The sequence below is a fragment of the Oncorhynchus kisutch genome, linkage group LG4 (genome assembly GCF_002021735.2).
Source record: "Oncorhynchus kisutch isolate 150728-3 linkage group LG4, Okis_V2, whole genome shotgun sequence".
NCBI classification, from domain to species: Eukaryota; Metazoa; Chordata; class Actinopteri; order Salmoniformes; family Salmonidae; genus Oncorhynchus; species Oncorhynchus kisutch.
In genome coordinates this window covers 74,417,587-74,540,567 of record NC_034177.2, presented here as the reverse complement: position 1 = coordinate 74,540,567, position 122,981 = coordinate 74,417,587, and the positions used below count along the sequence as shown (strand labels likewise).

General features: G+C 42.5%; 1 protein-coding gene across 5 annotated transcripts; it reads left to right on the top strand.

Annotated features, from left to right (window-relative positions):
- Positions 1–1,815: 1,815 nt before the first annotated feature.
- LOC109889982 (serine-rich coiled-coil domain-containing protein 2) lies at positions 1,816–79,034 on the top strand. Of its 5 annotated transcripts, XM_020481892.2 has the most exons (13): positions 1,816–1,925; positions 2,313–2,452; positions 39,585–40,911; positions 41,073–41,260; positions 54,319–54,436; positions 60,170–60,281; positions 60,586–60,775; positions 62,328–62,399; positions 62,481–62,573; positions 63,473–63,601; positions 65,357–65,479; positions 70,545–70,629; positions 75,395–75,600. In XM_020481892.2, the coding sequence occupies exons 3-13, from the start codon at positions 39,588–39,590 to the stop codon at positions 75,484–75,486; spliced, it is 2,526 nt and encodes an 841-aa protein (XP_020337481.1). In that variant the 5' UTR covers positions 1,816–1,925; positions 2,313–2,452; positions 39,585–39,587; the 3' UTR covers positions 75,487–75,600. The 5 variants fall into 5 exon arrangements, with proteins under 5 accessions (XP_020337481.1, XP_020337478.1, XP_020337477.1 ...); XM_020481889.2 differs by lacking the exon at positions 70,545–70,629 and having other exon boundaries at positions 65,360–65,479; positions 75,395–79,034; XM_020481888.2 differs by lacking the exon at positions 70,545–70,629 and having other exon boundaries at positions 75,395–79,034.
- Positions 79,035–122,981: the final 43,947 nt, after the last annotated feature.

The following is a 122,981-nucleotide window of genomic DNA, read 5'->3' as shown; positions in this document are numbered from 1 at the left end:
ATGTATGTATTTTCTATTCGAATGTGAGTTATTTCCTTCGTTTATTGGTTTTAAACGTTTAGACCAGAGAGCTCTCAGGTTTCTCACTAGATTAAAATGTCATGAAGAGAAGTTTCCCTTCACATGGATGATCATCAAAGGGGATTTGAGAGGTAACTGCTAAGAGTGGAACGAAAACATGCACTTTTATCCCTCTGAAAATGGTTCAATGTACGTGTATTGATGTGAGAAGAGAAAGAGTCATATACTGTGTCTGTGTGCGCGAGTGAGAGAGAGCGAGCTAGAGAGAAAGAGTGAAGGTGGGGGGTAGGGACCATGGTAGGGATGTAACTATACAGGAACGTTTGAGATTATTCATGTGCAAAAATGATCCAACCCCCTATTTTTTTATGCAAATGTTTTACATACCTTATTCTCTGATAACACATGTGCCTGCCTTACTGTATATGCCATACGTGCGCAAAACCTCATACTAGCGAGCGTGCACATTTACACTGAGGGCAGGATGAAAATATGACAGATGACGTCAGTGTCAACACTAACGAGAATGACTGAGGTCGAAGTTTGGGAAGGCAGAAAAACACGGATCATGACTCCTGTCGATCATGTGGACTAGTTATTCAAATTGGGAAAGATATGCAACATTTCTAACGGCTTTTACTTTTGTTATCGAACCGTCCAAACGGGGGTTCTACTAAAACGAAATAATTTGCATCACTTGTTATCTCACACGTTGAGATTAGAGATCTTGCCAAACCATAGAGTACCACATTATGAGTCATAATCTTTCAATATTTTTTATTTATTTAACTAGGCAAGTCAGTTAAGAACAAATTCTTAATTACAATGACAGCCTACCAGGGAACACTGCCTTGTTCAGGGGCAAAATGACACATTTTTACCTTGGCGATTTGATCCAGAAACCTTTTGGTTACTGGCCCAACACTCTAACCACTAGGCTACCTGCCACCCAAAATAATGCTCACGAATAATATTACTCTGAGTATTTTGGTAATAATACTCATAATACTCATAAAATCCTATTGGTCAAACAGGGAAATGGTTCCAATCATTTTACCGTACTCATTTTTCCCATATGGGATTTTAGAAACACTTAAAATAAGGTCTGTGTTTTGTGCAGACTTACCCTGGCGTGATGTTTTGATAACCGTGTGAATCTCTCTAAGACAAGGTGACTTTTATCAATATATTCACCTGTATTGACCCCCCCAAAATGAAATGCTGATTAGCTGCTAATGAGGCTATCATAAAGAACTACAAATGCTATGATGATCGGGATGAGACTGGTGAATCAAGGCAAAGGTTAGAATCTCTGGATTAATTATCTAATGTTAGCTAAATGTAGTAATTAATAAATTGGCAAAATTTCTTCAAATGGACAATTCTGTAAACTGACTTGTTCAAATTTTACATTTACACAATACCTGTTAGCAAAGGTGTCAGCTAGAGATGATGTGCAGGAGCTTGCAGGGATTTGTAGTTTTGCATGTCTACTTTGATATCAATTAGCATTTTCGAATCTGAGCGTAAATAGAGCTGAATATATTGATACAAGTAATATTGTCCAAGAGAGAAGTACATGGTTATCAAAACGTCATGCCAAGGTAAGCCTACACGAAACACATACAGTATTTTAAGTGTTTCTGAAATATCTTATGGGAAAAATTAACGATGGAAAAACGATTGGAACCATTTCCATGTTTGACTGCTAGGTTTTATGGGTGTTATGACACCTCCGCCGTGGGACTCTATTGAGGTCCAGGTGACGTCTGAACGCTCCGCCCATCAAGTAGAGGAGGATGCTGGCATGATAAAGCATCATGCATCTAATCTCCTTTGAGAATTCCGCTGAACTGTTTTCTGATGGACGTTTGAATTATTTGACGGCACGGACACGTGGATATGTATGACTGTTGCTTCCGAACATCATTCGACGTTATCATTACATTGTATCGGTGTTGACACGATAATGCTGTAGTTTGCGTTTATCATGACTAAAGTGCAACTAACCTCGTCCCCAGGCTATTGCGCATATAAAGCGGAAGTGTCTGGGGACGAGATTATAGCGAAACCTGGGGTTATTTCCAAGGTTCTTTACATTAGGCATATTACAATAATTGAATTATAACCACATTTCATCGTCAAGACTCAATATAATGTTTTATTGAACAACAATAATAGTTTAGAAGGCTTTAGTGAGAAAATGCGGTATAATTCTCTTTCTGCCATTTTTGTTGTTGTTGCGTTTTCCACTTATTGTTCACATTCTAAAGAAAACTGTTCTTACATAGAGAAACAAACTTGGCGATGGTGATACCAAGAGGATAACTTCAACTTCAGGACAGCTACTGCCTTCATCTGACACTTGCCTTCGTTGGACCGTGGACCCTAGTAAACCTGACCGAATAACTTCATAATTCTGTTCTTCCAGGTAGGAGTCCATTTTACTTTAAAAAGTTTACCACTATACTAATTCAAAGTGTACCATTAGTTTACTACGCTGTAGTACTTTTCTTTATCCATGGTATTCTGACCATTTGTATCACCTGTGTGATAGGGAAAGAGGAGACACCGTGTATAAATATACAATATTTACATGATAACCACAATAACATGTCAATAACATAAGTAATTACTCAGGGTAATCCTTTGAGTCCTGTAGAAGAGTAAGGAATATAAAGTACAATACATGGATCACTTGTAAATGATTTTATATAATATTTTCTAGAATGGGCATATTGCAATGGCTCAAATGGTTGTTCTTTGTCTCTTATCACTGTTGTGTTTAGTCACTGGTATATTTAAGCAATAAGCATGAGGGGGTACAGGCCAATATACCATGGCTAAGGGCTGTTCTTATGCACGCAACACAAAGTGCCTGGATACAGCCCTTAGCCATGGTATATTGGCCGTATTCCATAAACCCCCTAGGTGCCTTATTGCTCTTATAAACTGGTTGCTAATGTAATTAGAACAGTACAAATATGTTTTGTCATAGTTGTGGTATATACCACGACTTTCACTTATTATTAAGCAATAAGGCAGAGGAGGTGTGGTATATGGCCAGTATACCATTGTATAGGCTATATTAAATAGATTTTTAAAAAACTTTTTAAATGTAGATGTTCCAACGGTATGCTTCTGTGGCTTGTAGGCTATGCGTGGAAGCCAGGAGATGCTAAACGTGTTTATGTTTATGAACGATCAATTACATTGAGACCGGTAGTTATTTGCATGACAATCACCGGCTGACAAAATGTCATGACTGCTGCAGCCCTAGTGGCGGAAAAACTATTCTGGGTCCAATAGATTTTCCTGATCTGGTAACCTAACCAGGTGAAACTATGGACCTTATATGATATGACATGATTCATCTGTTGTAAAAAGGTTTAATATGGGCTATGATGGGACCTAAGTTTTTAGAATCAGGTCACATGGTTTAGAAAAACTCCTCACCTTGGGAAATATAAAAACCCTGTCAAACTGCAGCAGCCTTGTGCTTGTTCATATGAATTATATTTATACACAGAGAAAGCATCATAATTGGACAATAATACTCACAGGGCTGAGCTTGCTTTATCCAGGTTGACATTGTGTAGTCCTGCCCTATGCAACTGTAGGCCTAATTAAACATTTACTCAATCTATGTCAGCTATTGTGTTTATTGATTAATTCCAGTTAATCATTTTGGATTGAAAAAGTGTGGGTTGCCTAGTCAGCCCAAGTTTGAATTTAAACCAAATGTGATCCCATTCACATTTTCTCACAATCAAATGGGCTATAAATACACAGCGTTACCACTTCGTTTACCCTGGCCAGAGGGACAGGGCACATACTGTATGTAGTAGGCTAGACTATACAGCTGCTGTTGATAGTAGCCTACAGTTGATCAGACTGAAAAATGGTCTCATTTCCATGCCATACAGCATGTCAGATCTCAAGTGTTAGATGTATAGAGTTTTTGCTTGTGTCTGTCGGGAGTGATGTGTTGTCACGCTTCTTAAATAAATACTGGAGGAAAGTGAAGAGCACGCCTTGAGCTTTGTGCTTTGTGCCCGGCCTGCACAACCTGCGATTTCTGTGAATCTGATTGGCCACGACTTGCAAAGAGCCTGAAGCAACACTCTGATGTGAAGGACAGATAAATTGTGTGTGAGTTGACAAATCATGAGGCAAATCAGTCTAAAAAAACAACTATTTTAATGTTTGCGTCAATATATTTTGTTAAACTAAATCAATAGTGGTGTGGCGCTGCCACACATAATTGAAAAATACTGTGGCAAATGCCGCCCCCCCACACGTTTTCCGACAGCTCTGCATCTGTCAACCGATCATCCTAAGGCCAATAGTACAAACGCTCTCTTTCCCTACTGCTCTCCAGCCATGCAGAAGACACACTGTTATAACCCTGGGGATGTTACTGTACCGTGAATGTTTATGCTATGCTTAGACATTTATGTAATAGTGGTAAAAAAATAACTATGGGAATTATGTAAATGTTCATTGACGTATTATTATTCATATTTTTTGTTCACATTTGTACTAGAGGGCACTTAATGTGATGCTCCAGATCTTTTGTATAATTTCAGCCAGTAGTTATGGAAGTTGTGCTCACAAGCCAAAACGGGTCCCAGTTTTTGTGTACTATGTCATCCATTTCATATGATCTGTTACGTCCTCAAAAAAAAAAACTATACATACAGTTCCTTCGGGGGGTATTCAGACCCTTTTGACTTTTTCCACATTTTGTTATGTTACAGCCTTATTCTAAAATTGATTAATAAAAACAATTCCTCAGCAATCTACACACAAATACCCCCATCCTCCGAGACAGGATTATGTCAAGGCACAGATCTGGGGAAGGGTACAAAAACATTTCTTCAGCATTGAAGGTCCCCATGAACAGAGTGGCCTCCATCATTCTTAAATGGAAGAAGTTTGGAACCACCGAGACTCTTCCTAGAGCTGGCCGCCTGGCCAAACTGAGCAATCGGGGGAGAAGGGCCTTGGTCAGGGAGGTAACCAAGAACCCGATGGTCACTCTGACAGAGCTCCAGAGTTCCTCTGTGGAGATGGGAGAACCTTCCAGAAGAACTACCATCTCTGCAACACTTCACCAATCAGGCCTTTATGGTAGTGGCCATAAAGGTACCTAAAGACTCTCAGACCATGAGAAACCAGATTCTCTGGTCTGATGAAACCAAGATTGAACACTCCGGCCTGAATGCCAAGTGTCACGTCTGGAGGAAACCTGGCACCATCCCTACGGTAAAGCATGGTGGTGGCAGCTTCATGCTGTGGGGATGTTTTTCAGCGGCAGGGACTGGGAGACTAGTCAGGATCGAGGGAAAGATGAATGGAGCAAAGTACAGAGAGATCCTTTATGAAAACCTGCTCCAGAGCACTCACGACCTCAGACTGGGGTGAAGGTTTACCTTCCAGCAGGACAACAACCCTAAGCACACTGCCAAGACAACACAGGAGTGGCTTCGGGACAAGTCTCTGAATGTCCTTGAGTGGCCCAGCCAGAAACCTGAAATTAGCTGTGCAGCAACGCTCCCCATCCAACCTGACAGAGGTTGAGAGGATCTGCAGAGAAAAATGGGAGAAACTCCCCAAATACAGGTGTGCCAAGCTTGTAGCGTTATACCAAAGAAGACTCAATGTTTTAAACGCTGCCTAAAGTGCTTCAACAAAGTACTAAGTAAAGGGGTCTGTATACTTATGTAAATGTTATATTTCAATTTTTATTTTTTTATTAATTAGCAAACATTTCTAAAAACCTGTTTTTGCTTTGTCATAATGGGGTATTGTGTTTAGATCGAGGGATCATTTTTAAAATTGAATCAACGTTAGAATAAGGCTGTAACGTAACAAAGTGTATAAAGTCTAGGGGTCTGAATTCTTTCCGAAGGCACTGCATATATATAACTTTCCGAAGGCACTGCATAACCTATCAGACAAATTGCTAACATATATGTTAGCAATTAGTCTGATATGTTATGAATCTAATTCGTACAATATGTTACAAATTTGTTGTGCTTAAGTTCCCTGACTGCATCTTTTAATACACATGATTTTGATACATTATCCACCAAGACCAGTTATTGTCAATGACATGTGATACTGTCTGCCAAGTGAAATAGATAACACAGACAGCGCTAAGCTCTCTGAACCATCACCCCAAATGTACAGAAAAAGTGGAATTCCTTTGACTGTGATTGTATTCATTGCCAGTTTTGACACTCCATAGTGTAAGTGAGCTGGACATTCCTTGGTGCTCTGATGGAGGCGTTCTCCTCCACTTCCACATATCTCTGTGTGTGTTCCCCTGGCACCTGTCTGTGTAGGTCCCAGCCTGCTGCGTTTGCTACCTTGTGTTTAGTACCACACTACCCCACAACAGCTGAATGTCTCCACAGAGGTTCTGCCCACGGAGGTCCTCCACAACTCGTAGTATCAGGGTATAGTCGGGTTGTGTGTATGTCTGTGTATATATGTGCGTGTATTTCTAATACACACAATCTGTCATGGCCGGTGTGTGAAAGCAGCACAAACCAGTCATACCCAGCAATGGTGGTGGCCTTGAAAAACTGTCTAGTTGAGCAGATAAGATGTCATTACTAGAACACACCAGCATAAAGGTTGCATGTTTAGTCACAGAACTGTGTCACTGAGAGTCAAGAGTTTACTTGTATCTCAAGGTCTTGAATGTACAACTAACCTGCTATTTTTAAGGTGTGTGAGCATTGAACAACTGAGTATTTAACAGCTTGGTTTAAACTCAACACCTTTATTGCCAGAGTGGCCTGGCAGTGTAATCTCATGTCTGTTGTTTTGAATTGTATTGTGGTTTAGAAATGTGTTATAACATCACTATAACAATTGAATGTCTGACCCCAGAGAGGATTTGGGTAGCAGTGCTCAATAGAAGACTGTGTGTGTAACAGTAGAACATGAATGTCAGAGTGGCCCTTCAAACCCCACTCTGAAAAGTTTCAGTAGAGCTGGTTGTAATGTGGGGTTGATGTGACATTGACGGTAGTCTGATCTGTTTCTCCGTCTCCACAGTCTCACTATGGGGCCTATCATTACAGCTATATTTAGCCCTGCTTATTGCTGCTATCTGACAGAGCTATGTGTTTCACGGTCGGGTGGAAGGTGTGCGTGGCACTGTTTTTAGTCTCTCATTAGTAATAAACAGACTCTCAGAATGTATGATTGGACTTGCCACTAGCCAAAAGCAACACTGTGACATGGATGTGAAGGGATTGTGTGTACACAGGTGTGTTGGGTAAGATTGTTTGATTGGGAGTGTTTTGAATCATAGGATATTTATGAGCCTCGTTGCGCTTAAGTAGAATATTAATGTGCAGGGGCTGCTAATACTGCCAGACAGGTGTGTTGTATCAATGTGTATACTAAGGCTAGACAAGGCATCAGCATGATGTGTCCCACCTCAAGTCTGATTTGTGCTGACTGCCATCTTGGCTCTAATGTGTTTGGATGACAAGCAGCATATGTGCTGTTTCCAGTCTCTTAGTAATGCCCTCCAGCTCTCAACAGCAGCTGGCAGCTCCATTGAGACCTTCCTATACGAGCCCCTAGAGGCCCCCTCCATTAGGCCTCCATGTTGTTTCATTCAATAATACCCCCCCCTCATGTCATGTGATACTAGTTTCAGCATAGGGTCTGCTCTTTGCCCCCAGGGCTAGGGCTGGGACCAATAAGTCCTGCTTATGGACTGCTGCTGCACTCTGAAGTGGTGCCTTTATAGAAAGTGCACATGGGTGTGTGCATGTCTGTGTGTGTGAACAATGCCCTATATGTAAAAGCTTTAGTATGCTGGCTTTGGATTTCTGCACTCTAAACTGCTGAGTCATTCCAATTCCAAGCATCACCATGTCTAATGTAGTCTGTTGCTCTCTTAAAAAAGCTCTTATACATTTAAAATAAAATAGCCAAGCTTTAGTATGCTGGCTTTGGATTTCTGCACTCTAAACTGCTGAGTCATTCCAATTCCAAGCATCACCATGTCTAATGTAGTCTGTTGCTCTCTTAAAAAAGCTCTTATACATTTAAAATAGCCATCCAGTATGCAGGCTAATGTGATGCTTAACTGCCATGAGGGTGTTTTCCTGAACATATAACACACAAGAAAGCGAGGATGACATTCAGCGTCCTCTATTTTGAATTGGTTTCTTCTTGTGTCAAATATTGGAGTAAATCCATTCCACTATTTTTCATGTTGTTATTCAACATTGCCATAAACATTCCACCTACTGCAAGCTCTTATTCTTCCCAAAGAGTTTGCTTAGGATATGCCAAGCACTCACTGTCAGATGGGATCTCTCTTCCCACCTACCACTACATAGCCTCTCTAACAACCTGATTGTGGTCTTGGTAACACTTTGATTTCACTTATTTATGAGATGGTGAAATTTGAAACCAGTGCTCTCCTGTTCAATACATAGCCCAATAGCATGCCCCTCCTACTGGCTAAAGACATGGAAATGAGATGGAGCTAATAAAATACTATTTTAAACACATTGTGGACTAAGAAGCTATAGGGTGTGTATTGAATCCAACTGCATTAGCATTGATCTCCATCACTCTCATACCCCCCATTATGATTGGCTAGCATCCATCATATGACTCATAAGCAGTCATGGTTGTCTGATCTTGTTACATATGTCAAATGAGATATGAGAGGAGTGTCGTATCACTTTACAGCAAAGGGAGGGTTGTGAGTGATGTCATTGTTGGTATCAGTGGATTGTGGCTGAGGACTGCAATTGAAGTGATTGAACTTGTGGCATGTCTGTTTTGAGCATCTGTTTTGAGTCTGCCCGTCTGTCTATGTCATGTGAGGAGAACCCTAAACATGTCAATGAAATTACGCCAAGCTTTCACCTCAGTGACTGTCAGTGCAGGGTTATTGGTCTGTTAGTCTGACCTCTACTGAGTTAGCAGGTAGGGAAAGTAGTAAAGTACAATAGTTGGTGCGCTTTAGTGGTTATACAGATGTCACATAGGGGACTGTTGCCCATGACAACAACAATCTGACGATGGCGCCGGAGGGGAGGCTGCTGTCTTATCTGCTCTTACCAACCACGTCTTTTCAACCACGCAATTTTTTTTTTCTTTCACATTGTTCATAACTTGTTTTGTACATCATGTAGCTGCTACCGTCTCTTATGACCAAAAATAACTTCTGGACATCAGAACTGCGATTACTCACCTCAGATTGAGGAAAAACTTTTTGTCTAGTGAGTCGGACGGGAGGGATATACTACAGACACCCGACCAGGCCCAGATCCCCATCATTCACTGGAGAAGGAAACAAAGATTTTGCGGAAAAAGATCAGGGTGCCTTGCGAGTATCAGACAACGAGTGGCTAATCTGCCTTTGCCTTCCGTCCTGCTAGCTAATGCTCAATCCATGGAAAATTAAAGGGAAGAACTGAAAGCACGTATATCCTACCAACGGGACATTAAAAACTGTAATATCTTATGTTTCACCGAGTCGTGGCTGAACAACAACATTATTAAGAACATACAGCTTGCGGGTTATACACTCTATCTGCAGGATAGAACAGCAGCCTCTGGTAAGACACAGGGCGGGGGCCTATGCATATATGTAAACAACAGCTGGTGAACAATATCTAAGGAAGTCTCAAGATTTTTCTCGCCCGAGTTAGAGTATCTCATGATAAGATGTAGACCACACTATCTACCTAGAGAGTTTTCATCTGTATTTTTCGTAGCTGTCTGGATACCACCACAGATTGATTCTGGCACTAAAACCACACTCAATGAGCTGTATACCGCCATAAGCAAACAGGAAAATGCTCATCCAGAGGCTGTGCTCCTAGTGGCCGGGGACTTTAATGCAGGGAAACTTAAATCAGTTTTACCTCATTTCTATCAGCATGTTAAATGTGCAACCAGAGGGAAAACATCTCTAGACCACCTTTACCCCACACACAGAGATGCGTACAATGCTCTCCATCACCCTCCATTTGGCAAATCTGACCATAATTATATCCTCCTGATTCTGGCTTACAAGTAAAAATTAAAGCAGGAAGCACCAGGGATTCGGTCTATAAAAAAGTGGTCAGATGAAGCAGATGATAAACTACTGGACTGTTTTGCTAACACAGACTGGAATATGTTCTGGGATTCCTCTGATGGCATTGAGGAGTACACCACGTCAGTGACTAGTTTTATCAATAAGTGCATCGAGGATGTCATCCCCACAATTACTGTACGTACATACCCCAACCAGAAGCCATGGATTACAGGCAACATCCGCACTGAGCTAAAGGGTAGAGCTGCCGCTTTCAAGGAGTGGGACAATACACACAAATCCCCCAAAATATAAAGAAAGGAATTAAGAAATATAGAAATATTAGAATGAGCAATGTCAGAGTCCGGATTATAAATATATATTTATATGATGGTGTGTATAGACATTATGGGCAGTAAATGAATAGAAAGGTGTATACAGCAGTAGTTATTATGTAGGATACTCTGAAATACATAAAACATTATGGAAACATTATTAACCTCTCTAGGGTATGGTCCCATCTGGCCAACATCCAGTGAGATTGCAGAGTGCCAAATTTAAATACAGAAATACTCATTATAAAAATTCAGAAAACAAAACATATTTTTACAAAGTTTTAAAGATGAACTTCTTGTGAATCCAACCACGGTGTGAGATTTAAAAAAATGCTTTACGGCGAAAGCATACCTTACGATTATTTGAGAACATAGCCCAGTTGACTAATTATTACAAACAGTAACCAGCCAAGCAGAAGCGTTACAAAACTCAGAAATAGAGATAAAATTAATAAATTACCTTTAATGATCTTCATATGGTTCCACTCAGAAGACATTCATTTACTCAATAAATGTTCCTTTTATTCGATAAAGTCTCATTATATCCAAAAACCTCAGTTTTGTTCGCGTTTTCTTTAGTAATCCACAGACTCAAACGCAGTCAAAACAGGCAGACAAAAATCCAAATTGTATCCGTAAAGTTCATAGAAACATGTCAAACGATGTTTATATTCAATATTCAGGTTGTTTTTAGCCTAAATGATCTATAATATTTCAACCAGACAATAACGTTGTCAATATAAAAGGTAATCAACAAATGCACTCTCTCCTTGATTGCGCATGAAAAAGGTCTGTGACACGTCAGGGTCCACTCATTCAGACTGGTTTTACTGCCTCATTTATAAGAATACAAGCCTGAAACAATTTCTAAAGACTGTTGACATCTAGTGGAAGGCATAGGAACTGTAAATTGAGTCCTAAGTCAATGGATACTGTAATGGCATTGAATAGAAAACTACAAACCCCCCCCAAAAAAACTTCCTTGAATGGATTTTTCTCAGGTTTTCGCCTGCCAAATCAGTTCTGTTATACTCACAGACACTATTTGAACAGTTTTGGAAACTTTTGAGTGTTTTCTATCCAAATATATATGCATATCATATCTTCTGGGCGTGAGTAGAGGCCGTTTAATTTGGGCATGCTTTTCATCCAAAATTCCGAAAGCTGCCCCCTACCCTAATGAAGAGATCAGTGTTCAGTGACTATGTACATATGGCAACAGTCTCTAAGGAGCAGGGTTGAGTACTGGGTGGTAGCCGGCTACTAACGTTGACTAAATTTCAGGGCAGGGTACTGGGTGGAGGATGACTAGTGGTGACTGTTTAACAGTCTGATGGCCGGGAGATAGAAGCTGTCTTATCAGTATTTCGGTCCCAGCTTTGATGCACCTGTACTGTCTCTGCCTTCTAGATGGTATTGGGGTGAACAGGCCATGGGTTGGGTGGCTGAGATCCTTCTTCACCACACTGTCTGTGTGGATGGACCATTTCAGGTTGTCAGTGATGGGCATGCCGAGGAACTTGAAGCTTTTCACCCGCTCCACTGCGGTCCCTGTTGATGGGCGAGTGCTCTCTATGCTGTCTACGATCAGCTCCTTAAGTTTGTTGACACTGAGGGAGAAGTTATTTTCCTGGGATCACTCTGCCAGGGCCCTCACCTCCTCTCTGTAGGCTGTCTCATCGTTGTTGGTAATCAGGCCTACCACAGTTGTGTCATCTGCCAACTTAATGATTGATTTGGAGATGTGTGTGGCCATGCAGTCATGGGTAAACTGGGAGTATAGGAGTGGATTGAGCATGCACCCTTGTGTGGCCCCTGTGTTTAGGATCAGTGTAGTGGAGCTGTTGTTGCCTACCTTCACCACCTGGGGACGGCCCGTCAGGAAGTCCAGTTGCACAGGGTGGGGTTCAGACCCAGGGCCGCGAGCTTAGTGATGAGCTTGGAAGGCACTATGTTCAAGGTTGAGCTGTAGGTGATGAACAACACACAGTGGGGAGATCAAGTATTTGATACACTGATGATTTTGCAGGTTTTCCTACTTTCAAAGCATGTAGAGGTCTGTAATTTCTTTCATAGAAACGGAATCTAAAACGGAATCTAAAACAAAAATCCAGAAAATCACATTGTATGATTTTTAAGTAATTCATTTGAATTTTATTGCATGACATAAGTATTTGATCACCTATCAACCAGTAAGAATTCCGTCTCTCACAGACCTGTTCATTTTTCTTTAAGAAGCCCTCCTGTTCTCCATTCATTACCTGTATTAACTGCACCTGTTTGAACTCGTTACCTGCATAAAAGACACCTGTCCACACACTCAATCAAACAGACTCCAACCTCTCCACAATGGCCAAGACCAGAGAGCTGTGTAAAGACATCAGGGATAAAATTGTAGACCTTGCACAAGGCTGGGATGGGCTACAGGACAATAGGCAAGCAGCTTGGTGAGAAGGCAACAACTGTTGGCGCAATTATTAGAAAATGGAAGAAGTTCAAGATGACGGTCAATCATCCTCGGTCTGGGGCTCCATGCAAGATCTCACCTTGTGGAGCATCAATGATCATGAGGAAGGTGAGGGATCAGCCCAGAACTACACGGCAGGACCTGGTCAATGACCTGAAGAGAGCTGGGACCACAGTCTCAAAGAAAACCATTAATAACACACTATGCCGTCATGGATTAAAATCCTGCAGCGCAATCAAGGTCGCCCTGCTCAAGCCAGCGCATGTCCAGGCCCGTCTGAAGTTTGCCAATGACCATCTGGATGATCCAGAGGAGGAATGGAAGAAGGTCATGTGGTCTGATGAGACAAAAATAGCTTTTTGGTCTAAACTCCACTCGCCGTGTTTGGAGGAAGAAGAAGAATGAGTACAACCCCAAGAACACCATCCCAACCATGAAGCATGGAGGTGTAAACATCATTCTTTGGGGATGCCTTTCTGCAAAGGGGACAGGACGACTGCACCGTATTGAGGGGAGGATGGATGGGGCCATGTATCACGAGATCTTGGCCAACAACCTCCTTCCCTCAATAAGAGCATTGAAGATGGGTCCTGGCTGGGTCTTCCAGCATGACAACGACCCGAAACACACAGCCAGGGCAACTAAGGAGTGGCTCCGTAAGAAGCATCTCAAGGTCCTGGAGTGGCCTAGCCAGTCTCCAGACCTGAACCCAATAGAACATCTTTGGAGGTAGCTGAAGGTCCGTTTTGCCCAACGACAGCCCCAAAACCTGAAGGATCTGGAGAAGGTCTGAATGCAGGATTGGGCCAAAATCCCTGCTGCATTGTGTGCAAACCTGGTGAAGAACTACAGGAAATGTATGATCTCTGTAATTGCAAACAAAAGTTTCTGTACCAAATATTAAGTTCTGCTTTTCTGATGTATCAAATACTTATGTCACGCGATAAAATGCGAATTAATTACTTAAAAATCATACAATGTGATTTTCTGGATTTTTGTTTTAGATTCCGTCTCTCACAGTTGAAGTGTACCTATGATAAAAAGGACAGACCTCTACATGCTTTGTAAGTAGGAAAACCTGCAAAATCGGCAGTGTGGGAGTAGTTTGAACCTGAGGTGCGATCTTTAACAGGATCTAAAGTGCAATTAAAGTCTCCTGCAACAATATCATTTCCTGTAAGTGTGGAAAGGTTTAGAAACAAATTGTGAAAGAATTTAGAATCATCTTCGTTTCGGACCATACACATTAATTCAATTCAACTGCTCGGACAGCAAGTAATTAGTCAGCCACCAATTGTGCAAGTTCTCCCACTTAAAAAGATGAGAGAGGCCTGTAGTTTTCATCATAGGTACACTTCAACTATGACAGACAAAATGAGAAAAGAAATCCAGAAAATCACATTGTAGGATTTTTAATGAATTTATTTGCAAATTATGGGGGAAAATAAGTATTTATTTATACTTACGAGCCCCTAACCAACAGTGCAGCTTAAAATATGGATAAGAATAAGAGATAAAAGTAACAAGTAATTAAAGAGCAGCAGCAAAAAATAACAATGTATACAGTGGGGATGCCGGTACAGAGGCAATGTGCGGGGGAACCGGCCAGTTGAGGTAGTATGTACATGTAGGTAGAGTTATCAAAGTAACCATGCCAATAGACCTCTGTTACCACCATAAACAAAAACACAAAGGACGCTTTAAAGCACGTCATTGTACAAAAACACATGCCTAACAATCAACCACGAACGTCTGATTAACCCTCTTACCCCAAAGTCTCTAACAGACCTCTACCTCCACCTCTCTGACACTCCGTATAAGGTGCTCAACTGATCCACACACGTGAGGAGCCTCCTCTGCGGTTTTTCCCCCTCTGTACACCTTCTGCCCCGCCTCTTGTCATTACACTATATTGTGTTCACCATTTAACAAAGAACTAAACAAAATAGCAGGAGTGAGCCAGAATATAAGGCCACCGTGATCTAGCTTCATATAGGCCGAAATAAAAAAAAACCCTACCAGGATGTTCCGATGCATAAAAGCAAAGTTTCATGCTACAGGAAATTATAATAAGGCTTACTTGCAAACTGGCCATGTTATTATAGTTCAATAGACAGTGCTTCTATGTTACTAGATCATTTATAACACGGTGAACTGGCTCAAACGTTAAATACTTGTTTAGACATAACCAAAAGCAACAGTTCCAAAAATGTCAGAAAAATAGGTTGGTATGGCCAATTCTGCGTTACTCCGCTTCCACACCTCTGCCTAGCTTCTCAAGAAACTGCTCCGCCTCGGCTGGTGTTTCAAAAATGTAGGAACGATCGCCGTGGGAGACCCCCAGGCACGCTGGAAAGATGATTCCATACCGGATAGACTTAGCCCGTAGCCGCTGCTTGACACTGTCGAAGCGTTTCTGCTGCTTGTGGACTTCCATGGAGAGATCTGGGAAGAAAACTTGAAAATTCTTGTAGAGTACTCTCCCTTTCGCCCTGGCTGCATTCACCACGCGCATCTCATCTTTATAGTTTAAGAACTTCCTTATCAGAGCCCGCAGGGGTGCATTGGGGTCTGATCCTGAGCCAGAAATCCAATGAGTTCTCTCAATGATCAAAGGAGAGCGGAGTGGCTCCATTTCCAGAGCCTCGGGAAGCCAACACTCTAGGAATGAGCAAGCATCGCTCCCCTCAGCGCCTTCGGGAAGATGTACTAGTCTCAAGTTCGATCTCCTGCTGCGGCCCTCCAAATCAACTAGTTTAGAGTTAAGCGATTCAACCTTTTCCTCAAGAGCAGTGCCTGCAGGGCTATAATGTTGTCTTCGGTTCCAGAGATGCGTACCTCAGCCTAAGATTTGCCTAGCACATCCTTGGACTTCCTCTATAACGTTGTCAACTACAGACAGTACATTTTCGAATTTGATAGAGAATTCTGCATTCATATCTTTGGCCTTCAGGATATCTTCTGGTCTAACGGCACTGCATGTGTTTATCGCCTGCTTCCACCACTAGCACATGAAGCTAGCATGGCACCTTTGTCTTCAGACTCTAAACTTTCACTCGTTAAGTCAGGCTTTTTGGTGTGACTTTTCTTTGTCGGCATTGTGAGTTCTGGAAGCTACTAAACTATTACTGCCTGTCCTGGTACATTAAGCTTCAAATCAAGTCTTATTAGTTACATGCGCCAAATACAACAGTGAAATCTTTACTTACGAGCCCCTAACCAACAATGCAGGTTAAATATTTTTGGGATAAAAATAAAAAGTAACAAGTAATTTAAGAGCAGCAGTAAAATAACAATAGTGAGACTATATACAGGGGGGTACCGGTACAAAGTCAATGTGTGGGGGCACCGGTTAGTTGAGGTAATATGTACATGTGGGTAGACTTATTAAAGTGACTATGCATAAATGACAACGACAGAGAGTAACAGCAGTGTAAAAGTGGGGGCAATGCAAATAGTATGGGTAGCCATTTGATTAGGTGTTCAGGAGTCTTATGGCTTGGGGGTAGAAGCTGTTTAGAAGCCTTTTGGACCTAGACGTGGCGCTCCGGTACTGCTTGCCATACGGTAGCAGAGAGAACAGTCTATGACTAGGGTGGTTGGAGTCTTTGTCTACTTTTAGTGCCTTCCTCTGACACCGCCTGGTATAGAGGTCCTGGATGGCAGGGAGCTTGGCCCCAGTGATGTACTGGGCCTTTCGCACTACCCTCTGTAGTGCCCTGCCGTCAGAGGCCGAGCAGTTGCCATACCAGGCAGTGATGCAACCAGTCAGGATTAGAGGTCGACCGATTAATCGGAATGGCCTATTAATTAGGGCCGATTTCAAGTTTTCATAACAATCGGAAATAGGTATTCTTGGGCGCCGATTTGCAGATTTTTTATTAAAACTATATATATATTTTACACCTTTAATCTTTATTTAACTAGGCAAGTCAGTTAAGAACACATTCTTATTTTCAACGACGGACTAGGAACGGTGGGTTAACCACCTTGTTCAGGGGCAGAACGACAGATTTTCACATTGTCAGCTCGGGGGTTCCAATCTTGCAACCTTACAGTTAACTAGTCCAACGCAATAACGACCTGCCTCTCTCTTGTTGGACTCCACAAGGAGACTGCCTGTTACGCTAATGCAGTAAGCCAAGGTAAGTTGCTAGCTAGCATTAAACTTATCTTATAAAAAATTATCAATCATAATCACTAGTTAACTACACATGGTTGCTGAAATTACTAGATATTATCTAGCGTGTCCTGCGTTGCATATAATCTGACTGAGCATACAAGTATCTAAGTATCTGACTGAGCGGTGGTAGGCAGAAGCAGGCGCGTAAACATGAATTCAAACAGCACTTTCGGGCATTTTGCCAGCAGCTCTTTGTTGTGCGTCAAGCCTATCAACTTCCGAGATGAGGCTGGTGTAACCGAAGTGAAATGGCTAGCTAGTTTGCGCGCTAATAGCGTTTCAAACGTCACTCGCTCTGAGCCTTCTAGTAGTTGTTCCCCTTGCTCTGCATGGGTAACGCTGCTTCGATGGTGGCTGTTGTCGTTGTGTTGCTGGTTCGAGCCCAGGGAGGAGTGATGAGAGGGACGGAAGCTATACAGTTACACTGGCAATACTAAAGTGCCTATAAGAACATCCAATAGTCAAAGGTTAATGAAATACAAATGGTATAGAGGGAAATCGTCCTATAATAACTACAACCTAAAACTTCTTACCTGGGAATATTGAAGACTCATGTTAAAAGGAACCACCAGCTTTAATTTGTTCTCATGTTCTGTGCAAGGAACTGAAATGTTAGCTTTCTTACATGGCACATTTTGCACTTTTACTTTCTTCTCCAACACTTAGTTTTTGCATTATTTAAACCAAATTGAACATGTTTCATTATTTACTTGAGGCTAAATAGATTTTATTGATGTATTAAAATAAGTGTTCATTCAGTATTGTTGTAATTGTCATTATTACAAATAAAAAAATAAAAAAATAGGCTGATTAATCTGTATCGGCTTTTTTTGGTCCTCCAATAATCGGCATCGGTATCGGCCTTGAAAAATCATAATCGGTCGACCTCTATTCAGGGTGCTTTCGATGGTGTAGCTGTAAATTATTTTGAGAATCTGGGGACCCATGCCAAATCTTTTCAGTCTCCTGAGGGGGAATATGTTTTATTGTGCCCTCTTCACGATTGTCTTTGTGTGCTTGGACCATGTTAGTTTGTTGGTGATGTGGACACCAAGGAAATTGAAGCTCTCAACCTGCTCCAATGCAGCTCTGTCGATGAGAACGGGGGCGTGCTCGGTCCTCTTTTTCCTGTAGTCCACAATCATCTCCTTTGTCTTGATCACATTGAGGGAGAGGTTGTTGCCCTGGCACCACACGGCCAGGTCGCTGACCTCCCTATAGGCTGTCTCGTCATTGTCGGTGATCAGGCCTACCACCTACCTATCATAGACAAACTTAATGATGGTGTTGGAGTCGTGCCTGGCCGTGCAGTCGTGAGTGAACAGGGAGTACAGGAGGGGAATGAGCGCGCACCCCTGAGGGGCCCCTGTGTTGAGGATCAGCGTGGCGGATGTGTTGTTACCTACCCTTACCACCTGGGGGCGGCCCGTGAGGAAGTCCAAGATCCAGTTGCAGAGGGAGGTGTTTAGTCCCAGTGTCCTTAGCTTATTGATGAGATTTGAAGGCACTATGGTGTTGAACGCTGAGCTGTAGTGTTCCTTTTGTCCAGGTGGGAAAGGGCAGTATGGAGTGCAGTAGAAATTGCATCGTCTGTTGGGGCGGTATGCAAATTGGAGTGGGTCTAGTGTTTCTGGGATAATGGTGTTGATGTGAGCCATGACTAACCTTTCAAAGCACTTCATGGCTACAGATGTGAGTGATACAGGTTGGAAGTCATTTAGGCAGGTTAACTTAGTGTTCTTGGGCACAGGCACTATGGTGGTCTGCTTAAAACATGTTGGTATTACAGACTCGAACAGGAAGAGGCTGGAAATGTCAGTGAAGACACTTGCCAGTTGGTCAGCGCAGGCTCGCAGTATACGTCCTGGTAAGCTGTCTTGCCCTGCGGCCTTGTGAATGTTGACCTGTTTTAAAGGTCTTACTCACATTGGTTGCGGAGAGCGTGATCACACAGTTGTCTGGAACAGTTGGTGCTCTCATGCATGTTTCAGTGCCATTTGCCTCAAAGCGAACATAGAAGTAGTTTAGCTCATCTGGTAGGCTCGTGTCGCTGGGCAGCTCTCGGCTGTGTTTCCCTTTGTAGTCTGTAATGGTTTGCAAGCCCTGACACATCCGACTAGCGTCAGAGCCAGTGTAGTACGATTTGATCTTAGTCCTGTATTGACGCTTTGCCTGTTTGATGGTTCGTCAGAGGGCATAGCGGGATTTCTTATAAGCTTCCGGGTTAGAGTCCCACTCCTTGAAAGCGGCATCTCTTTCCTTTTAGCTCAGTGTGGATGTTGCCTGTAATCCATGATTTCTGGTTGGGGTATGTACGTACGGTCGCTGTGGGGACGACGTTGTCTTCATCTGTAAGTGCATCAATGACTGATGTGTTGTACTCCTCAATGACATCGGAGGAATCTCGGAACATATTCCAGTCTGTGCTAGCAAAACAGTCCTGTAGCTTAGTATCTGCTTCATCTGACCACTTTTGTTATTGATCTAGTCACGGGTGCTTCCTGCTTTAATTTTGCTTGTAAGCAAGAATCAGGAGGATAGAATTATGATCAGATTTGCAAAAATGGAGGGCGAGGGAGAGCTTTAAATGCGTCTCTGTGTGTGAAAATAAAGCTCTCCCTCGCCCTCCGTTTGGCAAATTGACCATAATTCTATCCTCCTGATTCTTCCTTACAAGCAAAATTAAAGCAGGAAGTACCAGTAAAGGTGGTCCAGAGTTTTTTCCCCCTGTGGTTGCATATTTAACATGCTGAAGGAATTTGGTAAAACGGATTTAAGTTTCCCTGCATCAAAAGTCCCTGGCCACTAGGAGTGCCGGCGTAATAAAGCTCATTCAATGTTGTGTTGGTGCCAGCCTCTGACTGTGGTGGTATGTAAACAGCTACGAAAAATACAGATGAAAACTCTCTTGGTAGATAGTGTGGTCTACATCTTATCATGAGATACTCTACCTCAGGTGAGCAACAGCTCGAGACTTCCTTAGATATCGTGCACCAGGTGTTATTTACAAGAAGTACATAGTCCGCCGCCCCTTGTCTTACCAGACGTCTCTGTTCTATCCTGCCGGTACAGTGTGTAAGCAGCCAGCTGTATGTTGATAGTGTTGTCGTTCCTCAGATTTGCTTTATTAAAGTCCCCAGCTACAATAAGACCGAGGTGAAACAGATTTGACAACATAGAGTAGATTAGTTGAGTGTTGGTGGTTCAGCTCTCCTGTCTTGATCTTTATCTGTGATCTACTGAATGGTCTCCAATGTAATGCTGGTGTCATAGTGCATGTGGATGCATTTGCTGTGTCTTCTCATGTTGTGATATGGGCAGGTTGTGTGATCATGTCCTCTTTGCCATAGAACGGGCGATCAACCAGCTGTCTTCCTTTGTGCTTTTGGCAACATGATACTAGGGTATCTGATACGAACTTCATTAAAAAGGTATTTTACTTCAATATATGACAGTATGGTGAACACAGTGACCAGGCTAACTCATAGTAGCTTGATGCACCATTTCTCAAGGTAAAGTATTTCCATATTTTCTTTGTGCTGTTCACAACCCTCCAGTGTAATTGTGTGTGTCTAAAGTACATGAAAGCTGGGTCATATGAATGTCACATGACTTCCACACAGTGGTACAGCCACAGAAAGAAAAAGCAAGGCTTATCTCTCTCCAAACAAAATAATTGGTTGGTGGTTCCCTGGGCACATGCCCAGCGTGCCTGTTCAGCTCCTTGTAATGTCTTTGCTCAGGCATTGCAAGGTACATTCCTCCTCCACCAGCCAGGAATAAAGACGTGATTTCCACATCAGCAAATAAAGAATATGGCTATGTGTTCTAAAACATCAGAAGTACTGAGCACAGATTTGATGCCTACTTTAGAGTTGAAGTCATTATTGAATTAAGAAGAGTATCTGATGACGGCGACTAAAATGTAATTACCAATGGATTCTCAACTCTACCCTTTTATCAATGGCAAAAGGCATGTGAGCATAAATTGATATTATTTTCTATGGGTGAGAGAGTAGAGTTAAGTATGTCCTCCTGTCGCTCGATAAACTCCTTTAGTGACTTCACTGACAGTGATTGACTCCACCAACGCTGCTGCAGGGCATTCATCAGCCTCGCTCTCCCCCGCAGCCAATCAGAGGCCAAGAAGTAAACGGGTTGTCAAACGCACTGCAGTCTTCTAACAGTGTTTGATGTCGAAGGTCATGTGAGCACTAACACGCCTGCACACTGCACAGGACACGGCTGAGTGTTAAGAAGATAAAAGATTGCTGTTGTTGGGAAATGTGATTTCAGTGATATAGCTGTTCAAACCTTTTCAAGTCACATTTCCTATATTAAAAATCTAACCTGACTCCCACTGCAGCAGCGCACAGGGCCATTATCCGGAAGCACACATCATATTAGGGAGTCATTATAATTTTTAATGGAGAAATTAGATTCAATGTTTGTGACGGCGGTTCTGAGTTGCTACTGTATCACTATTTGTCATTTTCTCCCGATATTGATTCAGTAATCAATACACTATTTATTAAATGTTTTATTTCAGCTTTATTTAACTAGGCAAGTCAGTTAAGAACAAGTTCTTATTTACAATGACGGCCTACCCCGGCCAAACCCACTGCTAACACTGCTGCAACACTCTGGAGGCCTGGAGGGGAGCAGTGATTGACAAGAGACATATGGTAAATCCATATGAATTCAAGCACTTTTTAACAGCATCCCTTTTAATTCAACAAAACCTTCCATACATGTTTGTCTACTTTTTGGACCTGAATGCCAAAACATTCAAGTGATGGAGTTCCTCAAAGGTGACCCATTTTGCATACCCCACTATACCATGAGACATCCATGTCTTCATCACTGGTAAAGATAAACAGTTGAGTTTGATATCATTAAAAACTTACAAACAGGGTTGTCGTGGTATAGTGAATTTAATGTGAATTATCTAAAAATGAGTTTTTTCTTCATATTCACATATGTTGTACTTTATATCACCTGAGGTTTTTGTTTTGTACTTGCCATCGCTTGAGACACAATATGCTCTTGAAGACAGGGTGGGTCAGTGGTGTAGTGGAGGGTATATGCAGGTATATACCGTATACCCACTTATTTTTCAGTGGGAATTGCGTGTACTCACTTCTTATCCCCATGCTGCATATCAAAGTAGTCTAGTGGAGGTATACACAGTATCAATAGGTAAGGCTGATGGAACAGATCACAATATTTAGCTTAAAATGTTGATGAACTATTTTTTCCTATTTAAGTGCAGCAATGTGCACATATCAATAGGCCTATGGGCGAATGTTCCAAAATGTGCAGATAAACACCGTTCTGAAATGCGCACTGCCTCATGCAAGCGGTTTTATGGACAGAGATGGAAATTAGAAATATAGAAAGAGGGGAGTTTTTAAGATTCAACAACTATTATGGGTTGCTAATATGACTAGGATAATGCCTTTGGCTGCTAGACAATGAAAGAAAGTTGAAAGAAAACCAATAGAACAGGAGAACGCATATGAGGATGTCTTTCTTTATAAAAGACAGTGCCTTCAGAAAGTATTCATACCCCTTGAATTATTCCACATTTACAGCCTGAATTAAAAATGGATTACAAAAATAATAATTCTCACCCACCTACACACAATACTATATAAGTGAAAACTTGTTTTTAGAAATGTTAGCAAATATATTGAAAATTAAATACAGAAATATCTAATTTACAAAGGTATTCATACCCCTGAGTCAATACATGTTAGAATCACCTTTGGCAGTGATTACAGCTGTGAGTCTGGGTAAGTCTCTAAGAGCTTTGCACAGTTGGATTGTACAATATTTGCACATTATTTTTATTATTCAGTCTTTGTCAACTCTGTTGTTGATCATTACTAGACAGGTATTTTCAAGTCTTGCCATACATTTTCAAGCGGATTTTAAGTCAAAACTTTAACAAGGCCATTCAGGAAAATTCAATGTCTTCTTGGTAAGCAACTCCAGTGTATATTTGATCTTGTATTTTAGGTTATTGTCCTGCTGAAAGGTGAATTTGTCTCCTAGTGTCTGTTGGTTAGCAGACTGAACCAGCTTTTCCTCTAGGATTATGCCTAAACTCCCCTGTCCTTGCCAATGACAAGCATACCCATAACATGATGCAGCCACTCCCATGCTTGAAAATATGAAGAGTGGTACTCGGTGATGTGTTGTGTTGGATTTGCAACAAGCATAATTCTTTGTAGTCAAGGCATTTCAATGCCACGTTTTGTTTTTGTTTTACTTTAGTGCCTTATTGCAAACAGGATATATGTTCTGGAATATTTTTATTCTGTACGTGCTTCCTTCTTTTCACTTGGTCATTTATGTTAGTATTGTGGAGTAACTACAATATTGTTGATGCATCCTCAATTTTCTTGAATCAAAGCCATTTAAATCTGTAACGGTCACCATTGGCCTCATGGTGAAATCCCTGAGCGATTTCCTTCCTCTCTGGCAACTGTAGTGACTGGGTGTATTGATACATCATCCAAAGTGTAATTAATAATAATAATAATTTCACCCTGCTCAAAGGGATATTCAATGTCAGCTTTTTTTTCTCTTTTTTCTTTTTTACCTCATCTACCAATAGGTTCCCTTCTTTGCAAGGCATTGGAAAACCTCCCTGGTCTTTGTGGTTGAATCTGTGTTTGCAATTCAGTGTTCAACTTTGGGACCTTACAGATAATTGTATGTGTGGTGTACAGAGATGAGATAGTCATTCAAAAATCATGTTAAACACTATTATTGCACATAGAGTCTGTGCAACTTACGTGACTTGTTATGCACATTTATACTCCTGAACTTATTTAGGCTCCCCATAAAGAGGTTGAATACTTATGGACTCAAGACATTTCAGCTTTGCATTTGTAAAAATGTGTAAAAATAGAATTCCACTTTGACATTTGCATTTAACCTTTATTTGATCGGGGAGTCATACTGAGACAAAGCTCTCTTTTACAGATGAGCTCAGAATTACATACTGTACATTACAGAAAATACACACATCAAAATGCAAGCAGAAAGAAGAAAACACTGTCATAAAAACCTAACACATTCATCTCATCAGTAATAAGGTCCTCAATCAACCTTCTGAATTGCCCTAGAGGCACCAGAACATCAAATTTAAGAACATTTTGAAGACTGTTGCGCAAATGAGGTGCAAGAAAATAAAACGCTAATTTACCTAACTAGGTAAAGACCAAAGGAATATACTATTAGCTTACTTGCAGAGTGAAGCTTGGGTTGGCCTGACTGAAAGAACAATATGTGATTGATGATTTTAGGTCATTCAGAGTATATGTCACTGTTTCATAAAATGTTCACACAGGGCGCCTATTCGTAAGTAAGCATTCCACTGTAAGGTACCTGAATACCTGTTGTATTCGGCGCATGTGACGAATATGATTTGATTTGACATGTATTGGCGTGCACAATTGTGAATTGATTTTAAAAAACAATAAATTAATCTTTAAATTCTTTCTAAAACTCACAGGCTGCCAGTGCAGACCTTGAACCCACTGTATTGTGTGCTCTCCGTCTGGTCTTGGTCAGTACCTATGCTGCAACATTCTATATGTTTTGCAGGATTTTTTTGGTAGACCAGACAGGAGAGCATTACAGTAGTCAAGCCTGCTAGTAAAAAAAGAATGGATGAGTCTCTGTAGCAACCTGAGAGAGAAACGGACGCACCATGTCAATGTTCCTCAGTTGGTGAAAAACTATTTTGGTCACATTACTAATGTGTGATTTGAAATTGAGTTCAGGAATATAAAATAACACCTAGGCTTTTTAACTGGGGTTCTATCTTTATTGCCGTGAAATAAAATGTGTGGCCAGATTCTCTCTCTGTACTTTGGCTCCAACAATAAGTACCCCGGTCTTGTCTTGATTTAGCTGGAGGAAGTTGTGAGCCATCCAAGTATTTAAATCACTAATACAGTCTAATAATTTATCTTTGGAGCTAAAATCCTCTTGTGACACAGAAATGTAAAGTAGTGTATCTTCTGCGTAGCAGTGAAAATCAATGCTGTGATTTCTGATAACGCTGCCAAGGGGTAACATATATAAACTGAACAGTACCAGACCCAAAATCGAACCTTGTGGAACGCCATGTGATGTATTTTCTCTGAGTTATGTTCACCAAGGGTGACAAAAAACTCTTGACTGGTTAAATACGTCCTAAACCAATTTAGAACTGGACCAGAGAGGACAACCCATCTCTACATTCTGTCCAGAAGGACATCATGGTCAACAGTGTCAAATGCAGCACTTAAATCCAAGAATACAAGGACAGAGAGCTGTTTGGCTGTAAGTTCATTTACCACTTTAACTAAGGGGTTCTCTATGCTGTGGAGGGCCCGGAAACCAGATGGGGATTTTCAAAAATAAAGTTATCATTTAGCCGTTTGAAAACCAATTGCTCCAGAATTTTGCTTAACAATTTTAAGGATGGAGATAATTGCTAAAACCTGAAGAATCCACCATAGCAGGTTTTTAGTGCAGTGGGTTTCAAAGCGCCTGTTAACAGGGAGGGATTAACAATAGTTTGCACTTCTTCAGATATGCAGTTAAAAACTGTTTTGAAGAAGGTGGTGGGGATAGGATCGAGAAGGCAGGTAAACATTCTGCAGCTAGAATAAATGTGATGTGAAAACAAGCCAAGGTTGAATGCGAATCAAAATGGTGTATGACATCAACAGACTCTTGTAAAGAGTGGCTATTGAGGAACATTCTCAATAGTTCTTATTTTTTACTGGGCATGTCTGGCTGACTGGGGAACAACTTGAAACCGGTGGAAGCTGCTGAGGGGAAGACTGCTCATAATAATGTCTGGAAAGGAGTGAATGGAATTCCATTTACTCAATTACAGCAGTATTATGAGCCGTCCTCCCCTCGGCAGCCTTCACTGATTGACACTGTCTTTAATAGAACGATAACAGATCCTGTTTACTGGCAGATATCCCTCTGAAATGTGTCTGTTGAGCCCTCTAAATGTGTCTGTTGAGCCCTATGGGTTCTCATAGCTATTGCCAAGTTGATATTTCATTTAGTAGTCACAGTTGTGTGCTTGTGACTAGTTTCACACTGAGAAATGCCACATCAGCCTTTTTCTGGGTAAAGTGTGTGTGAATGATCTCTTGGTGGCATGTACCCTTTCTTTCATTTACAGTACTCTAAATTTGCCACTGTCACTTTCATTGCTCCGAACACTGCCTTGTGTGAGAGACTTGTGTGAAGTATGCTATACATCTCTAACCTGGCTCCTAAAAGATGCCCCATCAAATACTAAAGGACCCTTGAAAGCCCCTTTCAGTTCTCCCTTAGCTCCCCACCCAATCTCACACACATGCTGTATACAGTCAGACTGAATACATAGCAAACTGAAACTGAAAAGGTTATTTCTGTGTCCTTGCGTAGCAATATCGCAACTGAGTGACAGTAAGACACGGGAGAAAATGCATGAGCTGTACTGAATGTCTAAACAGTATCTAACTGTGGTTTCAACATTGATGTCTGGGAACTTGAGTAACTAGAAGACTTTGTGGTGTCAAGGCAGGTGGACTGCAAAGATAATGTATTATTCCCGCGGAAAGCGAAGTGCTGCTTGTAATGTCTACAGGGATGTCCCCTGCTGTCATTGAGTCACTGTGAGAGATGGGTGGTGGCATAGTGTGGTGTAATGCGTTGCTCTGATGGAGCACCACGTGCAGTGCAGCACGGTAATGGAAGCCTATCCTGCATCACGCTTCCTCATCCATTTGATTTGCTTGTTAGAATATAGCACTAGCATAGCTTTCCATGCTCTCTCAATCATTTAGCATCACTTGGCGTATCATGAGTATAGCTTTGCTAACGCATTCGATTTTCATTAGTTAGCATAGCCTCAGTGTAGCTTTCCTCGCTGTCTTATTCAATTAGCATCAGCTAATGGCTAGTTTGGGATCCCTTTGGGAATGGTGGAGGGAGGTTACACTACACTGAGGCAGTGTTTCTCAACCCTTTTCCAAGGACTGGCACGCAATTGTTCTCTAAGGCCCTCCGATTGTACAACTTGTATTTGAGAACTGTTTAAATTAGTTTCAGCGAACCATCTGCTTCATGTATCGGGGTTTGAGAAACACTAATGGATGTCTCTCTTTTACACAGCCTTCTGTTTGCAGAGCCAGTGGAAGGAGTCCATGTCCAGAAATGGACGAACTACTGCATCTGGGTTAGACTGACAGGGTTGTGTTGCATGGGGGGCTGTGAGTTTACCTCCACTGGGAAAGCTCTAGTTCTCTATTTCTAGGCGTATGTCTGAGAATGGGACCAGTTGCCCATCAAAACTGATGGTGTAGAGTAAATGATCAGACAAATTGATTCACTCTAAGAGTCCGATGACAGTTAGATTTACTGAGGCTGCAGTGCAGAGAGCAAACTGTGGAGCCTGGCTCAGCTCTGCTCAGTAAGAGGATGAAGAGAGAGGACTTGGGAGAGGCCATGGTCTACTGTAACCTCCTGGAAACTAGGAGGTTACAGTAGATACCAGTATTCTTTTCCATGACAAAAATGACAACAAGAAGCAGACTAAACTTTGGTAATTTAAAAACCTTTTATGCATAAAATATTGTCTGCTAGAGCTTGGAAAATAAACACATGTGACTCTGGATGACAACATAATGATGTATGTTTCCAACATTAGGGCTGTTTTCCTAAAGACGTTATTTCTGCTTTGCACTTTGTTTCCTTGCTATGATACTAACAAGTAAGTATCGTCATACTGGTATCATCCCGGCCCTACTGGAAACCAGTGCCAAGGCCCATTAATGGAAAGAAGATACAGCATGATAACCCAGTTTCCCCCTCGCTTTTCCTATCTCTTCCCTCCTTCATTGCTTACCGCCCTTATGACCTAGCTCTTAGTATCTAGACAGAGGCTCCCTAGGTTGGTTGGTTGTGTTTGTGTTTGAGATGAAGATAGAAGAGAGATACTTCTATGGAGAGGAAGGCCTAGTAGTTATTGGTCGCTCCTTACTCAGACCTATCGGCAGATAGTGGAGACTGAAGGGCGTGGGGAGGGTTATAGCAGGGCAGCATGGGGTTTTGGAGATGGGGGCCGGGACGGCTGCTGTATGATGCACTCATGCGTAACCCCACTTCCCAATTGATCACAGCCCAGGAGCTGTCATGTGCTATCTGTGTCCATCCTGTTGCTCTTGAAGAATGCCAGTCTGTATTTCAAGGGGGCGTGGACTGATTCGCGCGCGTGTGTGTGTGTGTGTGTGTGTGTGTATTTGCTTATACAATCTCCATTCCTTGACCCTCTCCCACTGCTTGTCGGGCCATCATATCACCCAATAATTTAAACTCTAAACATTACAGAAATGCCAAACAAGAAAACTCAATTATCTAACTCAACATCTATATTGTCTGTATTTTGTCCTGCACAATTCAAACCATTTTCTAGGCTTGCTGTATCTTTGCCAAGTGCTAACTGTAGCCTCTGGGTCGGAAATGCGTTCCGGAAAGCTGCACTGCCAAATCAAAAGCTCTCCAAACGCATAAGGGAGTAAGGAAAGATCCACTCTCTAAACAGATGATGATGCAGCTGCAGTGCACTCTGATTTAATGGAGGACACATTAAGACATGGCCATGTCTAAACTGTATGTCTAATCTGTTTGATATGGATTATGTAGGTTACATTAGACACTACATTAGAGATTTCACTTACAGGTACACCCACCACGTAGTATTACTTTGGCAATTAAATCATACACATTTTATAGAGAATATATATATTCTACAGTGTAGAAAATAGTAAAAAATAAAGAAAAACCCTGGAATGAGTAGGTGTGTCCAAACTTTTGACTGGTACTGTGTGTGTGTGTGTGTGTGTGTGTGTGTGTGTGTGTGTGTGTGTGTGTGTTGAAGTCGGAAGTTGAAGTCGGAAGTTTACATACACCTTAGCCAAGTACATTTAAACTCAGTTTTTCACAATTCCTGACATTTAATCAGAGTAAAAAGGTCCCTGTCTTAGGTCCGTTAGGATCACCACTTTATTTTAAGAATGTGAAATGTCAGAATAACAGTAGAGAGAATGATTTATTTCAGCATTCCCTTCCACAAGCTTCCCTCAATAAGTTAGGTGAATTTTGGCTCATTCCTCCTGACAGAGCTGGTATAGCTGAGTCAGGTTTGTAGGCCTCCTTACTTGCACACACTTTTTCAGTTCTGCACACAACTTTTCTATAGGATTGAGGTCAGGGCTTTGTGATGGTTACTCCAATACCTTGACTTTGTCCTTCAGGCATTTTGCCACAACTTTGGAAGAATGCTTGGGGTCATTGTCTATTTGGAAGACCCATTTGCGACCAAGCTTTAACTTCCTGACTGATGTCTTGAGATGTTGCTTCAATATAACCACATAATTGTCTTTCCTCATGATCCCATCTATTTTGTGAAGTGCACCAGCCCCTCCTGCAGCAAAGCACCCCCACAACATGATGCTGCCACCCCCGTGCTTCACGGTTGGGATGGTGTTCTTCGGCTTGCAAGCCTCCCCCTTTCCCTCCAAACATAATTATGGTCATTATGGCAAACAGTTAAATTTTTGTTTCGTCAGACCAGAGGACATTTCTCCAAAAAGTACGATCTTTGTCCCCATGTGCAGTTCCAAACCGTCGTCTGGCTTTTTTATGGCGGCCTTTATGAGCGGCCTTTCAGGTTCTGTCGATATAGGACTCAATTTACTGTGGATATAGATACTTTTGTACCTGTTTCCTCCAGCATCTTCACAAGGTCCTTTGCTGTTTTGGGATTGATTTGCACTTTTCGTAGCAAAGTACGTTCATCTCTAGGAGGCAGAACGCATCTCCTTCCTGAGTGGTATGAAGGCTGTGTGGTCCCATAGTGTTTATACTTGTGTATTATTGTTTGTACAGATGAACGTGGTACATTCAGGCATTTTGAAATTGCTCCCAAGGATGAACCAGACTTGTGGAGGTCTACAATATTTTTTCTGAGGTCTTGGCTTGAGTTTGAAGGTTGGCATTGAAATACATCCACAGGTACACCTCCAATTGACTCAAATGATGTCAATTAGCCTATCAGAAGCTTCTAAAGCCATGACATCATTTTCTGGAATTTCCCAAGCTGTTTAAAGGCACAGTCAACTTAGTGTAGGTACACTTCTGACCGACTGGAATTGTGATACAGTGAATTATAAGTGAAATAATCTGTCTGTAAACAGTTGTTGGAAAAATGACTTGTGTCATGCACAAAGTAGATGTCCTAACTGACTTGCCAAAACTATAGTTTGTTAACCTCTCTAGGGTACGTGGGACGCTAATGTCCCACCTGACCAACATCCAGTGAAAGTGCAGGGCGCCAAATTCAAACATCAGAAATCTCATAATTAAAATTCCTCAAACATACATGTATTATACACCATTTTAAAGTAAAACTTGTTGTTAATCGCACCACAGTGTCCGATTTCAAAAAGGCTACAACAAAAGCATACCATGCGATTATGTTAGGTCAGTACCTAGTCACAAAAAAATACAGCCATTTTTCCAGCCAAAGAGAGAAGTCACAAAAAGCAGAAATAGAGAGAAAAATTAATCACTAACCTTTGATGATCTTCATCAGATGACACTCATAGGACTTCATGTTACACAATACATGTATGTTTTGTTCGATAAAGTTCATATTTATATCTAAAAATCTCTGTTTACATTGACGCTTTATATTTTGCTTCCAAAACATCCGGGTGAAAGTGCCAAGAGCCACATCAATTTACAGAAATACTCATCATAAATGTTGATGAAAATACAACTGCTATGCATGAAATTAAAGATATACTTCTCCTTAATGCACCCGCTGTGTCAGAAAAAAAAAGCTTTACAGAAAAAGCTTTACTAAAAAAGCTTTACAGAAAAAGCACACCATGGAATAATCTGAGTACAGCGCTCAGAGACCAAAACAAGCAATACAGATACCCACCATGTAATGGAGTCAACAAAAGTCAGAAATAACATTATAAATAGTCACTTACCTTTTTATTTTTTATTTTTTTAACCTTTATTTAACTAGGCAAGTCAGTTAAGAACAAATTCGTATTTTCAATGACGGCCTAGGAACAGTGGGTTAACTGCCTGTTCAGCGGCAGAATGACAGATTTGTACCTTGTCAGCTCAGGATTTGAACTTGCAACCTTTCGGTTACTAGTCCAACACTAACCACTAGGCTACCCTTTGATGATCTTCATCAGAATGCGCTCCCAGGAATCCCAGTTCTACAATAAATGTTCGTTTTGTTTGATAAAGTCCATAATTTTGTCCAAATACCTCCTTTTTGTTCACGCATTTAGTACAGTAATCCAAATGCGCAGGCACTAGGTCCAGACAAAGTCAAAAAAGTTATATTACAGTTCGTAGAAACATGCCAAACGATGTATATAATCAATCTTTAGGATGTTTTTATCATAAATCTTCAATAATGTTTCAACTGGAGAATTCCTTTGTCTTTAGAAATGAAAGGGAACGGAGCTAACTCTGGCGCGCGCCTGACTGAGCACATCTGAGCACATCTGGCAGACCCATGACTCAATCAGCTCATTCTCTTTCACTTCACTGTAGAAGCCTCAAACAAGGTTCTAAAGACTGTTGAAAGCCTTAGGAAGTACAATATGACCCCACAGACACTGTATATTGGATAGGCTAAGACTTGAAAACCTACAAACCTCATATTTCCCACTTCCTGGTTGGATTTTTCTCAGGTTTCTGCCTGCCATATGAGTTCTGTTATACTCACAGACATCATTCAAACAGTTTTAGAAACTTCAGAGGTTTTTCTATCCAAATCTATTAATATGCATATCCTAGCATCTGGGCCTGAGTAGCAGGTAGTTTACTCTGGGCACGCTTTTCATCCGGACGTGAAAATACTGCCCCCTACCCCAAAGAAGTTAACAAGACATTTGTGGAATGGTTGAAAAACGAGTTTTAATGACTCCAACTTAAGTGGATGTAAACTTCCGACTTCAACTGTATATACATCCCTGGATTACTGGATCTCTGCGAGGTTTCATCAGACTTGATGAGTGTGGATAGAAGGGCAGGTGGTATAGTGTGTTAGTTCAGGGATGTTTATTTACCACAATGCTTTGGGGGAGGGGGTAATGTAGGAGCTTTGAGTGAGTGACAGATGGTGTGTTGGTAACCCTGACTCTATGAACTTCTTATACTGGATGTGTGTCAGTTGCCCTGTTTGCTTACAGTTGCTATTTGTTTCTGTTTAATGAGGCTGTGCTAACATGTTTGTACTGGTCTTAGTGCAGGCCATAAATTAAGCTGTGAGGACAATGAGTTAATGCCTTCAGTACAGCAGCAGTTGTTAGCAATTTTGTTCAGGTGAATGGGTGTATATCGTACATTACAGAGCAGAGAAAATGTGTATTTTACATTTACTGGTCTAGTGATTCTGTTTTGGTAATTCAATTATTGGTGTGAATATTCTTGAAATAAATACATTTAAGATACAGTATGTTCTGTGTGTGTGTGTGTGTGTGTGTGTGTGTGTGTGTGTGTGTGTGGGGGGGGGGGGGGTTATAGGATAAGTACGCACATATCAGGCAGCCTTGCTGGCCAGCTGAAGATGGTTGCCGAAGCTGCGTCAGGGTGTAGTCGTGTGTCACTCTGGATATGAATGGAACCTGGGTGAGGTTATTGAACTATGACAGCAGTGCGTCAGTGAGAAACTCCGTATATGCCCGTCCTCCCCCACAACCCTGCCCTACCCCCTCCCTGGGCAAAGAGGCTTTGGCTACGTTGTCTCCAGTGACTGACCTGATTTCTAAGAGTGTGTGCGCGTGCAAGGCAGATTAGTGAGGCTGGCAGCAACTCTATTCTCTATTACATTGCAGTGTCAGTTTGGGCTGGTGATGGCACAGTGTGTGCGTGTGGGAATGTGGGTCAATGTGTAGTGTGAGGTCAGTGTTCCCAGACACACACACACACAAACCAGCTTTGTGGATTAATGGCCCAATGTCATCCTTTAGTTTTACGTACACTTCTGTAGGTTTTTGGTCCAAAACACAATGATTTACTCAGCAAGAATAGGAAGTGGCACATCAATGTAAAAGGGCAGGGATGGGCAATTTTGATAGGGTTGGCCCCCCACCTTGCGACCAACAATTTTAGCGGACCTCTTCTTGACAGCAGAGAGGAAAAAAATGTATGTTAATTTCCTGCAATTGTATAAATGTTACCATGGGGCGTAGAGAAAATGTTGCAGTTTTAAAGTAAGTTTGTTGCAATTCTAAATCTTTTGCCATGGGGCGGAGAGCAGATTTTGGAATTTTATAACACATTTCATGCAATTCTACTCATTTTGTCATGGGGTGGAGAGAAAAATGTGCAGTTTTACAGCTAACTTCTTGCAATCGTATATACATTTTGCCATGGGGTAGAGAGAACAATTAGATTTCTGAGTGAGAGTAACTAACAAAATCAATGAGGGCCCCTCATGGTCAGTGATTTGACCATAATTAATACAAGTGTAGATAGCTAGCCGCTACACTAACTTGCCAAAAGCGGGGGCGCCAGTTGCCCATCACCGGTTTAGGGCGATTCCACGGGAACAGCATGACACTGAGACTCTGAGTTTTCTAAATGTATGTCAAACAAAAACCAATTATTGCAAAGTTAAAGGTGTCACGCCCTGACCTTAGAGATCCTTTTTATTCTCTATTTTGGTTAGGTCAGGGTGTGACTAGGGTGGCCAATCTATGTGTTATATTTCTTTGTTGGCCGGGTATGGTTCCCAATCAGAGGCAGCTGTCTATCGTTGTCTCTGATTGGGGATCATACTTAGCCTGTTTTCCACCTTAGTTTGTGGGATCTTGATTTTTGTTAGTTGCTGTATAGCCTGCAGAACTTTATGTTCGTTTTGTATTTTGTATTTTTTTGGGGTGTTCATTTGAAATAAAAGTAAGATGTTCGCCTACCACTCTGTACCTTGGTCTAATTCATCTAACGATGGATGTAACAAAAGGTCCAATGCATCCATTTTGTTCTCAATATCAAGTGGTACCGTAACGCCAAGTCTAGATCCATGAGTCTTCTTCCAAGCCATAAGACTCCTGAACATCTAATCAAATGGCTACCCAGACTATTTGCATCCCCCCCTCCCTTCTACACTGCTGATACTCTCTGTTATTATCTATGCATAGTCACTTTAATAACTCTACCTACCTGTACATATTACCTCGACTAACCGGTGCCCTCGCACATTGATTGACTCTGTACCGGTACCCCCTTGTATATAGCTTCACTATTGTTCTTTTACTGCTGCTCTTGAATTATTTCTTACTTTTATTTCTTACTTTCTTTAGGTATTTTCTTCAAACTACATTGTGGGTTAAGGGCTTGTAAGTAACCTGTATTCTGCGCATGTAACAAATCAAGGTACAAATCTGTCGTTCTGCCCCTGAACAGGCAGTTAACCCACTGTTCCTAGGCCGTCATTGAAAATAAGAATTTGTTCTTAACTGACTTGCCTGGCTAAATAAAGGTAAAAAAAAAATAAAAATAAAATAAAATTTGTTATTTCATTCAATCCTTTCTGGGTAACAATGTACTGATTGCTTTCAATTAAAATGGTTAAAAATAAACAAAAATTGTTTCTAATCTAAGAGCAAGACTGTGCGAGAGTGATCTCAGTGGGGAGGGAAAAACTAAAAACTAGCTGTTATTGACAGAGAGGTTTGGAACGGTCTTTCTTATTGGCCTATTGACTAATTAACCGCCTGGTGATGTCACAAGGCAGGCCAAAACTCCATCCCTCCAAAGCAGGCAGACATTTCAGGTGGCTCTTTTCAAACAGCTCGTACACTTAAAGGGCATTATCACAATTTCACAGTATTATTCCAACCTAATAGTGTGGAAATATATATAAAACACCGGGAAATCAAGTTTTTGACTGCCTTGGGCCTTTAAACAAGGACTTCTTTAATAAATGTCCACTGATAATTTTATAATCACATTTACTTGAAGAACAGTACAGTTGAAAAGTTTGTTAACAGAATGACAGTTTGTGCTGTTACTGTCATCCGTTTTGTTACCAGACTTTGCATCTGCACTGTTTTGTAAAAATGTCTTTGGAAATTGTTAAAATTAATTATTGTGCATAGAGTTGCATGGTTTGTTTAACTTTGCAATTATTGTTTTTTGTTTGACATAAGTTTTTATGTGAAAGATTTGAGTCTCAGTGTCCCTGTTACTGTGGAATTTCCCTTTACCAATAGAGCAGTAGATATCCGTATGTATTAGGTTAACTAGCACCCCGTATTCTGTGGTTGTGTATGAATACTATGGAAACACATATTAGTCCTCTAGAATGATTTATTTTTGAAGTTGACTACTAGTTATTACAGGCAATGGTGTCTCTTTGACAGGCTTCTGACTGGAGTCTGTCAATATACTGCCCAGACCACCCAGGCTGCATTCATTATTTGAGTTGAATGGTTATAACTGAAGGATAATGGAGTTAGGCCTAAACTCACCAACGGCTTACGTCCATCCTCCATTCAGTATTGACTGAGCTGGCCTGAGTCCCAGCCTCAGTGTCCTACTTGGGGTCCTGTCCTGTACTTGGCCAAGCCCTCTTGGCATCTTAGCCCCAGGTTCTGATGTCCACATCTCACATGGCTGCACTGTGGGGTTGGGAATCAGGCCAACGCATCCCTTTAAATTCTATTTCCTTCTATTAACACATTTCTTCTTTACCCCATTATGTTCTGATAGTCTTAAGTTGACCAACTAAAACTACCCTGGAGTTTCCTCTTAAGCCACTATAGTTCCCATAACTATCTGGAATTTCCCCTTTGAAGGGACTTATCTGATGATGGACAATTAAAGAAACAAAAACAATGATGCCAGTCAGCATGGCCCTTGGATGAGCGACACCGTGTAGCAGTTTATCCATGCTCATGAATTAAATGGACTATACTTGTCCCACTATTCCTGTGTCAGATAAGCCAGACATGCAAATTCCCCTCCTCCACAACCTTCTGACCTGGTTAAGGGGACCGGCACGTATATCAGCATCAGCAAGGTCTTTACAAAAGCCCTTATTATTGTCAATATGAAGTGACCTGCTTTGTGCCTCTCTGTGTGTGTGTGTGTGTGTGTGTGTGTGTGTGTTTGTGTGTGTGCTGCCTTAATGCAGCCTCTGTTCTGGAGCTGATCCAGATGAGTAGTAATGAGTCTGGGAATGGGGAACCGTTGGATAAGGAAGATGAAGGTTCTTTACCAGATGCTGCAAGAAAAGGAAGCTATACTACATGCAGAACCTAAAACTTCCCCTTCCCTTTGAACCAAATATGATTCACTATTATGCCCTATGGTTCTGTGATATCATAAAGCCTATGGCGCTCTGGTGTTTTTATGATAAGGTAGCTGTGACTCATCAGCTTTGTTAAGTGGGGGGGGAACCCAGAGGTCCCATCGAAGCATATCTAAAGTGGTAATGAATAGAGAAGACAATGGGGAAAGTCCGCCAAATATCTTTCAAAGTTCATTCTTCATTGTCTGTGGTTTAAAAATCTAACGCTGTAGATTTAGAGGAAAAGGCTGATATTGAAATAGTGAAATAACGGTTGTTTCTGGTACTGTACAGTCCAACAAAGGATTCTGTCTATCAGGGATTGACTCCAGAATGTTTACTCTTTTCAACTTGCATATAAAAAAATAACAATAAGTTAGTGTAACGGCTAGCTAGTTAGCAGTGGTGCGCACTAAATAGCGTTTCAATCGGTGACGTCACTTGCTCTGAGCCCTTGAAGTAGTGGTTCCCCTTGCTCTGCAAGGGCCGCGGCTTTTGTGGAGTGATGGGTAACGATGCTTCGAGGGTGACTATTGTTAATGTGTGCAGAGGGTCCTTGGTTCGCGCCCGGGTATGGGTGACGGGACGGTCTAAAGTTATACTGTTACATTAGCTTTGATTTTGTGCCAGACTGCCACGCTCGACACAGAACGCAGTAGGGCCGGAATCCTTGTGTCAATGCTGGTTTCCAGTCTAGTCATTGACCCAAATAAATTATTACTAATCTAGGAATCCTGACATCATGTCATTGTCTGTCTCAGTGCTACAACATACTGTATATATATATATATACTGAACAAAAATATAAACGCAACATGTAAAGTGTTGGTCCCATGTTTCATGAGCTGAAAAAAAAAATCTCCTACATTTTCCACATGCACAAAAAGCTTATTTCTCCAAAATGTTGTGCACAAATTTGTTTACATCCCTATTAGTGAGCATTTCTCATTTACCAATATAATCTACTAGAAAGGTGTGGTATATCAACTAGCTGATTAAATAACATAATCATTACACAGGTGCACCTTGTGCTAGGGACAATAAAAGGCCACTTTAAAATGTGCAGTTTTGTCATACAACACAATGCCACATACAGTGCCTTGCGAAAGTATTCGGCCCCCTTGAACTTTGCGACCTTTTGCCACATTTCAGGCTTCAAACATAAAGATATAAAACTGTATTTTTTTGTGAAGAATCAACAACAAGTGGGACATAATGATGAAGTGGAACGACATTTATTGGATATTTCAAACTTTTTTAACAAATCAAAAACTGAAGAATTGGGCGTGCAAAATTATTCAGCCCCTTTACTTTCAGTGCAGCAAACTCTCTCCAGAAGTTCAGTGAGGATCTCTGAATGATCCAATGTTGACCTAAATGACTAATGATGATAAATACAATCCACCTGTGTGTAATCAAGTCTCCGTATAAATGCACCTGCACTGTGATAGTCTCAGAGGTCCGTTAAAAGCGCAGAGAGCATCATGAAGAACAAGGAACACACCAGGCAGGTCCGAGATACTGTTGTGAAGTAGTTTAAAGCCGGATTTGGATACAAAAAGATTTCCCAAGCTTTAAACATCCCAAGGAGCACTGTGCAAGCGATAATATTGAAATGGAAGGAGTATCAGACCACTGCAAATCTACCAAGACCTGGCCGTCCCTCTAAACTTTCAGCTCATACAAGGAGAAGACTGATCAGAGATGCAGCCAAGATGCCCATGATCACTCTGGATGAACTGCAGAGATCTACAGCTGAGGTGGGAGACTCTGTCCATAGGACAACAATCAGTCGTATATTGCACAAATCTGGCCTTTATGGAAGAGTGGCAAGAAGAAAGCCATTTCTTAAAGATATACATAAACAGTGTCGTTTAAAGTTTGCCACAAGCCACCTGGGAGACACACCAAACATGTGGAAGAAGGTGCTCTGGTCAGATGAAACCAAAATTGAACGTTTTGGCAACAATGCAAAACGTTATGTTTGGCGTAAAAGCAACCCAGCTCATCACCCTGAACACACCATCCCCACTGTCAAACATGGTGGTGGCAGCATCATGGTTTGGGCCTGCTTTTCTTCAGCAGGGACAGGGAAGATGGTTAAAATTGATGGGAAGATGGATGGAGCCAAATACAGGACCATTCTGGAAGAAAACCTGATGGAGACTGCAAAAGACCTGAGACTGGGACGGAGATGTGTCTTCCAACAAGACAATGATCCAAAACATAAAGCAAAATCTACAATGGAATGGTTCAAAAATAAACATATCCAGGTGTTAGAATGGCCAAGTCAAAGTCCAGACCTGAATCCAATCGAGAATCTGTGGAAAGAACTGAAAACTGCTGTTCACAAATGCTCTCCATCCAACCTCACTGAGCTCGAGCTGTTTTGCAAGGAGGAATGGGAAAATATTTCAGTCTCTCGATGTGCAAAACTGATAGAGACATACCCCAAGCGACTTACAGCTGTAATCGCAGCAAAAGGTGGCGCTACAAAGTATTAACTTAAGGGGGCTGAATAATTTTGCACGCCCAATTTTTCAGTTTTTGATTTGTTAAAAAAGTTTGAAATATCCAATAAATGTCGTTCCACTTCATGATTGTGTCCCACTTGTTGTTGATTCTTCACAAAAAAATACAGTTTTATATCTTTATGTTTGAAGCCTGAAATGTGGCAAAAGGTCACAATGTTCAAGGGGGCCAAATACTTTTGCAAGGCACTGTATGTCTCAAGTTTTGAGGGAGAGTGAAATTGGCATGCTGACCTTAGGAATGGCAACCAGAGCTGTTGCCTAGGAAGTGAATGTTAATTTCTCCGCCATAATCTGCCTCCAACGTTGTTTTAGAGAATTTGTCAGTACGTCCAACCATCCTCACAACTGCAGACTACGTGTAACCACACCAGCCCAGGACCGCCACATCCACGCATGCATGAAAGTATGAATTTGCATCAGAAATTACATTTTGACCTCTCTCTCGCTCTCTCTCTCTCTCTCTCTCGCTCTCTCTCGCTCTCTCTCGCTCTCTCTCGCTCTCTCTCTCTCTCGCTCTCTCTCTCTCTCTCTCTCTCTCTCTCTCTCTCTCTCTCTCTCTCTCACATACTGTGCTGGCAGCTGATGGAAGAGAAGACACCCATCAAGCTTGCCATGGTGTCCAGACTGCCTAAGTTCGGTGTCCGCCCCACCACGGGGGTCACCAGCCCCCTGCCCAATGGAACCACCCCTTCACCCCAAGACAGCAAGACCACCCCCCCAGCAAGACCCAATGGGGTGGTCCGTGCCTCCTCCTTCTCTCTAAAATGGAGGAAAGACGGTGGCAGTACTCCAACCACCCCCACTAGCTTTGAAGATGATGCATGCCCAAAGGAGGGAGGGGACAAGCCCAAGACTCAGCACTCCACATGGGGGAGGGAGATCAAGAAACCGTCCCCATCCACCCCTAAGAGGGTCAGGAGTTCTGGTTCGTCTGAGTCATCTACTTCAAGCCCCAGGGCCATCCCCCGCCAAGTCGCAAAGACCAGCCCCAAGGCAGGGCCCAGACAGGGGCAGAGCGCCTCCTTCAGTGGAGGCCCCAAACTAGGCCAAAATGGAGCTACTGATGGCTCAGGACAGTCAGGTTCAGGGCTGGTGAGGCCACGGGCCAGCTCCAGCTCCCCTCGCAGCAGCTCTAGAGATAGCCTATCCCAGTCCAGCGACAGCCTCAAGTCCCTCACACTGGACAACATGGTGCGCTCGCAGAGTTTCACCCACTTCAAGCAGATCCCGTCCCCGACCAACTTGCCCATGGCACGCTCCTTCTCCTTTAACCGGGCAGTGGAGCTGGCCAAGCCTCTGGCTAACACACAGCTACAACCACCCAGGACCAACCACATCAGACCCCACCAGCTGTCGAATGGGAGGCAGGGCCTGGGGATGGGCCTCGGCCTGGGCACAGGGCTGGGTGGGCTTCAGTATCCTAGGAGCCTCTCTTCAGCCGGCTCCCCCTCCACAACCCCTAGTGCCCTCAAAAAACCTCTTCTCCCCAACTGTGTTCTGAACAAGCCTTCTGCTCTGGGCTATAGACTGACACGGCCTGACACGGTCAAGCAGCAGAAACCCCTGTTTACAGGGAGGGTGAAGGGGGAGGTCAGGGCTGGAGGAGTGGGGGACGGGGATAGGGCAGAGTCACCCCCCCTCACCCTCACTCCAGACCCCCTTAGTGACAGCGACAGGACCTCAGGGGGGCAGCTCAGGGGGACAGGGGAGGGGCTAGAGGACATGTCTCTCTCCTCAGCCTCATCGCTCTCTCGTGGAGATACCAGCGAGGAGTTCTTGGATGACTTTAATAACCTGGCTGATGGGGATGTCCCAGACAACAGGGCGAGAGGTAGTACTGCCACTCAGACCCGCCTGCGGAGCTTCCTGAATGAGACCATGGACTGGAATGAGATGGGCCTCTCAGGTAAGAAAAAAAAAACACCTGCTGAAATCTTATCTTCTTTTGTTACTACTAGTTGCCACGATTAACCACTCTAGAGCTTTTATAACACTGCTTCAGTCCCATAATTCCTGACAGTCAGTAAAATGTATGAACTGATTGTCCTGTTTGTGTCCCCTGTGCAGGGCGGAAGGAGGAAGTTGACATCCTGGCCCCAGAGAGGGGAGACTTCCTTCAGGGCTCGTCTCTGGAGCTGTCCCCTTCCAACAGCTCGGGGGGCACCTACATGTGGGACGAGGAGGATCTGGAGCCCCTGGGACCCAGAACACACCCATGTGAGAGCTATGACGACTCAGACCGCCTCAACAGCATGGTGAGTCAATGCTTGGTTTGCCCCAGGGCACCAAATTCATACACACGAAAACACCCATATTTACCTGGCTGGTCAGATACAGTCAGAACATAGAGAGTGTCAGGAGAATATTTAGTCATTGTTTAGAAAAACAGACTGTTTTATTGTCAGCAATTGTCTTGTCTTCCGCTTAGCATACACTTCATATAGTATCACTGACTAGTAATGACATACTGTCATTTCTGTATGATGCACAGTACAGTACAAAGTTAATTCATCAGATTGACTAGTGTTCGTATTCACCAGAGGCCTGATAGTGTGTACCTTTGACCCTATTATGTCAGTCCAGTCCTCCCAGCAAGAGCTACATGCTTTATTCTATCAATTGATCCCGCTGCTAAAAATTCAGTTAAACTAGATCCTTAATTAGGGATTAGGAGAACAAAGACTCAGGTCAGAAAGGGAATGTGAATGCCAAGGCTGCCAACCACCCACTCCCAACCAAGGTCTCCCTCCCGTGGGGTTCCCAGATTCTGGAATGTCTGCATAGCTCCTTACAAGCCACATATGATCTCCTGGAGATAATCAAACAGTTTCTTTCTGTTTTCCTCTCGGTGTTCCGGTGCCATTGGCTCTGGAATGTTTAACGAGCTTAATGACGGGGATTTAAAACAGTTAATCAGCTTAGTATTTTCTTCCCTTCCTCTGGGGTTTACCATTACATGAAGACACAGAATTGTTGACCGAACAGTGGTGCATAGACAACTGAGACAGTGTGTATTGGGGAGAGAGCTGTCTGGGGATGCCAACTGTTCTGAGTGGGTGTGAGTGACTCTCACTAATATATAATAATAATATTTAGCAGACACTTTTATCCAAACAACTTAAAGTCATGCGTGCGGCTTCGGGAATCGAACCCACAATCCAACTGAGCCATAAATCATTGCACTGATACAATGACAATGACATTCATGTATCTGGTAAGCCTAGTAGAATATGGTCCATCTAACATAATGTGTCCTAATTGTTTGGCCTAATAGGTCAAAGCCCCCTGAGATGTGCTGCATTTGTTTGGAACACGTGATTCAGAGCAAACACAGCAAAGTAAAGCATGTATGTAGGGTGACACCATGTGGCCAAAGCCATTTGTTACACCGATAAAGAAGTATAGATTGGAGTAGAACAGGGGACTCTAATAACATATTGTACGGAACACATTTGTACTGTAGTGAAGCTGTCTCTAGAGTAATGCAATGTGTCTTTCATGATCATGTGAAACGTCAATTGCTATGGAAATGCTGGGATGTGTTTTTCAATGATGTTAAAGTTAATTATGATGCAACTATGACAGTGATACGATATGGATTACAATTATCATCATGAATATTAAGGCTATACGCACTACATGTTACACACACAGACACTCAACCATGCAAATTGGCCGAGTTATTATTTATTTGGACAGCACACATTATAATCTTATTCTTATACAGACATCGTACACACTCACTAAATCACATCCTAAATCATACACACCAACCTACTCAGATATACTTCACACATAATATCTTGTCTCAATTTTCTAACATCTGTGGCATTGGCTCACAGGCAAACAGGCAAGGGAATAAAACCAATATTGCTAGAACCTATTTCTTAAATTCTAAATATCAGACATTTGATGCTCTAATTTTGACCGTCATAATACCTCTGATGGCAGTAATTTTACAAGCACTAATTATGGTCAATTTAGACTGAGAATAGTATCTAGTTATGGTACGGGGTGAAATAAGTATAGCCAGTTATAATTGTAATGGTTTAGCAGATTCCAAAAAAATAAAGATCAGTCTTTATGCGGCTAAAAGAAAAGGAATATAACATATACTGTTTACAGGAAACTCACTCTACGTCCTTAGATGAAGTTGTGTGGAAAAAGGAATGTGGTGGTGAATTTTTTTTCTGTCATGGCCAAAGGAACTCCAAAGGTGTGATGATATTAATTAACAAACATTTTGATCTGAATTTGCAAATAGTCAGGAATGATTCGCAAGAAAGGTGGATCTTTTTGAATATGAAAGTTGACGAAAAAGAGATTTGGCTCAAACAACTATATGGTCCAAATCAGGATGATCCATACTTTTTCGAAAACATTTGTACCAACTTATTGAACGTACAGGCAACAAATGATCAAATCATTATGTTAGGAGACTATAATACAGTGTTAAGTACCTCAATGGACCTTAAAGGTAATCACTCTACAAACAATCATCACCCTGCCCTTAAGGAAATCACAAATATTATGGACACATTAGAAATAGTTAATATTTGGAGACTAAAAAACCCCAACCTAGTGAGATATACACGGAGGAGACTTAATCAAGCTATTCATCTTGACTACTTTCTTGTCTCTTTCATCAAAGGTTAAAAAAAGTATTAATAGGAGACAGAATGCGATCGGATCATCATTTAATTGGCATTAACATAACTCTTATAGATTTTCCATGAGGACGGGGATATTGGAAATTGTATTGGAGGACAACATATTTTTAACTAAGACAAAATAATTTATAACTGAATTTTTCCAGTATAATATTGTTTGGGTTACCTTCAAATGTACCTTCAGAGGTCATTCAATTCAATATTCATCAATAATAAAAAAGCTGTTTCTGTCTAAAGAGACAAGACTAACTAATAGTACAGGTAGATAGCAATAAAAATGACACTACAGTAATACAAAATATGTTAGAGGAAAAACAAAAATAACTTGAGGAACTTATTCAAGAACGATCTAATGTAATCTATTACAAAAATAAAGCAAACTGGATGGAATATGGAGAGAAATGCACAACATTCTTCCTGAATCTCCAGTACAGGAACGCTAACAAAAATAATTTGGAGAAACTCATTACTGAAGACAGAGTCATCCATGATTCTCCGAATTATATTTTAAAAGAGGAAGCTAATTATTTTAGGCAGATGTTCTCTTTTCCGTCTCATCCTTTCCCACTGAATGAAGATTACGGTAAGGAATTCTTTACAAATAATATAAAAAATGGAAAATTAACAAGTGTACAGAAAAATCAGTGCGAAGGCCAAATTACAGAGGAATACATTTTTGAGGCTATTAAATCCTTTCAGTCTGGAAAACCCCCAGAACTTGATGGCATACCGGTAGAGGTATATCAAGCCTTTTTTGATATACTTAAAGCTACATTGTTAGATTGTTTTAACTACTCATATAGAAATGGTAGTCTGTCGGGTACTCAGCAGGAAGGTCTGATTTCTCTATTATTAAAACAAGACCCAGATTGCAAATATAAAGACCCAGTCTATCTAACACTTCAATGTTGTGATGCAAAAATACTAGCGAAATGCATAGCACTCAGAATTAAAAAGGTTTTACCAGGTATTGTTCATCCTGATTAATCCAGATCAGACAGGTTTTTTACATGGACGATCCATTGAAGATAATATACGACAACTACTAGAAATAATAGAATGTCAAGAAACATCTAAGAGGCCAGGCCTTGTATTTATAGCGGATTTTGAAAAGGCATTTGATAAAGTAAGACTGGATTTTATTTATAAATGCCTGGATTTTTTCAATTTCAGTAATTCTCTTATAAAATGACAAAAAATAATGTATAGCAACCCCAGGTGTAAAATAGTAAATAACGGCTACTTCTCAGAGAGTTTTGAATTGTCAAGAGGAGTTAAACAAGGGTGTCCACTGTCACCATATCTATTTGTTATGGCCATCAAAATGCTAGCCATTAAAATCAGATCCAATAACCACATTAGAGAAAAGCTCACTCAAAATAAAACATAATAAAAAGTATGTTTGAATGACACCTGAGGATCAGTGTTTTTACAGCTAATGCCGGTTTTCCTGAGGCTGATGCCATGCAGGTGTTTGTGCACATACATATACACACACTCTCATTCAGATAAATACATACAAGAACACACACATACATGTAATAGTGCCAGACATGCACACAAACATATACAGTTGGCATTGTCCTTGATGTCCTTTGTTTTTATAGATTTTTTGTTTGCTGTTTTCTTCTATCTTTTTCTTTTTTCAATTTAGTTCATTCTCTTGGTTGTTGGTGCATTGGGGGATTCTTGGGGGTGAAGAATGAAATTAATTGTAATAAAAAAAAAGTATATTCTTAGGGGTTTGGGAGGGGTCTTGAATGGTTGAGGGACAGCTAATTGGGAACTGTGGGGGGGATCTTGGAGTGTTAGGATTCATGTTTTTTGGACAGGTGGGAGATCTGTCGTCGTGCCCTTGAGCAGGGCATTGACCCTGGATGCTTCTGTGTGTCGCTCTGAATGGGAGTCTATTGGATGACTGGTATGGTGTAGTTGTTGAGAGGCTTCCCTGCAAGTATATTGTATGTTTTGGATATTCAATTTAAAATAATAAATAAAAAAAGTTAAGGACCCTGGGACTAAACACCTCCCTCTGCAACTGGATCCTGTACTTCCTGACGGGCTGCACCCAGGTGGTAAGGGTAGGCAACAACACATCCACCACGCTGATCCTCAACACTGGGGCCCCTCAGGGGTACGTGCTTAGTTCCTTCCTGTACTCCCTGTTCACCCATGACTGCGTGGCCAAGCACGACTCCAACACCGTCATTAAGTTTGCTGATGACACAACAGAGGTAGAGGCCTGATCACTGACAACGATGAGAAATCCTATAGGGAGGAGGCCAGAGACTGCCAGGACAACAACCTCTCCCTCAATGTGAGCAAGACAAAGGAGCTGATTGTGGACTATAGGAAAAGGAGGGCTGAACAGGCCCCCATTAACATCGACGGTGCTGAAGTGGAGCAAGTCAAGAGTTTCAAGTTCGCTGCTATCCACATCACCAACTAACTATCATGGTCCAAACTAAAGGTTGACCGATTAATCGGAATGGCCGATTTAATTAGGGCCGATTTCAAGTTCTCATGACAATCGGAAATAGGTATTTTTGGACACCGATTTGGCAGTTTTTTTTACACCTTTATTTAATCTTTATTTAACTAGGCAAGTCAGTTAAGAACACATTCTTATTTTCAATGGCGGCCTAGGAACGGTGGGTTAACTGCCTTGTTCAGGGACAGAACAACAGATTTTTTACCTTGTCAGCTCGGGGGATTCAATCTTGCAACCTTACAGTTAACTAGTCCAACGCTCAAGCCAAGGTAATTTGCTAGCTAGCATTAAACTTATCTTATAAAATTAAACTTATCTTATGAAAAACTACCAATCAATCAATCATAATCACTAGTTAACTACACATGGTTGATGATATTACTCGTTCATCTAGCGTGTCCTGCGTTGCATTTAATCGATGCAGTGTGTATCGTTGCTCCAATGTGTACCTAACCATAAACATCAATGCCTTTCTTAAAATCAATACACAGAAGTATATATTTTTAAACCTGCATATTTAGCTAAAAGAAATCTAGGTTAGCAGGCAATATTAACCAGGTGAAATTGTGTCACTTCGCTTGCGTTCATTGCACGCAGAGTCAGTGTATATGCAACAGTTTGGGGCCGCTTAATTTGCCAGAATTTTACGTAATTATGAGATGACATTGAAGGTTGTGCAATGTAACAGCAATATTTAGACTTATGGATGCCACCCGTTAGATAAAATACGGAACGGTTCTGTATTTCACTGAAAGAATAAACGTCTTGTTTTCGAGATGATAGTTTCTGGATTCGGTCATATTAATGACCTACGGCTCGTATTTCTGTGTGTTATCATGTTATAACTAAGTCTATGATTTGATAGAGCAGTCTGACTGAGCGATGGTAGGCACCAGCAGGCTCGTAAGCATTCATTCAAACAGCATTTTCGTGCATTTGCCAGCAGCTGTTTATAACTTCAAGCCTATCAACTCCCGAGTTGAGGCTGGTATAACCGATGTGAAATGGCTAGCTAGTTAGCGGGGTGCATGCTAATAGCGTTTCAAACGTCACTTGCTCTGAGACTTGGAGTGGTTGTTCCCTTTGCTCTGCATGGGTAATGCTGCTTCAAGGGTGGCTGCTGTCGTTGTGTTCCTGGTTCGAGCCCAGGTAGGAGAGAGGAGAGGGACGGAAGCTATACTGTTACACTGGCAATACTAAAGTGCCTATAAGAACATCCAATAGTCAAAGGTTAATGAAATACAAATGGTATAGAGAGAAATATTCCTATAATTCCTATAATAACTACAACATAAAACTTCTTACCTGGGAATATTGAAGACTCATGTTAAAAGGAACCACCAGCTTTCATATGTTCTCATGTTATGAGCAAGGAACTTAAATGTTAGCTTTCTTACATGGCACATATTGCACTTTTACTTTCTTCTCCAACACTTTGTTTTTGCATTTTTTAAACCAAATTGAACATGTTTCATTATTTATTTGAGGCTAAATTGATTTTATTGATGTATTATATTAAGTTTAAATAAGTGTTCATTCAGTATTGTTGCAATTGTCATTATTACAAATACATTTTAAAAATCAGCCGATGTAATCTGTATTGGCTTTTTTTTGTCCTCCAATAATTGGTATCGGTATTGGCGTTGAAAAATCATAATCGGTCAACCTCTAGTCCAAATACACCAAGACAGTTCTGAAGAGGGTACGACAACACCTTTCCCCTTCAGAAGGCTGAAAAGATTTGGCATGTGCCCAAAGATCCTCAAAAAGTTTTACAGCTGCACCCTCAAGAGCATCCTGACTGGTTGCATCACTGCCTGGTATGGCAACTGCTTGGCATCTGACCGTAAGGCGCTACAGAGGGTAGTGCGTACGGTCCAGTACATCACTGCAGCCAAGCATCCTGACATCCAGGACCTATATACTAGGCGGTGTCGGAGGAAGGCCCAAAAAATGGTCAAAGACTCCAGTCACCCAAGTCGTAGACTGTTATCTCTGCTACCGCACGGCAAGCAGTACCAGAGCGCCAAGTCTAAGACCAAAAGGCTCCTTAACAGCTTCTGCCCCCATAACCATAAGACTGCTGAACAATTAATCAAATGGACACCCGGACTATTTACCTTGACACCCAAACTCTATTTCATGAACTGCATTGTTGGTTAAGGGCATGTAAGTAAGCATTTCATGGTAAGGTCTACCTGTTGTATTCGATGCATTTGACAAATCAAATTTGATTTGATTTGTATGTGTGCCATTCAGAGGCTGAAAGAGTGTGCAACTCAATAGTAGGAAGGTGTTCCTAATGTTTTGTACACTCAGTGTAGACAGACAAGTCTTTTAAGAGGCAACAGCCAGCCATGATGATCTGTCATCTGGTGTAGGATTAACCTGACAAACGTCTTATGATCCTGTGTTGTAAAAGAGCTTCATAACACAGAACCCAGACAAAACAAATCACAGTCATCCTAGTTAAGCTGTGTTGCAATACCTCTGTGACTCCGCTTGATGGCAGTGTTACGTTAAATATGACATGTGTGTGTGTGTGTGTGGTAAGAGAAATACATCACTTGGTTTCCATGTTTTTCACTTGATGATTTCCTATAGCCTGCTGTTGAGTAGTAGACAGCCAGCTTCATAATTAGAAGTACTCCTGCCCTCATATTAGAGCTTTTAATGCATTATAATTGCATTTTTATTCATCTCTGTTTTGGATATAAATGGCATGATATTTTGTTTAACTTGAGCGATACGTTCACATTCCCATTCTTCCGCCTGCTTGCGTGTGTACAAGCATCCTGCAGATGAAAGTTGACGCTTGTCTGTTTTGTGGATATCGGCAAAGATATGTCCTAAATGGGCTATAATGATATGGCAACAGCTAATATTTATTTGGCTTGATTTGGTTGCTATAGAAACCATCACTATCATCACAATGGAAACAAGAATGTAAGTGCATGCATATGCATGAAGTGTAACGCTTGAGTCCAACAAAATGAAATATAACAGTCTGGATAAAGTTCGAAATGACACGGTTTCATATGTACAACATCTAAAGACCTGCCTCACTATATTGGGAGCTTTGCTGTTTCTAAAATGCCGTATTTGGGTGTTTCTGTAGCCGTTGTTCATGTTTTCTGCTTCCCCTAATACTGCCCAATGAGCCCGAGGAGGTCTATCGCTGGTTGGGTAAGTTTTTCAAAACCAAGTGAAATCAAAAAGTGTAATGACACTTCTGTAGCCTCCATTTAAATGAAAACGTGTGATTTGGTTAAAAATAGCCAGAGGAAGACATATTGTAGAGTGGCTGTCTGTATTCATTCTTATGTACCTGAAATGGCTACTTCCCCCGAAATGCTGTAACTGATAGACATTGGAATAAACAATGTGAAGCCACTCTCTCTTCTATTCTTTTCACTTACTCTCTCCTTGGCCTGTTCATTCCTTATTCCTGCAGATACCTAGTATTTGCTGTGTTTTTATTTTAATTCGGCTTCTCTCATGTGAGACATATCCTCTCAGTAGCAGAGCAAGCTCCTGACGGCGCTCTGTCTCTAATCCTCGCCTCCTCTCTGACTTCAAAGCTGCAGAGCTGCTGCTTCTTGATTTATTTATTTGGATCTAATGTTAGGCTTTGTAGCGCTGGGTGGTGACAGCCTAATTCATTAGCAGATAAATGAGCTAGGTGCTTAAGCCTTTCTCTCTGCAGTACACTGCTGTTTATAGTACACACACTCAGCAAGCAGACTGTTGTCGTATTAGTTAGCTAATATCTAGGCTGCTTTGTTTGCCGTGCAGAAATTGCCAACATGTCCCTACATTGTCTTGTCTGATCATTCATTGATTTTTTTATTCTCTCTCTTGCCTTCTGTCTTCCCCTCTTAGTATATGACATACGCCTGCATGCATTTATAGCTGCTATACTGAACCAATGTGTCGTCAGCCAGAACAAACACATTTGATAGTGGTTACTACTGTTTTTTGAAAGTAGCTATTTACAATGATGAAGGTGATCTGTGTCAGCCCTAAGATTAGTGGGCTCAATGTAGTCATCATATTTTCCTGTTGGTTGCTGACCACAGTGGTAACTATTAGTAACTCCCTTAGTCTGTTTTAAATGTGATAGTCGAAGGTCTCCATTTAATCTCCATTTAGACTCATTTTCTTCCACAACATAACGTTCTAAAACTGGCTAGTTTTGCCTCCTAGCGTCTTTCCTTATGGAGTCTGCTTGATGTAAACCAGGCTTACTTTTACTTTGCCGCTTTTGAGTTTGTCGAATTGATTATGAAGTTGATAAAAGCAGTCAAGTGTGGGCAGTCAGGCAAGGCAAAGGCAGGCACCTGGTTGAAGGAGGCATAATGAAGGCAGAGGTTTATGAAAAGAGTGGAGGACGAATCTGTCACTCACTTATCCCCATAGCTCTGTTCACATCAAATGGAGATGACAGGAGGATGAAAATGGAGTGAAGAGGGAGAGATGTATGTAGTGTAATTATGAAAGGCCTAATTCCCTCATGCCAAGTACAAAGAGACACCGTATCAGAACACACACACACACCAAATACTCGCTCCACTTTAGCACTGCCCTTAAATACAAAACCCTGCAAACAGTGTTGTTTCAAGTCATTTATTATTGTCAGCTAGATGGACAACAGCTTCTTGTCTTGTCATTTAGCATAAATATGACCGCTGCCGCTCTCAAGCCGTATTCACACACTGGCGTCAGAATCCGCTTCTGCTTCCGCAAATGAAAGCGTGCATATAATGTCCCCTGTTTTTCCCATTTTAAATCTGGATGAATTTAAACCAATCTACACCGACCACTGTCCATCCAACACATTTTGGTGGGTTCGGGTTGGCTGAACTAAGAGGCACCTGTCACCAGAAGCAGAGAAAGAGTAGTGATCTATTTCCCACCACTTCTGCCGCCCATATGACCAAAGCAGAAATAAAACGTTTGTTGACTCTATGGTGGTCAATGCGGATTCCTCTTTTTGGAACGTTTCTGAATGTGAGGTCACTGTAGGCAGTCAGAGGGCAAATGATCCTGGCACCGGATTATTTCCTCACTGGAATAGCTGGTTCTAATGGAAAATGTGAAAATTCTGCTTGTGTTCCCAACAGTACAAACTCCAGCCTGTGAGCTCATAATTTTTGTGGACAGACACATGTAACATAAATGGTATCGTAGCGTCTGTCAACAGACTGTGGGATATGACAATGAATGACAAATGTTGTTATGTTTTGCTGTTGTTTTGTCTCTGATTATCTGGACAAGTCACGATTTTGAAGGTCTTTCAAATGTTTTTTTTTTTTTTATGTACAGGGAAACCTTTGCCTATCACCTTTAACCATCCCAACCCTGAATGTCCCAACCTAAAGCAGCACAACTGACCTTAGATCAGTGCTATGGGGCCATCTCTCCTTAAATCTCTCTTTTGTGCCCAAGTCAGTATCATTCTGGTGTCCTTGGAAGGGAAGTTCTGCTCTCATCAATCTCTCTAACACTTTCCGTGCTCATAGTGACCCTCTAATTGTCCCTGTAAAAGTCAATAAGCCCTTTGCAGCAACGGACGCCTAGATTACACCACATTACATCCTTTATAGAACCACAGAGAATGGTCATATGCAGTTGGCTAGAGCCTGAGAATTGGGTTTGGGGGAAATGCATTAGTTCAAGAGCAGTAAATGAGTCGAATAATTGGATTACAAAGAAGTGCTATCATTGTAGAGGTAGAAGGCATATTTTATATTTAAAGGACAAGCTTAGTACTTTCAACTCAGAACTTCAGTGTAGAATAAGGTCAACATAATGTCATTGTGGAGGCATTGCAGAGGCACACTCACACATAGCTTAGTAAAACTTGATTTGGAGATACTGTATGGGTCTTTTATCAAAGAAACAGTTTTGAGATCTTCAGTATCTCACATTGCAGTAAGCCCCACTGTGTTACATTTAGTCTGGGACTGACCTTCAATTAGAGTGAAGATCTACTGAAGGAGCAGCAGTTGATCTGCAGGCAGCTCTGAAGCCTTCATTGAGAGTTATGGGAAACAGAATGGACATGTAATGAAAATGCCATGATAATTCTAATCTCAGGCAGAGGGGCTGGTGACTACATCTGAGAATCTGCGACAGATATTGATTTGAACAGTTTCAGACTCATTTCTTAAGCCTCTCTAGGATATATTAGAAGTTTGGATTTTTATATTTGTACCCATAATTCCTTATACAGTAGAACAATCATTTTTTATTTGTTCTAGTTTCATTTTGTATTGATTACGTTTCTGGGTTAGGCAGACTGAAGTTCTGTAGGGTTTGGGTTGTGGGGGCAAAGCTACATCATAGATTAATCACACTAGTGGGTCATATGAGGTAATCTGTGTGGGTTTTGAGCCTCAGCTAACCTCAGATTCATATCTGAACAGAGAGTTGTGTTTGTTTGAAGTTTCAATTCAATATGGGGTTGAATGGGCCAAGGCTTTTCCTTTGGTTTATTATTCTTCATTGATCTCCCCACCGGGTGCAGATTGAGAGGGTAGTAGGGAGAAGATGGGGAATGTGAGGTTAACTGACTGAGGGACACAGAATGTTGCAGGAATTTCCATAGCATGTTACAGTACCTGTGCACAACCACAGCAAAATGCATTCTGAATTGATGTAATCATAATGTGAATAATATGTAACCTCAATCGATTAAATATTTGAACAACGTGTAAGCTCAATGAATGAATTATCTTTATATGAAAGATGTATGACAAGAGAGAGGGATAATCATGCTAATCCTGTAAATCAGTTGCCCATTAGTCTCCATCTACCGAACAGGAGGTGTAGCACCACTGAGGGGACCACCACTGGAGCTAGCTTAATTTCAACATGGGGACCTGCTGTGGTACTGTGGTTCTGTTTGACCCCCCAGTCCTCTCTGTTTGGCTGGCGGTTCTAACGTCAAAGCCCCAGAGCAGTCAGCTGGAGTGGGATTTGTGTGAAATATGACCCCAGATTCCCAGTTCATTCAACCAGGCTTTTTCTCCTCCTCCTTGGGGGAGATTATGTGGCCCGCTCAGCATCTAAGCTGCAGCCTACCGGTGTGAAATGCCATTTCCTCTCGAGCAACGTGCCGTGACTAAGGCCTGCTCTGCATGAGGAACCTCTAGAGGAGAGAGGGATAGAGTGGGGGAGGGGGAGGAGATGAGGAAAATGGAAGAGAGCGAGGAGACGAGAGGAAGAGGACAGAGAAAGGGAAAAAGAGAGAGTGGGAGAAGTAAAGAGGGTGATAATAGAAGTAGTAAAAAAGCAGAGGAGGGAGCAGAGGAGAGCAGGCGTGTGGGAGAAAGACTGAGTACAGTTCAGTTGGGTGCACTGGCAGATATAAGTATGGATCAGAAGATATTGGATGTTATTTTTCTGTTTTCTACAATGGTTCCCTGCTTCAATGCCAGTTTTTGATTTAGATAACCATTCTCTAACCTTTAATAACACAACATCCATTAAATACCACCAACCACCATCATGTTATGGGTACATCTTCAAGTAGAGGCCTCGCTATGTATTTTCATTTTCTGCTGAAGCACAAAATGGCCTGGGAATTGATGCTTTGGAAAGCAAAAAGGTGAGGAGTACAAATCAACACTTCATACTTTGAAGTAGTAATTTGTACTCTTGCCTTTTTTGCTTTTGGGTACGTTATGCTTTGAATTCAACAACAAGCAAAGTGCAGACTATTTTCGCTTTAATAATAAGACATACTTACCGATTTTACATTATTATACTCATTCAAGAGTGTTTATTTTGAGAAATTCATTTCTGCAAATCTTTTGTTGTCTCCGACTCTGCTTCTTGTTGTTTTGAATAACAACATGTGTTTGTCCGTGAGAGTCTGATTCAAAAGGAGAACTGTTAGCATAAAAATGTACTCACTACTTTTGCACCGGCAGACAAAAACAGTGAACTAATCATGCCTTTACAGATGGGAGCATTATGAGATGTTTTTTGAAATACCCCGACATTCTGTACAATCTTTTTTTGAGGATCTCTTGTGAACTGACAAAACAAAACAGTTGTCTTACTAGCTTGAGTATTGTCATAATATAAATTGAATCAAAATAACATAACATCAATTGAACCAACTTTTGTCTCTCCCACCATGCAGGACATTCTGAACAACCTGGACCCCCTGGAGCCAGCTGACCTGGAGGATGACGACCTCATGCTGGACGTGGACCTCCCTGAGGACGGCTCTCTACGAACACAGACAGCAGTGGCTCCAGGTACAGTCATCGCTTCCTTCATCTTTCCCCAGGCTTGGTGCTCATTAACACTAGTGATTGGTTCAGTAGAGCCCTAATCATTACAATGAAAGCCTAATCACTGTGACCAGACCCTCTCACCTTTTGAGTGTAGCTTTTGATTCCATTCTGTAAATGTAATCATGGAACACCTATGGAAATTACAATTTAATCTCTAATCATGACACATTCCTCTGGTCCTATTTCAACTGCTGATTAAGTAACAAGATAGTTTTGGTGAATAGGTCTCTATTCTCAGAGACAGCAGGATTGTATTTGTGTGTGTAGGTGTGCTGTGGGTGTGCGTGGGCACCTATGTGTGTGTCTGCGTGAGAGAAAGATTCCGGCATTTTGTTACATTATACAAGCCATCACAAACTCCCTACGTCAGTGCTCATTGGTCATTGATCATGAATCTTAGGTTATGAAGTCTCTCCACTGTATTGTGAATGCCATACTGACAGTGTCATTCATTGCGAATGCAGTTCTTTCCACTGCTCTGAAAACACTCGGCCCAGTGTGAGACTGCTGACCAGTCCTGCCAAAGGATTGCTAACAAGGGTCCCTTTATGACCATAAAACTCACAGACAACCCAAAGTGCATCTCGTTCTGTCTCTATACACTCAAACACACACAGAGCCTGGTTTTTCAGTTCACAGAGCACTACATTGAGTGTGTTGTGTGTGTGTGACAGGAATGTTCACTCTGAAGGATTGTGAATCCAACCGGCATCCTGGAAAGAGATCGTATTTATTTATAGCTCTGTATGTCGTAGCGAGGGGTCGTAGTTAAGGGACAGGGGAGCGGACAGAGGGTCCTGCCAAGCTCAGCCCTCCGTGGCAGGCCTAAAGAGAGGGGAGGAAAGGAGGGAGCTTCAATGTAGCATAGCCTTAAGCCCATCCTCCCTCTCCTCCCCTTCCTCCCTCCTTCCCATGGGCACAGGCTCTGCCAGCCAAGCAGGAAGGGGAAAGGGAGAAGGGAAAAGGAGGCCCTGCTATTTTCTCCTGACGGCAGGCTCCAGCTCCAATGACAGGAGAGGTCCTGGTGGCCTCTCTCCACCCTGCCCAAGCCGGTGACTCCCAGCCTGGCCACAGACACAGCCACCCCAGCCTCTCCCTCTCTGGCCACTTGGGGAGTTTCTCCGAAAACAGACAGCAGGGAGGAAGAGTTTCTCCAGGACTTTAGCCCACTCTTTTCCCTCTTCATTTTACCACTTTGGATTTGTAATGTTTGGATTTGAGTTTTGTTGAGAAGAAGTTGACGGATGTAGCAGAGCATGATGGAATGTAGCAGTTCACGTGTGGAATTACTGGGCTAACTATTTAGACAGGCTCGTCTTCAGTTGCGGTATGTGGAGAGGCTGCGTAAGGTATTTGTTTAGTCCTCAGCTGAAGAACTCTCATGCTACAACAGTAAGATTGAGTTATTTGAAGACTGGCAATTTGAGTTATTTGAAGACTGGCACACAATTTTATTTTGTCTCAGTTCATTAATGGCTTGTTTGATTAGAGTGTCGCCAAATATTTATGATCCTTGGTTGCTCTGTTTGGAAGATAAATTGTTTGTCTGTCTGTGTCTAATGTACAGTGGGGCAAAAAAAGTAGTTAGTCAGCCACCAATTGTGCAAGTTCTCCCTCTTAAAAAGATGAGAGAGGCCTGTAAAATGAGAAAAAAAATCCAGAAAATCACATTGTAGGATTTTTTATGAATTTATTTGCAAATTATGGTGGAAAATAAGTATTTTGTCAATAACAAAAGTTTATCTCAATACTTTGTTCTATACCCTTTGTTGGCAATGACAGAGGTCAAACGTTTTCTGTAAGTCTTCACAAGGTTTTCACACACTGTTGCTGGTATTTTGGCCCATTCCTCCGTGCAGATCTCCTCTAGAACAGTGATGTTTTAGGGCTGTTGCTGGGCAACACGGACTTTCAACTCCCTCCAAAGATTTTCTTTGGGGTTGAGATCTGGAGACTGGCTAGGCTACTCCAGGACCTTGAAATGCTTCTTACGAAGCCACTCCTTCGTTGCCCGGGTGGTGTGTTTGGGATCATTGTCATGCTGAAAGACCCAGCCACGTTTCATCTTCAATGCCCTTGCTGATGGAAGGAGGTTTTCACTCAAAATCTCACGATACATGGCCCCATTCATTCTTTCCTTTACACGGATCAGTCGTCCTGGTTCCTTTGCAGAAAAACAGCCCCAAAGCATGATGTTTCCACCCCCATGCTTCACAGTAGGAATGGTGTTCTTTGGATGCAACTCAGCATTCTTTGTCCTCCAAACACGACGAGTTGAGTTTTTACCAAAAAGTTATATTTTGGTGTCATATGGTCAGATGAAATTCTCCCAATCTTCTTCTGAATCATCCAAATGCTCTCTAGCAAACTTCAGACGGGCCTGGAAATGTACTGGCTTAAGCAGGGGGACACGTCTGGCACTGCAAGATTTGAGTCCCTGGCGGCGTAGTGTGTTACTGATGGTAGGCTTTGTTACTTTGGTCCCAGCTCTCTGCAGGTCATTCACTAGGTCCCACCGTGTGGTTCTGGGATTTTTGCTCACCGTTCTTGTGATCATTTTGACCCCACGGGGTGAGATCTTGCGTGGAGCCCCAGATCGAGGGAGATTATCAGTGGTCTTGTATGTCTTCCATTTCCTAATAATTACTCCCACAGTTGATTTCTTCAAACCAAGCTGCCTACCTATTGCAGATTCAGTCTTCCCAGCCTGGTGCAGGTCTACAATTTTGTTTCTGGTGGCTCTTTGGTCTTGGCCATAGTGGAGTTTGGAGTGTGACTGTTTGAGGTTGTGGACAGGTGTCTTTTATACTGATAACAAGTTCAAACAGGTGCCATTAATACAGGTAACGAGTGGAGGATAGAGGAGCCTCTTAAAGAAGAAGTTACAGGTCTGTGAGAGCCAGAAATCTTGCTTGTTTGTAGGTGACCAAATACTTATTTTCCACCATAATTTGCAAATACATTCATTAAAAATCCTACAATGTGATATTCTGGATTTTTTTTCTCATTTTGTCTGTCATAGTTGAAGTGTACCTATGATGAAACTTACAGGCCTCTCTCATCTTTTTAAGTGGGAGAACTTGCCCAATTGGTGGCTGACTAAATACTTTTTTGCCCCACTGTAAGTGTTTTGTGGGTGTGTATAAGATTGTTAATTGTCTCTGTTGATGTTAACCCCTGAGAGTCCTACTGTCTGACTGTTGGCCTTAGCTTAAAGCCTTCTTCTTTGGTTTGATGTCTTATTCAGTACAAATCAGTGAATGTGTTATGAGATATGTGTGTGTGTGTGTGTGTGTGTGTGTGTGTGTGTGTGTGTGTGTGTGTGTGTGTGTGTGTGTGTGTGTGTGTGTGTGTGTGAGAACAAATAAAAGTCCCCTAAGTTAACCTTGTCCCATGAGGCAATGTTTGTGTATGCTTGGCACAGTGTATACAGGACTCTGCTTACCAGAATGGAATGGTATTGAACACATCAAACAAATGGAAGCCACGTTTGACTCCATTCTAGGGCTGACCCCACTTAGTCGACTGGTCGATTGTTTGGTCGATAGGCTGTTGGTCGACCGAGATTTCTTTAGTTGGGCAGTAGCAAAAAAAACACACACAAAAATCATGATGTACAAGACACCTGTCTATTGTGGAGGCTGTGGGGACGCCATAGTCCATCAGTCTAAGACGTGCTACTGAAATTGTATATTGTTATATTATGTAAGAACAATGGTGCAACACAAATAAAAATGTAATTATTTTAAAACAAATGTGCTTTCTCCCACGTTCGATTACAGCCCTTGCCTTAATTGTCTCAGAAAAGTGAGGCGAGAGGATACCCTCTCGCCTCTGAATTAGGTCCATAATCAATAGCCTAAGTGTTAAATGTGCCTGGCTTCATAAATCATCCATATACAGTGCCTTCAGAAAGTATTCAGACCCCTTGACCTTTTCCACATTTTGTTACATTACAGCCTTATTCTAAAATTGATAAAAAATCCTCAGCAATCTACACACAATACCCCATAATGACAGGTTTTTTTTTTTAAATGTTTGCAAAAAAACAGTAGTACCTTATTTACAAGTATTCAGACCCTTTGCTATGAGACTCAAAATTGAGCTCAGGTGCATCCTGTTTCCATTGATCATCCTTGAGATGTTTCTACAACTTGATTGGAGTCCAACCATCTCTGCAGCACTCCACCAATCAGGCCTTTATGGTAGAGTGGCCAGACAGAAGCTACTCCTCAGTAAGAGGCACATGATAGCCCACTTGGAGTTTGCCAAAAGACTCTCAGACCATGAGAAAAAATATTCTCTGGTCTGGTGAAACCAAGATTGAACACTTTGGCCTGAATGCCAAGCGTCTGGAGGAAAACTGGCCCATCCCTAAGGTGTATCACAACCGTTCGTGACTATGAGTCCCATTGGGCGCCGCACAATTGGCCCAGCGTCATCCGGGTTTGGCCGGTGTAGGCCGTCATTGTAAAGAAGAATTTGTTCTTAACTGACTTGCCTAGTTAAATAAATCTTAATTAAAAATGTATGTAAAAAAATAAATACAAAAAATAAGGTGAAGCATGGTTGTGCCAGCATCATGTTTTTCAGCGGCAGGGACTAGGAGACTAGAGCAAAGTACAGAGATTCTTGATGAAAACCTGCTATGGAGTGCTCAGGAGCACAGACTGTGGCGAAGGTTCACCTTCCAACAGGATAACAACCCTAAGCACACAGACTAGACAATGCAGGAGTGGCTTCGGGACAAGTCTCTGAATGTCCCTTAGTGGCCCAGCCAGGACCCGGACTTGAACCCGATCGAACATCTCTGGAGAGACCTGAAAATAGCTGTGCAGCAACGCTCCCCATCCAACCTGACAGAGCTTGAGAAGACTTGCAGAGAAGAGTGGGAGAAACTCTCCAAATACAGGTGTGCCAAGCTTGTAGCGTCATACCCAGGAGGACTTGAGGCTGTAATCGCTGCCAAAGTGCTTCAATAAAGTACTGGGTGAAGGGTCTGAATACTTATGTAAAAGTGACATTTCAGTTCCAAAAATGTTATACATTAGCAAACATTTATAAAAAACAGTTTTTGCTTTATCATTATATTGAATACACGGGTATTGTGTGCAGATTGTAAAAACAATTTAATCCATTTCAGAATAAAGCTGTAACGTAAACAAAATGTGGAAAAAGTCAAGGGGTCTGAATACTTTCCGATCGACAGAAATAAGATTGATCCTGCTTGTGTTACCTATATGTGTGTTTGTTTAATAGCCTACTGATTCCGTGAGCACCAAGCCTCACGCAACCACATGTCGAATACAATCAGAATTGGCTGTAATTATGTAGCACGATTAACACTGTTGATGTTCTGTGGTGGTTGCTGCAGCAGGGAGGAGATAGAGACAACGGGTGTTAGTCACACAGTCATTCTGTCTTTTTTTAACACAGCGCAGCAAGTCTTTAAAAATATTTTGACCCATTGATTCGTCGAAAGAACACTTGGTCGACAAAGATTTGTTTTTGTCGTGGACAGCCCTACACCATTCCATTTATTCCATTTCAGCCTCCCACCAGCCTCCTCTGCTGTTGCAAAATATAGAACCACTAACACACACACACACACACACACACACACACACACACACACACACACACTTCTAAGCTACCTTGTGGATGACCCATCTATCTATCCATCCATCCATCTAGACGCTGATGAGATGGCCCATTCTGACCGCTCAGAGAGGGGGGGACGAAAGGGTCACTGGAGGAGGAGGCAGCCTCGCTGGAATGGACTAGACCACTTCCATAATGACAACAGGTGAGACTCAGCAGCTGTTCTACAGCATGAAAATGGCAAAAAAGACCAAACACAACATAGTCTACTAGGTGTGCTGTATTCATGAATATAAAGCTGCTGTGTGAAATATGATGTGCCATTATCGGATATTTTCTGGATAAAGCCAGAGTGCATTTGGTAAGTGACTTAATTTTCCCATTTAAGCCTCGTCAATGTGGCAAAGGTCCTTCTCTTACTGCCTCTCCTCTTTCTATAATATAATAACACATGCTCCTCTTTTTCTCTCTCCTCTCACTCTGTTCTCTCTCTATTCATCCTCTCCCAGGGGTCCAGTGTTCCAGCAGTATGAGGGTTACACTTGTCATGGAGGGTTCATGGTTGGCCCCCGTCCTCTTCCTCCTGTAGGTAGACACGATGGCTACTCGGGGGCGCTGGACGAGCTCACACTCAAACACATGGCCCAGGACTGCAGCTCTGTGAAAAACAAGCTGCTCAAACTCAAGAGTTTATTACAGGTAACACACACACACACACACACACACACACCCTCAAAGGCAGTCTTTAGGAACTCAATACAATTCCAATCTAATCACTTAGTTGATTTGAGCTATTTACTGACTAAGCAAGTGGAAATCACATCTTGTCACTGGCGTCAGCTCCTTTTAGAATCAAATAGATTTAGCGTCCAATAAAATGTCACTTGATTAGGATAACTATGATGTCAGGTTAGAGTTTTTCATTTGCCAGACGGAGGCTGCACATGTTTTGTTAAGCAGTAGCTTTATAGGAGTTTATCACACATCAAAATATCCAGGTGACAGAAGGCTTCTGAAGTTTAAAGGCAGTAGAAATATGCACTGCCACATGCCAGTCACAGTGACCCTTTAGGCCTGTGTAGCAGAGATGCACTGGTTTAATCCATTTTGTGATGTAGAAAATAGCTGCTGGCTTTACTCTGAATGCCATGTCTCATGCCCATGTCTTGAGAGTGAGCAACAGTTCAGCTGTGGCACAGGTTTTTTTATTCTGTGTGTCATCATCTCTTCTTACCTGTTATTACTCCTGGAGCCAATCCTCCTCCCTTTTGGTTACCTGTGGTTCCTTAATCACTTAATGGATCTGTCAGATGAAGCATTCCATTCAACAGAGACACACACACAAACACACAGAGTCAGTGATGTGATGTGTGAGACAGTTAATCAGTAGTGTACAGCTTTTGACGGTACAGCGTCTCTGTCTGGCCCTATAGGACCCCATTATCTATGTTAGTGTCAGGCTGGGTGATATTGGCTTTGCCCTCACAGCCCTCAGCACATTACATTGCTCCAAAACAAGTCAACTGTGCCCAAAGAGGGTCTGTGACATGACAAAGCACCACACAGCCACTCTGTGATAGTAATTTGATTTGCTTGTCAGAGCCTAGAATATGTTAATTATCTCCAAAAAAGGAACATCTTTTATTCTGACCAAAGTGAGTATAAATGTGCGTTATTTGTACCCATATTTGATTCATGTTAATTTGACCTCTGACTGTGCAAAATGTAGAGATCGTAGCAAACGGGACGGGACGGGGGACGGGGGTCATAACAGGCCTACCTATGCAAGATTCGTTACACTAAGTAATGCTGTTGCTGTTGATTATAGTCATCTAATTGCTAAATGACAAAAATGTCTAATTGAGAAAGTCTGAAAGTATGTCTGTCTGTTTGTTGTCTGTATTTAGCAGGGTAGTTTGGCCTTGGGCACCATTAGATGTTCTCTTCTTAATGATCTTTCTTTGGAGCTGTGATGATGTGCTGTGGGCAGCAGCTGTAGAATGACGCTATACTTTAATCGTAATTGATCTCGCTGAGCTACGAGCAACTGGCTTTATCAGTGTACCCAGCTGGCTATAGGCTAGCTAGAGCAAGGCCTGTCTACAGAAGACATTACAGAAGAGGCTCCAAACTTAGTAGCAATTAGTAGTGTCATTATAATCAACTGTCAATATCCATACAGCTAGTCATGCTGTCTGCCCCCATGTAGTATAGTTCAGAATACTGAAACGTGTGTGCTTTGTGTTTGTAGATGGAGGATGGAGGCCCAGAGCTTGTGAAAGAGGGCGAGGAGGTTGAGGAGGATAACAGCACAACTATACAGGTACAGTCAGCCACATCCAGGAACCAAGACAAGTAGCATTGTTAGCCATGTTCAGAATGAACCACTGTGTATGTGTTCCAGTTGGAGGAGCTAATGAAGGAGGTGCGGGAGCTCAGGGAGGAGCTGAGGGATAAGGACAGGACAATCACGCAGCTCACACGACAGCAACAGGCGGTGAGTCTCCAGGAGGGGTCAGTGAGACAACTGCAGTCATTCTCTGCCAGTGCGTTTGCCTCCATCATAATGCAACACATTACAAGTGGGAGTTGTATTTCTACGAATTCCATAGTCAAGACACCGACATACTAGCCTCAGTTATGTTTGCTTTCACATGGATCCATCAGTGTTGTGACGTTCATTAGTGTCCAGGGCCTAGTGTGCTCGTTAGGTAAACAACCAGACTGTCCACTGACATTATTCAAATTCCCCATGTAGAGCAATAGCAAATGTCAGAGCAACGTAAGGTACAGTAATAGCAAATGTCAGAGCAACATCAGTGTTCCAACCGCTCTAGCTCTCCCAATTAGGGGGAGGGGGAGATATAATAATAATTCATTACTATGGAGAGAAATAGTAAGGGAGTTACTGATTGAATAGTAGATGAGAGAAAGAATAATAGAGAGAATGATATAATTAGCCAAATAGGGAGTAAGAAATACTGAATGCTCTGTGGGTTGAGCTGCCAGGAGTTCATGCAGATGTTCTGTTTTACTCATTAGCAAAGGGTGGTTGGTGTTGTTTTTATTGAACTGTGAGGAGAGAGACAGATGTGGGTATGTTGAATTTTAATGTAGCTCAGCTTAATTGATTATATGAAGTTACCAATTGGATTGAATATTAACCTCCCCTCATCTGACCTTGGTGCTCCTGGAATGAATACATTATTTAACGACAAACTGTGAATTAGCAACTGATCCACTGCTATAGTCTAAAGTTGAAAACCCACTGGGAATGACCTCCATAGTATTAGAGTTAATAGGGTCTAGTAGTTTTTGAATACCAACTCACCTTAGTGGATCAGTTGTTATTGTATTTTCCTGATACATTAGTGGTAACTCTCTCTCCTGCCCCAGTCTGCTCATGTTGACCAGCCTGGGAGCTGTCACTGTCACCAGGGGGCACCGTCGCTGGAAGAGGACAGACAGACGCACCAAGACAAGGCCACACAGACCCCCTGGAGAGGACAAGGAAACAGCCATGCTGTGAGTACACCTGTATAATATATACCTGGAGAATGGAGACCCACAGCCAGTCTCATCTGTCCACTGCTAGTCAGTCATCAAGTCAGTCCATCACCTATAGTCCCCTTCCTCCCATTCAACTTACTCACTGGTACTACACCTCCAGATCCCCCACCCCATCACCATTGTCCTAAATGGTGGAACCACTTAATGGATAGTGAGACTGTCTGTGTGTTTAAGCCGTCAGCCCTCAGCCATCTACACACAAGGCAGGTGTAGTGGCTACCTCTTTTATCTTTCTACCTCTGTATTTGTCATTCTTGCTTATTCTTTCCCTATTTAATTATTATTGTTTTCTCTCTCTCTCTCTCTCTCTCTCTCTCTCTCTCTCTCTCTCTCTCTCTCTCTCTCTCTCTCTCTCTCTCTCTCTCTCTCTCTCTCTCTCTCTCTCTCTCTCTCTCTCTCTCTCTCTCTCTCTCTCTCTCTCTCTCTCTCTCTCTCTCTCTCTCTCTTTTTCTCTCTCTCTCTCTCTTTCTTTCTCTCTCTCACTCACTCACTCACACACTCTTTCTCCACAGACAGTTCAAAGGGACTGTTGGAGCAGGTGGAACTTTGGCCCAATATTTGACCTCTGATGAATTATTTCATTAATAAGATGAGGTCTAAGGGCGTTCCATAGTGACATCGTGTGAGATAAGTCATGCTTCAATCACTGTACCTGCTAGCAACATGTGTCCCACATCCGAAGTTACATCCATAATCTGTAGACGGTTCTGATTGGAGAATCGCCATTGGCATCACATTCCATGTTGTATCCTCACTTTGTGTACACACTGGTCTGTGTTTCACACCTGTGTGTTTAGCTAATCAGTCTTGCAGTAGAGGAAATGCGTCCGTGCAAAACCAGAACAAAACATTGGCATCCATATTAGATTTTGATTTGTGGAGGGGTGTGCATCTAAAAACTGGGTTTAATAGTTTCTTGTTCACTGATCGCCGATACAAATGGCGATTCTCTAATCAGAACCGTCTACCAATTATGGATGTGTCTTCGGACGTGGGACACATGTCGCTAGCAGGTACAGTCATTGAAGCATGACTTATCTCACATGATGTCACTATGGAACGCCCTTAGACCTCATCTTATTAATTAAATAATTAATCAGAGGTCGAATATCTTCTCTGATCCTAATTACTGCCGATACTGTTGTTGTGTGACATCCAGGTCCTTGCCTACCAGTCTCTTTTTGAGGTTTACCCAATACACTACTGATGATCAGGATGTTGTCAGGGCTTTCTGATCTCTTATGGAACGGGAGTCTTCTACACACCACACTTGAATAGATTTAACGTAGTCCACATTAACTGCAGAAGATATGAATGGTACTCATGGTATGAGATATAACTCCCTATGGCTTAATTGATACACTGTTAATGCAATGCTGGGATTCGAGAGCGACAGAGAGAGTGCGCATGTGTGCCTGGAGGTTCAGGATTGAAAGATGACAGGAGAAGAGGTCTCTGAACAAAGGGCTTAGACAACAGGGGAATACCAAACGGCCTCATTAATAATGTAGAAAATCAAACAGGCAGGAAGAATAATAGAATGCAACACCTTGTTTCGTCACACCAAGACAAAAGGCTAATTACTGTCTTCCTGTCTCTCCTCCTCAAACTTTTCTATTTTCTTTTCTTCCTTCTCTCTCCTTTCCCCTCCCTTTCTTTCTATCATTATCGAAGTGGTAATTAGACACTATGCTCTTGTCATCCTGTCAGCAGGAGGGAGAGAGGGAGAGAGGTAGAGAGAGAGAGACCCCAGAGATTCCACACTCACCACCCTGCCCCCAGCTACCACCAGAACGCTGCTGCTTTGTAAAACAACTTCATATTATCAGACAGGTGCAAATTTAATTGCCAGAACTACCGAAGTAAACATTTGTGTACAGACCTGGGTTGTATCACTTTTCTTGGTGCTGTCCTCAGTCTAGCGAAATACTTTTCATCTAGTGGATGATACAAGGTACTTCAGGACACTGCTAGCAGAACTGCTAATGCCCTGATCATTTGTAATGAGCAATGACACCATGCTCTACAAATAAGGCCTCAGACCAGTTTGTAAGATGAAAGGGGAAGTGAACACTTTACTAGTATAACTGCTTGTGCTTTGCTTCATCATGAACAAATCAACAGCAGTATGCACACCTTATTACTGCTTCACACTGACATGCTAGGCCAAGACACTGTTAGCATGCTAATGACATCATAATGAAAGACAAATCCATCTACTAACGGGTCCATCTACTTGTGTGCTTGAGGCCCAGACAAAATCAGTGGACATGTGGGGCAGAACATGGCTAATGAACTGAATGTTTTCTTCTCACAATTTGAATCAGACGAGGTGCAACTAATGAAAGTGTCATTACAAATGTGTGAGAGATTTATTGTTAAATAGGTTGATGATTTGAAATAGTTCAGGGAATGTAATACACACGAAAGCCCAGGCCCAGACAAAATAGTGTTAAAGTTCTGTGCTGAACAATTATCTGGTGTTTTTACAATTTCCAATCCTCCCTCATCTAGCAACACCTGCCACTGTTGTGGAACAACTCAACAAGTATACCCATTCCTAAAGAATCTAATACCTCTGTGCTGAATGACAACTGCCCTGTCGCCTTGACATCCTTAGTAATGAAATGCTTTGCGGAAATTTGAAAAGCCATGTCCTCAACCCTTTTCATTTAGTCCAGTAGAGGAGTTGATGATGCCGTTTTTACGCTCCTCAACATGATCTATAGATTTTTTTTATTTGACCTTTATTTAACTAGGCAGGTCAGTTAAGAACAAATTCTTATTTTCAATGACGGCCTAGGAACAGTGGGTTAACTGCCTGTTCAGGGGCAGAACGACAGATTTGTACCTTGTCAGCTCGGGGATTTGAACTTGCAAACTTCCAGTTACTAGTCCAACGCTCTAACCACTAGGCTACCCTGCCGCCCCTAGATATCTAGAGGGCGCCAAGTTTGTTGACATTTCTTCTGCCTTTAACACAACCCAGCCGTACATTCTGGCACAGAGACTCACTCGTAAGGGACTTGGGGGTGGGGGGTTGTGGCTGTTGGACTTCCTGAGCCAGAGGTCAAGGTGGGTCCCCGTGTATCAGACCAACGCACCACCAAGACAGGCTCCCCACAGGGATGTGTTTTGTCCCCACTCCTGTACATCTTGTACAGCAAGTATTCACGTTTTTAAAACTTTTTGTATTGTTTGTTGGTTTGGAAATGCCACTGTCAGACAGAAAATATGCTGAGAAGGATTATTACCACAGCAAGCAAGGTACTTGGAGTCAAACAGACAGGCCTGGATGAGATCTTTAAGGTCAGGGCCCTCAGCAAGGCTCACAAAATACTTTTAGACCCAAACCACCCCCTGTACCTGGACTTTGAACTACTCCCCTCTGGGTGCAGGTATAGGACACCCCCGGCATGAAAAACAGAACTGGACAATCATTTGTGTCAGGTGTGATATACCTTCTAAACAGCTCTGGTTAATGTTTCGATCTGATCCACCCAGTAAGGTCAGCAGGCTGGACTTCTTTCAACGGTATACACTGTATGTAACTGTTATTCATTTTTTTATTGTCAATTTGTATTTAAACACCACTTTAAGCGTGTACATGATACTGCAACAACATTTCACTGGGACAATAAAGTCAGTAAAGTAAAAGTGTTCCCCCTGAACTGTCAGACATGGGAAGTAGCTACGTCTTCACCCCAGAATGTTAGATGAAGATGGGAAAGCTCTCCCTGATCTGCAGACAGCCCAATAAAAATGCCAGTCACTGTCAGCTCTAGGCAAGCCCAGGCCCTCTTTCCCATTTCAAACTTTCCTTTCTGCAAATGAAGCCGTGGCAGGTGGCCATGCAGAAGGGTTCTGCTGTAATTGTGTTGTACAAGAATGACAGGGAGGAGGTTGATCAGAAACCTCATTTCTCATCCACTTCCCTAACCGTGGGGGTATTTGAAATAGCGCGGGGCCCCCCAGGGAGTCCAATCTCTTTCACCCTAGATGCATATATGTCCCTCTCGGCTTGAGGAGATTTGAGCAATTTAAGAGCCGGCCCCAAACAGTCAGGAGAACCTGTTGACTGTCATCTCTGGTTAACGTAGCGCCTGCGGCCGCCCCTCCACTCCTCTTTTACCCAGAATGCTTTTATGTTTATGGCCAGTTTGGGACTCTTCAGGTGGGATTGGGGCGGTTATTGAGGACAGGCATTCGCCCTCACACACAGACAAACATTCTGTCTGATTATTCAGTGCTAAACGTAATAGACTGTGGGAAAGAGCGAGTGAGAGAGACACCGATTGAAAATAAAGGAAGTATTGGAGAGAGGTTCACATAAGTACATCATGCATTTGAACTTGTATGCCTTTCAAAAGTGTTATGTTTTTGCATTGACATCCTAGAGCAGGGAAACAGAGAGTGAGGATGTAAGAGGAGACAAATAACAGACAGAGTGAGCGATGTGGTCTTGGTGGTAGCGGTGGGAGGAACAGTGGGGTACAATTGATTCTGGCTACTTGCTGTCTGCTGACTGACATTGATGTCTGTCCCTGGCTGCAGAGTGAAATGGAGAGATTGGGTTGATAACCCTTCCTTCTTCCTCCCTGCACCCCTTCACCTGGGAATGAGAAGTCAAATTAAGCACTAGTTCTGCGACAGGGTGACTGGCTTTACAATATGTGACTCTACCTTTCTTACTTTTGGTCTTTACAAAGTATTTTGTAAAAGTCTTTACAAAGTCGAAACGTCATGCCACTAACGTTAGCATGTTAACAGGGTGTGTGTTTTTTCATGCTCATCGACGTCATGCTTCCTACTCACACAATCGCTCATAACATGGCTGGATGTCTTGTGGAGAAAACAGTGTCTATCAATGTCAGTGTGTGTCAGTCAGTGTGTGTGTCAGTTTCAGTCAGTGTGTGTCAGTTTTAGTCAGTGTGTGTCAGTTTCAGTCAGTGTGTTTCAGTCAGTGTCCGTGTGTGTCAGTTTCAGTCAGTGTGTGTGTGTCAGTTTCAGTCTGTGTGTCAGTTTTAGTCAGTGTGTGTGTCAGTTTCAGTCAGTTTGTGTGTCAGTTTCAGTCAGTGTCAGTGTGTATTAGTTTCAGTCAGTGTGTGTCAGTTTCAGTCAGTGTGTCAGTTTCAGTCAGTGTGTTTCAGTCAGTGTCCGTGTGTGTCAGTTTCAGTCAGTGTCAGTGTGTGTCAGTTTCAGTCAGTGTCCGTGTGTGTCAGTTTCAGTCAGTGTCCGTGTGTGTCAGTTTCAGTCAGTGTCCGTGTGTGTCAGTTTCAGTCAATGTCAGTGTGTGTCAGTTTCAGTCCGTGTGTCCCCGTTTCAGTCAGTGTCAGTTTCAGTCAGTGTGTGTTAGTTTCAGTCAGTGTGTGTGTCAGTGTGTGTTAGTTTCAGTCAGTGTCAGTGTGTGTTAGTTTCAGTCAGTGTGTGTGTCAGTTTCAGTCAGTGTCAGTGTGTGTTAGTTTCAGTCAGTGTGTGTCAGTCAATGTGTGTCAGTGTGTGTGTTTGTGTGTGTGTGACTGTCAGTGTGTGTCAGTGTGTGTGTCAGTCAGTGTCCGTGTGTGTCAGTCAGTGTGTGTGTCAGTGTGAGTGTCATTCAGTGTCAGTGTGTGTGTCATTCAGTGTCAATGTCAGTCAGTGTGAGTGTCAGGGTTAGTGTCAGTGTGTGTGTCAGTCAGTGTGAGTGTCAGTGTAAGTGTCATTCAGTGTGTGTGTCATTCAGTGTCAGTGTGAGTGTCTTTCAGTGTCAGTGCCATTCAGTGTCAGTGTGAGTGCCATTCAGTGTCAGTGTGAGTGCCATTCAGTGTCAGTGTGAGTGCCATTCAGTGTCAGTGTGAGTGTCATTCAGTGTCAGTGTGAGTGTCATTCAGTGTCAGTGTGAGTGTCATTCAGTGTCTGTGTGTGTGTGTGTGTGTGTGTCAGTCATTGTCAGTGTGTGTGTGTCAGTCATTGTCAGTGTGTGTGTATCAGTCATTGTCAGTGTGTGTGTCAGTCATTGTCAGTCAGAGTCTCTGTCAGTGTCTGTCAGTCAGTGTCTCTGTCAGTGTCTGTCAGTCAGTGTCTGTGTGTGTGTGTGTGTGTGTGTGTGTGTGTGTGTGTGTGTGTGTGTGTCAGTGTGTCTGTCAGTCAGTGTGTGTGTCAGTGTGTGTGTGAGTCAGTGTCAGTGTGTGTGTGTGTGTGTGTCAGTCATTGTCAGTGTGTGTGTGTCAGTCATTGTTAGTGTGTGTGTATCAGTCATTGACAGTGTGTGTGTCAGTCATTGTCAGTCAGTGTCTCTGTCAGTGTCTCTGTCAGTGTCTGTCAGTCAGTGTGTGTGTGTGTGTGTGTGTGTGTGTGTGTGTGTGTGTCAGTGTCAGTGTCAGTGTCAGTGTCAGTGTCAGTGTCAGTGTCAGTGTCAGTGTGTCTGTCAGTCAGTGTGTCTGTCAGTCAGTGTGTGTGTCAGTGTGTGTGAGTCAGTGTCTGTGTGTGTGTGTGTCAGTGTCTGTCTGTCAGTGTGTGTGTGAGTCAGTGTCTGTGTGTGTGTGTGTGTGAGTCAGTGTCAGTGTGTCTGTCAGTCAATGTCTGTGTCTGTGTGTGTGTGTGTGAGTCAGTGTGTCTTTCAGTCAGTGTGTGTGTCAGTGTGTGTGTGTCAGTGTCTGTCTGTCAGTGTCTGTCTGTGTCAGTGTGTGTGTGTCTGTGTGTGTGTGTGTGTGTGTGTGTGTGTGTGTGTGTGTGTGTGTGTGTGAGTCAGTGTGTCTTTCAGTCAGTGTGTGTGTCAGTGTGTGTCAGTGTCTGTCTGTCAGTGTCTGTCTGTGTCAGTGTGTGTGTGTGTGTGAGTCAGTGTCTGTGTGTGTGTGTGAGTCAGTGTTTGTGTGTCAGTCAGTGTATGTCACGCCTCCTTTGTCTTTTCTCTGTGCAGGGTGTGCTGCCCGCCCCCTTCCTCTCCCCCTGGCAGAGCCAGTACCAGGGGCCGCCCCGCACCAGCATGCCCCAGCGCAGACAGAGTGAGTCACTAACCCAACCCCCCTCTGACCCTCTCACTTACCCTTCTGTCTCCTTCTCTGCTCCCCTCAATTATCCTGTGTCTCTGCCCCCCTTGACATGTTTCTCTATATCATTACTTTCTTCCTTTAATATGATCTACCCATTAAAACTTGAATTCAGTTAGGAGGGTGAGTGGTGTTCTGTTCAGTCACCTGTGTGTTTGGGGAAATCAGTTGGTAGCAAGGTTGAGTGAGCAAACGCAACGGGTAGTTTTAGTAAATTGACTTGGATCGTTATCAGACACCCTAGTGTAAAGGAACAAGACTAGCTAATGCTTGGATGAGTTCAGTGACAGGGAGTCAAGACTCCGAAGAAGGGTGCGGGGGCAGTCTATTGGCTGCTCTTGTATTAGGATTGACAAACATAATGTGGCAATCCCGCAGTCAATCAAAGGGGTGCATTGACAGAGTTATGAGTCCACACACGATATTATCCTGTGTTTAGATGAGGGACGCAAAAACAGTTATACCAGTCGGCATAGCGGGACAAGAAAGCAAGAAAGACAGCGACGGCAAAAGCAAACGAGCAAGATGGAATGCGTTGCTATGGTGATCTCAGTAACCTCAATGACATTGACCGTCATGCTCTTATTGAAAACAACGACATCTGGTTTGCCGTCTACCTCGTACCATGTAAACACAGAATGAGAGTGAGAAAGAGGGAGAGAGATGAAAGAGGGAGCTGTTTTAATGTGTTGTAGCCAAATGCACTGGATTGAGCTTGTTTGCAATTAACCATTTAACCCTTGAATTCAGGTGTGATGTGAGTATGTCTGTCTTTTTCTGTGCCTGAATGGAACACTGAGTCATCATGATGGAATGGTTATTGGTCAAGGTATTTGTCTGCGAAAATGTGGATGCCAGTGAAGATGTCATCACTCAAGTGCTCCTTTTCAGCTACCTTACTATCTTAACCCTGTTTTAATCCTGTGTGTGTCTCTCTCCTCTCACTCTGCCTTCTGCTCGTCTTTCTCATCTGTCTATCGATCTCTCATCCCATCTTTCTCTCTCTCTCTCTCTCTCTCTGGGAATACCTTGTCAATGTTCTTTCTCTCCCTCTGTCTCGCTCTCTTTCTCTCTCTCTCTCTCTCTCTCTCTGGGAATACCTTGTCAATGTGTTCTTTCTCTCCCTCTGCCTCCCTCTCTCTCTCTGGGAATACCTTGTCAATGTTCTTTCTCTCCTTCTCCCTCTGCCTCTTTCTCTCTCTCTCTCTCTCTCTCTCTCTCTCTGGGAATACCTTGTCAATGTTCTTTCTCTCCCTCTGCCTCTCCCATAATGCCTTTGGCAAGGAATGGAGCACGTTGTGCATTACATCACTGACAAAGCGTGGTACAGTAACCGCCTAACCATCACCCTGGGCCCTGCACGCTGGCGTAGCATGACGTGGCACAATGAAAGCATGCCAGTGTTGATGTGCATCTGCATGCCTTGGCTTGAGTTTGGAGTCTACCTTGTCTCCCTGCTGGGCCTGCATTGCTCTGTTAAATGATAATGCATGCATCAATAAACATCAACCGTATTTTTAAATTGGCTTTCAAAAAGAAAGTACAACTCCTGAACAAGGCCACATGTATTTGAAGCCCCATTATCGCTGTTGTCAGCTTTCGCTGTCCCACTATGTAATCACAAACAGTTTAGCTAAGCCAGCAGTCGACAAATGAAAGCAATCAGGCTTCTCTCCCCCTGTATCATTGGCTCTAATCTGAGCAGTATAATATAGACAAAATTGAAATTGCCACTATTTTCGCAGCAACCAATATACGATTGTGCACTAAACTAGAGCTGAAATAGATAATGATCATCATTGGCAATATTCAGAGGGTTATAATAGGGGGATTTCCAGGGAGCTAAATTAGTATAATTTTTCAATTCCACAATATCTAGGTCCTTCTGCACTCATTATGCTTAAATCACTGTAGTTTTATTGACACAGCGGGATGGGTTGTTGAGATTGGTTTGATAGCCCGGGCAGATACTTGTAAATGGTGTTATAAACTCAAAATCACAGACGTAGAACCTCTTATTTATGCACTGGCCACTCCTGTGGGATAGAAAACTGTTCACTTGATTTCTCATTTAATTACACATTTCTGCTTTAGATTTCAATGTGGTGTGCTATTTTTTCATACATACAATACATCAGCAAAAGTATGTGGACACCCCTTCAAATTAGTGGATTTGGCTATTTCAGCCACACCCATTGCTGAGAGGTGTATAAAATTTGAGCACACAGCCATGCAATCTCCATAAACAAACATTGGCAGTAAGAATGGCCTTACTAAAGAGCTCAGTGACTTTCAACATGGCACCATCATAGGATGCCACCATTCCAACAAGTCAGTCTGTCAATTTTTTGCCTCAGGAAGCAACGTCAGCACAGGAACTGTTTCGTCGGGAGCTTCATGAAATGGGTTTCCATAGCCGAGCAGCCACACACAAGCCTAAGATCACCACACGCAATGCCAAGCGTCAGCTGGAGTGGTGTTGAGCCATTGGACTCTGGAGCAATGGAAACATGCTTTCTGGAGTGATGAATCACAATTCACCATCTGGCAGTCTGACGGACGAATCTGGATTTGGTGATGCCAGGAGAACGCTACATTCCCCAATGCATAGTGCCAACTGTAAAGATTAGTGGAGGAGGAATAATGGTCTGGGGCTTATTTTTTATTGTTTGGACTTGGCCCCTTAGTTCCAGTGAAGGGAAATCTTAATGCTACAGCATACAATGGCATTCTAGATGATTCTGTTCTTCCAACTTTGTGGAAACAGTTTGGGGAAGGCCCTTTCCTGTTCCAGCATGACAATGCCCCCTTGCACAAAGCGAGGTCCATACATTCATGATTTGTCGACAGTTGGTGTGGAAGAACTTGACTGGTCTGCACAGAGCCCTGACCTCAACCCCATCGAACACATTTGGAACACCGACTGCGAGCCAGGCCTAATTGCCCAACATAAGTACCCAACCTCACTAACGCTCTTGTGGCTGAATGGAAGCAAGTCCCCACAGCAATGTTCCAACATCTAGTGGAAATCCTTCCCAGAAGAGTGGAGGCTGTTATAGCAGCAAAGGGGGGGGGGGGACCAACTCCATATTTTAATGCCCAAGATTTTGGAATGAGATGTTCGACAAGAGGTGTCCACATACTTTTGGTGATGTAATGTATTTTGTTACATTTGTTGTTTTTGGTGGTTGTGCTTGTCAATGTCTAGAATGTTATGAAAAATGAATTGCAGGCAGGAGGTACTCATGGTAATCTAATAAAAAGCATAATCACCAAAGACAATCATGATGTTTACCATATCTGATTGGTGTAGTACGGGAGATGACCACCAGGTGGAGCTGTGGGCCTAGTCATCCCATTGCCTCTGTCAGGTTACTGCTGGAACAGACGCCTCCCTGGTGTCCTGTTGGATGTTTGAGGCGGACTGCCTTGGCCAGACCAGGGCCATCATAAGTATGTTCCGTTTGGCTTAGGAGGGATTCACACAGAGCAGGGTTGGGCTCAATTCAGTTTGTAGGCAGTCAATTCAGGAAGTGAACCAACAATACAATTCAATAATCGGAATATGATATTTCTTTTTAATGACTTCTCAATAAACTGAAAGGTAGAAGCAAATTTTTTTCTTCAGATTTTTAATTCTAATCACTTCCTGAATTGACTGCCCAACCCAGCCCCACCCTGACACAGGGCCCTGGAGCACAACTAGAGTACTGACTCATGCTAGATCATAAAGATGGCAGCCTCCTAAGGATTTGTAGGATTTAAGAGGATGATCATCACAAGATAGTCCCTTTTTATTGACTGCAGGTTCACAGACAATAAAGGACTTGAAAGCATGAACTTGTTAAGGAGCAGAGGAGGCTGGTGGAAGGAGCTATGGGAGGACTGGCTCATTGTAATGGCTGGAATGGAATACATGGAACGGTATCAAACATATGGAAACCGCTTGTTTGGCTCCGTTCCATGTATTCCATTCCAGTCACTACAATGAGCCAGTCCTCCTATAGCTCCTCCCAACAGCTACCTTTGACTAGGATGTATATAAGCCCACAGACCAGTTAGTATACCAGTCTGTTTTATGTCTACAGACATCTGGTTGATGTATGACCCTCAGGCTGTCTGAGAGACACAACCCCGACCACCACAACATCAAGCCTTCATTCCCCTCTCCCTGGATATCACCACAGGGTAAAGAAGAGTGGAGTATGGTTGCCCTCAAAACCCTGCTCTAACCATAGCCTTTCCTTGCTCCAGCCTGGTTCTCTCCCGACAGGAGAATAATCTCGTACCACATACTAACTGATAGGTCACCCTGAACTCAGGACCCACAGCTAGCAGCCAGCTGTGCTCTTCCCCGACTCTACCCAGTGTTAGATCTGCTGTTTGTCTGATGCACTGGCCTGTGCTAGGTGGGTGGGAGGACCACTGTTTGACTACTGCTACTACTACTCTCACTGATTGTTAGAGAGTACAAACAAGTCCTCAGGGCAAAGAATCTTGGCTCGCTGTCCACAGTCTACAGTTTTCACCCATTTTTAAGGGCAAGTTTTTGTTCCAAGAATGAATTGAAAAAGTGAATGGGGAAACCTCACCTGAAATTGTAGATAGAATACATTTACATTGTAAATGAACATCTTCATCAATTATAGACCTTTAAGAAGGATAACTCACTACTGGTGAATTGATAATAATGTGTATGTTTTTTGTTTTTCTTCCATAGCTTCAAATACTACAGCCTTCCAGCCCCAGCCACCACGAGCACCTCACCCAGGAAAGACTAGTAAAAACAGCCCTCACAGAGGGCCACAGTGACCCCCAGAGAAGGAGGAGCAGGGGAGATGGGTCCCCTTGCACAGACTCTGACCGCCCTGCTAGAAGCCCGGCCATGGGTGTCGACACTCCCCCAGTGCCCAACCCAGACGAGTTGAGTGTGCTACTCAGCACCCAGCTCAACATCAATGACAGAGAAGGGCCTGGGACCACGCCCAGCCCTACCCAGTGGCTCCCTGCAGCCAGCAGCCCAGCAACAGGAGCGCTGTCCAGGCCAGACGGGGGGCCGCGAGCCTCTCCAGAGGGCCCTGGCTGCCCTCGCGTCCTGCAGCGGCCTCGCCTCCACAAGCGTGTGTCTGTCCCAGCTCTGCCTCAGAGGTACACTAATGGCTCTCTTCTCCGATCAAGCTCTGTAGGACTGCTGGCCAACCACAGGACCAAGCAGCTGCCGCCTCCCTCCAGGGGTCTACCCTGCTTCAATTCTGGTCCCCAGGCAGTGGGCCCCTATCTGGGCCGCGGTGTGCTTGCTCAGCCCCGCACGCTGGGGGTCAGGAGGGACCTCGAGAGCACCAGCCCTCCTAGTCTGGAAATGCTAGACCTGGGACTTCTCAGAACTAGAGTCCTGGTTCCCCCCATCCTGTCACGCCTCCCCAAGCCAAAGATCCATTGAAGAGTTCACTTCATCAAATATATTGTATACTATACTGTATAACATCTCTCCTCTTCCACAGCCTCATGGTTATGACTGAGATACGTGGAGGGACTGTTTCTAACTGACAAATCTCCTTCATAAATTGTCCAGTTACTTACTTAGCAGCCTTTCATTGCACATAGTCATTATTTTTATATATATGACAAACATTCATATTTTTTATTTGGTAATCTCACTTGTGTGTTTTCTTTAAGAACGCCAAGAATGTACAGAATGCTCCGGTCAACTCTACTCACACTCACATGGGTCCTTCCTCTGGAACAGCAGAACATGGTTTGACCATGGTCTTCCATGACATCAGCAATGTTACATTTCCCCCAGAGGGTAAACATAGAATGACAGAAAAAAAGCGGGGGGGGATAAGGAGTGGAGCTTTCTGCTCAAACAGGGAAGTGGATTGAATGAAGAATCATTCAAAGAAAGAGGCTCAAACATAAACAGAATTCTCCTGAATAAACCACAGTTCATCTTGTCGTCCTATTCCACCTCTATGAGTATGTAAGGTGATGTGTGTCTGTGTGGGTGCTCTCCCTTTCCTTTGAGATCAACATCAGTGTTTATTGTATTTTGAGTTTAGAGCTAAGGTCAGTTTGAGGATTTGAGGGTTATGTTTATCTCCTCTTCAGAATAGTGGTTAACGTTTGGATGCATCCAGACATGGAGAGTGTGTTTAACAGTTTCTGACAGACTATGGCAGCTTCCATGAATGTGGGCTATGGCTGTAAGTTAATGCCTCTGGCACTCTCTGTTTTACAGTACCCATTAATACCATGCACACATGAAACACACACACACACACACACACACACACACACACCAAATACTCTCACCACTTTGGCGCTGTCCATAAATTCAAATCACTGTACACAGTAGTGTTGTTTCAAGTAATTTATTACAGTTAGCTAGATGGTCAACAGTGTCTTGTTTTTTCATTTAGTATAAATCCGACTGACTGAGAGATACACACACTTCTGGAAAGTTCTCATAGGGACATTGATCCATCTGTCCCCTACAGCAAGACAAGATGGGTGCCAGTGTGGTCCTTGGGGACTGAGCTGAGCCCAGGTGATGACAGGACTGTGTGTGTGTGTGTGTGTCTCTGTGTGTGTGTGTGTGTCTGTCTGTTTTGTGGGAGAGAGAATATTTGTGTTTGCCATGGTGAGATGTCCCATGCCATCCAGACCTGTCAGTCAATACTGCTTGGTAATTCCAAACAGAGAAATCAATAGGACCTTGGTTTTTAGTGAGAAGGGAGGATGTGTGTGAGTCTCTAGATACACCAATCTGGCAGTGTTTTCATTGGGTGTGTGTGTGTGTCAGGTGTACAGTATGTGCCCACAGGCCACAGAAATAAAGCCAGGGAGAAAGGGTAATGCTGTTCTCTCCATCAGCCAATCAATAGCTTTCATCAATTATTCTAAAGCAGGAGTATAACTATCTCGGGGGTCCAACAGGTCGATCTCGCATCCCGTACTCTGCCATGATGTGCACTAGGCCTAAACAGATAAATCGCTAGCCAAACACATTCGTCTCTTGCTAGGTGTGCACTTGAATTAAAGGGGAATCACACTCAAACGTATACATTTGTTCTTCTTTTTTCAAGACCTTAACATTTTTATTTTGATGTGATTTATGCATTGACATGGACTCTGAACATCCAATGTTGTTTTTCAATAAGTAATTGTAATTGTCTGAGTGAAACAACAGAAAAAAGTAAGCAAATAAATGAGTAACTCGCAGCATTTTTTGAAGTAGATCTCATGTTATAAATTGCCGGAGACCCCTGAGCTAGCTAAACCAGAACAAAGAGCCCACACTGCAACTGTAACAGTGTAACTTTAGTCTATCCCCTAGCCGGGTTCGAACCAGGGACCCTCTGCACACATCAACCACCACTCACGAAGCATCGTTACCCATCGCGCCACAAAAGCCACGGTCCTTGCAGAGCAAGGGGAACCACTACTTCAAGGTCTCAGAGCAAGTGAAGTCACCGATTGAAACGCTATTAGCGCACACCACCGCTAACTAGCTAGCTATTTCACATCGGTTACACAACAAAACAAGAGGAATTAATTAATTAGCTATTTCTATTACGTTCTCTTTAGTGGCAAATCTAGCAAGCCTTGTTCATCGTGTTAGTTAATGGAACATAGCTACCTGCCTATCATCATTAGGATATTATGCTTTACTTGTTTGTAGCTGTTGTTAAAGATTACAGATTACATGCAGGTTCAGTTTAGGATATGGTTGTCCACTCTACTGTTTGGTTGTCTGTCAAGGCTTTGGGCTTACTCTGATCACATTTCTAACAAAATGGGGGTTAAGTAATATTTGTAAATCTACCTACACTGTTAATGCAACAGGACTAGAGTTCTCTCCTGTTTCTCCACTACTTACACATAAACCACTAGACGGGTACACACCAGTTAACTCATTTGCTGATTACTTACTTAGTTACTAAAGTGTACAACCGTTACACCCGTTGTGAGAGGTATTTGTCTATCTTCAATGCTTAACATTTCTTGTTTCTGTATTTCATGTCAAATCACCTATCCACCCATCCTGCTGTAATACATTATCCCATTGCATAACGTGCAATATTGTAAGAAACAACAGCTATATTAACCAATATAGATACTGATATTGAAGCAACGCTATATGCCTAACAACTGTTGTTTACCTATATGCAAGTGGATTTTTTTTTTTAAGCTAATCAGCGATGCACTTTAAATGACAGTTGAGACGGAAGGAACACTAAACTGGAGATTTGTTAAAGATTTGACTGGATTTTTTCGGATTTTTTCCTTTCTCCGTTTGTACTCTACGTCACGTTCTCTCTCCTGGAGGTTGTGTGAGAATAAAGACTGTATCAAACTTGCCACGTCTGTTTTGAAGTCATTTACCTCAGGTCAAGCAGTGAAAGATGTCAAGTTGTTGTTGTGCAGGATTGCACTTATTCATGCTTTAAAGCAGGCAGCATCAAACCCTGTTATTGTGGGCCATTGTTGTCTGTTGCTTGTTTTCATCCAGGCCTTTTCATCAACTGATTCAGACCTGACATGCCAGATATATGGGTGTCACGTGGCATTTATTAATGTAATACTAGGAGGAAGAGAGAATGAATGATTCTGCAGCCAACTTCATCTAGGGTGACGGCAACCATAGAGAATTATAGGCCATATTAGCATGGGTACTGTAGTTCCATTTTAATGTAGTCAACTGGGTGGGACTTACAACTTCATTGGTTGATCGCTCCTGGTGATCCTGTTGTAGTCCATGTCTAACTGGGTCATCAGGAGGGATCAGCCAATAGTGAAGAAAATTGACTACAATAAAATGGAGACGGCCTCAATGGCGCTGCTCATGTTACAGATGCTAGTGCTCCTGAGTGGTGCAGAGGTCTAAGGCACTGTGTCTCAGTGCTAGAGGTATCACTACATACCTTTCTTTGATTCCAGGCATCACAACCAGCCGTGATTGGGAGTTCCATAGGGCGGCACACAGTTGTCCGGGTTAAAGTTTGGCTGGGGTAGGCTGTCATTGTAAATATGAATTTGTTCTTAACTGACTTGTCTAGTTAAATGAAGGTTAAATAAAAATATAAAGATGCTAAAATGGCACAGATACAAAGATGAGTCCTCTGTCTATATGATGGCAACAGATCTATGGTTTTCCTGATGTGTTGTGCCCCTACTGTATGAGTTTTGTGGATGGAATAAATGGAGATTGTGCTGAAACTACTGTGTCTTGTTTTCTGAATTGTTCAAGTCCTAACTAAGTTGCTCTGGATAAGATTTAGGATTTTTTTTAAATGATTTTATTCGGATCCCCATTAGCTGTAGAAGAAGCAGCAGCTATTCTTCCTGTGGTCCACACAAAACATAGCGCATGACAAAATTAGCTCTCTAATAGACAGGAACAGCAACACAAATTTTAACTAAGAACACTATGACTAAAGAAAAACACAACCAATGATACATTTTAGGTCTTGTGAGCGGAAACTTGACATTTGTGCAACTTCCGGTGCGTGTTTACAGTGAACACTGAGGCTGTACCCTTACAGTTTTCGACAGTAGCCAATAGGCTATTGTGACTGTTTGAGCATAGTGTAGGCCTACCAACCAAACCAATTTAGCAAATCCCATAACATTTTCACATGGAAATAGCTTTGATTTCTATGATATAGCCTATAGGTGGTGTTCAATGCAGGCCTACATTGCATGAGACTTAAAAACGTTTTTACATTATTAATATTTACTTGGTCTGTGACACCATGGGTCAAATAGGTTACTGTACATTGCATTGTATTGTGTTGTATGATGCAAGAAACCACTTTACAAAATATAATTAATTATTTTTACCATACAGAAAATCTGACAATACCCATCTGCCTATTGACTTATTTGCATATTCAAAACTGTCTCAAAATACAACAATGCCCCTTTAATTAAGACGTAAGCTTTTTACCTGACTGGCTTTTCAAAGACAGCTTTAAATGTCGCCTCCACGTTTTGTGCTCTTGTAGGAAAAGAGACCCTTAAACTCAGACTTGGATCACACACCCACTCCACTAATGCTTGCAGGAAGCCACTAATTCCTTCAAAATGCATTGTTGAATTTGCGATTTCCAACTTCTTGTATAATGTTTATGTTCAATGGCCAATGAGCCCTGATACGTTTTATCTATAATTTCTTTTCATATTGAAAAGGATTTGCCAGTAGATTGTCAACTTGATTCATAATGATGACTGCTAGCTTGCTAGCTAAGATTTTGAAAGTATGATGTTGACATGATCAGTCCAATCAAAACTACGGTAGATATAATGTGATTTGATGTAATTTTATCTGTGGCCAATGAACTTGAGCCTTTTTGGATGGGCACTTCTATTATAACTCTATGGCAGCACCAAAGGGACTTGAATTTTCAAGCTCTCCCCATAGATTTTGTGGTGACGTAGTGTCCCCACGAGTGACAGAACACGGAGCCAATCAGAGAGCAACTAGAGAACATTACCAACCCCGACACCCTGTATTTTCCACTGGCTGCCCTACAACCACAGAAAGCACTGAGCTAGGCTGAAACACCTGCATTTTGGAGCTGCTTTACTCAAGAAAGCAAAAAAGAGACCATGTTTGCATGTGCCTTTATTGATTTTTTTATACATTGTTTGCAAACTGATATGTGACACGTATTAATTCCTAAATAAATGCAAAACATTTTTAAATTTAAATAAAGTATTTCTTGTGTATATATCTTTTTTTAGCTTAACAGGTGGGGCTCAAATGAATGCCGTGTCGCCATTGAATTTGACTAAAAATACTACGACTAAAGAACACTAGCACTATTTTAAGATGAAAGAGAAGATAAAGAAAAATGAAAAATAATAATATATGTGGGTGTGTGTCTCTAGAGTCTGTGTTGTTTCTTGAGGTTTTGTTTATCTGTTTTTTAAAACAGATTTTATTGCTTGCCTGAGTTACCTGGAAAAGAATTCCATGTAGTCATTGCTCAATATATCAGGGGTATTCAACTCTTACCGTTTGAGGTTTGGAGTCTGCTGGTTCTGTCCTACCTGATAATTAATTGCACACCGTGTCTAAACCAGTCCCTGGTTAGAAGGGAACAATGGAGAAAATACTGTGAAAGTGGTTTTGATGTCCATAGTTGAGTTTGAGGTCTCTATACAGTGCTGTGCTTCTTCCAGCCTCTCTTCTGGTCTTGGGTACTGTGAAGAGACCCCTGATTGCATGTCTTGTGGGGTATGTATGTTTTTTTTTAGCTGTGTGTTAACTGGTTGAACAGACAGTTAGATACTTTCAGCATGTCACTACTTCTTACAAAGACCAGCAGTGACGCAGTTCATCTCTCCTCAACTCTGAACCAGGAGACTGACATGCACGTTATTGACATTGGCCCTCCATGTACATTTGAGGACCAGACGTGCTGCTAAGAGCATCTGCTAAACGACTAAAATGTCAAAATGTTGTAATATTTCACTAACAAACTACAGAATCTTTTCGCAGCTGAAAGCTGAATCCTTATGAGCAGAATGCTGACTTCAACATCCCATGTCAGAAGTTGTAGTGATATTCCCTGTAGGCTTGATAGACGAATGAGAAACCCCACATACTGTAGATAACAGCACAGTTTGTAGAGGTCTTTGGGGTGTCATGGGCCTGTATTGCAGCTAGTTGCCTAGCTTTGAAGCTTTGGGAGAGTTATCAGTCAAAGGGGAGTCTGGAGGATCCAGTCATCTAAGGTGCAATAGGGGGAAGGGAGCGAACCAGAGTCTTTGAAGACACTATCCTTTTGAAGCCTCACTTGGCAGGACAGTGTATGAACCCTGACCCCACTTCCGCACCAATCACCCTCGCTCTATTGAAAGCTTGGCATAGCCACGGTAAGTAGGGGTGCTGAAGGTGATGCAGCACCCCTTGAAAAATCGGAATACAAAACACAATTCTTAGCTGTGTACATACAGAATGTGCAAGCTTTCATCCGAAAAATATATATCTGAGTCCACTGTGTACTGAGTTCCAGGTTTTGTAGAAGTCAGGTAAACAAACATCTCCCAGTTGTCTATGGTTGTGTGTTTGAACAAGGAGGATCTTCTTGTTTCATATTTCCTCCTCTATGATAGCTATGTCCAGAACTACAGATTGAGTCCCTGCATCCTTGTTAATCAGCAGTAAATAATCTGTCAGCTACAGAATATCGCCTGTGGAAAATAACATAGTAATTAAAAGGAAAGATTTTAGAACAAAATCTCTGTTGATAACATGTAAACTATATTTTGTCTTTAATGTTTATTGAAAACATACAGTACCAGTCAAGTTTGGACACATCTACTCATTCAAGGGTTTTTCTCTATTTTTACTATTTTTGACATGTACACCTCCAGGCTGTGTACGGGCTATTTGACCAAAAGGAGAGTGATGGAGTGCTGCATCAGATGACCTGGCCTCCACAATCACCTGACCTCAACCCAATTGAGATTGTTTGGGATGAGTTGGACCACAGAGTGAAGAAAAAACAGCCAACAAGTGCTCAGCATATGTGGGAACTGCCAAGAGTGTGCAATAGGTGGCTACTTTGAAGAATCTCAAATATACCATTTATTTTTATTTGTTTAACACTTTTATGTTATTTCATAGTTTATGACTTTACTATTATTCTACCATGTAGAAAATACAAAACATTTAGAAAAACCCTGGAATGAGTAGGTGTGCCCAATCTGTTGACTGGTACTGTAAATAAAGTTGCACAATGAGCACATGTCCCTCAAATACATCGTTACAGTTGTTGGTTTGCTAACTAGCAAATGTTATCCATATTAGCATAGACGTGACCTCAAAACAAGACATGGTATCAAGAACAAGATCAAACAAGCTTTAACAAGCCACTTACAATTCACCAAATGGCCGTTTCTTGTAATTGTTGCTAGCTACAGTATCTGGCCATCCAGAACCATAACAACACACAGCCTTCTTCCCCCTTGAAGCTCAAGCATCGTTTTCGTGACATTGTCATCTAAACCCATATATAAAGCAAGATGCATGTGTGTGTGTGAACTTGTTGATCACATAACTCTCTGAGGAAGTGCGTACTTGAACGTCAGTGTCAATATAGACAGTGACAAAACAACACTAGTCATGGTTGTCATGAAGTGTCCCTGTGTGATTTTAATGAAGAAATGAGCCACTCTGTCACTCACAACGTCAAACAGAAAATCTATGTTACCCGCTGTGTTTGTTTCTAGAGACACCAATATCCCAATGTGTTGTTATTGAATGTGTGTAGTGCGTGTGCCTACAGGGCAGAGGCAAACCTTGCCAGGGAGAAAGGGAGTTAAAGGGAGTCACTTCAATTTCCTTCCAGTCTAGTATTCTCTACAGTGCACCATATCCTCTACCATCGATCTCTGCATAGGACGCCCTTTAAGAGTGCGCTCACTTTAATCTCTCTCCACGTGACAGCTTTTAAGAATAAGGGAATATCAATCTAATTCTGCTGAAGCATTCAAGAAACTGTGTACTTGAACTTACTTACAGATTAGACTGGTAGGAGGTTAATTAGCTGAGAAGTGAATGAAAACTGGTGGGAAGCACTTAGACTCTTGGTGACTGATTGACAAGAAATCTGACAGGTGGTCAAGGTTCTCCCATCCCCACTTATTCTGTATTTCTGTCTATTCTGTACAATACTATCAGATTCGATTGATTATCTCTACTTTGAGGCCAGGGTATGTTTAATTAGAGCGACCACACAACTTCAGGGGACTAATAAAATGCAAGGAGAGATCATATGAGTAGAGAGCTGGAACCTTGGTTGTAATCATTAGGCTAAATGGGAGTTTCTAGTTCCGTTTGTTTCCGTTTAAGAAACATTTTGCAACAGAATAGGCATAATGAAGATGCCTATTCCGTGCCGTGGCACGCAAACCCTAAACTGAAGAGCTATCCCAGCAACCCCTGCTCTTTATGCCCTAGAGCTTCAGCTTCCGCTATCAAAATCAAAGTCACTTAATTACGGTCCCACACTAGCTTTACCAGCTGGAGCTAATTAACATCTAGTGAGTTTTGGAGTTGTGGGTAAGGAAAGTGTTGGCCTTGATTCCGACGGTTAACTTTTCAGAAAATCTCACTAGACCCTGGAGAGTAATGATCATTTTATCTATAGTGCTTGTTTGATCAACTATAAATACATTTTACTCTGTCTTTATTATGCATTAAGTACATGTCAAGTAAGATCTTACCTTAATGAAACATTTACAGTCTTAATAATGTGCATGGCAAGTCTGTGATTTGTCCATTAATGAGTATTGAAATATTTTCTATTTTCTGTTTTTATCCCTCTCATCTTTGCTCCATGAAGCAACATTTGTCAATTCATACAAGGGCTTCTAAATACCTAAGCTGTGACACAGCACAAAGGCACAGAGGAACTTTTTACATTTGACTTGCGTTGTTTGAGGGGTTTCCTGCCTCACTTCCACAGTGTAGGCTGCCGTGCCTCTCTTAAAGGGAGATGCCAACTCTCCTCTCTTCCTCAAGGCCCTACTTTCAAATATTCACAAACGCTGCAGGCGTGACGGCGTGTTTTGAAAGTGAAAAAAAAAAGCGTCATGAGACAGACGATGGCAGCAGAACACGGTCATAATCAGATCCCCAGACGCTAACCTTCATTCTAAAAATCCCTTATTTTGGACTCCATTTTGCTGATTTATTCAAACACCGCTCATGTGGTTTCATAAACATTTCAATGAGTCAGTGCAAAGGATAGATGTTACCATTCCTTTGCTGCAGGACATGCTGATCGTTCTTGCTGTGGACTGGCTGGGCACTGAGAAACATGTGCTACTCTATAGACAAATCTGTATGATTCATGTTCAAAGTGAATGTATAATGCAAACTGATGAACACTATAATTGCAATGTGACATCTTCAAAGAGATGTAAATGGCCTTCATCAGCGCACAATTATCAATTATCAGATAGCATATTGAGCAGTAAGACTGGTAGGCTAAGCAGTGGTGTCAATAATGGGATTTTACAGAGGGGTTGGGTTAAATGAGGAAGACACATTTCAGTTGAATGCATTCAGTTGTCTAACTGACTAGGTATGGTCCTTTCCCTTTATATTCTAAAAGCTGATCCAGTGAATGAATGCAATCCAACATTCATTTGTAACAGTGCTGCATTGTTTATAAAAATGTACATTTACTCGATTATTGCTGTGGGAAAAACACATTTGACAGTATTACAATGTAAAACACAGAAGGGACATTAACCATATATTACAATGTAAAACACAGAAGGCACATGAACCTGGTATTACAATGTAAAACACAGAAGGGACATGAACCTGGTATTACAATGTAAAACACAGAAGGCACATGAACCTGGATTTACAATGTAAAACACAGAAGGGACATGAACCTGGTATTACAATGTAAAACACAGAAGGCACATGAACCTGGATTCACAATGTAAAACACAGAAGGCACATGAACCTGGATTTACAATGTAAAACACGGAAGGGACATGAACCTGGATTTACAATGTTACAGTATATAACTGCATGCTGTTACTGTACATCAATATGTTGTCACAATAGTTTCTCAGAAAGACTACCCATTTTGATTCAGTGTTGATTTGCAGAGAAAAAAGTGTTTGCTAGGTGAGAAAAGAATATAGAGTCATTATTTCACAGGTGCCTCCAAGGCAACATAATTGAATTTCCTACTCCCAGCAAGCTATTCACTCTAATCAGGAGTTCACACAGGTCTGAGAGAGGTGAGAAAATCTGTGTGTAATCATAACCTTGACCTAGCCTCCGACTGAAGATTGTAAACACACAAGCCTGAGGGATAGAATGCTTTTGGAAATATAAAGAGAGCTCCTTCACCTCTTTTTAAGTTTGAGTTTGTTGTTATTAATTAATAAACACAATCCATGTTTGAGATGTTAATGTTTGATATAATTCACACTTTTCTGGCTAATCTTTTATCTCAAATTTTAATATTCATTATTCGAGAGACTTTGACTTGAGTGGAATAATTCATCCAAGTACAGAATTCAGACAGGAAATCAATTGGAGCTGCTTCACTACTGTGTGTGTGTGTCTGTGTGTGTGTCTGTGTGTGTGTCTGTGTGTGTGTGTGTGTCTGTGTGTGTGTCTGTGTTTCAGACAGCAATAAAGGGAGAGACAGGTACATACAGAAAATGCCACCAAGCTTTGAAGATATTTCTTATGTGTCCTTTCTCTCCTTCCCACCTAGTGACTACTATATGTTCAGACAGAGAGATCACTCGATATTGATAAAATCCTGCTGGCATATAACAAATACATTACAAGAACCAGCCTTTGAGGACAGGCTTATTTGTATGATTTTATGACTTGTATCTTTATGGATGAAAATAGATAAGAGTCTGTCATTAGTTTGTCTTAGCTGGTCTGCTTGATTCATTCTACACATACTGTATACTCTGTATCCAAATTGACCCATTAAAGAGTTGGAAAAGAAAGTCTTTGCAAGCAGTATTTCTGACAATAATATTCTGCGATTAAACTACCTTCATCAGGGTATCCATTGGGCCTTGTCAATGATGATAAAATAGTTTGTATTGGGTAGACTGACGCCATCAATGCAATTAGTTGAACTCCTCTCTGCTTTATTACTCAGCATCAATCCATTGATCATTTGTTGCCTTAGCTTGAAGTTGTCCATATCACTTGTAAGCACAATTTTCTTCCTAAACTGTTCGTTTCTCTGTATCTTGCAAATTTCAAGGGATGGCTTAGGCTTATTGGTCTGTTAAAATGTATCTTACAGAACAAATTCCAGATTAAACACCACCTCACTTGGCCTGTATGTAAGGCTCATGAAGAAAAACTTGCCACAATTACCGGGTGAATCTCAACACTGTCAAACGCCGACCGGTGCATCAAATGATCTCTTCCGTCAGACTAAAGACAACAAATAGAGAGAGAGACACAAAACACTGAACACAGGATCACGGCCTAAACTCTCAGTCGTTTCTCAGTTGGCCTCAAATTAGGAGGACTGTGTCAGTACTTGAGAGATCAAACAACCTCGCGGATGGTTTGAAGTGTGACTGAGATAGCAAATCATAATTTCAGGAGCAAAACGAAGAACGCAACATAACCGTGATAGGAGCAAGAGAACGTGTTGCTCCCTACACGTTTATGGAGATCAATAGCACTTCACTATAAAGCCGTCTTAGGATGCAGCCTGGTTGCTAATGATGGTAGTGGAGGTGATCCTAAGGGGGCCTGTTGCCACTGATTTATCAACACCTACCGCGTCAAAGATTTATCACTCGCTCACCACAGGCCAGACTGTACAGCAGGGAACACCGGCTAATTGCCCAAAGTATACACACGGTGACTAGAGGACCTATGAAAGATTAATGAGAGGTGCTCCAAGAACAAGGGGCTGTTGAGATGACTGGGAATAAAAATCACAAACACTCCTGAACATACAGTACACTCACCCACACATAGGGCATACTGCTATCAGACCCACGAATACAACACACACACACTCATCTTTGAGTAATAGCTCATATCCATGAGAAGCTTCACCCATACACGAGAGGGATAATCATGTCAGGAGTATTATGATATTAAAATAACATTACGGCAGTGAGAATCGATGATGTATAAACCCTGGATTGCTGATGCTATGTATTGGCCATCGAGAGGCTTTAAAGTCAACTGTGTGCCATATTGGCACTCCCTAGTAGGAGCAGTCCTCCATAGGAATTAATGGAATTCTACTGTAATTCAATTACATTTCAAGGGCAAAGTTTCATGTATTTAAGCATGTTTTTGTTATATTGGGGACAGTAACATAAGTAATAAAAAATAGATATACTTTAAGGAATAAATACCCGTAAAAAGTTTGGACACACCTACTCATTCAAGGGTTTTTCTTTATTTGGACTATTTTCTACATTTGTAGAATAGTAGTGAAGATAACACACATGGAATCATGTAGTAACCAAAACATTGCTAAACAAATCAAAATATATTTTATATTTGAGATTCTTCAAAGTAGCCACCCTTTGCCTCGATGACAGCTTTGCACACTCTTGGCATTCTCTCAACCAGCTTCACCTGGAATGCGTTTCCAACAGTCTTGAAGGAGTTCCCACATATGCTGAGAACGTGGCTGCTTTTCCTTCACTCTGCAGTCCAACTCATCCCAAACCATCTCAATTGGGTTGAAGTCGAGTGATTGTGGATGCCAGGCAAGTCTCTTCTTCTTATTGGTGTCCTTTAGTAGTGGTTTCTCTGCAGCAATTCGACCATGAAGGCCTGATTCATGCAGTCTCCTCTGAACAGTTGACGTTGAGATGTGTCTGTTACTTGAACTCTGAAGCATTTATTTGGGCTGCAATTTCTGAGTCTGTTAACTCTAATGAACTTATCCCCTGCAGCAGAGGTAACTCTGGGTCTTCCATTCCTGTGGCGATCCTCATGAGAGCCAGTTTCATCATTGCGCTTGATAGTTTTTGCGACTGCATTACATTTTCAATGTTCTTGAAATTTTCCGCATTGGCTGACCTTCATGTCTTAAAGTAATGATGGTGATGGACTGTTGTTTGTCTTTGCTTATTTGAGCTGTTCTTACCATAATATGGACTTGGTATATTACCAAATAGGGCCGTCTTCTGTATACCACCCCTACCTTGTGACAAGACAATTGATTGGCCCAAACGCATTAAGAAGGAAAGAAATTCCACAAATCTACTTTTACAAGGCACACCTGTTAATGGAAATGCATTCCAGGTGACTACCTCATAAAGCTGGATGAGAGAATTCCAAGAGTGTCCAAAGCTGTCATCAAGGCAAAGGGTGTCACATGTGCTCCCTCTCCAGCCTCTAGGTCAACAGGTTGCTCATTAAGGTGCACACCTATCACCATTGTTACGCGCATTAGCGCATAATGAAACTCACTTGGACTCCATCACCTCCTTGATTACCTGCCCTTTATTAATATCACACTCCTTTTGGTTTCTTCCCCAGTCGTCATTGTTTCTGTTTCAGCTTCAGGTCTGTGCGTTGTTCGTGTTTCGTGGTGTCAGGTCCGGGGGTCAGGACCGAAGCAACCGGGGAGGTCTCAGCCGGCTCATCAGGCTCTCACACCTCAGCCGGTTCATCAGAACTCTGCACCTCAGAGGAGGTGACCGGTCCGCTCCTGTTTCCCGGGATCGTCATTTTGGTCGGCTTCCTGCGGCTGGAGCCGCACGTTGGGTAGGGGGTACTGTCAAGTTTGCTCCCTCTCCGGCCTCTAGGTCACCAGGCTGCTCGTTAAGGCGCACACCTGTCACCATCGTTACTCGCAAAATTAAACTCACCTGGACTCCATCACCTCCTTGATTACCTTCCCTTTATATGTCACTCCCTTTGGTTCCTTCCCCAGTTGTCATTGTTTCTGTTTCAGGTCTGTGCATTGTTTGTGTCTCTTGTTTTGGATTATGTTGCATTTTTTCATGAAACACTCACTTCTTGAACTTGCTTGCCGACTCTCAGAGCACATTGTTACCAAGGTATTTTGATTTGTTCAATACTTTTTGGTTACTACATGATTCCATGTGTTAATTCATAGTTTTGATGTCATCATTATTATTCTACAATGTAGAAAATAGTAAAATATAAAGAAAAACCCTGGAATGAGTAGGTGTGTCCAAACTCGACTGGTACTGTATATATATTTGTTTATGTTTAGCTCACATAATTTCCTTTAAAAGTATGTATTAACGTGTCTGTAATTGAATACAATGTGGCAAAAATGAATGGAGACATTAATAAATGCCCATAGTTTTGAAAATATTTTCACAAAGGTGGGGCATTACCAAGATGGATGCAAGGTGGTTTCACCGAGATTGTTTTTGAAATTATAAATCCTCACCTCAGAGATTACCAACCATTTTATATCTTATGTAGGGAACCTGTTTAATGTGTAGCACCTCAAGATTTTAATAATTAGGCTGAGTAGTAGAGGCAAAGCAAGGCAAGGGCCCTCTACTAGAAGTAATGGCTCAGCACATTTCTTGGAGAGTTCATTGCCAGCTGTTCTGCCACTACATTGATTTTGCTGACATGGAAATGATTCGCCATGTTAGAGAAATCTTCTAGTCTGTTAAGTGGGTCATACTTTACCTGTGCCTGACAGAGGCTACCGGTATGTCTTCCTGTTTATACTGACTGCCACACAACATTTTTCAAAAGCCTATCTGTTCTCTGTAGAGAGAGATGAAAGGAATTGGGGAATGGCATACTCAGCGACGATTTGAACTGTTTCATTTCTGCAACTTCCTTTGTGCTTTCTCGTCCTTGACTTGTCATTAGATCATAGACAACATATATTTCCGATATTTGCTCAAACTATTTTATTTCAAATAGAACACCACTGCCTTGAAGTCATATTACTGTTTGCCTGTTTCGTTCCTATTTGTTACCTCATGATTGAGTCTCCAAAGCCCATATTTCCCCAGCTGGCAGTGTTATTGCTGTCATTACAGACTAATGTTTGTTGGTGTAGAGTTGGAGCACTCTCAGTAGGCAGCCCTGCGGGGCAGAGGGGGCCAGGTGGGTGTTGAACAAAAAGTGAGGGATGGGGGCATGAAATATACTTTCAACTTATGTCTGTAGCTCTCTTGAGCAGCCAATCATAAAGACATACACCTCCACTTCAATAGAGGTATTGTGGCTCCAACAACATAATTGCAACCTTTAGAGAATGAAAAGGATTAAAGTGGTGTGAAATCAATCTTCATAATAGACTTGAATGACTAACAAAGAAAAATACAGCCAGCCAAAAACGAAGAGTAAGGCGAAGGGAAAACGGCAACACATGGAACCTCATTCACTTCAATGGGAAGGTTCTTCATCATGGTCAGAGCAACACAGTTCAATAACTGAGAACCTTCCGTTTAAAGTTCTGCCTCTCATCAAAAAAAAAATTCCTTTACTTTAGTGTCAGTGTTTAAGTGCCACATTAATATTTTATTGTCCAATTTATCAATGAGTAACAAAATATTGTGTTGACGTCAAAAAATGACATCAATGATCTTGAGTGTGTCACACAAGATCCTCCACTTATCTCCTGCCTCACCTCTGCTTTTCCTCTTCTTTATATGACACGACAGAGGGAGGTCACGGACACCCTTCTGATCGCTCTCCCACCTGTCCCTCAGTTGGTGGGATTAGGCTAGATTGATGTTGCCGGTAGCGTATTTGTCAGAAATTGATAAACGTGGCCAGCCCCACTGACGGCCGCTTTATCATCTCAATGGTGGATTGATTGAATTCCACTTCCTCCCAACAGGAGAACATAGAAGCACAGCTGCAGAAGGTGTGGCATTCTAGCCTCTGGGCTCCACTGAGCTCCATACTTAGAGAGCTTTGCCTACACTTAGGGCCCTATAAAAATCCATGATGCAGAGAACGCGGATGGAATCACGGAATCAACAATAACGGAATTCAACAATATTCAAAAATGTACTTAGAATTTAGTAGGAAATCAACTGAATGTATTGAATTTATTAGAAAAATAATTCATATGCCCAAGATTATCATAAGACATGAACACAATTCATCAGTGAATCATATTTTCCTTCAACTTTCTGAAGAGGCAAACCCTGACTGAGATATTTGCAGATATTTGCTGCATTGGACCTTTAACTACAAAGTAGTAGAATGATATCATGATTATTTGCATCAATTCAGTGACGATTTGTTAAGCAAACTCTGCAATAACATGTGTGCTATAGAAACACCATGACCAAACAAGTCTCTTGCTGGTGTGCACTTGAATGAAAGGGTATCTACACCCCAAAATAAAAATGAGATTTTTTCCCAGACATCCAAAGTGGTGTCCTGATGTAGTTGTTAGCATTGTTGGTCTATTAATAAAAAGTGTGGTTGTGAAAGCGAAAAACAGAAAAGACTGAGACAAATCTGATACCTGGAAAAACAAAACTGAGAAAACACAATTTTTTTGAAAAAAATACAGAAATAGGCAAAAAAAATTAACATTTTGTATGGCCCTATACTGTACACTCCAGCACAGAAAATAGCTAAACGTATGGCCCTCACACATGAGGGGTGCAAAATCACTGGAATAATTGATTGATTTCCTTTTACTCTTGCGACTTTTCCACACCATTGGTGGTGCAATTCGTTTTTTACTGTTAATGTTACAACTGTGGAAAAGTTTGTAATGACCTGTCAGTCAAACACACGCCGGTTGAGTCTGAAGTGGGCTCAATGGAATACAATGGTTTTTCGTTGCATCTATAAGAATGGCAACTCTTAGTATTGGATTTAATGCATCGTCTCAACACTTGTATCACAAAAAAAATTAAGAAAGAGAACTTTATTTTGGTGGCTGTTCATTGTTTGTGCAATTGAAAACAGTAATCATTTAATATAGTTGAAAAGCAACTTCCAAAAATGAAAACTTGGATTATAGTGATTATGTCTGATCTCACAAACAACAAGTATGTGGAGATGTAAGATCTTAATTTGATCAATATTGTCACAGCAAAATAATCCTGCAGCAACAGGATTTTAACGTTTTGTCCATTCACAATTTCCTGACGATGTAATGTTGCTTGATCGGTGGTTAGGCTATTAGCTAGCCAAAATTAAGCTACGTTAATATAATCGTGTGTAAGTGCAGGTTTTCAGTGAATTCATGTCAATTCTGTGGTGCAGGAAAATTCTAGAGCAAGGCTTGTTGATCGGGTGGGTGTCCTTCTCTTTGCACACTTGTTGAATTACGCAAGAGATTGTGAGAACAGTAATTCGTAAATATAGCTGCGAGCAGCAATGAATGATGTTCACAGTATGACAGAAAGGACACAAGATCAGCTGGATAACAAAGTGCTCTCTCTTCTTTTATGTGCAATGATGAGTCTATAAACAACATCTGGAGTCTATAAACAACATCTGGAGTCTATAAACATCTGGAGTCTATAAACATCTGGAGTGAATCTGACTTAAGGTTCATTAGAGGAAGATTATTTTTTGCATTAGTGTTACAAATGCAAAAAATGAGTTGTTAATAGTTCTTGTTTTTTGAAATACCAACACCACAATTCAGTGTGGTTCATCTTAGGGATGCCCATGATATGTTAATACACCACTGTGGACTGGATTTATAGTGGTTTAAATGGATTTATAGTGGTTTAAATGGACAGCCTTTTTTTTTTTCCATTCCCTTAACTTTTCTCAAACTAAGCCAAGACATGCACTATGGGTCTACATTCCAAATATGGTGTCATTTGGTACTATGGTTCATGACAAGAAGATTTCTGAAGTATTGTATTTTAGCATATTAGCATATCTGATAATAAGCAACTTCTGGTATAGTGTGGCCATCTTTGAATGGATCAACGTTATTTTCTCAAACTCTTTAGTGTAACGGCGTTCTTCGTTTGTCGAAAGAGAGTCGGACCGAAATGCAGCGTGGTGGTTACTCATGTCTTTAATGAATGAATGGTGACGATACATGAAATAACGAATAAATACAAAAACAACAAACGGAACGTGAAACCTAATTACAGCCTATCTGGTGAAACTACACAGAGACAGGAACAATCACCCACAAAATACAAAGCGAACTCAGGCTACCTAAATACGGTTCCCAATCAGAGGCAACGAGAAGCACCTGACTGCTGATTGAGAACCGCCTCAGGCAGCCAAGCCTACACTCGACACACCCCTAAATCAACCACAATCCCAATGCCTACAAAAAAAAACAATACGACAACACAATAACCCATGTCACACCCTGGCCTGAACAAATAATTAAAGCAAACACAAAATACTAAGACCAAGGCGTGACAGAACCCCCCCCCCCAAGGTGCGGACTCCCGGACGCACCTCAAAACCATAGGGAGGGTCCGGGTGGGCGTCTGTCCATGGTGGCGGCTCCGGCTCGGGACGTGGACCCCACTCCATAAATGTCATAGTTCCTCCCCTTCGCGTCCTGGGATAATCCACCCTCGCCGCCGACCATGGCCTAATAGTCCTCACCCAGAACCCCACAGAACTGAGGAGCAACTCGTGACTGAGGGGCAGCTCGGGACTGAGGGGCAGCCCGGAACTGAGGGGCAGCCCGGAACTGAGGGGCAGCCCGGAACTGAGGGGCAGCCCAATACTGAGATGAAGCTCAGGTAGGTAGTAGGCTCCGGTAGATCCTGGCTGGCTGGCGGATCTGGAAGATTCAGGTTGACTAGCAGATCTGGAAGATTCTGGTTGACTGGCGGATCTAGCTGCTCTATGCAGACTGACAGCTCTGACTGCTCCATGCAGGCTGACAGCTCCTTGCAGACTGGCAAGCTCCTTGCAGACTGGCAGCTCTGGCTGCTTCATGCAGACTGACTGCTCCATGCAGGCTGACAGCTCCTTGCAGGCTGGCAGCTCCTTGCAGACTGACATCTCTGGCTGCTTCATGCAGGCTGACAGCTCTGACTGCTCCATGCAGGCTGACAGCTCCTTGCAGACTGACAGCTCCTTGCAGACTGGCAGCTCCCTGCAGACTGACAGCTCTGACTGCTCCATGCAGGCTGACAGCTCCTTGCAGACTGACAGCTCCTTGCAGACTGACAGCTCCCTGCAGACTGACAGCTCCTTGCAGACTGACAGCTCCTTGCAGACTGGCAGTTCTGGCTGCTTCATGCAGACTGACAGCTCTAACTGCTCCATGCAGGCTGACAGCACCCTGCAGACTGGCAGCTCAGGCTGCTTCAAACAGGCAGGAGGCTCCGGCAGCGCTGTAGAGGAGGAAAACGCTGGCTGTGCTGAACAGGCGGGAGACTCCGACAGAGCAGGAGAGGCGAGGCGCACTGTAGGCCTGATGCGGGTACTGGTGATACTGGAGCGAGGACACGCACAGGAAGCCTGGTGCGGGGAGCTGCTACCGGAGGACTGGTGTGTGGAGGTGGCTCTGGATAGACCGGACCGTGCAGGCGCACTGGAGCTCTTGAGCACCGAGCCTGCCCAAGCTTACCTGGCTCGATGCCCACTCTAGCCCGGCCAATACGAAGGGCTGGTATGAACCGTACCGGGCTATGCACCCGCACTGGAGACACCGTGCGCTCACTAGCATAACACGGTGCCTGCCCGGTCTCTTTAGCCCCCCGGTAAGCACAGGGAGTTTGCGCAGGTCTCCTACCTGGCATAGCCATACTCCCTGTAAGCCCCCCCCCAATACACTTTTGGGGCCGACTCTCAGGCTTCCATCCGCGTCGCCGTGCTGCCTCCTCATACCAGCGCCTCTCTGCTTTAGCCGCCTCTAGTTCTTCCTTGGGACGGCGATATTCTCCAGGCTGAGCCCAGGGTCCTTCTCCATCCAGTTCCTCCTCCCATGTCCAATACTCCAAGTGATGCAGCCTCTCCCACTGCAACTGCTCTTCACGATTAGCAGGGAGAGTTGGCTCAGGTCTGACACCAGACTCAGCCACTCTCCCTCTGAGCCCCCCCCCCCCCCAATACATTTTGGGGGTGCTTTTCGGGTTTCCTTGCCAACCGTGTTCCCTCGTATCGTCGACTCTTATCTCCGGCTGCCTCTGCTCTCCTCAGTGCTTCCACCTGTTCCCATGGGAGGCGATCTCTTCCAGCCAGTATCTCCTCCCAAGTGTAACAACCTTTGCCATCCAATAAGTCTTCCCATGTCCATTCCTCCTTTCGCTTTTCCTGCGGTCGCTGCCTGTTTCCACGCTGCTCGGTCCGTGTGTGGTGGGTGATTCTGTAACGGCGTGCTTCGTTTGTCGAAAGAGAGTCGGACCGGAATGCAGCGTGGTGGTTACTCATGTCTTTAATGAATGAATGGTGACGATACATGAAATAACGAATAAATACAAAAACAACAAACGGAACGTGAAACCTAATTACAGCCTATCTGGTGAACACTACACAGAGACAGGAACAATCACCCACGAAATACAAAGCGAACTCAGGCTACCTAAATACGGTTCCCAATCAGAGGCAACGAGAAGCACCTGACTGCTGATTGAGAACCGCCTCAGGCAGACAAGCCTACACTCGACACACCCCTAATCAACCACAATCCCAATGCCTACAAAAAAAAACTATACGACAACACAATAACCCATGTCATACCCTGGCCTGAACAAATTAAAGAAAACACAAAATACTAAGACCAAGGCGTGACATTTAGGGACTATTGTGATTCCAAAAATATAAGTTATGTGCTATAATTCAGTCGATATCTAATAGATCTTAACTTCAAGTTTGGAGAATCTTCATCCATTGTCACACGGTTGCATCTATCAAAATTGTATTTTTAACCTTTTAACAATTTTGACGACCATTGCTAGGATGGGATGCTGGCTGCTTCAGTGAATGGCCTAGCAATTGGTAATGCCTCTCAAGCACAGCGGAGACAGACGGCTCAGCTTAGTTTTAAGAGGAACATCTGCCTTAAAAGTGTGAGTATTCTTCAAACTGGGTAGGGAGAGATTAGTGCAGTACACACCAATCACTGTATACCTGCCCGGAAAATCTTAGATGTCATATACAGTGCCTGCAGAAAGTATTCATACCACATTACTTATTCCACATTTGTTGTGTTAGAGCCTCAATGAAAACATGATTAGATCTATTTTGTCTGACCTATATACACACACGATACCCCATAATGACAAATAGAAAACATGTGCTTAGAAATTTTACCAAATGTAATAAATTAATTACAGAAATGTGTCATTTACAGATTTATTCAGTCTCCTTTTCAATGACTCTAAATTGAGTTCAGTTGCATCCAATTTCCTTTGATCATCCTTGAGATTGTTTAGATTTAGAAAGAAACACACCTGTCTATACTGTATGGTCCCACAGTTGACAGTGCATGCAGAAACTATACCATGAAGTCCAAGGAACTGTCAGTAGATCTTCAGAGAGAGAGTTGTGATGTTAAACATTTCCAAGAGCACAGTGGTCTCCATCATTGGGAAATGGAAAAAAATATGGATCTACCCAGATTGCACCTAGAGCGGGCCGTCCAATCAAACTGAGCAACCAGGCCAGAAGGGCCTTCGTCATGGGGGTGACCAAGAACCCAATGACCATTCTGACATAACTACAGAGTTCCTTGGCTAAGATGGGAGATCCTGCCAGAAGAACAAAAATGTAACTCTATGGCCTGAATGCAAAGCATTTTATCTGGAGAAAACCAGGCACAGCTCATCCCTAACATAAAACATGGTGGTGGCAGCATCATGCAGTGGGGATGCTTTTCAGTGGCAGGGACTGGGAGACGGTAAGGATAGCAGGAACAATGAATGGAACCAATTAGAGGCAAATACTTGAGAACGACGGACTGGGGGCGAAGATTTACGTTCCAACAGGACAATGACCCCATGCATACAGTGAAAGCAACGCTGCAGTGGCTTCAAAACCAAAATGTGGAAGACCTTGAGTGTCCTAGCCAAAGCCCAGACTTGAATCCCATTGAAAATCTGTGGAAAAACTTGAAGATTGCTGTTCACCGCCGCTCCCCATCTATCTTAACAGAGCTTGAGAAAATCTGCAAAGAAGAATGGGAGAAAATTCCCAAATCCATGTGCAAAGCTGATGCAGACATGGCAAAGACAAATCAATTCTGTAATCGCTGCCAAAGGTGGTTCTACAAAGTATTGATTCAGGGTTGTGAATACTTTAAATGAGATCTTTCTGTATTTCATGTTCAATGAATTGGCTAAAACTAAAAAACATGTTTTTACTTTGTCATTATTGGGTGCTGTGTGTAGATGAGTAAGAACAAAATCAATTTAACCCATTTTGAATTCAGGCTATAACACAACAAAATGTGGAATTTAGTCAAGGGGTATGAATACTTTCTGAAGGCACTATATCACTACTTTCCTCCTCCAAAACCTAATAGTCCTTTATTCAGAGACACCCTCCTGGTCACCTCTCTTTCAGAGCACTTAAACAGACAGACACACGCAAAGCTCCCCTCTCTCCCATTCTGTGGTGCTCCACTGAAATGGTTTCTGTTGATAGACAGGCACAATCTTAGAACGTGTTCTTTCCTCTCCACATCTGTCATTGACCTTCGAATTGGACACGTGAACCATACAATTCACAGCGATGAATGGGAAGTGATGAAACAGAAATTATGGAGCACTGTTAGGTTGTGTAACACAACACATTTTTTTAAGGTATCTTCATCCATTGTCCAACTGTTGCATTTATCTTAATTTTTAAATGTTTTACCTTTTAACAGTTTCTATGATTGTTGCTACAGGAATAGGGATGGGAGGTTAGCTGCTTTAATGAATGACCTAGCTATTGATAATGCCTCTCAGGCACGATGGAGAAGGCAAAGTTTAGCTTCAAGAGGAACAGCTGCCTTAAAAGTGTGTACTCCTAAAACTAGGAAGGGAGAGATTAACTTGGTACACACCAATCACTCAATACCTGCCCAGAAAATCATATACTGTAGCACTGCTCTCCTCCTCCAAAACCTAAAAGAGTTGTCCTTTATTCAAAGACATGCTCCTGGTCAACACTCTTTCAGAGCACACACACACACCTCTCTCTCCCACAAACACATACACACACAGTTCCCAACTTGAAAACATTGAGCACCAAACAGAGTATCAGGACCATCAGAAAGAGATAGATTGTTTGATATAGTTTAGGCCTACATGTTACGAATCCATTTTGGCCCGACAGTCTAGGGGGGGGGGATGGTAATGAGACCCGTAACATAACTCATGCAAATTTTTATTGTGACAAAGTAAAAGTGTGAACGAAATAACCACGACAAAAGAAATCTACCGTCAAACTCCAGGTGTATTTATAAACACACGGTAATGGGGGGGAGCAGGAAAAGGGGCTGAGCTGGACCCAAGGAAAGAAACCATAAATATACAAAAACACCACTAAGCTAGACTAGAATTTTATTAAGGCTTTACTCACTACCGGGGCTGTAATCCTAATACAGTGGGTGGTCCGCCCAGTTCTAACTAGTGTATTTAACAAAGTTCACCTACGGGTAGTGTATGCCCATGGGCGACTTGTCTTGGTTTCCCCCTTTTCCCACCAGCAACAAACAAACACCATAACCAAAAACAATACTCACAGGTGATGACAAAGTGCTATGAGGTGCTCAAACAAAAGAGAGGTTAAGACACAAAGCGAGAGTGAAACACAGACCTACAGACATGGCATTTACAGAGAGATATTGAGCTAGCTCTAGAGCAAACAAATGATGGGGTTTTTAAACCATGGGGAAGGAACTGTGATAGGGTAGGAAATAGGAGGAGGTGTGTCTTCTGATTGATGATTGATTGTTGACTGATTGGGGAGTGATGATTTTCACCTGTGAGGGGAGAAGGAGAGAAAAGAAACACACACACAGGATACACACACACAGGATAACAGGATAACCGTAACACTTGTATCCGTAACACTACATTAGGCCGATATGAATCCTTCCTTTGAAACACATACACACGGCGCACACACACACACCCAGCTCCACTCTCTCATTTTCTGTGGTGCTCCACTGAAAATGGATTCTGTTGATAGACAGGCACAATCTTAGAATGTGTTCTTTCCCCTTCACATCTGTCATTGACCTTCTTATTGGACATTTCATAGCGATGAATGAGAGGCGTTGAAAGAGATATGATGGTGCAGTGTTGGGGAATAGCTGTGATATTCTACATACAGAATCATTATGATGTAACATTATTAGTCATGCAGAGACCTCCCTCAACTCTGGGATGATAACTGGGTTCTAGACTTCCTGATGGGCTGCTCCCAGGTGGTGAAGGTTGGAATAACATCTCCACTCCGCTGATCCTCAACACTGGGGCCCCACAAGGGTGTGTTCTCAGCCCTCTCCTGTACTGCCTGTTTGCCCTTGACTCTGTGGCCATGCACGCCTCCAACTTAATCATCAAGTTTGGAGACGATTACCAACAACGACGAGACCGCCTACAGGAAGGAGGAGAGGGCACTCGGAGTGTGATGTCAGGAAAATAACCTCTCACTCAATGTCAGAAAAACAAAAGAGATGATCATGGACTTCAGGAAACAGCAAAGGGAGCACACATGTATCCACATCGACAGGACAGCAGTGGAGATTTGATTTGATTTGGATCTCTTTTAGTCCCCATTTGGACTAATCTTCCAAGAGTTCTTAAACATTAAAATACAATTTATAGTACAAACATATTTTCACATATAACACACTATTACAAACATACATAACATACTAACATAATGCCCCAATAAATACTCAATCTAAAAAATATTGATTCTTCATCTACTATAGTCACACAGCATATCTATGTCATTAAAAAATCATTAAAAAATGTTTAATTTTTTTTATTTCACCTTTATTTAACCAGGTAGGCTAGTTGAGAACAAGTTCTCATTTACAACTGCGACCTGGCCAAGATAAAGCATATCAGTGTGAACAGACAACAACACAGAGTTACACATGGAGTAAACAATGAACAAGTTAATAACACAGTAGAAGAAAAAAAAGTCTATATACATTGTGTGCAAAAGGCATGAGGAGGTAGGCGAATAATTACAATTTTGCAGATTAACACTGGAGTGATAAATGATCAGATGGTCATGCGCAGGTAGAGATACTGGTGTGCAAAAGAGCAGAAAAGTACATATTAACAGTATGGGGATGAGGTAGGTAAATTGGGTGGGCTATTTACCAATGAACTATGTACAGCTGCAGCGATCGGTTAGCTGCTCAGATAGGAGATGTTTAAAGTTGGTGAGGGAGATAAAAGTCTCCAACTTCAGAGATTTTTGCAATTCGTTCCAGTCACAGGCAGCAGAGAACTGGAAGGAAAGGCGGCCAAATAAGGTGTTGGCTTTAGGGATGATCAGTGAGATACACCTGCTGGAGCGCGTGCTACGGGTGGGTGTTGCCATCGTGACCAGTGAACTGAGATAAGGCGGAGCTTTACCTAGCATGGACTTGTAGATGACCTGGAGCCAGTGGGTCTGGCGACGAATACGTAGCGAGGGCCAGCCGACTAGAGCATACAGGTCGCAGTGGTGGGTGCTATAAGGTGATTTAGTAACAAAACGGATGGCACTGTGAGAAACTGCATCCAGTTTGCTGAGTAGAGTATTGGAAGTTATTTTGTAGATGACATCGCCGAAGTCAAGGATCGGTAGGATAGTCAGTTTTACTAGGGTAAGTTTGGCGGTGTGAGGGAAGGAGGCTTTGTTGCGAAATAGAAAGCCGACTCTAGATTTGATTTTGGATTGGAGATGTTTGATATGAGTCTGGAAGGAGAGTTTACAGTCTAGCCAGACACCTAGGTACTTATAGATGTCCACATATTCTAGGTCGGAACCATCCAGGGAGGTGATGTTTAGTCGGGTGTGCGGGTGCAGGCAGCGAACGATTGAAAAGCATGCATTTGGTTTTACTAGCGTTTAAGAGCAGTTGGAGGCCACGGAAGGAGTGTTTTGTATGGCGTTGAAGCTCGGTTGGAGGTTAGTTAGCACAGTGTCCAAGGAAGGGCCAGAAGTATACAGAATGGTGTCGTCTGCGTAGAGGCGGATCAGGGAATCGCCCGCAGCAAGAGCAACATCATTGATATATACAGAAAAAAGAGTCGGCCCGAGAATTGAAACCTGTGGCACCCCCATAAAGACTGCCAGCGGACCGGACAACATGCCCTCCAATTTGACACACTGAACTCTGTCTGCAAAGTAGTTGGTGAACCAGGCAAGGCAGTCGTTAGAAAAACCGAGGCTACTGAGTCTGCCGATAAGAATATGGTGATTGACAGAGTCGAAAGCCTTGGCCAGGTCGATGAAGACGGCTGCACAGTACTGTCTTTTATCGATGGCGGTTATGATATCGTTCAGTACCTTGAGCGTGACTGAGGTGCACCCGTGACCGGCTCGGAAACCCGATTGCACATCGGGGAAGGTACGTTGGGATTCGAGATGGTCAGTGATCTGTTTGTTGACTTGGCTTTCGAAGACCTTAGATAGGCAGGGCAGGATGGATATAGGTCTGTAACAGTTTGGGTCCAGGGTGTCTCCCCCTTTGAAGAGGGGGATGACTGCGGCAGCTTTCCAATCCTTGGGGATCTCAGACGATATGAAAGAGAGGTTGAACAGGCTGGTAATAGGTGTTGCAACAATGGCGGCGGACAGTTTCAGAAATAGAGGGTCCAGATTGTCAAGCCCAGCTGATTTGTACGGGTCCAGGTTTTGCAGCTCTTTCAGAACATGTGCTATCTGGATCTGGGTAAAGGAAAAGCTGGGGAGGCTTGGGCGAGTAGCTGCGGGGGGGGGGGGCAGTTATTGGCCGAGGTTGGAGTAGCCAGGAGGAGGGCATGGCCAGCCATTGAGAAATGCTTGTTGAAGTTTTCGATAATCATGGATTTATCGGTGGTGATCGTGTTACCTAGCCTCAGTGCAGTGGGCAGCTGGGAGGAGGTGCTCTTGTTCTCCATGGACTTTACAGTGTCCCAGAACTTTTTCGAGTTTGAGCTACAGGATGCAAATTTCTGCTTGAAGAAGCTGGCCTTTGCTTTCCTGACTGACTGTGTGTATTGGTTCCTGACTTCCCTGAACAGTTGCATATCGCTGGGACTATTCGATGCTATTGCAGTCCGCCACAGGATGTTTTTGTGCTGGTCGAGGGCAGTGAGGTCTGGAGTGAACCATGGGCTATATCTGTTCTTAGTTCTGCATTTTTTGAACGGAGCATGCTTCTCTAAGATGGTGAGGAAGTTACTTTTAAAGAATGACCAGGCATCCTCAACTGACAGGATGAGGTCAATATCCTTCCAGGATACCCGGGCCAGGTCGATTAGAAAGGCCTGCTCGCAGAAGTGTTTTAGGGAGCGTTTGACAGTGATGAGGGGTGGTCGTTTGACTGCGGACCCGTAGCGGATACAGGCAATGAGGCAGTGATCGCTGAGATCCTGGTTGAAGACAGCGGAGGTGTATTTGGAGGGCCAGTTGTTCAGGATAACGTCTATGAGGGTGCCCTTGTTTACAGATTTAGGTTTGTACCTGGTGGGTTCCTTGATGATTTGTGTGAAATTGAGGGCATCTAGCTTAGATTGTAGGACTGCCGGGGTGTTAAGCATATCCCAGTTTAGGTCACCTAACAGAACAAACTCTGAAGCTAGATGGGGGGCGATCAATTCACAAATTATTTCCAGGGCACAGCTGGGAGCTGAGGGGGGTCGGTAGCAGGTGGCAACAGTGAGAGACTTATTTCTGGAGAGAGTAATTTTAAAAATTAGTAGTTCGAACTGTTTGGGTATGGACCTGGAAAGTATGACATTACTTTGCAGGCTATCACTGCAGTAGACTGCAACTCCTCTGGTAGTTCTATCTTGACGAAAAATGTTATAGTTAGGTATGGAAATCTCCGAATTTTTGGTGGCCTTCCTAAGCCAGGATTCAGACACTGCAAGGACACCAGGGTTGGCAGAGTGTGCTAAAGCAGTGAGTAAAACAAACTTAGGGAGGAGGCTTCTGATGTTGACATGCATGAAACCAAGGCTTTTTCGACCACAGAAGTCAACAAATGAGGGTGCCTGGAGACATGCAGGGCCTGGGTTTACCTCAACATCACCCGCGGAACAGAGGAGGAGTAGTATGAGGGTGCGGCTAAAGGCTATCAAAACTGGTCGCCTAGAGCGTTGGGGACAAAGAATAAAAGGAGCAGATTTCTGGGCATGGTAGAATATATTCAGGTCATAATGACAGGGGTATGGTGGGGTGTGGGTACAGCGGAGGTAAGCCCAGGCACTGGGTGATGATAAGAGAGGTTGTATCTCTGGACATGCTGGTTGTAATGGGTGAGGTCACCGCATGTGTGGGAGGTGGGACAAAGGAGGTATCAGAGGTATGAAGAGTGGAACTAGGGGCTCCATTGTAGACTAAAACAATGATAACTAACCTGAACAACAGTATACAGGGCATTTTGACATTTGAGAGAGACATACAGCGAGGCATACAGTAATCGCAGGTGTTGATTGGGAGAGCTAGCTAAAACAACAGGTGAGACAACAACAGCTAATCAACTAGCACAACAAGGGAAAATGGCGATGACTAGGCAGAGAGGGTCGGATTAACTACACACAGAGCCTGAGTTCGCGGCTGGGGCCGACAGATAAAACATAAACAAACAGAATGGAGTACCGTGATTAATGGACAGTCCAGCAGGCATCAGCCATGTAGCCAAGTGATCACAGTGTCCAGGAATCCGGCGTTGTTGTGGAGAGACAGTTCGATACTGGTAGACTGGCGAGTATTATCCAGTCTAAAAAACAGGGCTGGCTATGCAGAAGGTAAAAGCCGCTAGCAGTGGCTAGCAATGACTAAATAGCTTGTAGCTAATTAGCTGGTTAACTTCTGGAGGTTCTTGAATGTGTTCTAAAATTAAAAATAATAGCGATTCCGTATCACATTGGGTGAGGCAGGTTACCGGAAGGTATAATCGAATTAAAAATCGAAAAGAGATTGAAAATAAATATGGGTCCAGGGAGTGGTTGGGCTGGCTGGGGTTCAGACAGCGATTCAGACAGTTAGCAGGCCTGTGCTAACAAGCTAACAGTTAGTAGGCCGGGACTTAACAAGCTAGCAGTTAGCAGACCGGGGCTAAACAAGCTAGCAGTTAGTAGACCGGGGCAGGTTAGCAGTTAGCAGGCAAGCAGATAGCAAGCAAGCAGATAGCAAGGGCTAGAAAGTTAGCCTTTGGGGGTTGAGTCTGTATTTTGCGTCTTCATGCGATGCCGTCGATAGACCGGTCGTGGTATTAGTAGGGTTCCAAGTAGCTCTAGGTAGCTAAGCAGGCCTAGCTGGTTAGCATAGTGGGCCTTCAGCGGGCGTCGCGCCTGAGTCCTTGGGCAGATTATGTCGGTATTCCAGTCGTAGGGGATCTGCAGGGTTCCGTGCCCCATACCGGCTGTAGAAGGGGTCCGGATATTGTAGCCCAGGAGTATGCTTCGGGGGTAGCACAGGAGCTCTGGCCGGGATAGCTTCAAGCTAAGTGGATGGAAACGCTAGCCAGGAGTAGTCATCCGGGGTTGTGGTTAGCTAGTTGTGAAGATCCAGATGAAAATGTTCAGAGAAAAAAAAGCAGATCCACGCTACATTGGGTGAGGCGGGTTGCAGGAGAGTATTTAGATGTTGAGGTTTAGCTAAATATTTTAAAAGATATGCGAAGAAAAATATGTAAAAACGATATATACAAGGGATACGACAGGACAACGACGTCTGACTGACTGCTACGACATCTTGGAAATAATGTTAAAATAATGTTTACATTTATTATTGAAAGGTTTATAGTTTGCTCAGTTGATTGATTTCATTTCTTTATTGCTCTAAATCTAAATGTTATTTTACCTATTTCTCTTTTCTGTCTGAATAACGCATAGATGATGGACAATCTATTCCAAGTATTTACGGAATGTCTGTCTCTTACCAACTGAATACCGTTGTGAATAGAACTTGGCCGTTTTAAATGATTATATTATGAAATAAAATAAGCATGTTCTTTCAATTATCTTGTCGATTGATGACCAACCAAGAACACTGCGCATGACTGCAACAGAAGAACCATATTTCTACCTTAAAACAATCCTTGCTGTTTTGTTCTGTGAATTCTGCAGCCTCCTAACTTCACTTGATGATGCATTTCCCCAGACCACCGAACAGTAGTTCACCTGACTCTCAATTAATGCTTGTGTTATTTGCTGAATAATTTTTCCTGGTAAATATTTAGCTATCCTTCTGATTATGCATGCTGTTTTAATATATATATATATATTTTTTTTTTTTTACATAGATTAGTTATTTGAGACGACCATGATGCACTCCCAACAGTTTGGTTTCTGCCACTTCTTCAATTTGTACTCCTCCCATACTTAATTGTATCCCATGCTGTTTTGGCCTTTTCCTAGTTGAACAGACCAAAATAACTTTGGTTTTCTTGGTGTTTAAAACAAGTTTGTTTTGGCAAACCCACTCCCTGATATTCTCCAAATCTCCTTGTAAAGATTGCTGTACCTGTTGTACCGATTGTCTTGCAGCATAAATTGTAGTATCATCTGCAAATATAGTAGCTTGAGTTTCAGCTAAGGCATAGGGAAGATCATTGGTATATATTAAATAAAGAAGTGGCCCAAGGCAGCTGCCCTGCGGTATTCCACAGTTTAACACATGAGGGGAAGAAAATTAACCATTGATATAGGTGGACTGTTTCCTGTCAGTTAGATATGACTGTACCCAATTCAATGCTACCTCCTTAAAACCATAATGCATTCATTTTGTCCAAATGATTTCATGATCCACTAAACCAAATGCTGCACTTGAAATCTAAAAATAGTACACCCACAAACTTGCCATTATCCATAGCATTGAGCCACTGGTCAGTCATGTCAACCAATGCAGTGGTAGTGGAATGTTTTTTGTTGCGATAAGCATGCTGATTGGCTGTAATCAGATCATTCTTTTCCATGTACTCCCACATTTGTCTACTCACAATACCCTCCAATATCTTACTGAGTGTAGGGAGTAAACTAATTGGTTGACTATTGGCAGGAGTAATGGGTTCTTTGCAGTCTTTCGGAATAGGACACAGTTTCGCATGCTTCCATACATTTTAAGTTCCTCGGTGTACACATCACAGACAAACTGAAATGGTCCACGCACACAGACAGTGTGGTGAAGAAGGCGCAACAGCGCCTCTTCAACCTCAGGAACAGCGCCTCTTCAACCTCAAAAACCCTCACTAACTTTTACAGATGCACAATTGAGAGCATCCTGTCGGGCTGCATCACCGCCTGGTACGGCAACTGCACCGCCCACATCCGTAAGCTCTCCAGAGGGTGGTGAGGTCTGCACAACGCATCATCGGGGGAAAACTACTGGCCCTCCAGGACACCTACAACACCCGATGTGACGGGCAAAAAAGATTAACAAGGACAATAACCACCTGAGCCACTGCCTGTTCACCCCGCTTCCATCCAGAAGGCGAGGTCAGTACAGGTGCGGCTGCCTCTCTGTAGTCTTGATATCATTGGCCACTTTAATAAATGGAACACTAGTTACTTTAATAATGACACCTTAAGAATTGTACATATCTCACATTACTCATCTATTATACTGTATACTGTATCCTTCCCAATATATTCTTCACGATCTATAGCCGCTCTGTCACTGCTCATCCATATACGTATATGTTCTCATCCCAGTCTTTTACTAGATTATGTGTATCAGGTTTTGTTGTGGAATTTGTTAGATATTAGGTTTTGTTGTGGAATTGTTAGATATTACCTGTTAGATACTGCTGCACTGTCGTATCTAGAAGCATCAGCATTTCGCTACACTCACAATAACATCTGCTAACCATGTGTATGTGACCAATACAATTTGATTTGATCTGATAACCAGATATAATAGAAATATAACTTGTTTTACAATATAGAGACGTGTGTATTCCACAGTAGAGGACGGAAGGGGGGAGACAGACAGGGAGCGATGGAAGAGAGAGAATTATGAGGGAGACGGGAGAGAGTGTTTAGCAGAGCTGCAGTAAAGAAGTTCAAGAGGGGAGAGGGGTGGTCTGAGGAGGAGAGATGAAGATGGGTGAGATGAGCCTTGTTAAATCTGCCCTTATTACTGTGCGTGTGCTAACACTTCCCCCCAGGCTCTCCCTAATGAGAGTGCTATGGGATAGGTCTGGAGAGCCAAACAGATCGATGGGAACTGCTCCGTACATGCTAAACTGGGCCATGTCTATAATGAAGGACTGTCTCCCTTGAGGCCGAGAGAGAGCGGGAGGGGGACGGAGAGACGGATACAGGGAGCGAGAGCAAAGCTATGTAAATGGGCAGTCCAGAAAATAGTATTTAATATCATATTGTCTTGTATAACTAACGCATTGTTTAGACATGAAATATGTCATTGTTACATTTTCTCAGACGCCAAGAACATCTCCTTTGAAAGACGTCAGGCCTTGCAGGGCTCCATGGCCACAATGCTCCCCTACCACTCAGTGCAGCATAGCAACTAACCCACGAATAACTCTGTTCTATTCCCCCAAAAATACCTTGTTCATCATTATGTGGTGGCTAACAATACACAAACAAAACATCTACACACGGATTATCTGAGAATTCCAAGCTAAGAGTAAAGTATTGTACATTCAAGTCTAGGGAGCTTGTGAGCTGTTGAGGTATGGAATATTAACCATTTCCCTGACAAAGCAAGAGGGCAGCCCTATCAGCCTACCAAAGCCACGGAAACCTCACAATTGGGGAGGCCAATATTGGGGAGACGGTAATTTGATACAGTAAAACACCAACATTTTATTTTCTGTGGGAGAATATACTATTCTAAATTCATTCAACCATGTTGATTAGCTTTAGAAAGAACACCTATCAGTTTCAAACCTCGGTTATGAAACAGCAGCAAACAGATTTGCTTTCACTTTCATTGCTGCAAATGCCAAGTCTGAAATGATGTTGATTTGCAGCAGCCAGGACAGCTGGGTCTTTCTCTGTGCCTTTGCTGGACTCACCCAGGGAATCTCTGGAGATTGATTGGGCTCTAGTTGCAATTCAATTGGATTCTGACAAATGCAAAACAAACATTGCACCTGGGAGTGTAGTTGCAGTAACCTCAATTTACCTATTCCTTACTTAACTATAAGAAGGTAAAATGGTAATTGTGCTGTATAAATTAATTCATTTCCTGTTGGTGGTCTGGTGGGGGGGTGAATTAATGCCTATTCTATTTTTCTTTTTAGTTTTCACTTGGGAACATGGTCTTTATAATTTACTACAAAGCAGAATTACTTTGTTACCACAAGCCCAAGACCAAATCTGACACTAATCATACCTCAGTGTGTGGGCACTGATCTAGACTGCCATAAAGTGCCCACAAAGAAAAGGCAAGGAAGGAGAAAAGTGCCAACATCATCAGACAGCAGCGGAAATACCTATCAGTTCTATTTAAGTGGTCTCTAACCTGCATCTTTAGTGACAGAGCGCTCACTCAACCTCACGGCTTCTGTCCTGATCGCTGATAGTCAGGATTAAAATGACTCAGCAACTTTGCTCTCTCTCTCCCTGGTTGAAAACATTGACTGCTGCACTATACATTTCTCAAAGGACACTACACTGCTCTCTTGCCCTCTGGTCTTCCTCTTTCTAATGCCTGTCTGATCCATTTAAAACACTAAACATCCCGGACACACAGCTCAGCAAAGAATTGCTAAGCCATTTGGCCGTGCTGCTGTAACCGGAGTGGACAGTAGTGGAAGGTTACCTGTCGACCGCGGCCCTCTAATGCAGCCTGTCTGGGCGTTCGTGCACTGGAGGAACAAGGACACAGCGGAGAACGGTGACGGTGTGTTCCAGAGGCACGGCAGAGCTGCGTCAGGTGTGAACTGATGTAGAGAGACAAGGCGGAGGGCCGACTGTGAAATATTCATCAACCCAGCCTGAGCAACTATCCTCCCCTCCCCACCCCCACCTCACCCTCCCCTAAAGAAAGGGGCATCAGGATCAGTGACCAAGTGTGTATTAAACAATGTTTCCACACTCAACATCTTACTGCTCTGTCCTCTAAAAGTTTATGATGAGATGGAACTCCTAAGAAAAGTAAGCCACCCAGAAAAAATACTATTCCTAAATACTACCAAGTAATACTCTACGGTCTACCAACTGTCTTTTCAAGTTATCAATGTTGACATTTCATTTGCATTGGATTACTGTGTTTTAACTGGGAATTACAGCTGTGAACAGACTTTGCCAAAAGCATTTGACTGGTCAGTTCATATAATGTACTCTCTATGGCAGGCCTTCCTTTCAGGTACTGAAAGGAACTCTGCCAGACCAGAGTCACCTCATATGGCAGGTACTCTGCCAGACCAGTCACCTCATCAAGTAGTGTGATTGAGTGATTGGCCAACACTATAGCGGCCCTCTACCCTGTCCTTACTCTATCCTGTCCCAGCCAAACTTCAAATGGCAGACACCACTTTCAATTACCACACCGTGAAAGGCAGCTAATTCCCATTTGTACGGCTCACCCCGTTCATTTAACGCTTTGTCAGTTAACACTGCTTGTGTCGTGTTTTTCCCCCTTTGTTCTTATGAGCAGCAGGATGCAGAGCTATTGTGATTATATTCCCTGTGGTTAATGAGCTCTCTCCTTCCTTGGTGATCTGCCTGCTTCACTGAACCCCTAGGAGCCTCTCTGGATAAGGAGCTAGTGGGCCCGGCTCTCACTTCATCCTTAGGGATATCAGGCAGCAGTGTCATGCACATCTGAGGGGGCAGAGTTGCAAAGAAAAAGCCATATCTCAGACTGGCCAACAAAAAGAAAAGATTAAAATGGGCAAAAGAACACAGACATTGGACAGAGGAACTCTGCCTAGAAGGCCAGCATCCCGGAGTCGCCTCTTCACTGTTGACATTGACACTGGTGTTTTGAGGGTACTATTTAATGAAGCTGCCAGTTGAAGACTTGTGAGGCGTCTGTTTCTCAAACTTGACACTTTAATGTACTTGTCCTCTTGCTCAGTTGTGCACCGGGGCCTCCCACTCCTCTTTCTATTCTGGTTAGAGCCCGTTTGCGCTGTTCTTTGAAGGGAGTAGTTCACAGCGTTGTACGAGATCTTTAGTGTCTTGGCAATTTCTTACATGGAATAGCCTTCATTTCTCAGAACAAGAATAGACTGACGAGTTTCAGAAGAAAGTTATTTGTTTCTGGCCATTTTGAGCCTGTAATCAAACCCACAAATGCTGATGCTCCAGATACTCAACGAGTCTAAAGAAGGACCGTTTTATTGCTTCTTTAATCAGGGACAACAGTTTTCAGCTGTGCTAACATAATTGCAAAAGGGTTTTCTAATGATCAATTAGTCTTCTAAAATGATGAGCTTGGATTAGCTAACACAACGTGCCATTGGAACACAGTAGTGATGGTTGCTGATAATGGGCCTCTGTACTGTAGACATTCCATAAGGAATCTGCCATTTCCAGCTACAATAGTCATTTACAACATTAACAATGTCTATTCTATGTACACTGTATTTCTGATAAATCTTATGTTATTTTAATGGATCATATCACCTCCACCTTATCTGTCACCCTAGACCCACTTCAATTTGCTTACCACCACAATTTGGCCACAGACGATGCAATCGCCATCACACTGCACACTGCCCTATCCTATTTGGACAAGAGGAATAGCTATGTAAGAATGCACTTCATTGACAATAGCTCAGGATTCAACATCATAGCACCCTCCAAGCTCATCATTAAGCTTGAGGCCCTGGGTCTCAACCCCACCCTGTGCAATTGTGTGTTGGACTTCCTGACGGGCCGCGCCAGGTGGTGAAGGTAGGAAACAACATCTCCACTTCGCTGATCCTCAACACTGGGGCCCCACAAGGGTTTGTGCTCAGCCCCCTCCTGTACTCCCTATTCACCCATGACTGCGTGGCCACGCACGCCTCCAACTCAATCATCAAGTTTGCAGATGACATAACATTAATAGACTTGATAACAAACAACGACGAGACAGCCTACAGAGAGGAGTGTGGTGTCAGGAAAACAACCTCTCACTCAACGTCAACAAAAGGAGATGATCGTAGACTTCAGGAAACAGCACAGGGAGCACCCCCCCTATCCACATTAACGGGACAGCAGTGGAGAAGGTGGAAAGTTTTAAATTCCTCGGCGTACACATCATGGAAAAACTGAAATGGTCCACCCACACAGACAGTGTTGTGAAGAAGGTGCAACAGCGCCTCTTCAACCTCAGGAGGCTGAAGAAATTTGTCTTGTCACCAAAAACCCTCACAAACTTTTACAGATGCACAAATGAGAGCATCCTGCCGTATCACCGTCTGGTACGGCAACTGCACCGCCCACAACCACAAGGCTCTCCAGAGGGTGGTGCGGTCTGCACAATGCATCACCGGGGTCAAACTACCTGCCCTCCAGGATACTTACAGCACCCGATGTCACAGGAAGGCCAAAAGCATCATCAAGGACAACAACCACCCGAGCTACTGCCTGTTCACCCCGCTACCATCCAGAAGGCGAGGTCAGTACAGGTGCATCAAAGCTGGGACCGAGAGACTGAAAAACAGCTTCTATCTTATGGCCATCAGAATGTTAAACAGCCATTACTAACACAGAGAGGCTGCTGCCTACATACAGACTTGACATCATTGGCCAATTTAATAAATGGATCACTAGTAACTTTAACAATGCCACTTTAATAATGTTTACATATCCTGCATTACTCATCTCATATGTATATACTGTATTTTATACCATCTATTGCATCTTGCCTATGCCACTCTGTCGTTGTTCATCCATATATTTATATGTATATATTATTATTCCATTCCTTTACTTAGATTTGTGTATATTACGTAGTTGTTGTGGAATTGTTAGATTACATGTTAGATATTGCTGCACTGTCGGAACTAGAAGCACAAGCATTTCGTTACACTCACAATAACTTCTGCTAACCATGTGTATGTGACCAATACAATTTGATTTGATGTAATAGTTGCACTGTATTGTGGGAGTATTGGTTGATAAAAGTGAAAACATTCATTAAGTGAAAACAACCATAATTGAAGCTGCAGACTGTACCGCAATATCAGCAGATGTCAGTAAGTTGTAGCTGAATGCCAGCTGGAGTGCACTCATTGTTAGAGCGACAATGTTACTGATAGCACTGTTCTTTGGAAGTATGCTTGGGGTCATTGTCCATTTGGAAGACCCATTTGTGACCAAGCTTGAACTTCCTGACGGATGTCTTGAGATGTTGCTTCAATACATCAACATAATTATCCTGCCTCATGATGCCATCTGTTTTGTAAAGTGCACCAGTCCCTCCTGCAGCAAAGCACCCCAACAACATGCTGCCAACCCCGTGCTTCACGGTTGGTATGGTGTTCTTCGGCTTGCAAGCCTCCCCCTTTTTCCTCCAAACATAACTATGGTCATTATGGCCAAACAGTTAAATTTTTGTTTCATCAAACCAGAGGACATTTCTCCAAAAAGTACGATCTTTGTCCCCATATGCAGTTGCAAACCGTAGTCTGTTTTTTTTATGCTGGTTTTGGAGCAGTGGCTTCTTCCTTGCAGAGCGGCCTTTCAGGTTATGTCGATATAGGACTCGTTTTACTGTGGATATAGATACTTTTGTACCCGTTTCCTCCAGCATCTTCACAAGGTCCTTTGCTGTTGTTCTTGGATTGATTTGCACTTTTCGCACCAAAGTACGCTCATCTCTAGGAGACAGAATGATTCTCCTTCCTGAGCGGTACGACGGCTGCGTGGCCCCATGGTGTTTATATTTGCGTACTATTGTTTGTACAGATGAACATGGTACCTTCAGGCATTTCAAAATTGCTCCCAAGGATGAACCAGACTTATGGAGGTCTACAAATGTTTTTCTGAAGTCTTGGCTGATTTCTTTAGATTTTCCCATGATGTCAATCAAAGAGGCACTGAGTTTGAAGGTAGGCCTTGAAATACATCCACAGGTACACCTCCAATTGATTCAAATTTTCTTGAGCTGTTCCAAGCTGTTTAAAGGCACAGTCAACTTAGTGTATGTAAACTTCTGACCCACTGCAATTGTGATACAGTGAATTATAAGTTAAATAATCTGTCTGTAAACAATTGTTGGAAAACTTACTTGTGTCATGCACAAAGTAGATGTCCTAACCGACTTGCCAAAACTATAGTTTGTTAACAAGAAATTTGTAGAGTGGTTGAAAAATGAGTTTTAATGACTCCAACCTAAGTGTATGTAAACTTCTGACTTCAACTGTACGTGTTTATACTACCTACTGGGGACGCCTGTTCCTGCACCACATTGTCAGAATAGTCGTAGGAATACGAAAATATAAAAACAGAAGAAAAAAACTACACAATCCAACACACACACGCACGCACGCACACACACACACACACACACACACACACACACACACGTATATTTGTGCTAAACACAGTGTGTTTAACAGCCCTTAAATGCGCTTAACATTTAAAGGTAATTTCCAATTGAGCCGACCGCAGCGTTTATGAATGCGGTTTCCATAAACGTGGGGAAATTATCTATAAAAGGCCTAAAGTACAGAGGTGTTAGACCATTTATCTTCCAAACCATTACTCATTGTGAATTCTCTGATCTTAGCAGCTAATAACGTCCTCTAATTGGGGAATACACAAAGTAATTACTCTGACATCAAATAGGATCTTATTTTTGTGAGCCTGTCAAATCATGCAGTGTTGTAATTACTCTCGCATTTCTGTAAATCAACACTATTTCTAAACCAAAAACGACTTGAGTCCCAATGATGAGTCGATGTCCTCTTTGCTTGTCACCACATATTCAGCTGTAAAACTAGTAGACTTGTTATATAGTTTTCCTGATTTGATACCTGTGGATATGTGCCTGTCTTCATTTAGCAGGACAAGGGGTTTAATTGAATCAAAAAAGCTAGTATTTGTTGTTCTGTTTTACTTCTTACAATGCCAGGCAGGAATTGAAACCCAAGTCATTTGAAATTACAGTATGATTAAACAATATAACTTGTTCTGGTTGCTGTTGTCACGCCCTGGTCAAAGTATTTTGTGTTTATCTTTATGTATTTGGTCAGGCCAGGGTGTGGCATGGAGTTTTTGTATTGTGGTGTGTTTTGTCTTGGGGTTTTGGTGTGTATATATTTGGGATTGTAGCTAGTGGGGTTATCTAGCAAGGTCTATGGCTGTCTGGAGTGATTCTCAATCAGAGGCAGGTGCTTATCGTTGTCTCTGATTGGGAACCATATTTAGGCAGCCATATTCTTTGAGTTTGTCGTGGGTGATTGTCCTTAGTGTCTTTGTTCCTGTCTACGTGTTAGGTTACACAAGTATAGGCTGTTTCGGTTTTCTTTACGGTTATTGTTTTGTAGTGTTTATTCTTTGTTACGTTTAGTTTGAATAAATATGGATCGCAATCGACACGCTGCAGTTTGGTCCGACTCTCCTTCACCACACCTAGAAAACCGTAACAGCTGTGATATGAGTGGTGTCCAGTTTCTTGAGCCCTAACAGGTTCTCAGGGAGCCATGCTCATCTCGTTCGATATACTTACTGTATAAGTATTTTTTTCTATGAAAAAATAATACATTTTATGGCAAAGAATGGACTCTGCGGGGCACTTTGATTCATCAAATTGTGATTGAAAGGCTTTTATCATATCTCAGCTAGATAGGTTCCCCTGAGTAGCCAAGTTCCCTATTATCACATTTTCTGAGCAACATATTTCTCTAGAAAGTGCTGCCATGGACATGGAATGATGTTTACCAGAATGTTACATTAAGGAGTAACATCCAAGCCAAATATAATCTGTGTGTGTCAAATAATCCAGAATGAAATAATGGTAAACTCTCTGAAGGAAGAACAGACATATTTGCATCAGAGCTTTTACGTCAAAGCAAAAGTCTGCGATTTTGGGAAAGCAACACTGACAAGAGCCAGAACATATACAATCAGGTCGGTAATTATTGGCTTCCTTGATAAAGATGAGAAAAAAATACTAGGAAAGAAATAAAACATGCACCAAGCGATGTTGTATGCCAAAAGAAAATGGTGAAATTATATAAAATTGTGAATGAATTATATGTTAAAATTGTGAAATTAATAGCCCCATTTTATACTAATACAATTTCTCAGAGAAAGAGATGTTGTTAAACATTTTTCTTTTTAAAATCTAACATAATCTAAAAGATAAAGGCTAACAGTTTTGGCAGCCCGTTTTCAATACTCTAGCACCCTCCCCTTGCGGGGATAACGACACTGAGCCTTTTTCTTAAACGTTTTATGAATTGTAGAACACATTGGGAGGGATCTTAGACCATTACTCCACACAGAATCTTTCCAGATCCTTGATATCCTTTGTCTTGTTCTCTGGACTGCCCTCTTCAATTCAAACCACAGGCTTTCAACGGGGTTCACGTACATGTTCTGGTACTTGGTAAGGTTCATGATGCCGTTGACCTTAACAAGGGCCGTGGGACTAGAACAAGCAAAATAGCCCCATAACCAAGGTCCACCACCATATGTTACTGTAGGTATGAGGTACCTTTCTGCATATGCTTCTGTTTTTCTATGCGAAACCCAACACTGGTTCTTGGCCAAAGAGCTCTATTTTCAAGTCATCTAACCATAGCACCGGTTCCAATCCAAGTGCCAATGGCATTGATCAAACTCCAGGCGGTGCTATAGTCAGATGACATGAAAATAGAGCTCTTTGGCCATGCACACCAGTGGTGGGTTTGGCGTTGAAAAACAAAACATTCATAGAGCCCCACAGTGGAGGTGTCATAATACCCATACAACCTAGCAGTCAAACAGGGAAATGGTTACAATCGTTTTTCCAACAATCATTTTTCCCATGGGGAATTTTAGAGACATTTAAAATAAGGGCTGTGTTTCCTGTAGGCTTACCCTGGAGTTTTGATAACAATGTAACTCTCTCTCGAACAAGGTGACTATCAATATATTCGGCTCTATTTACTCTCAGATTCTAAAATGCTAAATGCATCAAAGTAGACATCATGCAAGACTACAAATCCCTTCCTGTATGTCATATCTAACTGACACCTTTGCTATCAGATATTGTGTCAAGAGTTCACATAATTGTACATTTAAAAAAAAATATAGCCAATTTATTCATTACAAAATGTAATGCTAACATTACATATTTAAGCCAGAGATTCTTACCATAGCCACATCAGCAGCTAATTAGCATTTCATTTTTTGGGGGTACAATGCATTCGGAAAGTATTCAGACCCTTTGACTTTCTACATTTTGTTAGGTTACAGCCTTATTCTAAAATTTATTAAACTGTTTTGTTCCCTCATCTGTTAAGCGGAGCGACACAGGGGAACCCAAGAGCAGACTCAGGTGAGGAAACAGGAATGAACCAAAATATTTAGAGAGATATGGAGTACAGATCCGGGGTAGCGCGGATGGGGTTGCAGAAAAACCAGATGTGGAGACAGAGGTTGGAGTTGGCTGCGTAGAACAGGGTAAACAGGTCCTGGGGGGAATCCAAGGTAGTGGTGGTGAGTAAAATCCAGAGCAAGGTAGTTGGGTGGTGAGAGAGAGACAGAGCAGTAACTGCAATGAGAGGATAAACGATGTTAGGCAGGGAAACAGGCACAGCAGAGTAACAGGATCTTGAACTGACTGAGCAGAGATTACGATCTGGCAGAGTGGAAGTGGCAGGACTGAGTATTTGTAGAGGTCTTGATTATGGAACGAGTTGCAGCTGGTAGGGATCTGCTCTGACTCAGCATACCTGTCTCCAACCACACAATCACAGAGAGAGGGAGAGAGAGAGAGTGTACAGGGGGGGTAACTGCAGGTCAAGAAGACACCGGATTAACACCAGAGGGCGTAGCAGGAGCAGATGTGACATCATCAATCTCCAAACAATAGCTGCATAATGACAAAGCAAAAACAGTTTTTTAGACATTTTTGCTAATGTATAAAAAATTCAAACTGAAATATCACATTTACATAAGCATTCAGAGCCTTTGTTGAAGCACTTTTGGCAGCGATTACAGCTTCAAGTCTTCTTGGGTATGACGCTACAAGCTTGGTGTAACGGATGTGAAACGGCTAGCTAGTTAGCGGTGGTGCGCGCTAAATAGCGTTTCAATCGGTGACGTCACTTGCTCTGAGACCTTGAAGTAGTGGTTCCCCTTGCTCTGCAAGGGCCGTGGCTTTTGTGGAGCGATGGGTAACGATGCTTCGTGGGTGACTGTTGTTGATGTGTGCAGAGGGTCCCTGGTTTGCGCCCGGGTATGGGCGAGGGGACGGTCTAAAGTTTTACTGTTACATTGATGCTGTTGACCCGGATCACTGGTTGCTGCGGAAAAGGAGGAAGGTCAAAAGGGGGGTGAGTGTAATGGATGTGAAACGGTTAGCGGTGCACGCTAAATAGCATTTCAATCGGTGACGTCACTTGCTTTGAGACCTTGAAGTAGTGGTTCCCCTTGCTCTGCAAGGGCCACGGCTTTTGTGGAGCGATGGGTAACGATGCTTCGTGGCTGACTGTTGTTGATGTGTGCAGAGGGTCCCTGGTTCGCGCCCGGGTATGGGCGAGGGGACGGTCTAAAGTTATACTGTTACATTGGCACACCTGTATTTGGGGAGTTTCTCCCATTCTTCTCTGCAGAACCTCTCAACCTCTGTTAGGTTGGTTGGGGAGCATCCCTGCATGGCTATTTTAGGTCTCTCCAGAGATGTTCGATTGGGTTCAAGTCCGGGCTCCGGCTGGGCCACTCAAGAGACTTGTCCCGAAGCCACTCTTGTGGTGTCTTGGCTGTGTGCTTAGGGTCGTTGTCCTGTTGGAAGGTGAACCTTTGCCCCAGTCTGAGGTCCTGAGCACTCTGGAGCAGGATTTCATCAAGGATCTCTCTGTACTTTGCTCCGTTCATCTTTCCCTCGATCCTGACTAGTTTCCCAGTCCCTGCCGCTGAAAAATATCTCCACAGCATGATGCTGCCACCACCGTGCATCACCGTAGGGATGGGCCAGGTTTCCTCCAGACGTGAAGCTTGGCATTCAGGCCGAAAAGTTACATCTTGGTTTCATAACACCAGAGAATCTTGTTTCTCATGGTCTTAGAGTCATTTAGTTGCCCTTTGGCAAACTCCAAGTGGGCTGTCATGTACCTCTTACTGAGGAGTGGCTTCCATATGGCCACTCTACCATAAAAACCTGATTGGTGGAGTGCTGCAGATATGGTTGTCCTTCTGGAAGGTTATCACATCTCCACAGAGGAACTCTGGAGCTCTGTCAGAGTGACCATTGGGTTCTTGGTCACCCCAGATTTCTCAGTTTGGCCCGGGCTGCCAGCTCTAGGAAGAGTCTATGTGGTTGCAAACTTCTTCCATTTAAGAATGAGGCCACTGTGTGTGTTCTTGGGGACCTTCAATGCTGCAGAAATTGTTTGGTACCCTTCCCCAGATCTGTGCCTCGACACAATCCTTTCTCTGAGCTCTATGGACAATTCCTTTGTTTTTTGCTTTGTCATTACGGGGTATTGTGTGTAGATTTAATTTTTTTATTTAATTCATTTTAGAATAAGGGTGTAACATAACAAAATGTGGAAAAAGTCAAGGGGTCTGAATACTTTCTGAATGAACTGTAAATACAGGTGAATATATTGATAAAAGCCACCTTGTCCTAGGGAGATTTACACGGTTATCAAAACGTCATGCCAGGGTAAGTCTACAGGAAACACAGCCCTTATTCTAAGCGTTTCTAAAAATCTCCTATGGGAAAAACAAATGGTGAAAAAAATTGGAACTATTTTCTTGTTTGACCTGTAAAAATGTTCCTGTAAAATGTTTCATTAAAAGGTGTTTTGTTATAAATGACATGGTAATTTACTCCACGTTGTGCACTGATTAGATCAATACACCTGGTGCTTTAGGAGAAAGTGTCTCACCTGTAATTTACTGTATCAATAGCAATGAATTATAGATGGTTTACATCAGTGTTTGTTTACATTTAGTTTACAGTGTTTGTTTACATTTACAGTGTACTACCTTATGGTTTATGATGGGGTACGACAGTTGAACTAAGCTCATGAGGCATTTATAAGTAATATTCTTCAAGAATCATAAGGTTATTTATAAGTCCAATATGTAGCAAATGCAGATTGCCCATTTAAGCATGAGGCTGACTTTCCCTGTGTGTGATACATGTAGATTATGTCTAAACTTAGATTTTACACTTCTACATCAGCCTTCACAAATGATTTCCAAACATGTTTACTCTTGAACATGTTTTTAGGAACTTCAAAGTTCCTCATCCACATCAATAAGGCCGGCTATAACAAAAATAACCACAGTCAAATGAACACTGCGTTGTGGTTGGACAAAATCTTCTCTTCCTCTTTATGCATATTTAATGAACTCTGTTCTCGCAAATAACATCAACAAAGAGCCAGGGAACCTTTCCTTATGTCTTCTGTCCACCTTTGTTAACTGGGTAACAGTCTATTGTGAGTGACTGTGTAAGTGCTGCCACTGAGATAAGAGATCAGAGAAGAAGGGTTGAAGAATGACCCTAAACCACATCATTTCATAACGAAAGTTTCAAATGTTTACTGCATTCAATGTTACTTGGGAATCCTGTACCTACAGCACTAAGTCACTGAGGTCAGAGACAAAATAGTTTTGTTTCTCAATAAATTGTATTCAGACACAGGTCTGTGTAGATATCCCTTGAATATTTTATTTTTTGAAATGGCACTAACTCAAACTAAAAACTAAGGGGTTAAGTAGTAGTTCACTCAATTTACTTGATAAACGAGCAGTTTAATATCGAAGTGACTACAGCCGTTTCTTCCCACATTTCTATAATTCAGCTTATTTGGTTTCATCACAGAGCCATACCAAACCATCTATTGCTCTCGTGCCCAAAAGGAAGAACAAATAAAGCAGAAATCGATCCTTTAGAGGTCACCTGCACAACAAGTCTGTGACACTTAACTCATGTGAATTCAAGGATGACAGACTGCACATGCAAAGGTTGTGGCCCTCTTTAAGAATGACAGCTCCTGCTCATCCATGCATCAACCTGTCACTTATGGATATAACAAGGTCATTTACAGTGCCTTCAGTAAGTATTCCTACCCCTTCACTTATTACACATTTTGTTGTGTTACAGTCTGAATTCGATATGGCTACCAAGCATATTTTTCTCACCCAACTACACCCAATACACCGTAACATACATAATACACCATAATACACCCCTTTTTGATCTGGTTTCAGCTCTGCAACTCCCCAACATGCTCGGGGGACGAAATTCGAGTCATGCGTCCCCCGAAACATGACCCGCGTGCTCCATTACGTCCAAACACGATCAGGACACGCAGGTTTGAAATATCAAAACAAACTCAGAACCGATCATATTAATTTTGGAACAGGGCGAAAATCATTGAACATTTATGTAAATGTAGCTAGCTAGCTTGCTGTTGCTAGCTCATTTGTCCTGGGATATAAACATTGGGTTGCTATTTTACCTGAAATGTACAAGGTCAGCTACTCTGACAATTCATCCACAGATAAAACGGTAAACCAAATTTGTTTCTAGTCATCTTTCCTTCTTCTTTCAGGCTTCTTATTATTATTTTGGACTTTATATGGCAGTTGGCAACCAACTTTAGGTGCATTACTGCAATCGAGTGTGGACCTAAATTCATCTTTCAATCACACACGCGGGTATATGTTCCTAAAAACCAATGAGGAGATGGGAGAGGCCGGACTTGCAACGTGTTGAGCATCACAAATAGAACCAATTTCTATTTAAGCATCTGGGCACGCAGACGCTCGCTGACGTACGTGAGAAGTTTGGGTTCAATGATTGAATAACGTGTATGCGTACATTTATTTTGCAGAGCGACATGTCCGATCTGGTCAGCATGTAAGAGCTTTCCATACCTGGATTGTGCATCATTTGCCCATTATTCTTTTCAAAATTCTTCAGGATCTGTCAAATTGGTTGTTGGTCATTGCTAGACAACCATTTTCAAGTCATGCCATAGATTTTCAAGTAGATTTAAGTCAAAACTGTAACTCAGCGGCTCAGGAACGTTCACTGACTTCTTGTTAAGCAGTTCCAGTGTAGATTTGGGCTTGTGTTTTAGGTTATTGTCCTGCTGAAAGGTAAATTAATCTCCCAGTGTGTTGTGGCAAGCAGACTGAATTAGGAGTTTCCTGTGCTTAGCTCCATTATGTTTCTTTTTTATCCTGAAAAACTTCCCAGTACTTAATGACTACAAGCATATTCATAACATGTTGCAGCCACCACTATGCTTGAAAAAAGTGGTACTCAGTAAATTGTTTTATTGGATTTGGCCCAAACATAACACCTTCTATTCAGGACAAAAGTGTATTGCTTTGCCACATTTTTTGCACTATTACTTTATTTTCCATGTTTTGGAATATTTTTATTCTGTACAGGCTTCATTCTTTTCACTCTGTCAATTAGGTTAGTATTGAGGAGTAACTACAATGTTTTTCATCCATCCTCCGTTTTATCCAATCACAGTCATTAAACTCTGTAACTGTTTTAAAGTCACCATTGTCCTCATGAAATCCCGGAGTTGTTTCCTTCCTCTCCGGCAACTGTTAGGAATGTATCTTTGTAGTGACTGGGTGAATTGATACACCATCCAAGTGTAATT

Coding starts and splice junctions, on each gene's coding strand:
- LOC109889982 (XM_020481888.2), top strand. CDS start 39,588: ATGGAAGAGAAGACACCCATCAAGCTTGCCATGGTGTCCAGACTGCCT. Junction 63,602..65,356: donor GACAAGGAAACAGCCATGCT/GTGAGTACACCT, acceptor TCATCCTGTCAG/CAGGAGGGAGAGAGGGAGAG. Junction 65,480..75,394: donor AACTTCATATTATCAGACAG/GTGCAAATTTAA, acceptor TTTCTTCCATAG/CTTCAAATACTACAGCCTTC.